Source organism: Episyrphus balteatus, chromosome 1 (genome assembly GCF_945859705.1).
Source record: "Episyrphus balteatus chromosome 1, idEpiBalt1.1, whole genome shotgun sequence".
Classification (NCBI taxonomy): Eukaryota; Metazoa; Arthropoda; class Insecta; order Diptera; family Syrphidae; genus Episyrphus; species Episyrphus balteatus.
Window position 1 is genome coordinate 153275988 of NC_079134.1, and position 144179 is coordinate 153420166.

Below are 144179 nucleotides of genomic sequence, written 5' to 3' on the forward strand. Positions count from 1 at the left end.
CCATGTCTGCAATTCACACATGGTTGAAGTAAGACCTTGAAAATCAAAATAATATATATACAATATCTACAAAAAGAGCTAGAACTTTTTTAAAACAAGTAGTTTTCATAAAAAAGGCAAAACAATCAATCTCTTTTCTCTTCTAAAGTCATTTAATCCATTTTTTAAATGACAACCTATAATAAATTTGAAATCATTATTATTTCACCTTTTGTATGACGCTTCAATCATATTTCTACCATGCCTACAAAAAAAGTAAGAATTTTTTAAAGCCAACCATGTTGAAATTTCAAACTGAGATAACGGTACTTCCTACACTGGTGGCTGGTCATGGGCAACTACAGATCTCCACAAGTGTTTTGAGGTATTTTTCAAGTTTTTCAATTAAAAATTATATAACTTGTAGAGCACGTCTCACTATGTGTGATATATTAAATGAAAGGTAATATTATCAGCATGCGTTTTAAAGTTAAATAAATTTGTTATGTACTCTAGATCAAAAGATATAACGTGTTTAGAAAAAAAAACATCTTTTCAACGTTATCTCAGAATTTTGAATATTAAATTAATTGAAATTTTGCACAATTATAATTTATTTAATCACCTATCTGCTGTATAAATTTCATTCATCTATCTATTAAAACAAAAATTATGACCAATTGATTTTTCATGTCGCTTTTTCGTTTCATTTTTTTTTTAAATCACTACGATACTAAAGAAGTTTTCACTTGAAAAAATGTTTATCAATTTTTTTTATTTTTCCCATATAACTCAACCAAAAGTTGTTATTTCCAATGGTTAGCTAACAGAGAAGTGTTTGAACTACAAGAGCAAGTACATACCAACCATTCGTGCATTTTATTTTGTAGAGGTTAAGTGAAACAATACCTTTACCAGTGGCATTATCGCCCACTTTATTAGGAAAGACATGACTAGACTCTAGACTAGTTTTTGATCTAAATGTTTATTAATACTAAAATTATTAATTTTTAAAATATTAATTATTGTCACATGTAATCTTGATAAAAAGTTTTTTTTTTTAGTTTAGGAACCCGCATATTTTAGTTTGTTACGTCGTTCCTATAATATAAAAAAACCTGCACTAAAGCTAAACCGGAAACCTTTCATAATTACTCATATTAAATCGAACTCAAGGTTAATAAAAAAAAAAAAATAAAGTTAGCGAAAAACTATTAATTAAAAACTTATAATTTTTTTTCTATAAAAACAGTCTACTCATATCGAATTTAAGGTAGTCACGTCAAAGATGTATATAACATTTTTAACAATAATTATAGCTAACGGGGTCCAATCTCAAGGCTTTAAAGGACCAAATATTCTCTATACAACAGTAAGTCCTAGTTTCTAATTTATTTTATCAAAGAAAAACGCACATTTTTAAGGCTCAACGTATTGCAGGCTATAACTATCCCGTGGAATCTCATGAAGTGGTGACATCAGATGGCTATATTCTTACCATGTTTCGAATTCCATATTCTCCGAAAGAACATAAAAACGATACCTATTCCCGTCCGGTATTTTTGCTTCAACATGGATTGTCAACTTCTTCAGATTCATTCATTTTGAACGGTCCTGACAATGCCTTGGCATATCTTCTCGCTGATGCCGGCTATGACGTTTGGATGGGAAATCATCGTGGTAATGTTTATAGCAGAAAACATGTCAAACTTTCACCCGAAAAGTCAAAATTCTGGCAATTTACTTGGCATGAATTGGGAATATTAGATATGCCAGCGATGATAGATTACGTTCTGGCAATGACCAATCAGGAAAAATTGCATTTTGTCGGACATTCTCAAGGAACGACGGTATTTTTCGTTCTTCTTTCCGAACTTCCGGAATATAACTCAAAATTCAAGACAACTTATATGTTGGCACCAATTGCATTTGTTGGAAATGTCCAAAGTTTAATCGGCATAACTGCAGCAACAATTATTACACAATCACCAATTTTAAGCCATTTTCTTGAGGGTCATGAATTCATTCCGATGATTGTACCAGTTTCGATTTTTACTTCTGAATTATGTGCCGTAGGATCATGGTTTCAATGGATTTGTGCTGATGTATTTTTCATTATTGGTGGATGGGATTCAAAACATTTGAACTACGTAAGTTCTTCTTCATTTTCACCAAGTTTATAAAAACAAGGAATTTTCTTATAGACTCTAATACCAGATGCATATGAAACTCATCCAGCTGGATGTTCAACAGGTCAAGAAATTCACTATTTACAAGAACTGAAATCGGGATATTTTAGAAAATTTGATCATGGTAGAGTGAAAAATCTTAAAGTCTATGGTCAAGCTACTCCACCAAATTATAATGAATCAAATATTGTTGCTCCAGTACGATTTTATCATGGAGACAATGATAAATTGGCGCCATTAGTTGATGTTAAGAGAATGGAAAAATTGCTTCCGAATTTAGTCGAGAGTTATGATGTTCCTGTGAAAGAATGGACTCATATTGATTTTATATTTGCTTTAGATGTTAAGGAACTTATTAATGATAAGATTATAAGAACTGCAAATCACTATGAGAAAACTGGAGAACAACTTAAATAAATTCTAATTTGAGCCAGGTTAAGAAGTTATATAGGTTAATATTTCAACGTAAATACAATCTGTACAAATTTTCAATTCAAATTTTCCATTTCGCTTTCATAGTTTACATTCACTTTTATGATTTAATCATTTTGGCAGGCAAAAGTCGTATTCAAAGTCTTTTTTTTAAGTGAAAACTTCTTAAGTATCGTAGTGATTTGAAACAAGAAGAAACGAAAAAGTGACATGAAAAATCAATTGATTATAACTTTTTTGTTTTAACAGATTTCAATTAATTTTATATTCAAAATTCTGGGATAACGGTGAGAAAATGTTTTTTTTTCTAAACACGTTATATCTTTAATACGCACGCTGATAATATTACCTTTCATTTAATATATCACACATAACGGTACGTGCTCTACAAGTTATATAATTTTTAATTGAAAAACATGAAAAATACCTCAAAACACCTGTAAAGATTTGTTACCCATGACCAGCCACCATTAGAGGAAGTACCGTAATCTCAGTTTGAAATTTCGACATGGTTGGCTTTAAAAAAGTTTTTTTACTACCAGTATGAAAATAGTTTTTTTTTTTTTTTTTGCGAAAATCATTATTAACTCATTTTAATATCATCGTAATTGTTTACTCAAAACCATTTAAAAAATTTAAATTTTGAAAAATATCTCTTTGGATTTAATAAAATTCAATTTTTTGAAAAATCATAATTAGGATTTTTTTTGAAATTTTTTATTTTTTTTTTCAAAAAATTATTTAAAAAAAGTTAAAAAAAAATATTATTATTTTTTTTTTTTCATTTTCATAAAAAAATCGAATTGCATACTCAATTGCATATAAGCTATTTTTTTTATGATTGTTTCGACTGTTTTGGTACCTATGAAAATTGTTTTTTTTTTTTTTCAATTTTTAAAAAACATTATTATAATAGGAAATTCAATTCTCTACATAAAGTTTTGAAAGCAATATATCAAAATTTTGCTTGGTTTACGAGATATATTGAAAAAAAAAAAAACAAAAAGGGGGCTTTTGCACCCCTATCTTCCATTTCCACACTCGCATTTAATAGCACTCCGCCGTTTTATCTTCTCTTATAAATAACCCATTGAACGATTCCTGCAACAAAAACGTCTTAGTTCCTTATTACCATGTTTTTTTAGACATAACCAATAGGCTATTGATTATGTCGAAAAAAAAACATGGTAATAAGCAACAAAGACGTTGACGGGTTTTTATTGCAGGAATCGTTCAAGGAAGTTCATAATCAAAAACAGGAAAATATTTCTTACACTTCAAGAAATTGATAGGGTAGAGTTGCCTAATTTCGGCCGTCTCCAGTTTCTGGCCACCTTTCGGAAAATCGTTATAACTAGTGATTTCGTAGGGCTTATTCCAAATTTTCGCTCTTTTGGAATATACCCTACGAAATCATTAGTTACAACGATTTTTCGATAGGTGGCCGGAAACTGGAGACGGTCCCAATTAGGCAACTCTACCCTAATCTTTATAAAGTGGTTGCGTGGACATTTGTTGAGGGCATACGAAAAAATTATTTTTTAAGTAGAACAGTTTGTTATTAATTTACGTGGTCATGACCCCATGGCTCTGATAATAGAAAATGGCAAAAAAGTGAGCCTACGTCTGGATGATTTTTTTTAAACTTGGAAAATTCGATTTTTTTCACAGAGGGCTGTAACCAAAAAAAAAAAAAAATAGGTACCCTTATTATTTGCACCTGCCATGGAAGCGTTTTCAAAAATTTTCAAAAAAAAAAAAAAAACAATATTTTGCATTTTTTAAAATATGTAATTTCAAGTTTTTTTTAAACTATGTTTTGCAATTGTTTAAGTGCTGATTAATATTTTCTTAAAAATACATATGTACATAAAAATTTGTGGTAAAATAATTTTAAACAATTTTCAGGTTATTATAAAAACAATAATTGATACACTCAAATATTTCCATTTTAGTTCACTTTTGACCTTTTTTAAAAAATTATTAAATAAGATAACTTTTGTTCGAGCTGAAAGAATTTAAAACTAAAAATTTATTAGTAATAATCTTTTCTTGTAATTTTTAAATAAACTTTTTTCCCCATTTGAAATAAAATTCTAGTTTAAGGGGGGAAATCCGTCTTAAAATTTTTATTTTTGCATTAATTTTTTCTTGCCTAATAAATTCATTTATCAACCTAAGAAACTATTTTCAGTAGTCTAAGCTTTAAATGAAGCCTCAAAAGCCCCTAGATAGTCCCGAACCCTCCGAACCTACCACAGTACAAAAACGAAAACTTTAAACGCTTTTTCCTCGAAACGCGTTTTTTTTCCGCGCCGTGCAACGTAACTCAAAAACTAATGAAGCTATCGACTTGAAATAAATTGCAAATTACTTTTTAATTAATTGGCCATTGCATGAATCTAAAAGTTCAATAAAATTTTTATAAAAAATATTTTTTTTAACAATTTGTTTTTTTGGTCTCTAATTTTTATTTTACACTGTTTTTTACTAAATTTAGGTTCATGCAATGCGTGTAAATATATTTTATTGGAAAAAAATTTCTTTTTTGATTATAAATAATTTCCTGGACCTGGGCATTGCACGGCGCAAACTCGAGGCGTCAACTTTAAAGAGCTGTAGAGCCGCCATTTTGTTTTTTTTGTACTTCAAAAAAATTGTATCAATACTTCATAATGTCAATAATATCACATATTTTTCCAAATTTCAATAAATGCTTTCAATTTTCCAAAAAAAAAATTATTGAAAAACTGTCGTCCAGAGGGATTTCCCCCCTTCAAATAAATTCAAAATTAAAATTAGCTTAGATTTGAACTTTGTTTTTTTTTTTTTTTTGAAATTCTACTGTTGGAAATTATTTCATTTTTTATTTGATAATTTTTTCTATTTCCAACAAAAAAGTTTCTTAATAATATACATGTTTAAAATTAATCGATTAAATTCATTGAAATAAAAAGTGTCAACACCAACAAAATACCTTAAACAATTATTTGCATTTTATTTCTCTATCATTTTTAATCAATCAATCCCAAGTTTTTTCTCTACCTAAATTACAAAATGCAAATACAAAAAAATAAACAACAACAAACTATTCATTGATACTTTTTTAAACTACAAGAAAAAGAAAAAACAAAAAAAAACTATCAATAGATCGTCAACAAAAAACTTCCGTATAATACCTTCAGAGCTTTATTTTTTTATCTACAATATTCTAGGTATCTCTCTAAGGTTGTGTAAGGTATAAAAATTTATTTGCATATTTTTCATTTTAACAAGGTTGATCACCTCCAATCACAAACTAACTTTCCAACCCCTTCCATTTATACCCTTTACAAACTAACAATAAATTTACAATGTTAAAAAAAAAAACTAAACTTATGAATGATAAAAATTCAATATAAACAATCAAATACGTTCCACAACAACTTTAGAGATAACACAATAAAACCAAAACAAAAACACAATAAGAAAAAGAAGAAGACAACAAAAAAAAATTGATTGAGAAAAAACTATAAGAATGTAGATACAAAAAAAAAAACTGTTTATAAACAAAATTTAAATTAAAAAAAAAAAAAACTATTTTTCTTAAAGGTTTTCCAAAACAGACATCCGATGTGATGTCCAAGACCGGCGCTCTTCGAATCTCAGAAATTTATATCTCAAATATAAATCCACAGCAGAAAGATACAGATACTTTGCTGAATGGATTTAAGCTTTTATTTCCCTCGTTTCTGTGTGGATTGAATATGCTCAGAATAAGTAACTCTCCGATGTTATACACAATATGGCGATGAGACGAATCGGTGGGTGGTTGGTTGCTTTGCTTCTCAAAAAAAACACACCGAATGAATAGGAGCTTTCAATCCAAAAAGACCGACAACAGCGACACAATAAAACTGAATTCATTAGATAACGAAATAGTGATGCAGATACTTTTGTTTTCCGCAGATGCTTCTTCATTTCGCTACACAATTCAAATGTGTGCTCTCGTTTTCTTATAGTTTTGTCGTTGATTCAAAAAAATCAAAAAAAATAAAAAAAATAAATAAATTAAATATTTATTAAAAAAAAAAAAAAATAATAAAACTAGTTTCGTGATAAGATACAATAAAAAAGATAAAAAATCCAAAGACAGGTGGCCTAAACTCAAAATATCTATTTTTTAATGCTTTTGTTTAGTGCGGTTGCCATAAAAAAAATATGCATTCATCTGTTGATTTAATTCAAAAAATAAAATGATTAAAAACAATTTATAGATACTTTATAGCAAGCCAAGTCGGCAGGCAGGCAATTAACCGGAGTTCAAATGTGATAAAAGCAACCGACCATAAGTGATGATGAGTGATGGATGCGGTTGATGGGTGCGGTATTTAATTATATTTTACAAATTGGAATAAATCGTCATTCATCAATTCCATAATTGTATGCAACCAAATGGACCATTTGACCATTTTTTTTCCCGAGTCTTTCTTTTGTTTTTTTTTTTTTTGTTGTTGCCATTTTTGTATGTAATTGCATCGTAACTTGGTAGAATAAATACAAGCAAATTGTGTTGTTGTTGTTGTTTTTGTAATGAAACTTGGACCGGAAAATACCACATAAATATATCTACGATCCACTACCGCACCGGAAGCTTGGGACCACAAGTTGGAATACCTTTATATGGACGTAGGAGGCTTATCGCTAAATTTGAAGAGAAAAAAAAAATAAATAACGATTCCTGGAGTTGCGGTTGTGGAAAGGACATTTTGATCCTTTATCCATAAATATTCATTAATTTAAAGGTAGGTACTCTCGAGACCGAGCTTACACGTTTGGTTTATTTATTTTTGTTTTTTTTTTTTTTTTCTTCATAAAAATTCTCGTTTGTTTTTTTTTTTTGTGCTTTTTTGAGATTCAAACAGAAAACCTCAATTTTTGCTCCTGAATTTATAAACCACCGCAAGTTTTGAGAGAGAGAAGATTTTTCTGTTTTTTTTTTTTTTTTAATATTTGATGTTTTTTGTTTTTTGAGGTCAATATCATGAATAATTAATCAAGTGAACTGGCTGGAAAAAAATAACATAGACGAAAAAAATCCTGTGGCTGCATATGCGATTTGAGGCATGAACAGACCAGACTTGTTTAGGTGTTTTTTTTTTTTCCTAACCTATCGCTATAAGAAAATTTAAAACCCACGTTTAATAGTAGCCTTTAAAAAAAGGGTTGAAAGTTCGAAATTGTTTTTTTTTTTTTCTGTATATAGTTGGCTACTACTAATGCTACTAATGTATATATAAACGTAATGGATTTGAAGTGGGTAAATTAGTGAAGAGGGTAGATAATTTAGTGTTTTATTGAAAATTTTGTTGATTTTTGGGATTAGGCTTAGAATAAACAAAACAGGTAGGATGGTTGTGGCTATATAATAATGATTATAGGGAGAATTCTTATGGGATACATATTGCGAGTTGCTATTTTGTAAAGGATTAAGAGATTAGGTCCACTTTGAATTGTTTTTGTTTTTGAGCAGGAACAAACACATTAATTATTTTGAATTTGTTTTATTTTTTTGTTTGCGTTGGGCGTCCGTTACAAACAAATATGTCTTAGTTGGCAACCGTTTATATTTCTTTTGTGTGTGTTCTCATGTTGGGCGCCAGTTATAATAAAAATATATTAAATTGTTTTTGTTAATATTTTCATTAACTTTTCTAATTTAAATTCAAAGTCTTACCAATTCTGAGAATTTTTTGATGAATGTTTTAATTTTAAGATGAATTTTCACGTTGGGCGCCATTTGTGTTCTTGGATTTCAACTACCTGGAAATATGTTTTTTAACAATGAATTTGTTTTTTTTAATTGCTACGATTTTAGTGTTAGTACACTTTTATTTTGATTTTACAAGAATTATAGTTCCAAACTATTTTTGACACATTATTTGGCCTGTCAAGCATTTGTCAGTTCTGTGAAGTATTTAATAATTATGAAACCTACTTTAGTATTTGTTCTGGAATTTGACATTTAACAGCTCTAGTTTTTACGTATTGTGGTCCTAAAAGACGCTGTAGACAAAACAAAGTGACAAAGTGTGAATCTGAAGATATAAAGAGTTAACGTTAATACATTCCCTATTTTAGGATTGGCTTAACATTCTTAAAGCTATCTTAGAAACGAAACACTTTTTGACACAGATCATTCTAGTCTATTATAAATTTTGGTTTTCTGAACATTTTGGAATTAAATTTGGAAACAAAAATGTTTGACATTGCTCACTTCAGCTTTAAGCCTTCCATTTGTGATAAAAAAAAAAAACTAAAAGAGTTGTTGCACTAGGTATAGGATGGATCTTCCTTGCCTTGGTCAAAAAAGTCTAATGAAATTTTATATATTTATTTACTGTCCGCATTACGCACTCAAAGTATGAATTTTTGAGTCATTATTTGTCTAACGTGATTTTGTTTACCAGACCAATACTTATTTTGTTATTTGGTGTAAATCATGTGAATAAACAAAATCACATCTGGAATGTAGAGTATTGTTTACATAAAAGATGTTTTGTTATTAATCATGATTAGGTGGTTTAAAATAAAGAAGTTTTTAGCATTGTTATTATAAAATGATTTTAATTGTTGCTGTGAATGTAAAATAAAATAAAATGCACGATTTAATAACATTCAGCCTTTTATTGAACAAGATAAAGAAAAATTTATAATTTGATATTTTAAAGGAAATTCGATAATAAATTTAAAAAAAAAGTATGTTTTTATAATTACTAAAACATCTTTTTAAATGACTTTTTACACAAATCTAAATATGCAATTTGAATTCTTGTATAAAAAGGAATTTTTAGAAAAAAAAAAATGAAAATTTTTAGAGCTGTTTTAAAAATTAATAGTTTTTATGTATTAAGATTTTCTAGCATTTTTCAAAAAAAGTTGGTATGCCATTTTTAAGAAAAATATTATTCAGCACATACGAAGAAATTTCGATAAAATTCTTATATCCGTTTTCAAAACATTGGTTTTTAGATTTTTTTTTTGTTGAATATTTTGTAAATTTATTTTTATACATATAGCTAACCATTATTTTACTGTTACTGTATACAAATTTTGTTTGAAATCGTCTATGTTGTTGTCGTTCCATTGCAGGTACTGTTAATAACGGTACAAAAAATAATTCTCGTAGTTCAAAAGTTGGGTCTTATAAATGTAATATGTACTACACACAAAAATTATAGTCAGAAATCATTACAGCCAGCCGTTTTCGAAAAAAAGGTAACTTTTCTATTTCCGATATATGATAGGTAGGCACCGTTAGCTTTGGTCCTGAAAAAAAAATTCGATTTCTCCACTAGAGAACTACCCAAAACTGCTTAATTCCAAGTTTGAAGAAAAAGTTTAAGCTGTAGCTCGAGGAACATACAGATAGATGGACAGACATACAGAATTGCGGGACCCATTTTTTTGGCATTCTTCATCATCGTAATGATATGTCTGATTATTATCTCGAGTTTGATTTTTTTTTTCGAATCCTTAACTTGTCTATAAAACCTACCTACCTATATCGTAATTATTTTGTAAAAAAAATCTTTCTTCTATAAAATTTAAGTATGTACCTACAACACAAATTGGTAGGAATAGGTGCTGTTATTTAAAAAATTATGTTTTGACATATTTGAACCAAATTTTAAGAAAATTTCTCAATCCATTTTGAAAAGATTGATTTTTCAAAAAACTGAAAAATTAAAAAAAAAATCAAAAATTGGTATTTTTGAAAATTTGTTTTAGTTTTTTAATTTAAGCTACTTAAACGTTTTTGTACAAAAATTTCCTTTGAAATCGGTTAGATGGTTAACGAGAAAGTCAAAGCCAAAATGTGAGTATGCAGTTTTATAGCCTTTTGCGAATTCTTATAACGAATTCAAAAGTCTGGCAGCTTTAAATCGTGGCTTTGTATTGTTTTCAAGGGGTTGAAAATTGTGAGTTTTCCAATTCATATAAGTAGGCTAAATTCCGACTATTTCATATTCTTTATACGGCATCTGCTGCTCTGTCATTTTCCCTAAGCCTGAAGACATCAATCTTGACGATGCGATTAAAAGAACTCAATACAAGATATACGCTTTTTAAGCGGCTTTGTTTTGGAGACTTTTCTGTTTAATTTTTTGTTTGTTATTTTGAACTCAAAACTCTCCAAGAAGATAGTTGATATGGTTAGTTAAAAAAGCTTATATCTTGATTTCTATTTGTCGTATATCCGAGATTGAGGTATTGAGGCTTAGAAGAAATGACAGAGCATCATTCCTTATATTCAGAATGTGAATTTTGGCTTACTTAGCCTACTCACATTAATTGGAAAACTCGCGTTATTTAACCCCCTGAAAACCATATAAAGCCGTGCACAGTGGTTCCCGCCATAGGTCAAAAATAAAAAAAGTAAATGTCAATTTTTTAAAATCCAATGATTAAACAACGTTCTACAATCTCCCATCGAACCAAAACCAAAAAAAAAAATTGACGGTTACCCTTTTTTTCATTTCTTAATAGCCATTCAAAGTCGGTATATAAAAAAAGGTACAGTTTTTTTATCGCTGCAGTTATAAGGTGTGAACTTGCGATAGTGATAGCGGGTGTTAAAAATTGTGAACAGTATTAAATTGTTATGGATATTTAACGAGAAGGTTAATACTTTCCAAAAACATAAATTATATTGTTAAATAACATTAAGGCTAATTGTAATGGGGCTCGTTAACGAAGCAATTTTAACCATTTTTATTTAGCTCAATTTTCATTAGATTAGAGATTTAGTTGGTTTGCCTTCGAGTGCCCTCTACAATTTAAGTTCTCAAATGAAGAATACCGTTCTACCTTTCGAAATAATAGCACCGTTTTTTCCCCTTTTTTCCCCTTTTCGAGTAATACGAGTTTAAATGACGATACACGGAGAAAAAAAAATTACAACGTAAAACTAAAAAAATTCCTTTTTGGCACTATTATTTTTATAAAAGACTGAACTAGAGGGTAAGGGTAAAGTGCTCGACTGACAGGCAGTTCCATTTCCGGCATTAACCATTTTTTTTTATATTTTCAAAAAAAAAAATTTTTTACCTTTTTTTATTTTTCTTGAAAATAACCAAAATTTTAAAAAACTGACTTGATGCATTTTTTTGCAATAATAAATCATATAAAATGATAATACAGGTGTTTCATTAAAAAAAAAAATGGTCATTATATTTTTGACCGCACTTTGTATGGGAGGTGACCCACTGTGCCGTGATTTAAAGCTACCAGACTTTCAAATACGTCATTAGAAGACATAAAGCTATAAAACATGCATACTCACATTTTGGTTATAACTCCACTCTCAAAATTTGCTGTGGGCTCTCGGTCTATTACCCATTGTTGCAAAAAACTTTACTATTATTTCGATTTTGAACTAAATTCTTCTATTTTTTTATTCTTTTGTTTAATAATAACGACTTTCATAAAATGCCTTTTTCCTAATTTCACATTTACACTTATTTCATAATAATTTTACTTAAAAAGTTCCGTTGAAGAGAAATAGCATTTTTTCGCAACTACTTTCGACCTTATTGTATGTATAATTGGCTTCTATTTAATAATATTAAAAAAGAAACAATAAAAGAGTGTTGCTTTTGAATTTAAAAATACGATACTTCTGGGACGAAAATAAATTCGAAACAATTACTCTAATTGTATTTTATTGTTTTATTGTTTTATACAAAAAGAGTTGTAATTCGCTAAAAATAAAACAAAGACAATAAGTCACTGTAAATAAGCTATTGTTTGACTGTTTTACGTTTCTAATAAAAAAATTTAATGACATTTTTTTTAATGAACTCTTACCATTGTGTTGCTTAGACTATTTCCCGTCAAAACAATGACGAAAACTAGAATAGAATCTGAAAATTTCATTTGTTTCGGAGGCTAATTTTTTAATCACATTTTTTTTTTTTTTTTGGGAACCCAGGTGTTGAAGATTGAGAGAGTTATCAATTGAAAAAAAAATTAAGGTGGGAGAAAAGAGTGATAAGAAGTCTGTTTTTAGTAGTACACGGAGAGAAAATAACGCTAAGGATAACTTTACTTCTGGTACATTTAATCATACTTTATAGTTAAATATACCAGAAATTAGTTAAATTAACCAGAAATAAAGTTAAATATACCAGAATTTAAGTTATAACTGCATTATTTCCTCTTTTTAGAATTTCGTTATAAAGTTTTAAAAGCTTCAAAATGTTTTCTTGTGTAGCAGATTTAGTTTACCAGAGAAACTCTCAAGTTAATAATATTTTTCTTAGGCAACAGATCAATACAGTAACAAAAGTCCTAAGGGATACTACACAATACACCAAACAAAATTAACCTCTTTTCTTGCAATTAAATTCTCTTCGAATGGTGCGAGTTAAGAGGCCATGGTTGCCCCTAGAAACTAGCAGCGTGGTAATAATAAATTGAACACTCCCATGGGATTTCCTCTTCATTTATTTTATGTATAAGAAAAAATAACAATCAACTTTTCTTTTTATGTTTTTATAAGAAAAAGGGTTTGTTTGTTGTTTACTTATTTTTTTGCTCATTAAAAGCTTTCTCAAAGTTAACAAATAGGGAAGAATTTGGAGAAGGGAGAAGAAGTCCATAACCCTTCAAATCCATTTAAGGTATCTATATTTATTAGAGAGGACAAAATTAGACCTTGAAAGAGTCCAGGGTAAGTCATTCTTTTTGTACGATACAGGAAATCATTATAAATTCGTATAAATAATCAACATCAAGATTTTCAACAAAATAAATGAAGACTTAGAAGCTTCAAATCGTTTTTACTCATTAACAATACTGTTGATAGAGTTCAAGTATTCCTTCTAAAGGATTAACTGATTGTCAGTTTGTATTGATTTATTACTTAAATAACATTTTAGCTATAGAAAATGATGATGTTTTCTATATAAAATAGGATATACTTTTTACTGGGAAATAAGGAAGTCAATTTATCTAGAAGTCGTTGTCAATGAAATATTTCTAGGAAGAATAATATCAATTTAAACCATTGATAAATTTTAAGTTCTTGAAGCCAGGGAAGTAAGTATAATAGTAAAGATTATTTTATCTTAGAGATTGCATAAATATAGCTTGCTTAATTGGCTTAAAGTAACATTTTTCCTATTGATCAAAGCAAAAGAATGGAACCGATTTTAAAGAAGTTAACACCTTGGTGTCGATTTGATGAACATTCGTATAGAAAAAGTTAAAAGCATCACTTTGTGTGTTAAATGAAGAAAAAGTCAGTTATAGGGTTTCTATAAAAGATCTAAAAATGTGTAAAATGAAGGGATGTGAGGAAGTGTTTAGAAAATAAAAGCTAATAGACATTACATTACAATGAATGTATTTACATTATGTAGCGACATATTGTCAGCACAAAAGCAACACTTACTAACTTTATTTTATACCCGATGACAATAAATTAAAAGGCAAAAAATTAAGTATATTTTCAAAAATTTTACTAAGAAAAAAGCAAAATACGATTTGTTAAAAATGTTATTAATCTGGCTACAAAAACAAGAAAAAATGACCAAATTCCGCTAGCTAAGTTTTTGCAGTTCTTATAAAAATAGCAAAGTGATCTTTGACGTTGGATAGGTGACATAGGATAGATTGTCAACCGAACATTAATTTCACTGTGCAGGTCGAAATTCTTGACAGGCGCGCGAATAACTGTTTCGCCTTATTTCGGACCCGAGAAATCCATTAGCATCATTAGTTTTTCGATTTATCGGTACGACTTCGAACAAAATTTTTTTTGAAAGTTTTTTCAATTATTTTGAGAATTTTCCACTGTTTTTAGTCATTTTTCAATCAAAAAAATTGTTTATATTGCTAATAATTCTGCTCAAACGTTTTTTGCTACCAGTAGAAAGACATTGTAAACAATTTTGAACAATTTATTTGAAAGTTTAGTGATTTTTTGTTGAAAAAATTTAAAAAAAATCGAAATTTTTTACATTGTTATCGTTTTTTCGCTGTTTTTGTTCTCTTTTGCACAAATACATAGCATGTTTTCTATTAAAAATTAATTTAACTGTTAATTTAGTGTTGGTTAAACTTTGACATACTATCGATAGCATCGATAACAAAAAAATATCGAGTATATCGATACTTCACAAAACTATCGATAGTTTCAATACTTCAAAATTATTATACCACAAGGCTACCGATATCGATACAATCGACAATGGAAACTATCGATATCTACCAAACACTATGTTAATTCGTTGTTTACATCCAATGTCAAACGAAAACTTATTTTGTAGTTCAAATTGTGTTTAATTAATTTCAAAGCTATCGATAATATCGGTAGCCTTGTGGTAAAATAATTTGGAAGTATTGAAACTATCGATAGTTTTGTGAAGTATCGATATACTCAATTTTTTTTTGTTATCGATGCTATCGATAGTATGTCAAAGTTTAACCAACACTAAATTAACAGTTAAATTAATTTTTAATGAAAAACATGCTATGTATTTGTGCAAAAGAGAACAAAAACAGCGAAAAAAACGATAACAATGTAAAAAATTCCGATTTTTTTAAAAAAATTTCAAAAAAAATCACTAAACTTTCAAATAAATTGTTCAAAATTTTTTACAATGTCTTTCTACTGGTAGCAAATAAAGTTTGAGCAGAATTATTAGCAATATTAACATTCTTTTTGATTGAAAAATGACTAAAAACAGTGGAAAAATCTCAAAATAATTGAAAAAACTGGATTTTTTTTAATTTATCACAATTTTGAGATCTCTTCTATTTATGTTTCATAAGAAAATTGAAAATATTGGGGTTATATGGTTGCCAACTATGTTTTTAAGTAAATATAAGAAAACATGATATAATGAAAAGTTTCAATGTTCAATAAAACTGAGAATTTAATTTTTCCGTAAACCAAAATATACTTTTCTAATAGATTTTAGCGTTTTAAATTCAAATCCGGAGTCAAAAAAAATCTATGACGTCACGTTTTTGAGATATAAGCAGATCAAAATTAATTTATATCTTCGAAACTTGACGTCATAGATTTTTTTTGACTCCGGATTTGAATTTAAAACGCTAAAATCTATTAGAAAAGTATATTTTGGTTTACGGAAAAATTAAATTCTCAGTTTTATTGAACATTGAAACTTTTCATTATATCATGTTTTCTTATATTTACTTAAAAACATAGTTGGCAACCATATAACCCCAATATTTTCAATTTTCTTATGAAACATAAATAGAAGAGATCTCAAAATTGTGATAAATTAAAAAAAAAATCCATGAAATAGCGTAATTAGAGGTCTTAAAATGTGTTTTACTAAATTCGCATTTTCTGGACTTTGTTTTCAAATTTTTTGATTTTTTGTAATGAATATTAATCTATGAGTCCTAAATCTTAAATCTAACAACTTTTTGACATGAATTTAGCCCAATTTCTAGCTTATATACTGTTTGAAAATGAAAATTCTATTTTAACGCTCATTCTTTCCGCCATTTTGGAGCCGCCATTTTGAATAAAAAAAAGTTGGCAGCCTTTTCGTATTCTCCATACTAAAATCATTCAGTGTACCAAATTTCATGACTTTTCGTCCAGAAATGGCCGTGCAAATGAATTTTGTCGGCAAAAACGAAGAATGGCACCACTGTGCGCCGGTGCGGAAGTGATAGAATGACATTTGGCTATGTAAGTGTCACCAATGACATATGTCGGTAAGCAGTTTAGTGTGTTTTCGTGGATCGATAATACAGTTCATCCCGGGGAGTTCACAGATTGAAATTTGATTCGGTTGCGGATCGAGTAGATTCCCGGGGACTGAGTCACTGCGTCTTCTGTAATAGGCATGAATGTATACAAATTGTCTAAAACTTAAAAAAAAAGGTTTTCATGCCATTTTGAAGAAATAATTAAATTACACTTAAAAACAAAATTTCAAAAAATTGATTTGAAAAAAAAAAATTGAAATATTTTTTGAAAAATCCAAAAATGTTGTTGAAAATTTTATAAAATTTGAATGTTAACAACAATATTGTGAACAAATTTTCGTTAAAATCAGGTAAATCGTAATCGAAAAAACGGTCTATGGCAGGTGCCGTTAATAAATAACCGTTCAAAAAATATTTTTTTTTTTTTTTTTTTTCAATTTCAAAAGTTGGGTCTTATGTAACATTAAATCGTTAGAAGCGTTCTCCAGGTACCGTTAGAATGTGGTGGGACAACTTTGTATTTGTGAAGCTTTGGTGTTCTCAGATTTATCAGGGACTTTGACAACGACCTGTATCTACTACTTTTAAAATTACAGCCGATAAAAAATAATGTTTAAAACGGAATCGAAGATCTTATTAAATTTCTTCATTTTCTTTGAACAACATGTTGCACATTAATTATAAAATTTCAGGAAAAAATATTTTGCAATTCTCCAATAAAAGTTGTGCCAAAAAGCATGAATAGTTATGGTCAGTTTTTACATTTCTTTTTCATGAAATATTTTTTCAATTTTTATTTTTGTATCTGTAGTATTTTACTTATTAATTTGAATATTATGTGTTTTCATTCAAAATGAGCTTTCAAACAAAACAAACATATTTCCTCTTCAAAGCATTTAAACAAAAAGAAAAAACTAAAGTAAAAAGATCAAAAAGAATTTCATGACAAGGTCAATAAAAACAAAAAACACTTTCTTCTTCAGCCGAAACTAACTTATAAAGAGCCTATTTAGTTCTGTTTTTGTTGTACGCACTTGAACTTATTTACATTGCAGACAGATAAAACTATCTCCATAAACCGTATCTCTCTCCCTCTTTTGCTGATTCGATTTGAGCCGAAAATTCTTTTGATTGTCCTCCTTGATAACAATTTGTCTTCTCTAGAAAAAAAAACTAAATCTAAATCATTGTTTATGACTTAAGTCATGTATATATACTCCCTTTCTTTCTCTTTTGTTTTTGTATGCCACATTGTCATCTACAATGGGTTTAATGGAACATATCGTTTGTATTGTTTGTAGTAAAAACTAAAGATATGACTTATGGATATTATGTTCTTGAACACAAAACGAGAATATCCTCTTTCTAATAACATATAAGGAAGACTTGAAAGACTCACAGCACTAGCACAGTTATAACCCACTCAACTTTCATTCATCTAATAAAAAGTTATAATTCAATCAGTTAAAAGTTTATGTGGGTACTTTGTCCCATATATCTAATCGCAATGACTAGTTCTAGATACTTTTCCATTTAAAGATACGTGCGCTCTCCTCATTGAATTATTTCTTTTTTCGTTTTTTTTTTTTTCTTTTTTAATACCATCGAGACACTTTAGGGAGAAGAAGATGTAGTATGCTTGTGGTAGAGCTTAGGTTAGACAGTTTTTAGTGTACGTGTGTATCTTAAATAAACTCTGGTAGGGTAGGTCTATCTATCTCTAAGATACATTAAAGTGTATCTAAATTATAAACAACATGGATTCTAAAGGTCTCAAGTGAACTGTGCTCTTTTTCTTCAATTTTCTATTGTTACTCTGGTGCAGCATATAACTTATATCTTACATTATTACACATGAAACTTAGAGAGGGAGAGTAGCTACTTGTATAGAAGATTGCGGAAGTTTTAGTCGGGTAAGGTTAGAAGAGTTTTTTTGAACTTTTTTTTTTTCGTTCGCCTTTTAGATGGTAGAGAGAAGATGTTGATGATGTACAAAATTTCAATGAACTCCCCAACACATTAAAATGAAATGATGAAACGATAGAGAGTCGCTTTACTTGAGATGGGACTTGTACTCATCCCAGATGGGAATTTGTCGAGGAAGAAAAGTTGATTTAATGTAATATTAGGAAGAAAGGTTAGATATAATGCAAACTGTGCTTTCGGCTCACATTTAAGGGATGTTTGCATTCATGTTGAACTTAACTGGAAACTATATAAATGTTATCTGGTAGGAGAGGATAGAGGAAACATAACCTTTTGGGATATATTTTGTGAAATGGAAGTTTTATGATAACTAAAAAAATGTTGTAATTTTTTTTTTCTTTCAAAGGTTGCAAAAGTAAAAATTTTCAAATTTTATTTTAATTTAATTTTTTTTTTTTTGGAAAACTTACAAAAATATGAAAGAAGACATAGATTTTGGTGGAAAAAAACAAACGTCATAAAAACCAAAGAATTGAAACTTAATAATTATTTTTTTTCCAACAATTCAAATGATTAAAGTATGAAAAAGTATTATCCATCCCACACATAAAAAACCAAACCTCTTACAAAAATTAATTACTACCACCGAACAAGAAAAGGGTTACATTACACCCAAAAGTTCGTAGCCATTATAATTATTTTCGATGAAAGGAGATTCTATTGAATGAGAAATTTTAATGAACACCAGGAAACCCACATATACTTGTGATATACAATATCCTATTTCTTTTGGTAAGATAATTATTAACAAACAAAAAAAAAGACAAAAAACTAATTGCATACCTTCAAAAATAATTATCATGATTTAATATTTTCACTCTTTTCTTTTTTCTTTTTCACACACACCAAAAAAAAAAAACAAAAATTAAGAAATTTTTGCAACAATATATAATTTTGGCAAATTTAAAATGGTTTTATACCTTGTTTACAAAACAATTATAATGAAATTAATGAACTCAACAAATTTATTAATGACAACAATTTTGAATTTCATTTTGGGATAAAAGGAGATAAAATATTGTATTCGATTGTAAAATAAATTTTATTTGAGAAGGGAAGCATTAATAAATTTTTGTTTGTTATTTTTTTTTTTTTTTTAATTAATTTTGGAAAACATAATTTTTTGTTTTGTTTTTAGATCCAATCGAAACGTTGCCAAACATCTAAATCCATGTTCGAATATATTTTTTTTTTTGTTAGAAATAATGAAATTATTAAAATTATGCATAAATATAAGAAGTTGATGATAGAAAAATGCTGATTTGATAAAATATTTATTGAGTGTTATAAAATTGGCACATTCCTTGTCTGGCAAGAATCCAAGTACAACGAAGCTAATGATTTAAACGTCTTCTAATTCTTTTACAAATTACTCAACTTCAGGGAGACATTGATTGTGTGTTCCTATATAAAATAAAATGCACGACTAAGTTGCAACTACTTGCTCTTGTAGTTCAAAGTACCTTTATCTTAAATATCTTGTGGAAATTTAAGATTTTGTTTAGTGTCGAGAAAAAAATAATAAAAAAAAAATCGAAAGTTAAAAAAATTAAATTACCTAAATTTTTTGTCCCAAAAACTTTTTTTTAATATTTTTTTTACATTTAACAAAATTTTTAAATTTTGAATGAAATTACCTAATGCTTTGATAAAATATATGAACTTAAAAAATATGACAAATTTTGAAAAACGTCAACGCCATATTTCCGTTCTTCGAATTTTTTGAAAAAACTAAAAACGCAGTTTTGTTAGAAACAATAAGAGTATTGCTTACACCAAATTTCATCGAAATCGTTAGAGCCGTTTTCAAGAAAATTGCAATACCTCGAAAAAGTTATATGGGAGATATGCGTTAAAAGGGAGATATTAAAAAAATAAACGGGTCTAGAGAATTACGTAAAAATCATCTGTACCAAGTTTCAAGCAAATCCATCCATCTGTTTAGGCCCTAGCTCGATGTATGACGAAAACCACTTTTTTTATCTTCTCCATCATCGTAATGTTTTTTTTTGATTAAAACGTCGAATTTTTTTTCTACACGAAACCATTACTTGCCCTATAGAGCAAGTAAAAATTTTGAAAAAAATTCTACGCCAAAAGCTAAGTAAGTCATAAATGCAGGAGTAATGTATACTAATATGGATAGAATTTTACTAAAAATACTTACATATTATTCAAGACATAATAAAAAAAAATATGTTAATTTTGGGTAGTTCTTTTTTTAACTCAATTCCTTTGAGCACTTGATTCTACATAGAAATCGAAAAACAACAGAAAAGAGATCACAAAACTTTTATTTAACTACCCCTATCGTAAACAAAGAAAATAAATTTTTAAATTAAAGTGCAAGTAGTGTGAAGAACTTCTCTAAGCATTATTGTCACGTCATTTGTTAGATTTTAAGTGATCAATTATATTATTTAAAAGGTCATACAAATAATAAAAAGATGTCAATTGATTGATTTATATTGAAACCCCAAACAGAAGTGTATATGAACCGTTTAATTTGTCAAATGAAAAAAATGTTACTCATACGCCACAGTGACCAACATCAATCATAAATCATTTAAAGACTATTTCTTTGAGAATTTTTTCTTGAACTGCAGAATTTAAATATCAAACAAATACATATATTTGAAGCACTATTATATCTCAGGTGGTATTGGAATTATAGAACTTTGTTGGTACAGAACGAATAAGAACTGTTTTGAATTATTATGAAAACATTATTGGATTACTTTAAAGATCATCTTCATCGTCACTCTCAGTTCAGTTCACTATTAGGTTCACTTTTATATGCGTATGTGTGTACAAAAATAATTTAAAATGCAAAAAAAAATGGAAAATTAATAATAGTTGAGAAAAGATTGCAAGTGAGTTTCTTTTATCAGAAAAATATATTTCAGTTTAGAAAATACACTACCTATTATTTTTATTCACAGAAAAAAAAAATATCTATTTATGTATATGGAATGCCTTAAGCAAAAAAATATTCTCCAACTCCTTCAAAATGCTAAACACATGTTTGCTGTTATCCTTTCACATCAGAAATAATATATTCATATTTCCATGTTTTTGTAGAAAAAAATATGATATTAAAATACATTTTAAAGGCAAGAACTTTCTTTAAAAATATAAAAATATGAATAAAGGAATACAATAAGCAAAAATGTTGGACTCCTAACAATCATGTGGAGGAATAATATTTACATATCGGGTTGCTTGTTAGTTTTAAGAATTTAAGCAGAAAGAGTTATTCCACATATCTTATCGGAGGAATATAAAATTTAATTCAACACTTATTTACCACAATATTTTACTACACTTATAGAAAAATAAAAATTTAATTCCAGAAAAACTACTTTCATTAAACTATTCTTTGGAGAGATTTTGCGTTAAAAAAGAAAATTGTGTGTCAAAGATAACGTCACGGATGGGTCTTTTTTTCGTCACGGGTGGGAGAAAAGAAATTTACTTTGTATTTAAAATTTGTATTTAAACACAAAATTTATCAAAAGTTTATAATGAGCAAAGTTAACTAAAAATGATTGTCTTAAAAAAAAGTGAATTTGTCACAGGTGGGATAACTTTTTGTCCTGAAAATCGGTCTGAGAGAAAAGTTTACTAAGGTGAGTTCAAAACTAAATCAAAGAACCTATGATGTAGGTTATTTTTATAACAATAACTTTGAATAAAACAGTCTAAGAACTTGCAGTTTCTGACATTCGAATCACCTTTGTCTGCCTTCGAACAGATGTTAATTAAACTCTCATTAAACCCAAAAAAAGCCAAATAAGCTTAACATAGTTGTTTTCAGGTTAATAACGAAAACATTGCAAATAGAAATTTTTAAGCACTTTATTGCGCGATTCACTTTTAAATGGAACTCCCTGTGCGTTAAAAGCTGCTGAATTAATTTAAAAAAAATTATTTAAGTAAAAGTTTTCAAACTCATTTCTAAAAAGAAAAACCTTTTTGCCGACTGAAAAATTTTCAAAAAATGATGCAGAAAGTTAACTCTTTGGTTTCAAAAATTTGATCTTATCGTTAAAGTTGCTTAGATTGTTTTTTTTTTTTTTTATAGCACATCATTAATTTTATAAGAAAAGTAAAAAAAGTTGTTTTTTTAAATAACGAATACACCTTTTAACAAGTAATTTATTTTAATCTTCAAATGAAGTACAGCATTTGATTTCTTGTTGCTTTGAAGAAATTATTTTTACACATTAAGTATGTGCAATATTTCAAGAAAATGTATTTATCCGTTTTGAAAAATTTATTTTTCAAATTTGAAAAATTTGAAAAATTTATTTTTCAAAAGAAAAGTTTTGAGATATAAGAAAAAATTGATTATTTTAAAAGTTCAAGACAAAATCAGAAATGAACAAAAGGGTTCAATAACAGGTACCGTAAATAAGAATTCAAAAAATATTGTTTTTACTGGTATGAACTGGTATTTTTTTTAATCAATGTCTAAAAAAGACAAAAATTTTAGCCTACTTCCATTCATTCCGAGGGTAACAACTGTCTTTGCATTATATAACAATACAGGAATTATTTGTTTGAAAATTAAAACATTTTATCTACCGCGATTCATTTGAAATCACGTAAAAATTCCAAAATAGTACAAAATAAATTCACACAAAAATTAATTCTTTTACAATACCTAACTAAACTAATTTCCTATCAAACCAATAACCATGGCCTTCATTTTCCCAGAATTTTGGAATTTAATTTACTAAACGAAACCACATCAGATTTCATTAAAATCAGCTTATTGATGATTATTTCCTCTAAATGCGATATACATATACTATTATAAACACTAATTAATGTGTGACAAACTTATTGGTATTATATTTATAGGTACTCGTATGATGCTAACTATAATTTTCAGTATTGAAGGTAAAATATTAAATAAAACTATAAACTTATTCATCCTTTCAATTCCAGCAAATAAATCTATATAAAATGATATAAAGTTCTAACCATTTGAGTTTTTCACATCAATTAAATCTGAAAATACTTTGTGGTCCATTGAATGCCAAATACTATAAAATTGACGTCAGAGAGCACGTTTTTGTGATATATCGTATATGAATTCAAAATCAATATTTGGCACATTTACTGTGGTACCTACTATAAATTAAAACTGAAGTACACTGCACATCACTAAAACTTTTTTTCTAATTTTTAAATAATACAAAAATATCGATAAATGTCTACAATTCAATATCGATATATTTATAAATCGATATTCCTGCCAGATTTATCGATTTCAGTTATAAGTTCTGTTAAGTGTATTGGTATTTTTACAGCACTACTTTTCCGAGTAATCGATATTTTATCGATATCAAAAAATAATTTTTTTTTTATTTTAAAAAGTTCAAATAAGAAAAAAATAAAATGTCTCTATTCAAGAGAACTGAAGTGTATTTATGCTTTTCCCACATAGTCGCGATGTACGATTCGATGTTAAAGTCTTAAACACACAAAATGCTTTCAAATGCTTTCCGAATGCTTAATGAGACTATTCAACAGCAAAAATATGAAAGTGATTAGTGGAATTTCGATTTCAAATCTCCGTACTAATTCGAAATCGTTAAATTCCAAATAACAGTCATCTAATGTGTTAAGATCTTTGCTAATAGCTCTCCCCTCCCCAAGTCAGGGTTATCAAGATTAATGAATAGAGTAATCGTTTAAATATTAATTTGATTCAAAAACTATTCAAGTGATTTACCAATTCATAAGTACTTATTACGAAATAATTAGTATGAATGTCGTGTTAGGCAAAAGGGTACCAATTAAGTTGATGACATTTGCAATAAATACTCTCGTGCTCGTTTGAATTCCATGTAAGTTCGGTTAAGATAATGTGAACTATGAAGAGAACTCGAGAAAATAAATATAAACAATTTCGGGGAGGCTAATTACCCCGTTTGTCATCTTCATCATCACCTGTAAATTTACTTGATATACAAATGGTTGATTTGTTTGTGTGTGTGTTTGTTTTTTAAGTGTGCAATGAGTAAATTATTATTTATTTATCCATCAGTTGAATATGATAAACATTATTTGCACTTTGAATTAGGTACAATGGAGACTTCAGTTCAGTACAATGATGGAATACTTTTATAGGTGTGAATAAGGAACGGCACGTCAATTATTGAGATTATTGTTTACAAGAAGTATGAGTATAGTCATTTAATGGGGTTTTATTTTACTTTGCTGTGTAAATTGTATTTACAGTTAAAAATAACATTTTTTTTTGTTGAGAAAATGAATCTAGATTAATTCATCATATTGAATAAGTAAATAAAAAGATTTTTTACATTCTTAAAAGCTTTAAAAGTGCAAGAAGGTTAATGTTTGCATTAATTTCAAGTGACACTTCGTCGATCTAGTAGGTATAAAAAACGAATGAAGTCACTAAGTTTAACTTTCTTTTTAATTTTTTTTGTATATTGTATCTTAACTTTAATACACTTTTAAAAAGACTAAAGTACAATATTGTGCTGAATTAAAATTAAAAAATGAAATAAAATTTACGAAAGTTTTAAAGTGTGTTTTTTATTATAAAGAACAATATTGTATTTATATTTTTTGTACCGTTATTAACGGTACCTGCCATAGAACGGTTTTTTTTTTATTTATAAATTTTTCGTAAACGACAAAGGAGATTTCAACCAAAATTTGTATACAAAAATTTGAGAAGACTTTCAAAAAACACATTTTTGGATTTTTTAAAAATATTTCAAATTTTTTTTGAAAAATCAATTTTTTAAAAACGGATTGATGAATTTTTTTTGAAAAATCAATTTTTTAAAAACGGATTGATGAATTTTATTGAAACTTTTTTTTTATGTGTTGAATAATATTTTCTTAAAAATGGCAAACAAACAGTAAAAAAAATTAATTTGATAATTTTGTGTATAATTTAGTTTTTTAGTCAAAAAAAAAAAAAAAAACTAACAATATTTTGTGTATTAAGTCAAATGATTTCAGTAAAAATACCCTACCTCAAAACCAGGTTTATTGTCCCACCCGTGAAAATAAAAATTCATTTAATTTATTCTTTTTTTGGCGGATTACTTAATTACTTAATAAATTATTCTTCTATGAAAATCAATTTATTTTTTATACAATTATAAGAAAAGCTTGAAAATAAATTAACTTGACAAGTTTTCCAACCCGTGACGATGAATTTTTTTCATTAAGTTTTTTTTTTTAATATTCATGGTTTTATCCATGGAGCTTAAAATTCTTCGAAATAATAAAATCAAAGCTTGGAAAAATTACATAAACATTTTATGACGGAGACTGCGGAATGGCCTCACTATTCAAACTTAAATTACTTAGTAATTAAATAAGGGCTCATCTTTAATAATTTTTTTTTAAAATAAAAATACGGTACTAAAAGATAAATATTAAACTTGCGACAATTTTTTTTTTTTTTTGTAATGTTGTTTAGTATCGAAGAAAAATTTGTTATAGCGGGTCACTGTGGTGTATGCGTATTTTTTTAATTTTGTTTTATCAATTAAAATTATAGGTCTGGTTGGTACATTAGTACTTACCAAATTTTCTAAGGATGACTAAATAATAAACCTCAAACGTTCTTAAAAAAATTTATAAAAAGTTTCATTAGAGTAAGTTTGAGTAAGTGTAAAAAACCGAAAGAAAGTTCAAAAACATAAACAGAAATAAATTCAATGCATTTAATAGAGTAATACTTCTAGCCAATATTAATTTGTCATCGATTTTTCTTAATACAATAAAATACATTTTATTTTTAGAACACAATTCATCACCATTTTAAAAATAGAAAAACCCATTCTTTTATATGAATCTTCCGCCAATATCTATTGTTAACTAAAAGTCAATACAAATTTTCAGTTTGATTACCAAAGTTTAATTTCACCATTAGCTCAGGGAAATTAGTCAAAATATGGGCATGAAATCGCATTTTTCGCGGGACAAATTTTTTTTCATGGAATGTGTTCGGGTGGTTGTCCTTATCATAAAAGTCAATTTGTTGGGAAAATTGGAGGTTGGGAACAGCCGCCATCTTGGAAAAGAGATTGGTATCGTTTTTATTGAATAGCTCCATTGTTATTCATTTTAACAAAAACTGACAAAGGTAAGACTTATCAACAATAAAATTATCTAAAAAATGATATACAAAACAATTCCGTGAGTTGATTAAATAAAATTTTACAGTTGGTCAAAGTGCGGGTTTGTATCGCAAGGTTGGGACAAAATGACATTTGTTCATATATCTGACGAACTTTTGATTTGTTTGGATAATTCTTCAAGAATGAATTATAGTACTTATAATTACCTATAAAATGAGCCCACAATCGTTATTGTAACCATCGTATTGTAGAAGTAATCCAACTCCGAAACTCTCCATGTACTAGTCAAAAGTGAGAAAAAAGCTAGTTTTTTGCTAGTAGGCCGAGAAAATTTTGGGAGTAGAGGTTTAACCAAAATACAAGTACGCAGTTTTGCAGCCATACGCGTGTTAATGTCGATTTCAAAGGTCTGACAACTCTAATTTTGTGCTTTATACGGTTTTTGGGGGGTTAAATAACGTAAGTTTTCCAATTAACGTGAATGGGCTAAATTTATACTATTTGAAATTATAAATATACAAGCTGATGCTCTATTATTTTTCCTAAATCTAGACACCACAATCTTGAGGATGTGACCAATAGAACTCAAGATATAAGCCGTTTATACGATTATGTTTTAGAGGCTTTTTTGTTTCGATTTTTGTTTGTTTATTTGAATTGAAAAGCCTGATATGGTTAGTTAAAAAAGCTTATATCGTGAGTTCTATTAACCCCATAGCAAAGATTGAGGTGTCCAGATTTAGGAAAAATAATAGAGCATCAGCTTGTATATTTATAATTTCAAATAGTATAAATTTAGCCCATTCACGTTAATTGGAAAACTTACGTTATTTAACCCCCCAAAAACCGTATAAAGCACAAAATTAGAGTTGTCAGACCTTTGAAATCGACATTAACACGCGTATGGCTGCAAAACTGCGTACTTGTATTTTGGTTAAACCTCTACTCCCAAAATTTTCTCGGCCTACTAGCAAAAAACTAGCTTTTTTCTCACTTTTGACTAGCACATGGAGAGTTTCGGAGGTGGATTACTTCTACAATACGATGGTTACAATAACGATTGTGGGCTCATTTTATAGGTAATTATAAGTACTATAATTCATTCTTGAAGAATTATCCAAACAAATCAAAAGTTCGTCAGATATATGAACAAATGTCATTTTGTCCCAACCTTGCGAAACAAACCCGCACTTTGACCAACTGTAAAATTTTATTCAATCAACTTACGGAATTGTTTTGTATATCATTTTTTAGATAATTTTATTGTTGATAAGTCTTACCTTTGTCAGTTTTTGTTAAAATGAATAACAATGGAGCTATTCAATAAAAACGATACCAATCTCTTTTCCAAGATGGCGGCTGTTCCCAACCTCCAATTTTCCCAACAAATTGACTTTTGGGGCATTTCACGTGAAACCAGCAGCGAAAAATGTCGTGGGTCGTCAAATTTGTTCATATTTGGTATATGTATTCCTCAATCGATTTAAAAAATACATCTGGAAGGATTTTGTATTTTAAGCCCTGATAGCGGAGTTATACGCTTCTAAAGTTTTGGAAAACTGTGGGAAGAGTTTATTTGAAAAATTTATATAAATTAAACGAAGGGGTAACAAAATTATTTTAATGATGGATTATATGCAAAATTAGACGTGCTTTTCAAATATGAAATCTAAACCGGAAATAGATTTATTTTTTCGATAGAAAACCGGAAGTTGGCACTTCAAATCCAAATTTAAGAAACTTCGACCATTTTGATATTTTTTTAAACAGTCTTAAAATAAAGCTTATACAATTTAAAAACTACATGCCAAATTTCAGAGTGGGATCTCAAGTCGTTTAGAAGATACATATATTTTAGTAAGGGGTCTTCGTGCATGTAAAACCGGAAGTACCCAGTTGAGTGGAGCGTTTTTGGACTTTTCTTTCAGATCACTGCGTGCAACTCATGGTTTATGCCTTGTGGTCTTTTGAACATATTCTGATACTTTTTTTTTATTTGACAATGGAAAAATAAAAATCGGGAAGCCTCCTGAAGATTGCTCGTTTTTTACGAAAATCGATATTTTATGAGACGTTAGAACCCATCTGAATTGACTTACTCTTTTTCATTTCACTACCTACTACTCATAACTTATGCTGAGTGGTCTCTAGAACCTGATCTGATCCCCTATTTTGAGTCATCAATGGAAAACACGAAATCGTCAAGGCTCCGAAAAATGCACATTTTCGCAAAAATTCAGATTTTTTAAATTGTGTATAATCCCGCCCAGAACAAATTTCTTTTACAACTTGTCTGTATTTGTTATATTTGTTAGAACCTATTTGAACCTTAAAAGCTATGGAGCACTCAAACTGAGAACTTTTCTGTAATAATGACGTCGTTTATGAGGGAATTTAAGAAAATGCTACTTTGACAACCCCTGACCCATTTCAATAGAAATTTAAATTCTAATACTACACTTAAAAACTTCGTTAATAATTTAGTTTTTATATAAAACACTAACCTTCGGAACTGCATTTAATTTATGTCGATATCTTATTTCAATCCTTAGATATTTGCAATTAGGTGTTTCCATAATTTTTGCCCATGCTTAATTTTTTTAATTTACCTGCAGACGGTTTTCTCAAATACCTTACAATCTTTTGATTTCCACAAACTTGAGTTTTTAATATTGTTAAATTCATAAAAATAAATCGTTAAACGGTATAATTATTACGCCATTTTGACTTCGAAATAAAAATTTAGCATGGGCAAGAATTTAGCATGGGCAAAAATTATGGAAACACCTAATTGTCAAATATCTAAGGATTAAATAAGATATCGACATAAATTAAATGCAGTTACAAAGGTTAGTGTTTTATATAAAAACTAAATTATTAACGAAGTTTTTAAGTGTAGTATTAGAATTTAAATTTCTATTGAAATGGGTCAGGGGTTGTCAAAGTAGCATTTTCTTAAATTCCCTCATAAACGACGTCATTATTACAGAAAAGTTCTCAGTTTGAGTGCTCCATAGCTTTTAAGGTTCAAATAGGTTCTAACAAATATAACAAATACAGACAAGTTGTAAAAGAAATTTGTTCTGGGCGGGATTTTACACAATTTAAAAAATCTGAATTTTTGCGAAAATGTGCATTTTTCGGAGCCTTCCCGATTTCGTGTTTTCCATTGATGACTCAAAATAGGGGATCAGATCAGGTTCTAGAGACCACTCAGCATAAGTTATGAGTAGTAGGTAGTGAAATGAAAAAGAGTAAGTCAATTCAGATGGGTTCTAACGTCTCATAAAATATCGATTTTCGTAAAAAACGAGCAATCTTCAGGAGGCTTCCCGATTTTTATTTTTCCATTGTCAAATAAAAAAAAAGTATCAGAATATGTTCAAAAGACCACAAGGCATAAACCATGAGTTGCACGCAGTGATCTGAAAGAAAAGTCCAAAAACGCTCCACTCAACTGGGTACTTCCGGTTTTACATGCACGAAGACCCCTTACTAAAATATATGTATCTGCTAAACGACTTGAGATCCCACTCTGAAATTTGGCATGTAGTTTTTAAATTGTGTAAGCTTTATTTTAAAACTATTTAAAAAAATATCAAAATGGTCGAAGTTTCTTAAATTTGGATTTGAAGTGCCAACTTCCGGTTTTCTATCGAAAAAATAAATCTATTTCCTATTTAGATTTCATATTTGAAAAGCACGTCTAATTTTGCATATAATCCATCATTAAAATAATTTTGTTACCCCTTCGTTTAATTTATATAAATTTTTCAAATAAACTCTTCCCACAGTTTTCCAAAACTTTAGAAGCTCATAACTCCGCTATCAGGGCTTAAAATTCAAAATACTTCCAGATGTATTTTTTAAATCGATTGAGGAATACATATACCAAATATGAACAAATTTGACGACCCACGACATTTTTCGCTGCTGGTTTCACGTGAAATGCCCCTTTTATGATAAGGGCAACCACCCGAACACATTCCATGAAAAAAATTTTGTCCCGCGAAAAATGCGATTTAAATTACTAATTTCCCTGGGCTACATAAATTAACAAAAAAAAAATTAAAAAAATATCAACAAATTTTATATTCATCATTTATTAATTACATTAAAAATCAATTGAATTATTTAACAACAAAACCAACAAATCGTCTTAAAATGTTAATTGTTTAAACAAAAGAAATGTTTATATAGATTCAATGTCTGGTAGATCATATGATTAGTCTGCGTTTAGTACATATAATAGTTCAATAATAAATAGATCTATCAGACTAGGTACACCACAACACAACAAAAAAACTCAATATTAGAGTCTATAGATAGAGTAATGGTGGCTGATTAATTTGTAGATATTCAAAGTCAATTGAGATAAATATAAATGCAATTAAAATTTTAAAAATAACTTTGGCGCACAGTAAAGCCAAGAAGGTACAACAAGATTGGGAAAAAAATATTTTGTTGTTGTTTTTACTTTGCCTAGACCGACAAACCTCATCAATCAATCAAAAATAAAATCATCTCAACAGACCTCAGACGTTTTTTGTGTCATAAAGTATTTTCCCCAATGTCAAAGGATGTAGGCCATCTGTTTCTCATTTTTTTATATATTTTATTATTTTTTTTTTTGTTGCAAGGTTAGACAAGACATGACAGCTAGACATTTTTAATGGAAGAAACTGATTTGTTGAGGTACAATACAATATATTAAGATGAATATGATAAACAACCAAAGAAAACATTTTTTTCTTTGTTTCCGTTTTTTTTTTTTAATGTCGGTTCTTTTGGTGTCATATTTTTAAATAATTACTTAAACATTTTTTGTATTTATGTGTAAATAAAATTTTTTGTCATATGTGATGGGTGTTCTTGTGCATGTCAATAAATCATAAAAAAATATTTAAGATGATTTTAGTTTTTAGTTTTAATTGAGATGAATAATATTTATATATTAAACGTATTTGTTTGAAATCATGAATTTCTGAAAATTCAAAACCGCTTGAAATACTTGTTGTTTGAGAGTCTTCTGACCAGATATCATTAAAATTAATCATATTCATTAATTTTAATGATAGCTGGTCAGAAGACTCTCAAACTTCAAGTATATTCTCATCTCATGGCAGAAGTCATAAATATGAAAATTAACAAATTTCGAAATTGAAGGACATTAGGTCACAGACCACAAAAAAATTAATGTTTTCAATTTTCAATTAATTGCGGTCAAAGTAAAGAATAAAAACAGATGATTTATGAATTTATGTGTGAAAAAGGAACCAAGAAACTTTACATGCGTAAAGTATATTTGAAGACCAATTTGTTTTATTATAATCGAATCCAAAGACATCCATTTTTATGGCGAACAAGTTTACGAATCGTAAAAATGGAATTCTGCTGCATTTAGAAAAATTCAATGTAAAATCTGTGCAATAACATTTTCTTTTGATTTGTTTTGAAAATGCATTAAAACATGTTTTTTACAACCCTGAGTAAACAAAAATCGAAATATTATAAAAATAATAATATTTTTTAAATTAATAAATCTTTTTTTTATCAAAATCTAATATTCTCTGTTCGAAAAATAAACTAAAAATAAAGAGAAAAGAAAGAATTAGCATTTCTCTTTAAATAAGCTCAATAAATTTTTCTTTTTTTATATTAAAAAATCTAAATCGATGGCTCGATGTAAACTAAACAAATAACTATACATAAAAATAAAGAGAATTTTTTATTTCATTTGAGGGATATTATAACCCTCTGAATTTTTGGTTGACCTTATTTTATTAGCTAAATCTCTCAAAAATGACGTACAAAAGTGTTTTTTTACGGTCCAGGAATCGTTAACCTAAATTTTTCAAGACTCTTACGTTGAAAACTTGAAACACGTTTTTCTTAAAACAGTTTTTTTATCGGGCTCCTTACTTATCCTAGCCGACCGGGCTAAATTTTATTGTTATCCAATGAAATACGCAGAATTTTTTCGTTGCATTATCTGCGCGCAGCATAGCTGAACTAGTTTTGAATATTTCCGCTTGAAATTTGGTATAAAACTTTAAAATACTACTCCGAATAGAAAAACGTACATAGGAGACTGGGCATTTTGGCGATGTGGTGTAACACATTGAGACAAACATCAAATGAAAGGTCTCGATGAGTGTATTATTTTTTTATATAGGCAAAAGTCTGTATCTCGTGCAGGGAAAGTGCAGTGATAAATTTTATGTTCAAAAATGTATGTAATAAAATGCAAAAAAGTATACATACATTTCAACTAGATGCTCGATTAACTTAATTCAAAAACATTAAAATAACGGTGTGAAATAACCTTGAAAATGTACCACTGTACCTTCTACGAGATAGAGTTTTGTGTCGATTCAAAGAAATACTGCGCTCATCATTTCTACGCGAAATACTTTTTAAAGATTTTTACCAAATTTCAATTAAAAATATTGAAAACTGTTTGACCTATGCTAAGTGAAATATAAATCTTTTTTACAGTTACAATCAGGGATCCATTGTAATATTCGTTAATGAATATCCAACTCAAATACCTACCTAATAACATACCTTAAATGTTTTTTTGCTACCATCTTTCTTCCAATTAAAATAAAACCCTTAAAAAACAACCTTTTCTTCAACAACAAAAGTAACCTAACCCCAAAGAATACTATAAAATGAATTGAAAAAAATAACCATAATTTGAATTTATTTATAAAAAAAAATTGTAAGTATGCAATCTATAGGAAAATATTGATTAACCCTTACAAACGAAATTTCAAAAAATAAAAATAATTGTTCAGTTTTCAGTACCTAATTAATGTTTTTTTTAAAAATAAAATGCACAACTGGGTCACACGAACTTGCTCTTAGAGTTAAAGTTGCTTACATTTTTAAGACTTTTAACCTATATAGAAATTTGGAAAAAAATAAAATTTGTTTTTTTTTTTTAAATAAATTAAAATCTGAAATCAACTTGCCCTCCAAAACAAGTATGCAGTTTTGAGAGATATGTTAAGATGCATTTTTAGAAAAAAAAATTTCAAAATCGTTATAGCCGTTTTTTAAAAAACTAATTTTCTATAAATAATTTTTTGGAAAAAATGTTTTAAAATAAAATTGGTATGCCATTTTGTAGAAATCACTGATCAACATTTAAAAACAAAATTTCAAAAAAATTCAATGTCCCGTTTTCGAAAATTTGATTATTCAAAAAAAAATTGTCAAATTTTTTTTAAATTCCAAAAATTATTTTTGTATTTTGCTTTATATTTAAATTGTATTAATGCTTCTTCACATAAAGTTTCGTTGAAATCGAATAAGCAATTTCGGAGATAGTCAGATTTGAACGGTTCTATGGCAGGTACCGTTAATAATGATTTTCCAAAAAAAAAATTCATTAGATAGACCTTAGCTTAAAACTAACATTTGAATTTTTTAAACAAAATCGTTGGAGCCGTTTTCGAGATATTTCAATTTTACTGAAATCGGTATATGACAAGTACCGTTATTTTTGTCCAAAAAAATTAATTCCAAAAATTCCTCTGGAGAGTCGCCAAATAACGCTACCTACCAAGTTTGACATTAATCGGTCCATCCGTTTAGGCTGTAGCTCCTTTATACAGACAGACTGACAGACGGACTGACAGACGGACTTCCGGGACCCACTTTTTTGGTACAAGTATTTTTACCGCAAATAAAATACAATTTTGAAAATTAAACACGTAAACGATTTTTAATTATTAAAATGTATTAACGTTTTGACAAGAATTATTCCATTTATTTGAATATTGAAAAATCGCGTGAATGTGAATTGAATCTCAGGTAGTACGATTCTATCTGCCAGTGTCGAGGTGATGTTTCTCTAGTTCCTAGAAGTTCAACTTTTGCTGAATACACACAATACTTCCGAGAAGTTGATCTGGATATGGATACCCCATTTCCGGATGTGAGTTTCAACTTTTTGGACAGTTATCGATGTTAATATGGATAGGCCGTAAAATAAGTAACTGAATCATTAGAGAAGAGCACTCACTTGCATTCTGTTGGTGGAAATAAAAATTTTGTAGAAAACCTTGGGCAAACCCAGATCAAATGCACTTCATAGTAAGACTGTTGTAGCTATCCAGTTCCTAAAAGAAAAGAAAATTTGAACAAATTCTTAAAGAAAGCCCAGTAAGATAAGGGATTCAAACCATACGGACAGGATCCAACGGTGAATAATTGGGGTTGTTTAAAGGTGATATTAAGTTTTGATAAAAAATCTGGAGTGGATGCAGTTTGGAATGTTTTTCGCGGAACTGCATTGTCTATAGTTTTTAGTTAGATAGGCACACTGACACAAATTGCAGAGCCCACATTTTTTGTATTTTCTGTCATAGTAATTTTATACTTGACATGCATTGTACCATAACCTCAAGTAAAAAAAAACTACAAATAATTAAATTTACCAGGTATTCAAACAAAGAGTTAAAGTTTTGTGTGGAGATATTTGTGAATAGCGGACAACGTGTATAATATAATCTCATCTATTGTTTACACATCAACCAGTAAATATAATGTAAACTTATGTGATGTTTTCAGCGTGTGACGGGATTTTCATTGAATATTTGTAACATTTTACACCCGACCATAAAATTTGCGTGGGATGATATTAAAATTTTCCGGTCGAAAGGGTTTTCCATATACATATATAAAATATATCCCCGATAGCTAAGCATAAAGAATAACAAAAGTTTAAATAGAATACCATCATGAAAATAGACAGAGAGACCAGAGTTTGTTGTGTTGTGGACTTGTGGAAGAGTGTTTTGTGTCATTTTATGCGCTTGTTTACTTTAAGCTTTAGGGGAGTGGACAATGACGATGATGATGATGATGTTGATGATGACGATGATATTGGATTTGCAACTTTTAATTGCATTTAACCTAAAAATAGAAGTATCACGAAGCATAAGGTATAATATGTTTTGGATAAACCTTGTTCGATAAATTTTACTTTTAGGGCAGATGTTATGGATTTGTAAAAAAAAAAAAATTAAAAATTTTCAAACTTTATAATCAACTTAATTAGATTCCATTTAAAAAGATGGACTTTTAAAGTAAACCAACTTTTGTATTAGATGTTTATACGCAGTTACGCAATGTAACGCGTTACAAATTCAAACAATATAAAAATGATGAAATTTGAATTCCCATTTAAGTAAATGGAAGTGTGAATTGAGGTAACTTTTAAATCAGAAGTTTCCATACAGTAACGCAGTGTAACGCGTTACAAATTCAAACAATGTATCAACAATGAAATTTGAGTTCCCATTCAAGGAGATTGTGGTGTGAATTGAGATAACTTTTTATCAGAAGTTTAAGTATCAACGATGAAATTTACAGTAACGCAGTCTAATGCGTTACAATTTAAACAATGAGGTCCCATTTAAGAAGATGGATGTGTGAATTGAGGCAACTTTTGTGTTAGAAGTTCCCATACAGTAACGTAGTGTAACGCCTTACAAATTCAAACAATGTATCAACGATAAAATTTAAAGTAACGCAGTGTAACGCGTTACAATTCAAACAATGTATCAACTTTAATACCATTTATGGATCTGAAAAAAGCTCTAAGCAACTTCATACGACCCTTTTATGCATTTAATTTGATTAGAAGATCTCTAATGTGAGGGTGGTATGAGTAAAGGCATTAAATAAAATCAATACGAAATACCTTCGATAAGATATACCTTTTTCAATAAAATTACCAAAAATATTGTTGTTTACATCTCTACAGGTGGTTTTGTGATACAAAGAATTTATATATTTTTTTGTTTCTATATTTTCTTGTTTTGCCCAAAAGCCTTTCATACGTACATTTATATCTATTTAAAGAATGCAAGCATCATAGACTGTATATAGAAAGAGATAAAGGAATTCCAAACACAGCAGTTGGTTAAGTTTATAAGTAAATTTATTGACTCTCTACTGGGCTTAAACTAGACACCTTATTAGTAAAAGAAAAAAGTGAATATCGTAGACTATTGGTATAGAAGGAGAAAATGTAAGCTGATTGAAACTTAATTGATAGCTATAAATAGAAATACAAGTTACTTGTATAGTATTTGCCTTTGGAAAGAGGCACAAATTTAATTCAGAAAATTCACTGAATTAAAGCAAAAATCAATATGTGATATTTTTTGTTATGGAATTGCATTAACAAAAGGAAATTTTTAATTAAATACAAAAAAAATCAAGTGGGGAATAGTAAGATGTGAATTTATTATTAAAAGCTTTTTCATTTATATACATATGGAATATTTGCAATGCAAAATTTTTATTATAAGTATGAACAAGTTCATAGTTTTGAGTTAAGGATTTCACTTGAAATTCTCGATAAATAAGAACAATAAACACAACTCAGATACTGCAAATTGCAATTAATGTTAAAATTGTTTTGTTTTGTTTTTTTTTTTTATTTATTTAATCCGTTAATAGCCTAACGTTAGAATTTAAAACTATTTATGTACATACAATTTTAATAATAAAATTTTACCTAAAAAATAAATAATAACTATAATATGTTAAAAAAGTTTTCTTTAAATGTTTTGCTTTTGACATTGTCGTTTACAGATGAGATCAAAAAGTAATATTTATTGAAGACTGAAATCAATTGATTTAATGGGCTATTCACACCATAGTTTGTTCTGCTGAAAATCGGACATAAAGGCAATTGTCTTCTTATGCTAGTTTGACTATAGCTGAAATTTAGACGACACAGAGTTGATGGACATATTATTGAACCATTGATTAATTTGACAATAAAACAAAGCTGAATATATTTTCTATGTTGTAAAAGTGAAGGGAGATTTATAAGTAAGAGTCTGTGAGAATAGGGTGGGTGTATGGATCTTTGGGACCATGGAAGAAAACGAAGGCAAAAACGCAAAAACCTCCTCTATATACCTTCAAGTCTATTTATATGAACAGAATAGTAAGGAGCCCATATTACGCAGCCGTATTCAAGTACAGGTCTAACAAAAGAAATATAAAGAAGCTTGAGGACATAGGGATCACAGAAATCACGAGAAAATCGTTTGATAAAACCAAGAATCTTATTATGGTCAGTAAACGTCAACTTAGTGTCAAGAAGAACTCCTAAATCAGAGAACTCGGAAAGTTTACAGAGAGAAGAAGAATCTAAAATATAATTATAAGTTATAATTGTTTTTTTGCGTGAAAAACACATAGTTTTACATTTGTCTATATTCAAATAAAGTCGGTTAATATCAAGGGCGTATACAGGTTTACTTCTTGGGGGGGGTCACGCTGAAATTTTTTTTTTTACAAAAGTATAGACTTGAAAATGTGCTACTTAAATTACAAATATTTAAATTTGTTCGTTTCGCATTTTGAACCGAACAGTATCGGAGAATTACTAAACAAAGAAAGGTATTTGATTCGTTTTGCTTTAGTTTAGCCTTAGCCTTGAGCCCAATTGCTCAGACCATCCTGTTCTAAAAATTAAACTGTATAGGTACTTCGATTTTCCGCTAGCCCAAAATCATTTTTAAAAATACATACTATGAAAATCTTCTTTATATTAAATAAATGTGGTAACTTTTTAGTTGAAAGTCTTCCTAAGGCAAACGAATCACAAAGTTAAAAAAATTGCATTTCGAAAAAAAATATTTTTTTAAATCTTATGCAAATTTTATTAGACTAGGGCGATAACATTTTTTATAATATATTAAAATTCAATGCAGTTTGCATAACACCCAACTACGACCGACCCATGTTTAGGATAATTTCCGATTTAAAAAAAAACTATCTTTGGCGTAAAACATAATGCTAGTTTAAAGGTACCTATAGAAATTTTGGTAATTTTAAACGGTAATATTATTTTGAACAAAATGCTTTATATTACCTACTTATTAGGAATTTTACAAAATATGGGTCTGATTTCGTCAGCCTTCGGGTTACAAAATAACACACATTCAGTTATATTTATAGATTTTCTTAAATTGGTTCTTAAAGGTTAATTTTAATATTCTAAGCTTGCTGGAAATATGTATTTAATTAGCTGTAGACAAGGTTACTTAAATTCTTACCAATAATTAGTTTAGCATTGATGATTGACAAATCGATAGTTGTTTCAAAAGATAAAGTAAAAAATACTATTATATTTTATAAGCAAACAAAATTCACAAATTCTTGGCTTTTTAGATAACACAGCAACACAAAAAAATATATAATCCGAAGTCCGTTTTGCCCCATCACGTCAGGTTTTTGAGATAACCTCAAAAAATGTCACGAAAACAAAATTTTTTTTTTCTCTGATCTGGATGTGCGAATATGTTATTCATATAGTTTTTGGATCGCTGAATCCAGATTCGAAGTCAATTTTGCCCTATCACGTCAGGTTTCTGAGATATCCTCAAAAAAATGTCAAAACCAAAAAAACAAAATTTCTTATCTGGAGTTGCGACTAAATTTTTCATATAGTTTTTGGGTTGCTTAAACCGAATCCGAAGTCTATTTTGCCGTATCACGTCAGGTTTTTGAAATATCCTCAAAAAATATCAGATAAGAACTTTTTTTTTTGAGTTTAGACATTTTTTGAGGATATTTCAAAAACCTGACGTGATACGGGAAAATAGACTTCGGATTCGGTTTAAGCAACCCAAAAAGTATATGAAAAATCTAGTCGCAACTCCAGATAAGAAATTTTGTTTTTTTGGTTTTGACATTTTTTTGAGGATATCTCAGAAACCTGACGTGATAGGGCAAAATTGACTTCGAATCTGGATTCAGCGATCCAAAAACTATATGAATAACATATTCGCACATCCAGATCAGAGAAAAAAAATTTTGTTTTCGTGACATTTTTTGAGGTTATCTCAAAAACCTGACGTGATGGGGCAAAACGGACTTCGGATTCGGTTTCAGCGACCCCAAAACTATATGAAAAACCTGGTCGCAACCCCAGATCAGAACTTTTATATTTTTTTGTGTGGCTGTGTAATTGAATAAGGGAGCGATTTCTTTTTGTGACTGTATTTGTGTCTAAATGACCGATGAAAAACAAAAAACTATACAAAACTTCATAGTAGGAACAAGACAACGTAACATTTGTTTGTTTTGTTCACTAAAAATGATTTATATTTCACAAATAAACAAAAATTGGCTCTGGTTCTTCATTTCTTTACAAAATTTTATTTTGGTTTGACGTTTTGTATTTGACAAAATTGTAGTGTTTGTGAAAATGTGTGTAAATACGTCTCGATTTAAAAGGATCGATTCTTCGGGAAAAAGTAGCGAATTTTTTTTTCATTGGAATTCATTTAAGGAAAAAGTAGCGACTGCAAGTCGACTGCAGATCGAATTTTTGGTTATTGAGAATTCGACATATAATATTTTTTCTTTTGCACTATCAAGAACGTATTTTTTTCTAGGTGCCAAAGAAGAAAAACATTAATCGCCACATGAAAAAACATCCATATAAAAATGAACTGACTGTGACCTCCTGGGAAAATTTTGCGTGACCCACCGGCACCGGTGGGTCACATGGTGGTCAACGTGTTAAGGATACGTTTAAAATTGAACAACTTTTAAGATTGCTTTATAGAAACGACCGTTATTTTGTTTGTTGGTTAAGAGCTGCTCACTAAAAATATGACCGCATCTTCAAAATAATATGGTAAAATAGTTCGTTGACACCAAAAAATTTTGTCACTTTTCATTTTCGTTCATGTTCTAAAACTTAAGCATTTTAAAAATCATCTTAATTAAGTATAACTTACCAAATTATTGTTTAAGATTTGACTTCTTGGGGGGGGTCATGACCCCGTGACCCCCCCCTTGTATACGCCGTTGGTTAATATTGCACCATTCCCTAAATCTATGTAGATCTTCTTGAAGCTGTGAGCAGTCATTAATTGAGTTTATAATTTTGAAAATTTTAATGTCATCAGCGTAAATTAAAACAGACGAGTTTTTTATAATGGATGTTATGTCATTTATGTACAAAATAAATAAAAGGGGACCTAAATGGCTACCTTGTGGAACACCAGAGTTGACATGAAATTGGTCCGATTGCTCATTTCTGAAAGTAACAGTATAACTTCTATTCTTTAAATATGACGAAATCCACAGTAAAAATTTGTCATTAAATCCTAAGGCATTTAGTTTGTGGACTAAAGTCTTGTGGCACAATTTGTCGAAGGCTTTACTAAAGTCTGTGAACACACAGTCTACTTGCTTCCGGTTTTCAAAGGAATCAAGGCAAAAAGAAGTAAAATGGAGCAGATTAGTAATAGTTGACTTATTTTGGACGAAGCCATGTTGATTGTCGCAAATAATTGACTTGCAGTTAAAAGATAACATGCTACAGATAATGGACTCAAATAGTTTAGGAATAACAGAAAGTTTGGCAATGGGTCTGTAATTCGTGATTTCGTTCTTTGACCCTTTTTTGTGAATTGGACTTATAAAAGCATTTTTATTATAAGTATGAACAAGTTCATAGTTTTGAGTTAAGGATTTCACTTGAAATTCTCGATAAATAAGAACAATAAACACAACTCAGATACTGCAAATTGCAATTAATGTTAAAATTGTTTTGTTTTGTTTTTTTTTTTTATTTATTTAATCCGTTAATAGCCTAACGTTAGAATTTAAAACTATTTATGTACATACAATTTTAATAATAAAATTTTACCTAAAAAATAAATAATAACTATAATATGTTAAAAAAGTTTTCTTTAAATGTTTTGCTTTTGACATTGTCGTTTACAGATGAGATCAAAAAGTAATATTTATTGAAGACTGAAATCAATTGATTTAATGGGCTATTCACACCATAGTTTGTTCTGCTGAAAATCGGACATAAAGGCAATTGTCTTCTTATGCTAGTTTGACTATAGCTGAAATTTAGACGACACAGAGTTGATGGACATATTATTGAACCATTGATTAATTTGACAATAAAACAAAGCTGAATATATTTTCTATGTTGTAAAAGTGAAGGGAGATTTATAAGTAAGAGTCTGTGAGAATAGGGTGGGTGTATGGATCTTTGGGACCATGGAAGAAAACGAAGGCAAAAACGCAAAAACCTCCTCTATATACCTTCAAGTCTATTTATATGAACAGAATAGTAAGGAGCCCATATTACGCAGCCGTATTCAAGTACAGGTCTAACAAAAGAAATATAAAGAAGCTTGAGGACATAGGGATCACAGAAATCACGAGAAAATCGTTTGATAAAACCAAGAATCTTATTATGGTCAGTAAACGTCAACTTAGTGTCAAGAAGAACTCCTAAATCAGAGAACTCGGAAAGTTTACAGAGAGAAGAAGAATCTAAAATATAATTATAAGTTATAATTGTTTTTTTGCGTGAAAAACACATAGTTTTACATTTGTCTATATTCAAATAAAGTCGGTTAATATCAAGGGCGTATACAGGTTTACTTCTTGGGGGGGGTCACGCTGAAATTTTTTTTTTTACAAAAGTATAGACTTGAAAATGTGCTACTTAAATTACAAATATTTAAATTTGTTCGTTTCGCATTTTGAACCGAACAGTATCGGAGAATTACTAAACAAAGAAAGGTATTTGATTCGTTTTGCTTTAGTTTAGCCTTAGCCTTGAGCCCAATTGCTCAGACCATCCTGTTCTAAAAATTAAACTGTATAGGTACTTCGATTTTCCGCTAGCCCAAAATCATTTTTAAAAATACATACTATGAAAATCTTCTTTATATTAAATAAATGTGGTAACTTTTTAGTTGAAAGTCTTCCTAAGGCAAACGAATCACAAAGTTAAAAAAATTGCATTTCGAAAAAAAATATTTTTTTAAATCTTATGCAAATTTTATTAGACTAGGGCGATAACATTTTTTATAATATATTAAAATTCAATGCAGTTTGCATAACACCCAACTACGACCGACCCATGTTTAGGATAATTTCCGATTTAAAAAAAAACTATCTTTGGCGTAAAACATAATGCTAGTTTAAAGGTACCTATAGAAATTTTGGTAATTTTAAACGGTAATATTATTTTGAACAAAATGCTTTATATTACCTACTTATTAGGAATTTTACAAAATATGGGTCTGATTTCGTCAGCCTTCGGGTTACAAAATAACACACATTCAGTTATATTTATAGATTTTCTTAAATTGGTTCTTAAAGGTTAATTTTAATATTCTAAGCTTGCTGGAAATATGTATTTAATTAGCTGTAGACAAGGTTACTTAAATTCTTACCAATAATTAGTTTAGCATTGATGATTGACAAATCGATAGTTGTTTCAAAAGATAAAGTAAAAAATACTATTATATTTTATAAGCAAACAAAATTCACAAATTCTTGGCTTTTTAGATAACACAGCAACACAAAAAAATATATAATCCGAAGTCCGTTTTGCCCCATCACGTCAGGTTTTTGAGATAACCTCAAAAAATGTCACGAAAACAAAATTTTTTTTTTCTCTGATCTGGATGTGCGAATATGTTATTCATATAGTTTTTGGATCGCTGAATCCAGATTCGAAGTCAATTTTGCCCTATCACGTCAGGTTTCTGAGATATCCTCAAAAAAATGTCAAAACCAAAAAAACAAAATTTCTTATCTGGAGTTGCGACTAAATTTTTCATATAGTTTTTGGGTTGCTTAAACCGAATCCGAAGTCTATTTTGCCGTATCACGTCAGGTTTTTGAAATATCCTCAAAAAATATCAGATAAGAACTTTTTTTTTTGAGTTTAGACATTTTTTGAGGATATTTCAAAAACCTGACGTGATACGGGAAAATAGACTTCGGATTCGGTTTAAGCAACCCAAAAAGTATATGAAAAATCTAGTCGCAACTCCAGATAAGAAATTTTGTTTTTTTGGTTTTGACATTTTTTTGAGGATATCTCAGAAACCTGACGTGATAGGGCAAAATTGACTTCGAATCTGGATTCAGCGATCCAAAAACTATATGAATAACATATTCGCACATCCAGATCAGAGAAAAAAAATTTTGTTTTCGTGACATTTTTTGAGGTTATCTCAAAAACCTGACGTGATGGGGCAAAACGGACTTCGGATTCGGTTTCAGCGACCCCAAAACTATATGAAAAACCTGGTCGCAACCCCAGATCAGAACTTTTATATTTTTTTGTGTGGCTGTGTAATTGAATAAGGGAGCGATTTCTTTTTGTGACTGTATTTGTGTCTAAATGACCGATGAAAAACAAAAAACTATACAAAACTTCATAGTAGGAACAAGACAACGTAACATTTGTTTGTTTTGTTCACTAAAAATGATTTATATTTCACAAATAAACAAAAATTGGCTCTGGTTCTTCATTTCTTTACAAAATTTTATTTTGGTTTGACGTTTTGTATTTGACAAAATTGTAGTGTTTGTGAAAATGTGTGTAAATACGTCTCGATTTAAAAGGATCGATTCTTCGGGAAAAAGTAGCGAATTTTTTTTTCATTGGAATTCATTTAAGGAAAAAGTAGCGACTGCAAGTCGACTGCAGATCGAATTTTTGGTTATTGAGAATTCGACATATAATATTTTTTCTTTTGCACTATCAAGAACGTATTTTTTTCTAGGTGCCAAAGAAGAAAAACATTAATCGCCACATGAAAAAACATCCATATAAAAATGAACTGACTGTGACCTCCTGGGAAAATTTTGCGTGACCCACCGGCACCGGTGGGTCACATGGTGGTCAACGTGTTAAGGATACGTTTAAAATTGAACAACTTTTAAGATTGCTTTATAGAAACGACCGTTATTTTGTTTGTTGGTTAAGAGCTGCTCACTAAAAATATGACCGCATCTTCAAAATAATATGGTAAAATAGTTCGTTGACACCAAAAAATTTTGTCACTTTTCATTTTCGTTCATGTTCTAAAACTTAAGCATTTTAAAAATCATCTTAATTAAGTATAACTTACCAAATTATTGTTTAAGATTTGACTTCTTGGGGGGGGTCATGACCCCGTGACCCCCCCCTTGTATACGCCGTTGGTTAATATTGCACCATTCCCTAAATCTATGTAGATCTTCTTGAAGCTGTGAGCAGTCATTAATTGAGTTTATAATTTTGAAAATTTTAATGTCATCAGCGTAAATTAAAACAGACGAGTTTTTTATAATGGATGTTATGTCATTTATGTACAAAATAAATAAAAGGGGACCTAAATGGCTACCTTGTGGAACACCAGAGTTGACATGAAATTGGTCCGATTGCTCATTTCTGAAAGTAACAGTATAACTTCTATTCTTTAAATATGACGAAATCCACAGTAAAAATTTGTCATTAAATCCTAAGGCCTTTAGTTTGTGGACTAAAGTCTTGTGGCACAATTTGTCGAAGGCTTTACTAAAGTCTGTGAACACACAGTCTACTTGCTTCCGGTTTTCAAAGGAATCAAGGCAAAAAGAAGTAAAATGGAGCAGATTAGTAATAGTTGACTTATTTTGGACGAAGCCATGTTGATTGTCGCAAATAATTGACTTGCAGTTAAAAGATAACATGCTACAGATAATGGACTCAAATAGTTTAGGAATAACAGAAAGTTTGGCAATGGGTCTGTAATTCGTGATTTCGTTCTTTGACCCTTTTTTGTGAATTGGACTTATAAAAGCATTTTTATTATAAGTATGAACAAGTTCATAGTTTTGAGTTAAGGATTTCACTTGAAATTCTCGATAAATAAGAACAATAAACACAACTCAGATACTGCAAATTGCAATTAATGTTAAAATTGTTTTGTTTTGTTTTTTTTTTTTTTCATTTTAATCATTAATTTTTTTTTAGTTTTAAAATAAATAACTATCCTTTTTTCAATATGTTTAAAGGGATCGTACACCAATAAAATTTGATAGTGTGCTTGGATCTGTTTCTTGAAATCATCAATACAAATTTTTTTTTTTAAGGAAATATAGGGATTTGTAAATAATCACGAAACCCTTTGTGAATTAAATGGAATGAGAACGAGTGCCAAAATTCTTCTAAAAGTGTTTGTTTTTAGGGAAATAAAACATACTGTAACTTAAAGTTATTTACTCTAAGCTAATTTTACTAAAATATCAAATATACGTGGGAGCAAATTGTGCATTTTATTTTGTTTTCATACAATAAATAATTATACATAAAAAGAAGATTTTAAATTACTAGCAAGTCGTTGAAAGCAATTCAATCGTGCATATTAATTATAATAGAAGCTGATCTTAACCTAAGTTTAAGATATTTATCTTTAATAAGAACATCGAATTCGTGAGTATCTATTCTATGTTATTTCCGTCATCTTTCACTGGAATATTAATTTTCAATAAATCAAATTATTCCGTTATTATTGTATGTTGATTTAAAGTAGGTACCGGTGAACGTTACAGGTGATCCCTGATGATCAAGATTTTAATGTTACTGAATTAGGAAGAAGACAGTATAAGAAAAAGTAGTTGCTTTGAAAAAAACTACGAGGTTTTTAAATGAAAATAAGCCTTCAAGACCTTCAACTTGAAGTGAAAGAAAGAAAACAACACGTATACGCCGTAGTGAACTTTACCTACCTTGGAACACTGCTTCTATGTATGACTAAATATAACATTTGTCTAATTGTAATTTTGAAAAAAATTAAATCGTTTTTTTGCATATTTTGAAGGTATAGGTATATGAGAATATTGTCCGAAAATTTCACATCTGCAATTAGTTTCGGAGAAATAAGAGAATTTGTGACGACTTTTTAACTTAGCTTACAGTTCCCAAAAATTTTAAACGCGTTTTTCTCGAAACGATGTTTTTAAAGTCGGTGAGCGAAATTTCTCCTAAACTGCCAGGTAATGAACGAAGGAATAATTTTTCTGACCATAATTCGCTTTTTTAAGCCACTTTAAAGTGTAAATTTTTTATATGTTAACTATTTAATAAAAATATCCTTAAATCGTTAACATCTAAATTAAAAAAAAAATAATTAAAAGAACCCACATTTTTGTATTAAAAAAAAATTCAAAATTTTCAAAGTTTTCAATGAAAACAGAGTTATGATTTTTTTTTTATTTCGTGTTGACCTATATTAATTTGAAAATGGCATAAAATAACATAAAATTATTATTTTGTTTTTAAATGGCTATACCGATTTTCAAAAAAAAAATATTTCTAAAAGCTTTTAACAAAGAAATTATATGGAATATGTACCTGCTTCGTTTTGTTGTAAAAATCATTGCAAACAGTTTTATAGTTACTTATATTTCTTATGAAATTAATCTTTGGTTAAGTTATTATAAGAAAAATAAGGCAAAATTCAAAAGTTAAAAAACTAATATTTTCCCAAATTATTTTTTCGAACAATGAGTGCCATAATTTTCATGAATTTGTTCATTAAATTTATTTTAACGAAAACTGAGCCGCTTTAGAGATACCTATACGATAAAATCCCAAATTAAAACACCATATTCCCACTTTCTGATTTTTTGACAAAAAAAAACCTAAAATTGCAGTAATATTAAAGTCAGAATATTATATCGAAATTATTGGACTAGTTTTCGAGAAAAATGCAACACCATGAAGGATATATTTAAAAAAAATATTAAAACTGGTCTCGATAATCACTAAACAGTCAGCCATTTCAAAAAAAGCAAAGTTGCATAGGAGAATTTTTTTTTAAATACGGCGAGGCATTTATGTATTTATTTTTTTTAAGAAGAAATATATTACCATTATTTAGGTAGTCTTTGGAGAATGAATAGTTCACAAGTAATACTAGTTTTTAAATTATTCATACATGAAAAGGCATAGAAATTCATACAATTTAATTTTTTCACTTACAGAATCGAAGTACATTATACATTCGAAACAAATTTTTAAAAACTCTTGTAATAATAAAATCTAAAAAAAAAAAAAAATAGTATGAAATTACCACAAAAATGTGAAAAATTAAAATATCTAAAAAAAAAAAATAGAGCAACCAGTGTGATTTTTAGGCTAAGTGATCCCAAATGCATTAGATTCGATAAGAAAATTTCTGGAAAATGTTAACAAACAGTTAAAATAAGCATAATTTTAAAATAAGTACGAAATTATCCTCAAAATGTGGAAAACTAAAAAATTTCAAAAAATAGAGAGAAAAATAGAAAAATGAATTTGATTTTTGCATTGAGTTTAATATACATTTTATGGAAAATTTTAATAAACGCTCAAAATAAGAAAAACTTGAAAATTTTAAAGTTATGCTATTTTCCAAACATGAAAAATTAAATATATCAAAAACTAGAGCTGCTAGAAAAAAACCAATTATATTTTTGAGCTTACTGAACTATAAAATTTGATAAAAATCTTTCTATAAAATTTAAAAAAGTTGAAAATTGTTAGCCAGTGTAATAGATATATACAATTATATTATTTTTAGAATATGTAGTTGAAAAAAAATATTCATATTATTGAAGGTTTTGAATGAACAAACACAACGTGTGTGTTATCACCAATTTCATAGAAAAGTGTTATAGCTTTGCTAAAGGGGCTAACACGATGATATTATTGTCAATAATACATATCGATAAAATTTGTTTAAAAAAAAGTACGTATACGCCATAGTGAACGAAAAAATAATTTTGTTTTCCGACATCGACATAATAAAGCATGACAACATGATAATATACAATGTTAAAAAAATCTGTATCTATTTTCGTGGAGCTATGCTGTTGAAAAAAAGATACAGATCAACTGAAAACCCTTAAATAGTTATATTTTTATATTGTGCATATATTTAGGAGTGCAAATTCATTCAAATGTCTTCCCCCGCCTTTCTCTTGTATAATTATATTGTAAGCAAATCACTCATATTAAACAAAATTCGTAACTGCCCTTTACATTTTTTAAACCTATTATTCTATAAAATTAGTTTCAATTTAACAATACACTCTCCCACTGTAAAAGCTTAACTGTTTTTCATCGTAGTTAATATGTTTTCCTCTATTTTTTTTTTTTTCAGATCGAAAATAAAAACAACAAGAATCACCGCAAAGCCGGTGCTACTGTTTTATTTAATTAGAAACAAATGAAAATGTCGAAAAAACACTTCTACATAGAAATGATGAAAAAAACAAAAACAATTACAATTACAATAATAACAACAACAACAATATCATCATCATCGACCGACGCGACGCCATCGGAGAAAAACATCAGAAAGAAGTTAAATAAAGGAAAAACAAATAATAAGTGTGTGTAATATTTTTTTATCGACGACAACGCTGCTGCCGAGGGCCGCCCCAACGACAAAAGCGACGACGAGATACTTTTGCGTGTGGTGCACGATTAAAATTAGAAAAAGAAGAAAAAAAAAATAAAACAAAAACAAAAAAAAAAGTATCTACAGGTTTGCTGATTTTTTTATTCGTAATTTTTTTTGGTTGATGATTCTACTTCGTTTGCCAATGTATCTCATAATAATCTTGCGGTCTAATAAGGCGAAACCAATGTGTTACTGAATACCGCTTTCAACGGTTTTTTATCAAAAATATTTAAAAAAAATGTCTCCCCCGTTACCAATTTGTGATAGAATTTGTTAATACGGAAAAGAAAACTACGAATTTAGGGGCGGAAAATATTGTTTTTAATTAAAAAAAAAAATAGAGAGAAAAAAAATTTAATCGTGATTAGTGCTGAATTTTACTCTCAAATTAGAAGTCCATGTAAATGAATCCTTTCCTTAATTTATTCAAAAAAGTGAAGTTCTAACTTATTAATTCCAAAAGTTATAAGAGAAAAAGGATACAAAAAATACCTACAGCATCCTTTTAACTCTTCGGAATGAGTATCCATGAAGTTTTAGTGTGCAAATTACGAAAATTTTAAAAATTCAAAATGGAAAATTTAGATCTCAGTGAGTTGGTGCGTTTGGTCGAGGATGTGGATGGCGGTGAAATTATGCGCTCCGAATTAGTTCGAGCTGCTGTTAACAAAAGTGCAGAAATGCAATGTCTGTTGCAGCAATCTGAAGAGAATAAGGATCCAAGTAGTGTGAGTATAAAATTTACCTTTAACTCTTTAAAATTCCTTAAAAAAATTTAAAAATTTTTATAATTTATTCATTTTATGGATGGAAAATGTTTTAAAATTTATTCAACCATTTGTGTAAATATAAGAAAAATAAAACTGCGAGTGTTGAAATGAGTTGTTATGGGTGTTTCTCATTTCTTTTGTTTATTTTTGTTTCTCTATTTATTTTGTGAATTTTTGATGCGAATGAAATTAAATAACATTTAAATAAGGTTGTGGTTTTATGGTAGGAAAAAAAAAACAAAAAAAAAAAAACAAGACTCATTTTAAAGTGAAGATAAAAATATTGGCATAAAAAGTCTTTTGACTTGAATTGAAAACTCTTTAATTACTTATTTATTTAACGTGTTGCTTTGGAATGGTATTTCAAATATTTATGTTAGGGAGATATTTGGGTAATTTATTAAAGTGAAGGTGTGTTTTTTTTTTAAGTCTTCTTGGTGATAAGCAACGAAATAATGTGAAACAGAAATGAATGACAGAACAAAATTGAAAAAAATAATATATTTTTTGAAATTTATTTTCAATAAAATAAAAGGCATTATCATTTCAGATATTAAATAAGCACAAGTTAGTCATGTTTAATGTTCTACCTAAAAGAAACTCTGCAAAATCTTGCAGCATGAAGAAGGCAACTACTTAAAACTTCTGTTTTGAAGTTATTTACTTCTTTTATTTTTTTTTTAATTTCATTTCTGACAATTTAGTATTGGTATTTTTAAAGTGTTTACATAAGTTAAAGATAAGGTATTTGTAACTTCTAACGCACGTATTTGAATAATGAGCTCACGTATCTTTTTTTAAAGGAAGCCCACTTCTGTCTGTTTTGATTGATTGATACATTGAAATTGATTTAATACTAACTTTTTAATAAACCTGAATTTTGAAATTTTAAGAATACTTAAGAAATCTTCTCTAGTTTTCAAGAGTTTTAAAGAAAGTTTGCAGTAGTTTCGCTGTCACCGAACCGAATACGAATTTTTTTTCTGCAGAAGTGTTTGAATTTTTCAAAATCACAATTTTGGATTAAGAAAATTCAAATTTTTAAAAATCAATTTCTTAAAAAGTTTAGAAGAATTTTCTTGAAATTTTGTTTTTGTGTTGTAATTTCTTTTATTAATTTCTTCAGAACGGCAAAGTTTATAAAAAAAAAAAGTTGTTGAGGAACGGCTCAGTTTAATTTTATTTTTTTTTTTTTCAAAATACTTTTTTTTTGTATTAATTCTTGCCAATTTCGGTTAATTATTTGAAGATCTGAATTTTGACAACTTTAAGTCTGAGATTACATCACGAAGAAATCAGTTAAAAAATAATCTGTGCGTATACACCATAGTTCACACAATACACTATTTTTTAAAATTTTTTTTTAAGATCAAGTAGATAGTAAAAATTTCACTTTGACAATTAAAATATCAATGTTGACAAGATTTTACGTTTTAGTTTATTATAATGAAACCTATTTCTTTCCTTTTCATTTTTATTATTTTTATTATTTTAAGAATTTTCTTTCTTTTTTCAAAACATTACTGAAAGGGAATATTCTTTACAAAATAATGATAATATTATTTTTTCTATTATAGGTGGTATAATTGTTTTGTTATTTTCTCCCAAACTATGTGAAGTAAAATCTTAGTGCCGATCAAATTTTCTCAGTAAATCATACATTTTACTTCGAAAAAAAACAAAAAGCGCCTTTAAATTAGTACACATTAAGAATTTTTTCTTTAATATTTTTCAACAATTTGGAATGAGAAATTGATATGAAAAAATGATAATAAAATATCACAAAAAAATTCCAAAATGTGACACTTAAATATCATCCTGATATTAAAAATATTATTTTAACATTTTAAAAAAACACATTTTATAGAGCATTTTTGGCTGATATTTAAAAAATGTTAATTTGATATTTAAAAAATGTTAAACTGGTATTGGTTTTTTTTCGGTGTATACATCTAAATTTCACTGGTTCATATTTTTGACAGAGTTAAAAGGGTTTCTTCTTTGGCCTTGGAGCCTGAACAAGATAGTTCTACATTTTGCAATATAATGTTTTTAATATATAATCAAAACTCATAGTTTTATTGCACAGTTCGAGCTCACTTTAGACATTTATGAACCAGATTTTTTGGAAAACAAGAATAATATTTTACTGTTACGAAGCATCGAAATAGAAAGAAAGGTAGGCCTAAAAACTCCTGGTACAAGAAAATGCAAAACCACCAGCATTCAGTTGGCCTTAGAAATGGAACAATACAAAACCGGGAGGCTTGCCGCCGATTTCTGAGGTCAACATGGCGAACCCCACAGGCGGATCACTAGTGTGAAGCAGTTACGTGGGATAGTTATGATCCCCTCGACATCGAGATCATAACAGCGCCGAGAAAAAGGAAGAAGAAGAACGAAGCATCACAAAATTCACTTCATTAGCAACTGGTCTCAAAGGTCTCTTTTACGCATAAAAAATACTTTTCACATTTCTATGCCGAATTGTAATACCTAAATAATCAATATAGGTAGGACTTTCGAAACTCAACTAATTACTTTCAATCTTTATTATGTATCTTAGTTAAAATACTGTTAGAAAATTAGTTTGATTAACATAATAATTAAACTAATTACAGTTTTACTTACCATTAAGTATAAGTATTGTATTCATTAAAAATAAAATGGACGACCAGGGTTGCACAAAGTTTTTTTTATGGTTAAAGATTTTAATAATGTCAAATATTTTTAAGCAAATAATAATAAATCCTAATCTTTTAATACATTTTAATAAAATCGTAAAAAAATATCAAATTTGGTTATAAAATTACAAAAAAACCATCTTTTAAATGTTGTTAACCTCATAAAGAAGTATGCCTTTTAATTTCTTGTAAAACAACGAATTTTTTTTTTCAAATCGTTAGAGTGGATTTTTCTTATTAAATTATTTTTATAAATACAGAATTTCTAACAATTCCAAAAACATCATCGTACGCCATTTTCAGGAAATTGTTTTTCAAAATTTCAAAAAAAAATCATTGACTCGTTTTCAAAAAGTTAATTTTTTAAATAAATATGTAAGCTTTTTTAAATCAAAAAATATATTTTATTAATTTGAGTAAATTTTATTATTATTTATTATAATTTATAATATTAGTAGGTACAGATGATAAGCAAATGCTTCTGTATAAATTTTCATTGAAATATGTTAAGTATTTACGAAAAAGTCAGAAATGGAGAAAACGGATCTGTCAGAGAACATTTTTTTATATTTCTGTACTTTTAAAAGTGTTGCAAATTGTTTTTAATTTTTATTTTAAAACAAGCACCTTTAATGCAACAGTTTTGTACACTTTTTAATGAATGGAGACAATTCATTGAATCAATGATTTTTTATTCAATTTTGACTTAGCACTGAGTAAATTAATAATAAAATAATTTCTTTATTTTAACTAGCTATGCCATGATCTAAAAACCAGTTATGTACATACATCTGAATGATAATTGTTTTAATTGTTAAAATAAAAAAGCAAGTACGTTCAACCCAATTGAGCATTTACTTTTTAATAAACATGCTAAAAAAACGTAGGATTGTAAAAAATGATAACAAATCCACTTTTTTAAAGGGAAGTAATAATTTATAATCACCTGATGCTTTTTTCGTGTTTTGTAAAGCTAGTTCTCATAGAGTAACTACTATTACATACAAAATTGTAAAATATCACTGAGTTATAATAATATAGTTTTTTAGTTCGAGAATATGGCTAAACTTAGTTGCATATGCAACTAAATGACATTAAATCAATAAAATAATTATTACTTAAGATTATGAAGTACAATAAATACAAAAAATTAATTGATATTTTGCATAAGTACCTACCTACCTATTTAAAAAAAAAAATTGAAGCTTATTGCTTATTCTTACAGGAAATTAAGTTCCATTAGAAAATATATAATTTTCGATTCCTGAAGGTAACTTTGGAAACGAAAAACATTACGATACGAAGAACCGCTATTAAAATTCATTCTCCCATATTCTGTTCGTTATTGCAAATTCAATGGACTCCAGATTTTGAAAAGGGCAAAAGTCTGAAAACATATCAATAAACTCGAAATTTGAATCATCTCAAGTTTCGAAAAAAAATGGTGTTAATAGAGTAATCACCCTCAAGTTATCTCCTTATCTTATCACTTGTGACTTCTTTTATAATTCTGTCATTTCTTATCTTAAAATGTTATAAATTAAAGGCTCAAATGATAATTATATTGTTGTTTTTGTGTTTTTTGAATACGAAAAGGCAAAAAACAAAATAAATAAATAAATTTGGATACAAAAAAACATTAACACGCCCTATCTTCTTTCATACGCCATGCCTCTTCGCATTTATCATAATTTTTTTTTTTAACATCATTTGATTTGAATATTGTCCTTGAATTTCTATTTTTATATTATATTTGCTAAATTTTACAATTTTAACACGAATTTTTAAGCATTTTGGAAGATTAAATAAAATTTAAACAAAATGAGTGAAGCTTCTGAATTTTTTATATTCGTTTTGGTTGAAAAAAAAAAAACAAAAACTTGATTTTAATTTTAATTCATAAATTCAAATCACATAAATGTCAAATTTGTTAAACTTTTTAGGCACATGCATAAAATATCAATAAAAATTAAAAGAAAATAAATAATTAATTTTAAGCACTTTGTTTGTAATTAAAAAACTATAAAATAAATTTTTTTTTTGTTGCTAAATTATTTACGGTATTCATAGTAAACAGAAATTTTGACTATTTATTAGAAATTTGTATACAAGTTTAAAAAGAAGTTGAATAGTTAATGATGAATTAATTCTAATCTTAGATTAAATATTTAATCTCCTTTAACACAAGTTTTATTCAAAAATAAAAATAAAAATAAAAATGATTTAATGAATAGAAAAATTTGAAATTGAATGAAATTTGTTATATTCTTAACTACACCTAGTTTAGACTTTAGAGCACTTTTGTTGTACACAAGTGGAAACACTTAAACACGTGAAAGCCTGCTCCATTGCCAAATGGAGCACTCTGATAGCCAATTGCTTTATTCAAAACCCGCATTGATCAATTAAATTCAAAACAACATGTACGTACGTATGTTATCATGACTTAGAATTTATGTATTTGGAATTGTTGCATTTTCTAAATCAACAATAAAGCAATATAAAATTGCTTACTGCAAAGAAATTATTTAATATTTTCCTTTATTAATACAGTTTTTTCTCATAGAGTAACCCATTTAAGATGCTTCGCTCTTTTTTTTATAATTTATTCTAATTACAATATTGGCAGAGAATTTGCAATTTTCCGCTTCCGGTTGTAATCAAATTAATATTTTTTTTTGCAAAAATTGTTTCAAATCAGGGTGTTCTGCTATGGTTTCATATTTTCCATTACTACCATGTTAATATGAATGAACGGCACCGAAAAGAGTACACGATGATGGAAAATTGCTTGAATATAAATTTATTTCGTCGTCTATAAGACATTGACGGATTGACAAACGCAAAAAGTTGAGGGCTTAATTTGGAACTCAAATTCATTCAAAAAGTTTTTTAGATGGTTGGAAATTGTGTTGAATAAAAAAGTGGTATTCAACTCATAATACATTTCGGTGCCTTTAATTAAGCCGAATAAAACAACGCCCAATTTTAAAATTGAACCTTACGAAAACCGGTGTTCGACATTCGGTGTATTACACTTTTTCAATGCGAAAACGATTCTAAATCCCTAAAAAACATACTTTAAGCCTTTAGAAGATATTCATATGGTTCTGGTTAAAATTCTTTTAAAAAAATTCTCCTTCAAAATTTGTGTTTTTAAAAAATTGCTTTCAAAATTTTGTTTTTTTTTTTTATAATTCTGTTCTTCAAAACTCCAAACAAAATCAAAAGAAGTTTGGAAAAAAAAACGTTTTTAATTTTTTTTCGGAATTTTCTAAAATTATTTTCTGAATTTATGTAAGTACAACAGAATACCAAAATTTTGTTTGTATCTTTCTTGTTCCTGGTTAAAACTTGCTGCTTATTTGATTACTTACTTACTGTATTAATTTTTTTTAATATTAATTTTTATTTGGTAAATTAATAAATTTAAAAATATTAAGATTATTGATTGATTTATTTGTTTAGTCTAGGTCTTTAAACAAGTCAGAAAATTCCAAATATTTTTTAAATTTTTTTTTTTTTTTTCATTTTTGTATGCAACTTGCCGTTTTGGATTAAGTTTTTCCCTCTATAACTCAGAAGTATTATCCTATTATGCTGAATTATGATAGATATGTGAAAAATTAAACTGACGAACGTCTATGTTTTTTGTTCTTAAGCACAATTTTTTCATCTTTTCATCTTTCATCTTTCTTAATACCTATCTAATATAAAGGCAAAATAATCAATTTTTTATGAAAATAAACAGGGAAGATGTCAGCAATTCAGCGGTTTACTAGGTACTTTGGCACTTTTTGAACCTTTTTAAAAAATGTTTGAATTTTTTTCATTGAATATGAACTTTTGTACCTAACTCAAAGGTTCAACATCTTTTTTACATCAATTTAGCTAATTTTTAAGCTTATAAACAGTTTCGAAAATGAATGATTCTATAAACGCTTATTCTGCCGCCATTTTGGAACCACCATTTTGAGTTGGACGTTTTTTCATATTTCTTATACTAATATGCTTCAGTGTACTAAATTTCATGATCTTTCGCCATGAAATGGCAATGGAAATGATTACGCCTAAAAGCACTAAAGGCACCACTGTGTGGGAAAGAGAATGATAAATAGTCAAAGAGTTCTTGACCGAAAGACTGTCACTGATTCTGTCAACATTATTTTTACTTCTTATTTGGTAAAAATAATAATTTACGAAATAGTTTTAGCCCAGTCATTTTAGTCATTTTTAAGCCCAATCTGCGGAAAAATTCCTACTAGGGTAACTTCGGGCATTATGGCGCACCAGGCATTATGGCGCACCTCTCAACTACCATACTTCCAATACTCGCATTTAAATAAAACCAATGCACAAACTTTGGCCTTCGTCGAACACTAGCCTTGTGACGATCGCAGGTCAGTGCTATTATTTTTGTGCCAAACAAAAAAGAAAACAAAAAAAATATACCAGTTCTGGGTTCCAATATAATATCGCTTTGTTTTTGTTTGTGTGTATCTCGGTAAGTATACAGTGCACGTGTTTGTTGTAAAGAGTGAAACGCAGAGTACAGTTTTGGTTTGGTTATATCACTTGTTATATTTTAACTGAAGTAAGAATTGTGTTTAGTTTTTGGAGTTTTGTGAATATGTGTATATTTTGCAATATGGCGCAGATGTAATAAGGGCATTATGGCGCTATATTATACCCGACTGCGCCATAATGCCCTTATGTAAAACTAATTTCAAAAGTAACTCTGCATTTTTTTAAATTTGAAAATAACCTCAATTAAACGTTAATTTTATGAAACCTATTTACAATTATATTTCAGAAATGCTGAATATACGGAAAAAAAGTAAAGGGTTCTGAAGTAAATGGGGTTCGCCATATTGCCCGTACATAGGGCAATATGGTTTTTTTTGGACTATTTTTTAATTAATTTATTTTTTGTTAAAAAGCTTGAATTTTTATTCTTAAATAATTTTTTTATGTTACGTTTTTATGAAATTTAATTAAAAAAAATGATTGAAGTAAAAATTGTAGTCCGTAGTAAAGTTATTTGAGTTTGTGCTTAGGTATGCCATAATGCCCTAATTTACCCTATGCTGAATTTTGGTATACGGCTTAATGACGTCTTTTTTATGAAGATGTGAAAAATCGACATAGATATCGTGTCCGCGTTAAGAGTTATAGGGGTCAAAAGGTCACGAAAAGTTTTTCGCAAATACCTCACGACCTATTGATCGGAGGTCATCAAGGGTTATATAAAAAAAGAACACACATTTTAAACATGGTTCAATTTTAGTTTTGAGCTTGTTATCAATTTTCCAAACATGAATTCCATAGAAAATGTCGTTTGGAGCTTCTCAAGAGTAAAGCTGCTGAAAAAGCTTAATGGTAATTTAAGGTTTATACCAAGCTCAAAACTAAAATTGAACCATGTTTAAAAAGTGTGTTCTTTATAATGAAGGCACTTATTGTACAAAAAAGGGAAACATACAACATTTCCAAAAAACGTTGTTCCCCCTTTTTCATAATATTTTTTATCCCAATGTGTACATTTTTATTTTTTTTAGTCAATTCGTATTTACATAATAAGATAAGTTAATAAAACTAAAAAAATTTCAGCTACTTCGATAAAAACCTCAAAAATCGAGCAAAATAAACCAAAAATATGTACTTTTTCGTATGTGAGTGCAATCTAGTCACCTTCTCTGCGCTTCACTCATGAAACCGTTCATTTCACAGAAAATGTGTTAAGCATATATTGTAGATAATTTTACGACCATCAATTTTTATATAACCGCTTATGACCTCCGATCAATAGATCGCGAGATATTTGCGAAAAACTTTTCGTGACCTTTTGACCCCTATAACTCTTAACGCAGACACGATATCAATGTCGATTTTTCACATCTTCCTAACAAAGCCGTCATTAAGCTGTATACCAAAATTCAGCCAAGTAGGAATTTTTCCGCAGATAAAACCTAAAATTACTGGACTATTTATAAAAAAGAAAAAATATCGTAAAAATATGATTTTTGACGTTTTTCGACAAAATTTGAAACGCATACACTGAGGGAAAAAATAAATTGAAGTTGAAACGTCGTTGTTTCAAAGATGAACTACTTTGGTTTATGTGACTTTAAGATACGAAACCATCAAAAATTAACCTTTCTTCCACGTTGATTTTAAAATGTTCATCTTCAATGCAAAATCATTCCAAATAATAGTTAAATCAATGTGTTTTTCAGTGATTTTACGTCGTTTTATGGTGGCTTTTTCCTCAGTGTACGCGACCGGAAGTCCCTAACCAATTTGAACCAAATTTTTTTTTTCTACTTAATATTTAGCTCATAGAAAGTTTTCTGAAGCTATTATATTCAAAAAATAAGATGTTAGGGTGGTCGAATTGTTTTTTGTAAAAATATCCTTTTTTTTAATTTTTTTCAAACTTCAGAGCCGATGCGCGACCGCAAGATGTCTCTTAAGTTAGCAGAGCAAGGTCAGCAGAACATATGTTTTGTTATTGGATCTTTTAGTGCTTATTAAGTGCTAATTAAGTGCCCCAAAATTAAATTAAGTGCTCCACTACTTTTGGAGAAAATTAATGTTCTGCTAACTTGATTTAAAGTTAGGAGAGCAATTACCAGAAAATGCCCTAAACTGCTCGTAGAAAAATCGGGTTTGGTATAATATTTAGGTGCTAATTAAGTGCTCTACGAATCCCAAAAAAAAAAAATTTTTTTCCAAAAATAATTTTTTTTCTGTGATTTTCGAAAAAAATTTTTTTTTTTTTCAAACTCTCTTAAATAATTAAGTGCTTAACTAATATAAGTTAAGTACCCCATTTTCCGAAGAATTTTCCGAGATTTTCCATTAAAAAAAAATATTTTCATTTTCCATACAAATTCATGTTCTGCTAACTTGAATTTTGATTTTTTCAAAAAATTCCACTTTTTTCGACAAAATTCGAATTGAATAATTAAGTGCTCGACTAATTTGAATTAAGTGCTCCATTTTCCGAAGAATTTTTCGAGATTAAAAAAAAAAAAAAAATTGTCATTTTCCATACAAATTCGTGTTCTGCTAACTTAAATTTTGATTTTCTCAAAAAATAAATTTTTTTTTGACAAAATTCAAATGGAGTAATTAAGTGCTCGACTAATTTGAATTAAGTACCCCATTTTCCGAAGAATTTTCCGAGATTTTTCATTAAAAAAAAAATATTTGCATTTTCCATACAAATTCGTGTTCTGCTAACTTGAATTTTGATTTTCTCAAAAAATTCCACTTTTTTCGACAAAATTCGAATTGAATAATTAAGTGCTCGACTAATTTGAATTAAGTACCCCATTTTCCGATGAATTTTCCGAGATTTTCCATTAAAAAAAAAAACATTTTAATTATTCATACAAATTCGTGTTCTGCTAACTTGAATTTTGAATTTCTCAAAAAATAAATTTTTTTTTGACAAAATCAAAATTCAAGTTAGCAGAACACGAATTTGTATGGAAAATGAAAATATTTTTTTTTTAATGGAAAATCTCGGAAAATTCTTCGGAAAATGGGGTACTTAATTCAAATTAGTCGAGCACTTAATAACTCCATTTGAATTTTGTAAAAAAAAAATTTATTTTTTGAGAAAATCAAAATTCAAGTTAGCAGAACACGAATTTGTATGAAAAATTAAAATATTTTTTTTAATGAAAAATCTCGGAAAATTCTTCGGAAAATGGGGTACTTAATTTAAATTAGTCGAGCACTTAATTACTCCATTTGAATTTTGTCAAAAAAAAATTTATTTTTTGAGAAAATCAAAATTCAAGTTAGCAGAACACGAATTTGTATGGAAAATGCAAATATTTTTTTTTAATGAAAAATCTCGGAAAATTCTTCGGAAAATGGGGTACTTAATTCAAATTAGTCGAGCACTTAATAACTCCATTTGAATTTTGTAAAAAAAAAATTTATTTTTTGAGAAAATCAAAATTCAAGTTAGCAGAACACGAATTTGTATGAAAAATTAAAATATTTTTTTTAATGAAAAATCTCGGAAAATTCTTCGGAAAATGGGGTACTTAATTTAAATTAGTCGAGCACTTAATTACTCCATTTGAATTTTTTCAAAAAAAAATTTATTTTTTGAGAAAATCAAAATTCAAGTTAGCAGAACACGAATTTGTATGGAAAATGCAAATATTTTTTTTTAATGAAAAATCTCGGAAAATTCTTCGGAAAATGGGGTACTTAATTCAAATTAGTCGAGCACTTAATAACTCCATTTGAATTTTGTAAAAAAAAAATTTATTTTTTGAGAAAATCAAAATTCAAGTTAGCAGAACACGAATTTGTATGAAAAATTAAAATATTTTTTTTAATGAAAAATCTCGGAAAATTCTTCGGAAAATGGGGTACTTAATTCAAATTAGTCGAGCACTTAATTACTCCATTTGAATTTTGTCAAAAAAAAATTTATTTTTTTAGAAGATCAAAATTCAAGTTAGCAGAACACGAATTTGTATGAAAAATTAAAATATTTTTTTTTAATGAAAAATCTCGGAAAATTCTTCGGAAAATGGAGCACTTAATTCAAATTCGTCGAGCACTTAATTATTCAATTCGAATTTTGTCGAAAAAAGTGGAATTTTTTGAAAAAATCAAAATTCAAGTTAGCAGAACATGAATTTGTATGGAAAATGAAAATATTTTTTTTTAATGAAAAATCTCGGAAAATTCTTCGGAAAATGGGGTACTTAACTTATATTAGTTAAGCACTTAATTATTTGAGAGAGTTTGAAAAAAAAAAATTTTTTTTCGAAAATCACAGAAAAAAAAATTATTTTTGGAAAAAAAATTTTTTTTGGAAATTTTTTTTGGGATTCGTAGAGCACTTAATTAGCACCTAAATATTATACCAAACCCGATTTTTCTACGAGCAGTTTAGGGCATTTTCGGGTAATTGCTCTGCTAACTTTAAATCAAGTTAGCAGAACATTAATTTTCTCCAAAACACAGTGAGCCTGAACAAGTTTAAGGTTGACCTAAAATGACGACAAAAACTAAAGATGAGGATTTGTTCCTGAAGGCCTCAGCAATAACAATCCGTTTTTACCAAAATCGGATTAGCTTCCTTTTTCGAGATACCCCCCTTAAACGTGTTTTTTTCGAGAAAAATTCATATCAACGCAAGGCTCGAGTACGATAACTTAGGCGCCGAGAATTGAAAACGGTTTTTAGTAGAGGTATTCAATACAATCATTTTTGGTTTGGGAGGGAGGGTCTATGCCCCCCCCCTTTAGACGGGAGGGGCAGTTTTCTAAAAAATCAAACAAAAAATTATTAAAAAACAATGGCAACACTTACAGTTATGAATGATACCTTTTTCAAAAGCTAGAATTGTACACTTAATTATAGTTTCTAAACCAAGTTATTTTAAACAGTTATTTTCGAAATAATCGATTCCAAAGTCAACAATTGTGAAAAAGAAGTTTAAAAAAATACATTTATCTTATTTTTATTTTCTTGACTATTTTGCTTTGCCATTATCAAAAATCAAAAATTAAAAAGTACTGTGCTTAATCTACTTCGATTCCATGAATTTATTTTATTTCCATTTAAAATTGGATCTTAAAAATAAAATTTCTTAGTACCAGTGTGGTACCAGAACGCTCATTAGTGAGCCTGATAAAAAATGTAGTTTTCCTATTTTTCAATTATCTCAAAAACTAAAAGGCATAGTAACATATGGTTTTCAGTATTTGATAAGGAATTTATTGAGGTAGTTAACTTTATCAATTTATCCTGTAATGAAACCCAAAGTCTTGACAAAAATAGTATTCAATGTATTTTTTTAAACTTCTTTTTCACAATTGTTGACTTTGGAATCGATTATTTCGAAAATAACTGTTTAAAATAACTTGGTTTAGAAACTATAATTAAGTGTACAATTCTAGCTTTTGAAAAAGGTATCATTCATAACTGTAAGTGTTGCCATTGTTTTTTTAATAATTTTTTGTTTGATTTTTTAGAAAACTGCCCCTCCCGCCTAAAGGGGGGGACATAGACCCTCCCTCCCAAAACCAAAAATGATTGTATTGAATACCTCTACTAAAAACCGTTTTCAATTCTCGGCGCCTAAGTTATCGTACTCGAGCCTTGCGTTGATATGAATTTTTCTCGAAAAAAACACGTTTACGGGGGGTATCTCCAAAAAGGAAGCTAATCCGATTTTGGTAAGAACGGATTATAATTGCTGAGGCCTTCAGGAACAAAGCCTCATCTTTAGTTTTTGTCGTCATTTTAGGTCAACCTTAAACTTGTTCAGGCTCACTGTGAAAAGTAGTGGAGCACTTAATTTAATTTTGGGGCACTTAATTAGCACTTAATAAGCACTAAAAGATCCAATAACAAAACATATGTTCTGCTGACCTTGCTCTGCTAACTTGAGAGACATGACCGCAAGATATGAGCCGATTTTGATTATTTTTTAAACACTTCTAAGTCTTCACAATTTGCAACTTTTTCAACCTATTACGATTTGAAATTCGAAAAAAAAAACAAAAATTTCGGCCCAATTTACTATGTAAGCCATAGTAACTCCGTCCCTGTCCAACATCCATATTACATACACATGCGGGTATTTTGTTTGGCGCAGAATTTAGTTTTCTTTGGAAATATTATGATTTATATTTTCAACTCTACACAATCTACTTACGTATATTTACATTCTATAATATAATACAGTTATGTTCCTTCCTGTTGTATGTGGTATCGTATATAAAATGCCTGTGGGACTTTCATTATTATACTAGGTAGTTTACTGTAAATTTTCATTTATTATGCATTTTCAATCAAAGTGTAATATTGATTGCGACCACACACACACAAACACTGACAGACAGGGGGTGGAAAATCCCAAATTGACAGAAAAGCAAACATGCTTTTCATCCAACAAAATGAAACCTTAGCTAATTTTAGCGCCAGTTAAGTAGGGAACGATACGTCGATGTCCTGAATACATGCACCTCGCAGTTTTTTGGTAAACCTTGGTATTTAAGCTATCGATAAGGGTTTAGTATGTTGTATAATATAATGATGATGATGAGAATACTATCCAGAGGAATGTTTTTAGCTTCCAATAGAATATAGAAGGTTGGCCACTAAAAACTAATTTGATCATTTTTATATCTCTTTAGAATGGAATTTGTTGAAAGCAAAATAGGTATTTTGTTTTATTTTTTTATGATGTAGGTATGCTAAAATGGAAATATATCTGTCACATTTAAAAATATGATTATTTAATGTCTGTTTTTGCAATTTGCAAATTCTAATTGCATTAAAATGACAATCAACTGTTTGGTTTCTGATTAATGTCATAGTTGGGGGAGGAATAAAATAATAAATTTATCTAATTTTGAAAACAACGAAATCCTCTTTGAAATTGAATGCATGTCAAGTTTATATAATGACACTTTTTCCCTAGGTTATACCACATTTTATGTTCTTTTAATACAAAAAACCGTGTATTATAATGATTTGAAATATTGCATACTTGTTGATGTTATTAATATGTGAGTATTTTGTATCTATTATTTAAAATGTACCAAACCAAACGCACTTAAGCATGTGGCATAACATAAATACAGCCTTAGGAGTAGCTGACATTTGTGTGTGTACCTTGTACCAGTTCAGCTAATTAGCTTATGAAAATTTGTTAGCGTGGAAACACAGATAAACGCCTGAAGACTGACAAAATGGTTTAAATTTGCATTAGTATTGTATTAGGATGGAATGGAAAATGTCACAACTTGTTTTATGCATCAAAGGGATATGATTACTGAATAAATCCATTAGTTACAGAGCGGATAAGTCTGTTGGGCGATATAAGAGTGACTTTATATTTGGCAAATCAACAATTTATGTTTGTTGTTAACCTTTAAGCCATTATCGCTATCTAATAGACTTAACGACTGCAAAGTTAGAGTAAATGAATTTGATGATATAAATTAAAATTTTAACATTTTCGGAAACAAAATAACCAAGAACTTTTCTAATTTATAGAATCTTTTGAAAAAAAAAAAAAAAACATAAATACCTATTCAATTTCCTTGAACTACTTTTGACTTAAAACGAGTTGGGGAGTCAAAAAAGTCAATCTCTTAAAAAGTATTCAATAGAATATAATTCTTGTGAACATTTTACTGTAAGCTAAATCAAATAAGGCTTCCTGTATTAAAACCCAATTTTTTTTGGCAAAAATTAAAATGTTATTTGATTATTTGGGAATAAGAATAGTCTTTGGCAAGCTAAACGATCTTGTATATTGTAGCTTGCAGACAAATTGCAGACAATTGAAGAAATTCATGATTGAAAAGAAAGCACTGAGCTTTCAAATATAAAAAGAATCAACAAAATCGGTTCACCCAGTCGAGACTTCTGAGGTAACGAACATAAAAAAAAAATACAGATGAATTGAGAACCTCCTTATTTTTTGGAACTCGGTTTAAAAGAATATTCTTTTTGAAAATTGATACAAAATTTCAAATTATTCATTACTTAATGCAAAACTAATCTATTTCCCATAAGCCTGTCGATAAAAGAAGGAAAGCGTGAAACTTTATCAGAATTTATTTCGTGATTATCACAAAATAATTTATTGAGTTATCTATATTTCGCATAACTTTATCTTTTTTCGAATTTTGTCTTACTTAAAAAAAAACACATTTATTGCTCTCAAAAACTAAATAGCAGAAACAAAATAAACAAGATTATAAGGACAAAAAATAAAATGCACAGCTCTGGGTCGCACCAACTTGCTTGCTCTAATTGTAAAAATTACTGCAAAACTTAAAGCTTATTTTAAAATTCATAAGAGAATATTTTTTTTTAATTTTACAAGAAATTTATAAAGAACTTAATAGTGAGGCGGCTTAGCATTAAAAAAGAGTTCAATCGTGCACTTTGTGATAAAAGCATGAAATTAACATCGTTGGTAGTACTCAATTTAAGAGTTATTTTGAGATATTGGGCCACCTTGTATTCCATTCGGAAGGGTAGATACAAGACTTTTTCTGTGTTGCAATTGATTTGTTGCATATCGTAGTATAGGCAATGAAATATTGTATTAATATGATACATGATTTATAGGTATTTTCTAACGCCCGATCGAATAAAATCAATACCAAAATGTCTCGACCATCATGTAAAAAGTTATTGGACTCTTTATGAATTGTCTTTTACTCAAAGAGCAAGAGTCAAAATATTATCAAGTACTCCCTGAAAAAAAGTGGTAGGTTGATAAAATTTCGTGTGGACGTTTCATATACCATAGAAAAAAATAATAAAATATGTTCATCAAAAAATTTCAGGTCAAAGGGTGTTTTTTTTTAGCGAGAAAGAACACTTTTGAAATGGTACCATTGCAGCACATGGAAAATTTTTGCATTTTTTTGAACACCATATATATTTTATACATCGTATGAGAATCAAAAATAATCAAAAAATGAATTATATTTACCATGAAATGTTGAATTTTCATGCAAAACTTAAATAGCTAGCTTTTATTTTTTATTAAATTTTCATACAAATTAATATTTTGAAGGAGTGAGGTGCAAAAGTAAAAGTATGAAAAATAATTGTGCAGTTTGTGATAAAAGGATCAAATTAATAGGATTGTTAGTAGGTACAATATGTAACCCTCATTTTAAGATATTGGGTCTTTTAATATTTATTTTTCATACTTTTACTTTTGCACCTTACTCCTTCAAAACATTAATTTGTATGAAAATTCAATAAAAAATAAAAGCAAGCTATTTAAGTTTTGCATGAAAATTCAACATTTCATGGTAAATATAATTCATTTTTTGATTATTTTTGATTCTCATACGATGTATAAAATATATATGCGGTTCAAAAAAATTCATAAATTTTCCATGTGTTGCAATGGTACCATTTCAAAAGTGTTCTTTCTCGCTAAAAAAAAAACACCTTTTGACCTGAAATTTTTTGATGGACATATTTTATTATATTTTTCTATGGTATTAGAAAAGTCCACACTAAATTTTATCAACCTACCATTTTTTTCAAGGAGTACTTGGTAATATTCTGAATCTTGCTGTTTGAGTAAAAGACAATTTATAAAAAGTGCAATAACTTTTTACATGACGGTCCAGGCATATTGATATTGGTTTTATTCGATCGGGCGTTAAAAATTACCTCGAAATCATGTATTATATTAATAAAAAGGTTTCATCAGCTATACTATGATATGCAACAATACGGGTGCAACACAGAAAATCTCTTGTATCTACGCTCCTGGATGGAATACAAAGTGGCCCAATATCTCAAAATAACTCTAATATTGAGTATTACCCATGATATAAATTTCATGCTTTTATCACAAACTGCACGATTTAGATGCTAAGCCGCCTCACTATAAGAAAATATAAAATTTACTTCTAAAAATTTGCAAAAACATCTCTTAAAGTGGTTTTAACCTCCAAGCGTACACCATAAATTTTTGTGCATAACAAAGAATTAATTTTTTTTTTGAAAATCGTCGTTAAAAGAAATCCGATTTAAAAACATGATTTTTCTGAATATAATTCATTCAAAAATATTTTTTTATATAATAATTGGATTTTTCTTGTCAAAGAACATGTTTTTTTTTTTTGTTAATCAAAATCGTAAGACCCGACTGAAATACTGTTTTCTTAATGAGGTTCAACATATGGAGGTTTTTCTGCTAAAACGGACCAAGCCAAAAAAAGAAAAATATCCAAATCTAGTGCCAAAATCTGCGCAAGGTTTGACTCTACTAAAGTCTTTAATTAGTTTGATCCAAAAGTGTTTCGATTCAAATTGTCATTTTTTGGAAAAAAAGAGTGTGTGTACACATGTACACGCGACTGAAGTTATACTTCTCATTCAGTATATGTAAATGAATTTCATTTGATATTTTTAATTTCTATTATTAAATTAATTAATCCACACATCGTTTTTTTACATTTCTATCAAGTGAACAATAAATTAATTCTTTCATCCTCCTTGCGTCTATGTAGTTTTCAATTTATTCTGTGAAAGGAGAATGGTAATTTTGGCCCTGAGACCAATAACGATGAGTCATATGTCATTGGGAAGGTATTTTTGCGTAGATCAATTGTTTATATGGCGCCAAGACTCAATTCGCTGTGGGGAAAAAGTTATAGCCATAAATGTAGAAAATAGTAAAAATAGGTAATAGACGGAGAGACGACCGCCGAATTACTGAGATCATACGGATAAGGCATAAAATTGGTGTCAAATGAAAGATAAGTTGATAGAGAAAATGAAAAAAATAGGGTTACCGCTTTTAAAATGGTAACTTCTATGTGGCAACCCTATTTTAAAAGAAATAATGGTATATTAAATATCTTTGTAGTATGATCAAATAAGAACATTTTTTAAATGCCAAACAAAAACTTAGATAGTGAAAAAATTAACAAAATAATATAAGAAATGTTGGCCGCCTAAAAATATGGCAACGCTATTAACGTTAACAAAAAAAAAAAAACAAATCAAAAAATATTTTTTGAACAACAGATTACAATTTTGTATCCACTAAAAGGCTCAACTCTATATCAATCTTTAGCTGACAAAAAGACGATCAAGTACTTGGGAACCTTACGGAAATCCTAAGAAATATTTTACAGCCAAAATGTGTGGTATCATATGTTATCTTCTTACCTTCAACTCTTTCAAATTCCATAGTTTTTGTAATAGTTTTTCTGTGTTTCTTAACATTTGCGTAAGGTTGCCAAGTAGGTACTTGCTCGTCTTTTTGTCAGCTAAAGATTGGTACAGAGTTGAGCCTTTCAGTGGATACAAAATTGTAATCTGTTGTTTAAAAAATATTTTTTGATTTGTTTTTTTTTTTTTTTGTTTTTTTTTTTTTAACGTTAATAGGGTTGCCAAGGCCAACATTTCTCATATTATTTTGTTAATTTTTTCACCATCTAAGTTTTCGTTTGGCATTTAAAAAATGTTCTTATTTGATCATACTACAAAAATATGTAATATACCATTATTTCTTTTAAAATAGGGTTGCCACATAAAAGTTACCATTTTAAAAGCGGTAACCCTATTTTTTTCATTTTCTCTATCAACTTATCTTTCATTTGACACCAATTTTATCCCTTATCCGTATGATCTCAGTAATTCGGCGGTCGTCTCTCCGTCTATTACCTATTTTTACCATGTTCTACATTTATGGCTATAACTTTTTCCCCACAGCGAATTGAGTCTTGGCGCCACATAAACAATTGATCTACGCAAAAATACCTTTCCAATGACATATGACTCATCGTTATTGGTCTCAGGGCCAGCTCCCATACAAAAATTACCATTGTCCTTTACACATGTTGTGCGGTTCAGAACGTACGGTACATATACGCTTAACGAAACTAAATGAATTGAGCATGAGCTAGCTGACTTTTGAGCTATGTACCATAGCTCAGCTCATTTGAGCTGAGCTGAAAGTCAGCTGAGCTGATGGTTGAGCTGAGCTGTTGGGTGAGCTAAAGTAAAGTGAGCTGAGCTGAGCTGTGATGGGTGAGAGGATACATAGATTTTTATTTGGAAAGTATAATGAAATATGAAGATATTTTAAACTTTTATAAAACACCATAGCTCAAATTGTTTGGTTCTAGTTATTAATGGAATTATTTTAACACATGGATATTTTTATAAATAAAACAGATAATTTTTCGTGATCTTTCTCTTGGTTTTTTTAACCCTAGAAAGATAATCATAATATACGTCTCAGAGACGTATGATTCTAAAAAAGATTTTTGGTCTTATGTTAACACTTTTTGTCATATTTATTTAACTCATTACTTAGATTATTTTAAAGAAGTGATATAATAAATCAAATCAATTTAACAAAAACCCAGACATTTGAATTGAATTAGAAAAAAAAAGTTCTTTACACGCCATACGTCTTACAGACGTAGATTATCTTTCTAGGGTTAATAGTAAATATATTTCTATTTTTTTAGTAAAATATTTCTTTTTTAATCATAAAAAAATCAGGTACAATCCGGTTTTACGACTTTTTTCAAAATTCCGAGAAAATCGCGTTTGAAAGTTGGGGTAAATTTTTTTTTCGAAAAATCCCCGAATCTTTCAACGCTCCTGGAAGCTAAACCGCTTGAGAGCAATTTTTGGGAGTGGTGCCAAATGATAGCTTGTGTCATGGGCCTACGCTTTGCACATTGTCAGATTTTTAAAAAATCGCTTTGCATGTTAAACCGCCACATCATGCCTTTTTTTTCAGAATCGGACTTAACTTTTTTTTTACCTTTAAGTTCTCCTGGTTTGAGAACGCGTGTACCTACAGGGATGGAAGTTGTACCCAAATGTAGGTTAGAGTCCCCGCTACCTTTTGGCAACAAAACATTTTTTTTCATTTTTTTCAAAATTCCGAGATATAGGCGTTGCAAGGCTTTGATCTAGAGACAGGGGAGTGGTGCCATATGAAAGCTTATATTCTCAGCTACCCGAAAGTGGTATAATCCGGTTTTTCGATTTTTTTCAAAATTCCGAGAAAATCGTGTTTGAAAGTTGGGGTAAATTTTTTTTTTCGAAAAATCCCCGAATCTTTGAACGCTCCTGGAAGCTAAGCCGCTTGAGAGCAATTTTTGGGAGTGATGCCAAATGATAGCTTGTGTCATGGGCCTACGCTTTGCACATTGTCAGATTTTTAAAAAATCGCTTTGCATGTTAAACCGCCACATCATGCCTATTTTTTCAGAATCGGGCTTAACTTTTTTTTTACCTTTAAGTTCTCCTGGTTTGAGAACGCGTGTACCTACAGGGATGGAAGTTGTACCCAAATGTAGGTTAGAGTCCCCGCTACCTTTTGGCATCAACAAAAATTTTTTCATTTTTTTCAAAATTCCGAGATATAGGCGTTGGAAGTTGGGGCGCTCACTTTCAGCTCAGCTCACTTTCAGCTCAGCTCAAAGAGCTAAGCTATGGTACCTAGCTCAAATTTGAGCTGAGCTGTGAGCTGAGCTGAAATGTTAGCTTTTTGCAACCCTGGCAACTTGCCACATGTAACTTGCCACATGCAACTTGCAACACGCAATTTGCCACATGCAACTTGCCACATGCAACTTGCCACATACAACTTGCCACATGCAACTTGCCACATGAAACATGTAACTTGCTACGTGTTGTGTGTTTTATGTTTGCCGTACTGTGGCGTACTGCATTTTTAAATACTAAAGTACTGCGTACTCTAAAGGTGAAACGACAGCCCTGCTACCCAGGGTGATCGCGTCATAATCCCTTTGACATTCTTGTCAAAAAGTAAATTTTCATACCCACCCTCCCATAAGAAGTATAACTTCAAAAAAAATTCACCATAAGATTCAATGAAAACGTGTTTACTTTAACTCGTTATATCTCCGAATTCTCTTTTTGTGACTTGGTTCACCTCAGTTTTTACCCCTCCCTCCTTCTTTGATTTGCCTAGATTAGCATTAAATGTGTTTTTTCTTATTTCTTTGTCGTATATCTTTTTCAGCGAAATGAAGTCAAACTTGATGAATGAATATTTGCTTAAAATTTGGTACAACTGATTTTTCCATTACTTCTAATGTCCTTTTTTCTAATATTTTTTCAGAGATTATAAAAGTTCATGTACCTAATCCTTTGTGTTTTTATGGATATTCAAAATCTGCTCACATTATCATTAATAAAAATAAGTCTCAAGGCCGTAATAGAGCTACATAAGTAGGTCCTTCACTCGAACTTGAAATAGTTTTCATAGTCTTGTTCTGAAAGTCTTGAAAAAGATTATGTACATTTTATTAATTTTAAATGAAAGTCTGACGAACCTCAAAACCATTTATTTATTTATACCTACTTTCCTTTTAAATGAACTCATTAACAAGCATAAGGTCAAAGTATATTTTCGTTACGAAAAGTTACTGACCTACGACATTTGGTTACCAAAAGAGTTGTAGTACTCATAAATTCATAAAAGAATTCAAGGCTTACCTTATTTTTAATTATTCAAAAAAAAAAAAAAAAATACTACTGCAAGTTTTCTCTAAACCTTAACGGGCCATCATCACCTTATGTAGATATTAACTCCAAAAGAATACCTTTATACAAAGTTTTAAACATTTTCCATCCATTTTCTCCCAGGTTTGTAGTTAGTTTAAAAAAAAAAAAAAAGTAGAAAAAAAACCTCAATCGCTTCTGGGAACAAGCTATTTTTGAAAATAATTTCCCCACAAAACTTCCAATTATGTAGGTTTGCTGTGTGGACCCAAGTATAACGCTTCAGGCTACTTTCTCTCTACACAGCACACACAACGACGACAAATTGAATTATGAATCCAGGAGAGAACATTGTCTCCAGGATACTTGAAGGAACTGGTGAACAAGCACACATTTCCTTCGCATGCCATTCGTATACGTTCGTTTGGTTCTGTCAGTTTTATGCTTGTGACTGGGTCTGGTTCTGTCGGTATTATGATTATATCAGTCTTCATTTCTGCTTGTGAAATGTTCATTTCATTTAGAAAAATAACCTTTGCGGTAGATGGAAACAAAACACTCGACTTTAGAAATTTATTTCATTAATTTATAATTTTTTTTTAATATTTTTTTTTCTTTTCTATATATCTTGCAGGCAATTGCAGGATGTCCGATATCCTTTGATTCAGTTCTATGTTGGCCAAGAACACCTCCAGGCGTGCTGGCCATTTTGCCGTGTTTCGAAGAATTCAAAGGCATCCAGTATGATAGTACACGTGAGTAAATTTATTATTAAATTTTTGATTTGTTTGTACTTTAGATGATTTCTGGTTAAGATAGCTTTGACCTGTTTTTATATTTATAATTAGCTTAGATAATGGTATATGCTTTGAGGATTCTTTTATAATCATTTCTTGTTAAATCCAATATTAAAAGAAAACTTAAGAAGGCAAAGTTATATAGATGTTATACAAATGCATAAGACATTTACCTACCATCATAAACCTATGCTTTCAGTTAGTTGGTTTTCTTGAGAATTATGGTCTATGATGTTTAATTTACAAAATAAAACATCAAATCCAGTTGTCTGTTGCTATCTGTGATCTCTTAGAAAAGGAATACATTCTTAATTCTATCAATGAACTCCAGAAATGTGGAATGTAAAAGAAAAAACCTTTTTCACTTCTACTTTAACAAACAAGCTTTTTGAAAGCCAGCATTTTAAATGCGATATTGATTAATTCTTTTACTTAAAGTTTTCAAAGTATAAATAATAATTTCGGTATATACTAATAATAATGCATTTTTAGAAAACATTTAAAATAATGTAAAATTCGTGATGCTTTTCGAGATTTTTTTTTAAATCAGGAAGTTTAACTCTCTGTCGGCACACGGGTTCGAATTTGGCAGGACAAAAATAAAAAAATTACGATTTTTCAAAAAAAAGTGGTCACAAAAAGTATCCTTATAAGGGTGAAGATATTTTTTTTTGGAATTGTGAATACAATATTCGAATTCCTCGGAATATTCTACATCAATTTTATACTTGATTCTCTATAAAATATTGTGACCGAAAAAAGTTCTAGCGACATAAAAAAGTATAAACCAAATTCGCACCCGCCGTGTGCCTATCACGTCACAAAAAAGATTTGGTATTAACATTTGGAAAAGAAAGCAAGAATAAAGATACTTCATAAAATAATTTAAGGTGAATTTGTGTTTTTTGAGGAGTTATAAAATTCTGTAATAAGTCCCCAAAATCCAATGATTCGTTTAAAACTCAATTGAGGCACTCCTATCCTTATGTAACATTAGCCGTGTTTTATTTTCATCGTGATCCAGATCAGAGTTATATATTTTTTGAATTGTTAAATTATATTTGAACAAAAAAGCTTTTTTTTTTATTTCTGAATTTTTCTTAAACGACTAAGCCAATTTGAACGAATATTTTTAAACAGAATATAAAATTACCAAATTTAACAAAAAAAAAAAAAAAAAATTCTAATTTTTGTACCCTGAAAACAATCAAGTTTGTATTTATCTATTTATTATTATTATTCGTGAATTAAAACAAATTATCACACTTAAAGATACTTTAAATTAGCCTTTACATTAATATACTGAATTTTGATTCTTAAGTAACACGACCAAATTGGCTTCCAACAATATTTACGATCTACAGCTAAATAAAATTGAAAGTTTTCATTCCTTAGAAGAAAGAGTGACAAGAACAAACAAAAGTTTTCTTCAAAAGATCTGGCAAACGGTCTAAAAACTTAAAAGCTAAATATTTATCGCAGATAAATATATATTTTGATTTTACTAAAGAAACAAATATAAACATTAATATAACGTTGCATTCTTTCACTTGTTCATCGCATTCAAGATTCAGTGCATTCTCGCAAAAGCATTCTTGAACCATGAGAGTTTTTCAATTAACACTATAAATGTGAACACGAGTGTTATAGGTACTATTAGAATATATATCATACATTAATAAGATGTGTCTATTTCACTTAACAAGCTTGATTATATTAATTAAAAGTTAAAAGTTTTTTTTTCTCTAATTCGTAGCTCATCCTTATAATTTTATGTGGTAATATAATAGTATAACATTGCATTATTCACAGTCTCGCAGGTATTTGCAGCTGGTCTGGCTTTGTTTTCACATCTATTTATCTTTGTGCGCTATGTTATTATAAACACATTTAGAAGACAAAAACTAAAAGTAAAAGTAGATAAACTACACTGAGAGAAATTAGAAACTTAGAAACTAATTTCAAACTTTTTTGTATATACGACTTATTGGATTTCAACTATATTTCTTATAAAAAAGCTTAAGTGGCTTAAATCAAAAACAACATTTTCAAAAATTTATATTTTTTGAAAATTTTTAATCATTAGGTATTTAAAAACTATGTTTTTGAATTTTTAGATTTTAGTAAATATTTTTCATTCTTAACAAAAGATTCTTAACAAGTGACATCCTTTTTCGAGCCCAAAATATTTTTAATTTTTATACGTTTGAATTATTAATTTTTCTCTGAGTGTACCTTCAACAAATATTCACACAAAAATAGAAACAAACATACAAAACTGCATAGCTAACGAATGAATATCTCTTTTTTTTTTCTTCTTCTTATATTTTTAAGTAGTTCGAATCTATTTGCTTTAAACTGGAAAAACTTTAAAAATACTTAAGCATTAAACAAACAATGTGGATTTCTGTAAAGAGTAAAGAAATGATTAATTTACAAAAGCTCATTCAATATTAGTGCTTGTAATTAGAAAGAATATTATTTTGCATTGTTAAAATCAATATTTATAGTGCGAAAAGTTATTTTGTTTGCTTTTTGAGAATATTAGTTTAAAGCTTATGCTTATAGAGATAGATAGGGAGGATGGGTAAACAATAATAAATTCTGAAGAGGAACTAAGAGCCAGCCAATTACCGGAAGTAACACAACGGAATATTGAAATTCTTGAAAATAACAGAGAGGTGCTTTTGGTAGTGTTGTTTTTTTTAATCATTATTCAAAGTTTTGCATAAAACAAACAAAAGAATTTTGTTGCTCTTTGCATGTTAATAATGAAAGAATTTTCACCCTTAGCACATTAAAAGCATAGATGAATAATTTACTTACAGAGCATAGAAAATATTGGAAGTTTTACGAGAAAGTTAACAGAATTATTTGAAGAAAAACTATTTATCAGAAAAAAATTATATTCCATCATTTTTTTCACGACAGAGACAACGATTCTTGTGAAAAGAAGTTCTTTCGGGTATTGGTTTTTGCTTTTTGTATTATATCCATCATTAATGAATGTTTTTAATCACATACTAGTGAGTTCAAATGTGAACGCAAGCTGCTCAGTGTTGCCAGAGCCGGCTAAAAATTTTGATTTTCGATTTATCGGATTTTGGCTCTTTAACGCCCGTAAATAAGTATGACAACCAGAATATATCAACAAAATGAAAAACATAATTATACTTGAAGTCTGATAAGCAGAAGTTTTTTGAAAATTAAAAAAAAAAAATTTAAATCTCATACCACAAAAAATGTTGGCGTTTTTTTTTTTTTTGACCAATTTTGAAAGCGACTATTTTTGACCCCAAGATTTTTCAAAATCGACTTCTTGCCTCGAAAATATTCTGGCAACACTCGTGCTGCTCTGTATTAAAAAAAAAAAAGCAGTTTGCCCTAAGGCCCTTACAGGTAGAAATTATTGGTAGGGGCGCACAATGGGGATTTTGCGGAAAAAAGTCCAAAATTTAAAGTTCTTCGGAGAATATTTCAATAGTATTTCTAAATTCTAGAATAAAATCTGAATCAAAATCAGAAAGAATTACTAAAATCGGACTTGTAGTTTACTTTTTAGAGCTTTGTAAAGGGACAAGTTGTTGAAAGTATAAAAAACGAAGTGAAAATACCCTCAAATTAAAGCTGTGTAATTTTTTTTAGCTTGAGCCGACTCATACACTTTTATTTTTCCGTAAAGAAGCCATCGTTTGTCTATTGTAAATCGAAGAAATTATTAATTTTAAAGATGTAAATTATTTTATATAATTATTTAAAGAAAAGAGAAAAAATGGCTTGATTTTTTCATATTTTTGTATATATAATTTTAGCTACACTTGCCTACAGTTAGAGGCTATTAAAAACTTTTTCCTTATGAAATTCCCTTTGATGAAGGCCGAATTTGGGTGCCACCAGGTGCCACTGCGTTTTTTATTGGTAATTGAAAACTTCATTTGGTCGCAAAAATCATTTTCTTAAAAATTACTTAAAATAACAAAAAAATATGAAAAATCAATGGTAACACTTACAGTTATAAATGATACTTTTTTTAAAAGCCAAAATATTAGGCTTAATTTGAGCTTTTAAATTAAGTTCTTTAAGTGAATTGTTTTTGAAATAATCGATTTCAAAGTCAAAATTTTGAAAAAAAAAATTTTAAAAAACATATCCAATACTATTTTTGACAAGGCTGGGGATTTGAATTCAATTTGAATAATGAAGAACACTGCCTTAATTAATTCCTTACCAAACACTGAAAACCATATGTTTCTATGCCTTCTAGTTTTCGAGAAAATTGAAAAGTAAAAAATCTCTTTTTTGTCAGATTTTTGTTTTTTTGGCTGCAAGCTTGAAATTCTTATCCGAAAAGACAAATAGAGAAAATAAAATTAATTCGAAACACGTTTTTTTATAAATCTACTACAATAAAATTACATTTGATTTTTTGAACTTGGCTCAGAAAAATAAATTTTCGTTATATGTAACTGAAATGTATGTACATAATATATTGAAAACTATTCAAATTAAAAACGAGTGAAAAGAGATTATGCGTCTTATTATTATACATTTTATTAATAATGGGAATTTTAAGCATTTTATGCGAAAATCTAAGCAGAAATCTAATGGAATGTCTCAAGATTTAAATTGAAATTATTATTGAAAAATACAGATCATCTGACCCATTCCTTTATTAAGAAGAATCAGAGTCATTTAATTGAGGAAAAAATGACTCTCTTAAAAGAATAAAATTTTGAAAAATTTGTATAAAAAAAATGAAAAAAGTGTTTTTTTTTTTAAATAATTTTTAACTATAATTTGGGTTTTTTATTTTGCGTGGACGTGGACCTCGACAACAGTACCTAGTATGAGTTATTCTTTTCCATTTAATGTATTTAAAATCGGTGAGGTGGTTCCAATAATACAAAAAAATTTAAAAAAAAAATGCTATAAGTACAAGTAAATTGAGAATCGGAATTCTTTATTACTCTCACAAATTTTTTTAAAAGGGCGTGGCAGTGGGCGGAAATGAATAATAATAATTTCTTACGACGAAAACTGTCATCCCTGAAAATTTCATTCAAATCTATTCAGTGGTTCAGTTTTTATTTAATTTTTTCCGCACTCCCATACAAATTTCCCCAGTGTGGGGCGCCCCAGTCACAATATGAAAAGTTTATTGGTCAGTTTTCAGGTGGTGTCAATAAAAAAAAGTTCATGTTTAATCGAGTACTATAATATGTCGTTGTATCCTCATAAAATTCTGAATGTTTAAAAAATAATAATAGAAGAATGGTAAATCTTTTATAAATTAATTTTCAAATAAGTAAGTACTTAAGTACATACATATTTACAATTTTGAAGAAATTAGTTCGGAATTTTAATGGTCTTATTTGTATTTTCCAAATTTTCTAGTTTAAATTTGAATTTTTCGAATTTTGGAGAAGAATACAATCCTCCTCCAATACGAATTTTTTCTTGTCTCAATCCAAACTATACGGTTTTTAGCACAGTGCTGGAAATCACCAGTATAGATAGATGCTATGGGAAAATATGAGAAAAAAAGTTTTTCATTATTTTGGAAAAGTGAATTGCATCGAAAAACTGTTTCTCACTCGACCTTTACCCACCCGAATCAATTTATATAATCTTTTGTTCTCTGAAAGGGGATCGAGAAACAATTGAAGACCTTGCATCAAAAAGGAGCCAAGTCCTAATTTAACTTTTTCTTGAAAATTATAAATATACATTGCTATTAAAAATGTTTTATTTGTTCATATATTTTTACTTAATTAAGGTTAAAAAAAAAAACTTATAATTACTGAGATTTTTTAAAGTTTGGAAATGCTTGAATTAAAAAAAAAATTTGGTCCTGTCACCTTTTGATGCAAGGTCCTCGTCCTCGTACTTGATTTTATATCAAAAGTTTCCTAAAATACTAACGCCCATATTATTGACTAATTTCAAAACATGTTTTATCTCAAAATATGTTTAGTGAATGCTAGAAGTTGCAAATTTTCCCAAACTTGGCACTATTATAGAAAGATTTGACATCTAGAAGACAATATCTTAAATTAGATTCCGGTTTAATTGCCAATTGATAGAGATATTTAAAATTAAGTTTTGAAATTTGTCAATAATATGGGCGTAAAATTTCTTAAAATTCATAAAAGAATATTTTTTATGTTCCTAATTAGTCTTTTTTTTAATATTTTTCGTAGGTGTACCTACGAAAAATATTAAAAAAATTTTCAAAAAAAAAAGATTAAAAAAAATAAGCAAATAAATTAGAAATGTTAATGGACTAAAGTTTCGATCCTTTTTTTTTTTTTATTGATTTGTCAAAAGAAAAATTTTGATTTTTTTTATCCAAAAATTATGTGTTTGAAAATTTATATTGGTAATTTTAAACTAAGCCTTTAAATAATCTTAATGTCAAAAATTAAAGTAGTTACTAAAAAGTTTTTCTATGGAAATTTTATTTGAAATCTGTTACGTGCGTCGTTTACGAGAAAATCAAGAAAACTGTTCAACATGTCACATGTGATTTAATAGTGATTTTTTCCAATAGCTGTTGTAGTTTTTTAAATCGATCCATCAAACCAACCTACAACCAGTGGCGTACGTTGAGTCGCCGGGGCCCCGAGGCAAGACTAAAGTTTGGGCCCCTTTGATAATTGGGGGCCCCTTAGATACAAAAAAAAAGTAAGTATACGCCATACATTTTTTTTGTATGGCTTATTTATTTTTAGGTTTATTTTAATGTTTTAATATGTTCGTTATGCACTTTGCTATACTTACTTAAAATGTCTATCATAAAAGTAGTAAATACTTGAAATAGGGGCCCCAAAAATTAAATATTTAGAGACCTCTAAAATAAAAATTTGTTTAGCTTAGAATTAATAGTTCTTGGGGCCTCTGTTCTGACGTAATATGTACACATCTGATTTTCTATCATCAAACATAGTTTATTTCTTTTGGGGCCCCTGAAAAATTATTTTTGGGGCCTCAAAATTAAGTGCTTAGAGGCCCCTAAAATACTATTGGTATTGGGGCCTCTGTTCCGAAGTTATATTCGGAATGCAACCAATAACGTAATGTTTTTATTTTGGGCCCTGATGTATTTGTGTTGGGGCCCCTGAATTGATATTTAATTTAACATTTGATTGTTTTGAACCACTGAAGTAAAAGGTTTTGATGATCCTCAAATAATATTATTTGTCATGCCATCAAAAAATTTGATGAATATTTTTGGGCTCCTTAGTAATAGAGTTTGGGGCCCCCAATTAATATTTGATTGCCTTTCAACTAACGGGGCTCCTGAAAAATTATTTTTTGGGACCCTTCATATAATATTTTTGGAGCCCCGAAGTCATATTTTTTTGGGGCTCCTAAAGTAATATTTAGTAATCCATCAACAAATGTAATTTAATTTAAAAAACTATTTTTTTTTTTAAATTTAATTTTTTAGGGGCTCTGAAGTAAAGGCTTTTGGGGCCCCTGACCTGAAGTTGTTTGCTTTTTTGGGGCCCATAATGTATTGACTTGAGTAATATTTGGTATGCCATTAACAAAACTTTGTTTGCTTTTTTAGGGCCTCTAATGTATTATTTGTGGTTGCAAAGATTTTTCAAGTAATATTTTTTGGGGCCCTAAGATTATTATAATTTTTCTTTGAAAATAGCAGTTTATTTTGTTGGGGTAACCTTTTTTTTAAATCAATATATTATATTATCTGCATTGTCTCCAATGGGGGCCCTGGATTCGGTCGGGGGCACCGGGGCGCCGCCCCGCTTGCCCCAAGGGAGTGTACGCCCCTGCCTACAACAATTCATCTCAAAAAGTTTTTTTTTCTTAACTGCAAAGTTTTTTTCTTTCCAACTAAAATACAATAAAGTTTATTCGTCTCTATATCCTTAAATGATTGATCTTCTATAAAAACGTCAAAAACCAATTTGATGTAAGACATACCATTTGTTTTCAGAACTTTCAGGCTTTTCTTATTTAACTATTGTATATAAATTGACTGTCCTTGGATATACTTAAATTATATCCCTAGAGAGAACTAAATTCATCCATTAATTTGTCTTCATTAAGAACAAAACTCAAATCTACAACAAAAAAAAAAAAAGATTGGAATGAAGCCTATTTCAATCAATTTGTTGTTTGAACTTATATAACTTCATCATAAACATTAATTCTCAAGCATTTTTTTTTATCCTTTTTGTGTATTAGCTATTTGAACAACATTCTATTACTATTTAACTCACAAACACACTAAGTAAAACGTGTTTAATACCATTTTTCATCTTCAACGATTCTTCAACCTTAAGTTCCTTTTGTAATACTTTAAGTTTGCTCTTCATATTCATCATCATCTTCTTCGACGTTGTTGTCGCATAGCAAATAGATTGTGAACAAAAAAAAAAAAAAAACAAAATGGAAACTGTTCGAACCGATACCAATGTTGGCTGGGTCTTCAGTCCCGATTAAGGATTCAAGACTCCATTGACTGAAATTCAATGCATTAATCATACCCACATTGAGTGGGTGTAGTAAACATTATGCGAGTGTGTGTGTGTGTGTGTTTGTTGAAGAAAGAAAAGATGACACAATCCCATACTCAGCTCATCTGCCATCGCCTTATTTTCCTTTTGTTCTGATCTCTAGAAAATTGTAGATGATGTGAGGGAGGCAATATAGTGTTCGTTTTCACATGACTGCGTGATTGAAGGAAGCTCTTCGTCGTCGGTCGTCCTCGTCACCTAGAAACGAGTTGAGGAGGATACATGATTCTAAAGACAAGCTTTTTATTTATTGAGACGAATTAATCCTTGAGGTATCTATCTATTCTATCGTCTTTTTGTTTGTTCCCTTTCCTGTGTATATTTTAAGACTTTTTTTTTTTGTTCCTTTATATACGATTCTATTCTAATAAGTCCCATTTTCTAAGATTTTTGTTTTGGTTATAAAACAGAAAACTTTGTATGACTTCAATTTTTTGTATTCAGGATAGGTACCTACCACATAATATATTAAATTGTCTAGGTAGTTATTAAGGTGACCATTCTTATACCTTAAAATAGATTTAAGATTTCCTTCTTAAATTCACTAAAGAACAAATCCCTCCTTATCGTTTCTACTGTATAAACATTTGATAACATAAATGACACTTGCTCCAATTTAGGAATTTTTTAATGTTTTTTTTTAATACAATACTGCTGGTCACCCTGGCTCACATATTTCTCCATCAACTATAATATCGTTAAGGGAGAAACTTTCATATTTCCTATTATGTTTAACTATGCGGGCATAGTCATAAATTTGTTTATGGTTTCATACAGTGTTTATTATTATTATTTTTCTTTATGATGGGTGTGGATGTTGAGCTATCTTAATAATATAATAATTGTATTAGCTTTTTCTTTTGAACAGAAAATCTAGATGCTTAAAACTAAATCAAAATGGTTTTGTTTTATAGGACACGCATGCATAAAATAATGAAATTGGAATAAAGATGATTAAAAATACAAAAACATATTAAATTCAACAAAGGCTTTCAGCCTTTGGAAAAAAGAAAATGAAGTTAGTTTGAATAGAAAATCTAGGGATTAAGGAGTAAAGACATATTATGGCAGGAGTCCAAAACAGGTGAAACTCGTGTTTTTTGTATGTATTTTTAAAATAAGGTATTGATATATTTTTTGAAAAGTATTTAAGAGGACACTATTGAATACATAATAGTCAAATTTTGTAAGGCCTTTTTATACTCTTTTTAAATAGGCAACTACATTGAAAGCCTTTTGACGTTTTATTGTTTCAACTAGTTTTTAAGTTAGAGATTCAAAAAATCATAAAATAATATTAAATTATAATGATCAATAAAATTGAACTAAATTTTGTTTTGATTCAACTATGTATCAAGTTTTGTAAAATGATTTACCAAATATATTGTTGGTGAATTTCGTTTCAAGCTAAATATCAATTTTTCGTTTTTTTTGTTATTATTATTTTTTTTTTTTTTTTGACGTGATAACGTCTTATAAATCGATGAACATTTCCACTCTCGCGGCAAAAATTTCAATTAAAAATTAAAAATAAACTATTAGAGATACAAAAATCTTTTATAGCTTATTTGAAAGATAATAACCTAAAGCTTAATCCAAATGAAGGATTTTTAAAAATTACGTCATTTAATAGGGTAAACCGGGGTAAAACGGATAGATGAAATTTTTTTCCAACACTCTGCGTTTCGAAATATAAACTTTTGAAAAACACCTTATTTTTTAGGGGTACTTTTGGGTAGTTTTTGATTTTTAGCTTTTTTTTGGAGCGTTCAAAAAATCTCAAACTTATAAGACATGTAGGTTTTGGCCTAATGCATACAATGTATGCATGTGTACATGTCATGTGCATAGTGTTGGAATCGTTTAGTGAGTTTTGACTGAATAACGGAAGAAACAAGTTTTTAAAAAACACGTTTTTTGACCGTTTTTAACCGATTTTTTGGGGAAGTACCGTAATCTCGGTCTGGAAATTCTACAATATTGACTTTGAGAACATAAAAATAAATGCTTTTTTGCTTTTTTTTTATGAAATTTGATCGAGTTCAAAAAATTCTAGCTCTTTTTGTAGATGTCTCATAGACCTGATCGATATATATTTTTTGAGCTAAGACAATAAGCTTTCAGATGGTATATAATTTTTTATAGGTTGTTAGGGAAAAAATGGAATTAATGACGTGAGAAGATAAAAATTCATGTTTTTTTTTTTGCTTTTTTTGATGAAAATGATTGTGTTCAATAAATTATTTTTATACTTTTTGCGCATTGTAAAAATTTAAAAATGGTTTTATTCTTAAGAAGAAATACTTGGCTTTTAAATTGCATAATTTTTTGTGTAAGCTTTTAAAATAAAAAAATTAATATAATGAGAAAATAAAAAAGGTATTTTTTTTTAGCTTTTTCTTGTAAATTATGACTGTTTGTAATAAGTTAACGCTTCAAATGACTCATTTTAAACAAAAGCACACAACCTATTTTCTGACGATGTTATCACGTAAAATCTGTTTGAAGTGAAAACACCTTAAGGGGGGAAATCCCTCTGGAATTTTTATTTTTGAATTATTTTTTTTTTGCCTAATAAATTCATTTATCAACCGAAGAAACTATTTTCAGTGGTCTTAGCCATGAATAAAGCATCAAAAGCCTCTAGATAGTCAAGAAAACTATGCGCTCAGAACCTACCACAGTACGAAAACGAAAACTTTAAACGCATTTTTCTCGAAACGCGTCTTTTTCCGCGCCGTGCAACGTAACTCAGAAACTAATGAAGCTATCGACTTGAAATAAATTGCAAATTACTCGTTAACTTATTGGCCATTGCATGAACCTAAAAGTTCAATATAATTTTTACAATAAATATTTTTTTTAACAATTTGTTTATAAAAAAACACTGTGTTTTTTCGTTTTTTTGGTCTCTAATTTTTATTTTACACTTTTTTTTGCTAAATTTAGGTTCATGCAATGCGTATAAATATATTTTATTGGAAACAAATTTCCTTTATGATTATAAACAATTTTCTGGACCTGGGCATTGCACGGCGCAAACTGTAGACGCCAACTTTAAAGAGCTGTAGCGCCGCCATTTTGCTTTAGTTTTACTTCAAAAAAATTGTATCAATACTTCATAATGTCAATATTATCATATACTTTTCCAAATTTCAATAAATGCTTACGGTTTTCCAAAAAAAAATTATTGAAAAAGCTGTCTTCCGGAGGGATTTCCCCCCTTAAGTATCGTATCGAAACGAAAAAGCGACAAGAAAAATCAATTGATTATTACTTTTTTGTTTTAATAGATAAATGAATGAAATTTATACTGTAAATAGTTAATTAAATAAATGCACTTTAATTGTGCAAAACTTCAATTAATTTCATATTAAATATCCTGAGATAACGGTAAAAAAGATAAGTGCTCTACAAGTAACACAATCTTAAATTGGAAAAACTTGAAAAATACCTCAAAACACCTATGGAGATCTGTTGCCGATGACCAGCCACCAGTGTAGGAAGTACCGTAAACTCAGTTTGAAATTTCGACATAGTTGGCTTTAAAAAATTCTTACTTGATTTGTAGGCATGGTAGAAATATGATATAAAAGTTGAAATAAACTTTCAGATGATATAAAATTAATCATAGGTTGTTATTTAAAAAATATATTTAATGGTGTTAGAAGAGAAAAAAGATTAATTTTTTTTTTTTGCTTTTTTGATGAAAACTGATTGGGTTCCAAAAATTCTAGCTCTTTTTGTAGATGTTGTATAGACATGATCGGTATAAATATTTTGAGCTGAAGCAATAAGCTTTCAGATGATATAAAATTTATTATAGGTTGTGATATAAAAAACATGGATTTAAAGGTGATAGAAAAAAAAATAGGTAGATTTTTGCACACATGACTTTTTTTTTTTGAAGTACCTTCCTAATTTTTACAATTTGATTTTTTTTTTTTTGGTTTTGATAAACAAAATTAAATACTTATTGCGTATCCTGCATTTTCAAGAAAAGAAGATGGGATAATTAGCAATGTTAAATTTTTCCAAAAAAGCCGATCAGGCAGGTTTGGATTGCATGTTTAAATCAAGATAAGAGCTGCCTCAGGTTTCTTCAAATTAAAAAAAAGTTGACGAATCTAAAAATTAATTTTTCAATGCAATTTTTAAAGGCATATTTTTCAAACTCTTGATAAAAAAAATAAGTACAAAAATTCAAAACAATTAATACGAATTTATATGTTTTTAGGTATATAGTCTTCTTCTTAATAACGTGTAAATTTATTTTTTTTAGTATAAACATTGTTACTATATTCAACATCAGTCATTAAAAGGCTACTTTTATTTAACAACATTTTCATAAATATTTGAGATCCTTAAATAATAACTACCCATTTTGACGTTATCATGTTTATACCAAACACCACAGAAATATTCTTAAAATAGATTCAGCCTTAAAGAGCATTATCTTTGTCAACTACCTATGTATATTAGGTTTTTAGTATGAATTTCTCTCAGTTTCAATACAATTTTGAATTTATCTGTGTCTTTGCTGGAAAACAACCAACCAACCAATATTGGATAACTATTTTTCCCAGAAAAATCTCCTTCCTATTTTTGGCCCAAAAACTCAATAGCTTACTCCTCCACTGATTGTGTATAAGCTCTCACAATTTACAGTAAAAGTCTTTTATGCACTTTTTATACTTTTATATTTGCCTTAACATCTTCCACTAAAAGTGTTTTAAAGGATTTCATTTTATATTAAAAGTCATTTTGTTTAAAAAAAAAAAAGAGGTACCAGAAATTTTTTATATAATTTTAATTTTTTTCTTTTATTTTTCAGAAAATGCAACAAGACTTTGTTTCCACAATGGAACGTGGGCCAATTACACAAACTATGACAAATGTCACCATGCACCTCCGTCACCAATACCAGACTTCTCACCCAGCATAGAATTGCCATCACTTATCTATTGTTCGGGATATTTTTTAAGTCTATTAGCTTTAACTTTAGCCTTAATTGTTTTTCTTTACTTTAAGTAAGTACAACTAAAACCTTTTAATGAATTTCAAAAAAAATTTAAAACCTTTCTTCATTTTAGAGACTTAAAATGCCTTCGGAATACAATTCATGCGAATTTATTTTTAACATATATTTTATCAGCGCTCTTATGGATTTTAACATTATTCCTTCAAGTTGTAAGTTGAGATGATGATGATGATGATAAAGTGTATAATCCTTGAGAATATAATATTAAATCTAATGCGAATTATATGCATTTTACATTGCAGATGACGGATCATCCCAGCCAATCAGGATGCATAACCTTAGTTGTACTTTTTCACTACTTCAATTTAACGAATTTCTTTTGGATGTTTGTCGAAGGTGGGTGTAAATATATACCAAAAAGATAGATGATATAGAACTTGAACCAGAACAGGAATAGGAATTCTATCTCTATCGTTAGATTTGTGCCATATCCTGTGTTAAGCAAACAACCTGCATTCATATTCATTTTGCAATCTGCAACGTGGGCAGGGAAGGAAAAAATATATTCGCATTTAAATTCTCGTATCTCTGGATACGTGCACAAATTGAAAGAGTTCCACTTCCTTTTTTTTTTTTTTTGTGAGTCCTTGAGACGGAAAAGAAAAATCTGAATAACTACTTAGAAGCAAAAACAAGTTCTGTGTGCAACAAGCTCTTCTGTACTGTAGAAAAAAATTTAATAAAAAAAAAATAGGAAAGCGGATGTACCACTAAAGTGGCATTTTATATAGACCGCCATTAATTCTTGGTACACCATAAATTTTGTTTAAACAAAAATTCCATTTTTTTTTTCATGAAAAAAGAAACAAGAGGAAGTTGTTAGCATGCAAAAGCACAAGATATACAGTAGCTTGCATTATGCATTACTCTACTAGATCTTGGCCCCGATTTAATGCATATTTTTTCCCTTAAAATTACAGGACTCTACCTATATACGCTGGTGGTGCAGACATTTTCCAGCGATAATATTTATTTTGCGATGTACGCGTTCATTGGATGGGGTAAGTTGATGTGTGTACTTTACTCTCTGTGGTAGACTATAAAATTAAGTGCTATGTTTTAATGACGAAAGGAAGTTAAAATTTTTATATCTTTTAAGATTATTTGAAAAGGTATTTAACGGATTTTTGTAATTTTTTTTTGTTTTGTTTTTTTTTTTTTTTAAGGTTGTCCAGCCATTATTGTGTTAGTGTGGTCAATAGCAAAAATCTATTCACCACCACTTGAGACTGAACGATTTAATGGGGTAAGTCCGTTTATTGGTTCACTGAAGGTAAGTTTACACAATGTTAGTGAAATCTATTAAAGGCTTTTACTTTGCATCAATTTCTTTTCGGTTTTCAAAATACATTTTTGGGAGGAATGATATTAAACTCGGTTGGAAGGTGATTTTGTTGAGCTGTAAAATGACATTGCTTATGGTAGTTTGTAAGAAGAAAAGATGACAGAGGAAGAAAACAAAAATCTTGTGATTTATATTATTTAAAAAAAAAAGTTACGCATACGCCCGAGTGAACAATGAAAGTACATTCATTTTTTTGTATTCACAACTTGAAATTTTAAGTAAAGCATAAGCATAAATGAGTAATTTCAAAAAAAATTAATGAGTATTTCACAGAATACATGAAATTCAGAAAAAGAAAAAAACTTGAGTAATCTGTTAATGCAGCTTGTTTTAAGACTTTTTTATATTTCTGTTATTCGAAAGTCATAAAAGGAATATTTATTTCAATCAATTTTCTTATTAAATTTCTCGGAACTATAACTTTGAATTTCGTTCGAAATAGGAAATCCTTTCATGTTATCACTTTGTTTCGATTTCCAAACGTTCTAAAAGAGATTCATATAAATATAGCCAAATTTTACTAAGAAATATTTTTCAAAAAAAATAGAAAATGCAAAGCAGAATCAAGGGTTTGACGCCTTAACGCATTCCTTAAAATTGATTTATCTTTTTTGTAATATAAACGATTTTAACAGAAGAGATGTTTTTTTTTTCAAATATTTCCTACCGGAAATTCTTTACAAATTGAATTTCTAGAAGTATTTTACAACTGAAAATCAAAGGACAAATGAAATCTTGTTTTAGGAGAATTCTATTTAATAAAGTAAAAAATTGTTTTAATTTATTTTATTAAATTCTTTCGTTGGCCAAAAACAAATTATTATAAAGCTGGCAGAAGATTCAAGAAAAAATTCAATAAAAGTGCAGTGGGGGCCCAGGTTACAAGAAACTATGTGACTCAAACAGATCTTAAAATGCTTTGATTCCAAATGAAGTACACCAGTTATTTTTTAATTGCTCTATAGAGTAAGTATTGGTTTCGTGTCGAAAAAAAATCTGAGGTTTTAATCAGAACCAACATTTCGATGATGGAGAAATTCGAAAAAGTGGGTCTCGCAATTCCGTCCGTATGCATCTGAGCGTCCATCTGTACACAGCCTAACGGGTGGACGGATTTTCTTCAAATTTGTAACAGATGATTTTTTTAGAGAATTCTGAAAGTTGGTTTTTTTATAACTCGAAAGTGTACCTCCCATACAAATTTTTCAAGTTATAGCTAATTACTAAAAAACGGCTCTTACGATTTTGATTAAACTTTGCAGACGTAATATTCAAAGCCATTGCAATAAAACTGAATTATTACTTTTTCTCAAAAAAGTCAAATAACAAAAGAATTTTTTTCATTTAACAAAATTTTGCCCTAAATGTCGGCTCTTTCCCAACATCAACAAAATTTCCTTAAAATGTATATGTATAGAGACAGCTCTTAAAATCGAAAAGTAACTAACAAAAGTGCTTTGAACTGCAAGAGCAAGTTTGTATGTGCGGCAAAGTTGTGCATTTTAATTATGTATGTCACCCAATAACCGACGAAAACTTGTACTTTTTTTTTTATTTGTTGTAATTTAATTTTTTTTTTTTTGACATAAATATTTTTACTATAAATACTAGTTAGGTTAGGGGTCACTTTCGAATACTATTTCAAATATCCAACGAAGAATTTTTAATTTTATAAAAATCAGTCAAAGACAAAAATTTTTAAAGAAAAATTTCTCCAATTGAAAATTAAACGAAACTCTTATTTTTATATCTATTTCATATGAAAGCTTTTAAATTATTTTTTAGTAGCAAATTTTCATATTTTATCTCCTAACCAAATGTTTTATACATGGTTGACAAAGTGACATCATACAAGGGATGTTACATGCGATGCTACAATTTTAGCATAAGTCAGTGCAACAAACCATAAAAAAACTTTTTTTTAATATAACAGAGTGTTATTTTTCAACTTTTCCATACGATAACGTTGTTTTGTTTTCAGTTGAGCATCCAAAATACAACAAAATGATTGCATACATAAAGGCAATTTTTGTATACCTAGTTTTAAGTGGATTTGTAAATGGCTTCTCAAGCTTAGTATATAATTCCATTAGTCACTCAGGCGTATACGTACTATTTTGCACTACTGTTATAACAATACTTTTTTTTAAACAAGCACATTTAAAGAAAATGGGATAGGATAATTATAAATTTATCGACTATAAATTATTTTTTTGTCAACACCAAAATGGTTAAACTTCTTTTGCGGTGTTGGAGTATGAATTTTTTTTTTTGAACAAGAAATATCAAAGGGATTAACAAATAGCGCAATTTAGTGCTCATAATTGTAAAACAGTTTTGTTAAAAACCTACTAAGTGAATTTCTGTGAGTGAGAAATTTAATTCAATCGCGTGTACATTACACATATGTACTCTTTTCTTAGTAAAAATTAGTGATGGAAAATATCGAATGACTTGAACTATCGAATAGTTAATTCATTTATTCATTCGAATAAAAACTATCGAATAAATAATCGGATAAAAACTATGGCATAAAAAAACTATTCGAATGAGAAAACTATCGTATAAAAACTATTTATTTTGATGAAAAAACTATTGTGTAAAAAAACTATTTGAATGAAAAAAACTATCGAATAAAAAAAACTATTCGCATGAGAAAACTATCGAATAAAAAAACTATTGGAATGAAAAAAATATCGAATAAAAAACACTATTTTAATGAAAAAACTATTGTTTAAAAACTATTAAACTATCGTTTAAGAAAACTATTCGAATGAAAAAACTATCGAATAAAAAAAATATTCCATTGAAAAAACTATCGAATAAAAAACTATCGAATGGAAAAACTATTCGAATGAAAATAGTAAGTTTAATGAATGAATGAATGAGTGATTTAAAACTATCGAATGAATGAATATTTTACAATTATCGATAGTTTGATAGTTTATTTTCGATAATTTCCCATCACTAGTAAAAATGTTGTACTTAGCCCTGATTTTTCAATCATCAGTTAGACTATCAGAAGAATAAATGTCAATATAAAAAGACTTTTATTCGCAGGAATAAGCTCTAACTGAGGTTTATCTAACTATTGAAAAATTGGCCCTTAGTCGAATAAGTTTTTTTTTTTTTCTTATTTAAATTAAATCAAAGATGATATTCTAAGTACAAATTATTAAAAAAAAAAAAGATTATAAAACTTTTTTTATGTTATTGAAAATAAAAATATTTTACCATTAAAACAATTTCAATGCAAAATGTGAATGTGTGCAAAAAATATTTGTCCCATAATATTCAATGACTTTCTTACAAAATCGAATTTTTGATCTCACATTAGCTGTATTATAAATGAAATAAATGCTTGCTATAGACTAACAGAATGTTTAAATATTTTTTCATAGTTCGAGTCAACCGGGTTTTTTTGTATGGTTTCCCTTAAATTATATCTTAAATTAAGTTTAATTTTTTGATTTGTTTTATAATTAAGAAAAAAATAAAGTATTTACCTAATAAAATTTGTTGGCTAAATAATCGTGAGAACTGAATGATAACATTGGTCTGCAAAGAAATCCTCCTTTAAATAAAACTATACTTTTCTAAAAGATTTTTGTATGCTGATTCCGAATCTGAAATCAGAATTGACCTAGCACGTAACGTTTTTTTAGATATTCCCGTTAGAAAATCTCAAAAACCCATTTTTTTTTGCTGTTTTCGAAGAAATATGTTGGCATAATGTAATCTTTTTCAATTAAAATTGATGCGGTTTATGAAAGAACTTATTTTTTTCTTTCAAATTCAATTTTAATCTTCTTAATATCTCTTTTCTTCTCCGAGATATTTTAATTTAAGTAAGTTTAGTAGGTTTGGCATATCTTACCATAAAGAAACTGATCTCTAAAAATTAATATATCTTTTTCCCTAGAACAAAAGTATACTTTTCTAATGGACTTTAATGTGTTGATTTTTAATCCAAACTCTTTTTCTTTACATATTTGACTTTTTAAACATAATGGGCATTGATATTTTACATTTTCCTTAATTAAAAGTGAAGGATTTCGAAATGCTGCTTTTTTTGTCAATCAGTATTTTAAAAAATGAGTAATCATGAATGTAAAAGAACATATTTGGTATCAATCGACATATTAGAATAAGTCCTCCAAATTTGAGCTCAATGCGCTTAATAGTTTTTATTTTATACAAGTTCAAATGAATCTAAAAGGGTGATTTTTTAGAAACTTCTCACATTTTTCAAAAATCATTTTTACAAAAACGGTACCTGATAGAATTTTTCTGAAACCAGGGGTCGAATTACAGCATACGATTACGATCATTCGTTAACGTTTTTACTATTTGTGTCTCTATTTATTTAGTAGAAAAAGATAGGGACACATAGCAACCATACGTTAACGAACGTATGCCGTAATTCGACCCCAGATATTCAGAAAAGTCTAATCTTTTATAATATCAAAAAATTATTTGAAGGAGAAAAAAAAGTTAAATGTTGCAGACCAGTGTAATCAAAAAGTGTGCTGTTATGTTAAGACTCTTTAAGCTACAAACTCATACTTTTCGCTGGGATGATAAAGAACCAATTCGAATTTAGTTCAACAGAATAGCTAGTACCTATATTAAAACTGGGTTCTTCTATTTCTTTAAAAAAGAGTGACTCAGTGTATATTTTTTTCAAATCATTCTCAATCAAAAATGTATGCTAACTCTTTTCAAAAGAGTTAAACCAACCGCATCCATACAAAAAGCAAACAATCCATTCATTATTCTGTAAATTAATTCTTATGTGCATTTATTCTTGAAATGCTTACTTTTTATAGATATCCCTTAAAAAAAATCATCCATCCATTTTATTTTCCAACTCTCTCTGCATCTATACTCATTCATTATAAATCTAGTAAGCAACAAAAGACAGAAAAAAAAAATACAGCAGGATATCAAAACCAATAAATTTATCACAGACACAGATAGTCTTTATAGTATATTCGGGTTTTTCAAGTTCGTTGAGGCAAAATGGTAAAACGGTTTCACTATCATTGTATCCTTTATCGCTTTTGCTCTTAGTTTTTATACTATTTTCAAAACTAAATAAAAAAAAAAAACTGTAAAATTTATTCGTTACTACATTTTTGTTGCAGCTGGAAATTGAATGCTCATGGATGCGAGAGTCCCACATCGATTGGATATTCCAGGGACCAGCTTGTCTTGTTATTTTGCTGAATTTGATTTTTCTCTTTCGTATCATGTGGGTAAGAATAAAAGTGACAAAAAAAAGACAAAAAAAAAAATACAAATAAAATCTACACTATTTGAAAAATCGAAATCTCAAAGTGCATTTGAGTGAACATTTACCCCCGATGCATGCACTGGACCAAATGTCACTTTCTCTCTGTGACATTTATTCCTCCTGAGGGTCTTAAAAACTTTTCCTTTTTTTTCTTAACAAAAGTACCTAACCTTATTTCTTTTCTCTTTTTCTTTTCTTTATTTTATTTTGGCTTGAAGGTACTTATCACAAAACTGCGGTCAGCTAATACCCAAGAAACCCGACAGTATCGTAAGGCTTCAAAGGCTTTACTTGTCCTTATACCTTTGTTAGGTATAACCTATTTGCTGGTGCTCTATGGACCCGAAAATGGTCTCGAGCGACATGTTTTCGAAATTCTACGAGCTTTTCTCATTAGCACACAGGTAAGATGTCCTTTCTTCTGGAACAAAAAGGATGCATTTATTTTCCTTTTCAAATTTTGAACAAAGAAGAAAAATATAAATGTATTTAATGGAGTTTTGTGGTTTCTATTCTTTTTTTTTTGCAGGGATTTTCTGTTTCCTTTTTCTACTGTTTTCTGAATTCAGAAGTGAGATTAGCACTACGGCATCGATTCGAACGGTGGCACGATGCAAGAAATATAAGTTCGGAGCAATCAATGCGAAATAGAAGGTAATTACAATTGATTAAAAATGGCGACCAGTGTTGCGTGCAAATGGGCATCCCATTAAATAGTGCAACTTTAATGTGAAGTAAAATGTTAGAGTTCAAGTAATAAAGTGTGGAAAATGGAGATAGATAAAGTTTTACATTCAAAGAAATGATGTAGAAAAATTAATGTAGGTCAAGCATGAAAGATTGAATTAGTTTCTTTCTTTGATCTTTAAAAGGAAATATTTTCAATTTTTAAAGGCATTGTTTTGTTATGTATCACTACATGTTTATTATTTGGAACTCTTTACCCATTAGGGATATCGGATATATAATCCTTTCGAGATAAAAACTGAAAGCTTATGAAAAGATAAAACTTTTAAAACTGTTTTTCATGCAGATAGAACACAGTATAATTTTATATTCCCCAAGTCCTTTAACAAAAGAAAAAAAAGTTAAATCAAATTTTTGAAAAGGTTCGGAAATTATGGGGTGAAGTTTATTGAAAATTATATTGAAAAGACTTTTGTATATGCTCCATCGAATAAGTCTGTTGTTAGTATATGAATAATAAAATATCCGTAACAATGGTGATGTGTATAATACATACAAAGATTTTTTCTGATATTTTTTATATTAGATATATTTTCTTGAATATTGTAGTTACATGTGCGGAAAAAACTGATACATATTTAACTTTAAAAACAAATACCTACCTTGTCAATACATTTTGTTGTTTGAAAATATTCATTGATTTAACTTTTCCTTTTTTTATTTTGCAGATACAGATTTTCAAAGGACTATTCTCTACGATCAAGAACTGAGAGTTTACGGTGAGGGGATGAGTTTTTTTTATAAACAAAAACAAATTTTAAGAAAAAAAACTTTGCTCGTGATACCTTTTTTATATGTGTATGTTTATTTATAAGTCTTATTATTACTGTTTGTTTTTTTTATTTGGTTGACTTATTAACAACATATTAATAACATTTTTGCACCATATTCTCATTTTGTTTTTTTGTTTCGAGCACAAATTGTTAATAACTAATTTAATATTTATCTGGTAATGGAATTTAAAAACTTTCATCAACGTTTTTGTTAAAAACGTTGATAAAACTGAAAGGAAAAATTAAAATTTCTACCAATACTTGCAACAATTTCTGATATAAGATACTCGTAGTTTCTGTGATTTTTTTATTTTGCTAAATTCTCATGAAAATGATCTTATAAATAGGTTCCTAATATATCAGCTTAACAATACTTTAAAAAAAATGTAAAGTTGTTTTTTTTTTCAAAGTTCGATTTTATACATTTACAAACAAAATAAATCGAACATTATTTAAAAAAAAAATGTACAGAATTATACATTTGTAACTCCAAACTTTTAATTTAAACTACAATACTTCAACATTATTTGTGTGGGTTTTTATTTGAAAAAAAAAAAAAATATTATAACCTCATTTTTACTTATAGAATAGAGTACCTACTTACGAAGCCATTTTCTTAGACATAAATAAAACTAAATAAACTAAAAAAAATAAAATATGCTTGCCCTGTAGGGTGGGTCAAAAAAATGGAAATTCGTTTTTTTGATTTGATACTTCGAAAACTCCATTGCTAGACACCTCTAGAATATACTCACCAAATATGAGCTATTTATCTTAATGGGAAGGTCCTCCGCTCTTCAATTTTCCATTTTTACATCAAGCTTTTACCAAAAAAAAATTATTTTTTTATAAATTGACTTTTTAGCCAATTTTTTTTACATATTCTTGTAGAAAATTGAACGCTCTACAAAAAAGGTTAAATACACTTTTTTGAATTATCTAACCGTATCTTCTAAACGGTTAAAGCAACCAATTTGATGCCACAGACTTTTTTGTAGAACATTTAAGCACAATAATCCATCTTACTAATTTAATAATAATGACTTTTCAGTGAATTAGAGAATTTTTAAAAGTAAAAAAAGTTTTTATATTTTTGTTTAACTTTGACTTCGAATGTCTTTCAAATGGTTAGATTAATGAATAAAATGCACGACTGAGGTCGCACGTACTTGCTCTTGCAGTTTAAAGCACTTTTATGTTAGTCTACTTGTAGATTTTAAAATCTGGCTCTTAATAAAAAAAAAATTGATATTGGGGAAGAGCCGACATTTAGGGCATGAAATTTTTTTTTTGTTGTTTGACTTTTTGAGAAAAATAAAAATGCAGTTTTATTTCCACTGCTTTAAATATTACGTTTACAAAGTTAAATCAAAATCGTTAGAGCTGTTTTCGAGAAATTCGCAATATCGTATTTTTTTGTAGGGTAAAGTCGGGGGATATGGCACCCATTTTTGTTTTTCGTTATTACTTGAGAAATAAAGAAGACATCTATTTCAAACAAAAGCGGATTTATTTTAAAACTATTTCTTAAATACAAAATAGGTAGATAAGTGTAATTCAATGATAATTTCTTGTTATTTTTTGCAAAAATAAAAAACATTAAAAAAAACATGATTGAAAAAATGGAGGGTGATATGGCACCTAATCGAGGGTGATATGGCACCCTATTTCTTTTTGATATTTTTTTGTGACACTTGTTGCATGTATTGTTGAAAGACGTACACGAATCATGAGACCAAAAGTGACATTATGATTACTGCCTTATTCCGCACTTTTCTGCCAATCTGAAAGCTATTTGGCAAACTTTTAGGCTCTGGTCATTTAAGAAGCCTTTTTAATGTAGTGAAGTGTGAAGGGAATCGCAAAATGCTTAGGTCCTGCTTTTTTTGACATTCAGCAGCTCCAACGGCTGCTGTGATCTGGGTTTTAGTCCACTTGGCCTGGTTTGCTGAAGTTTTTTGTAAATACAATTGTCAGTTGAAAAATAAATAGGTTCAAAAGTAGATGCGGGGGAAATGGCACCGGTGCCATATATCCCGATGTTTTTGGGTGCCATATCCCCCATTTGACTACACTTCTGTTTTTTTCCAATGACACGAATAATCACGTTTGCTTAGTTATGGTAATGAGCAAACACAAGAATATAACCGTTACCGTTCTTTTTGTGTTAAAATGAACCCTCTGCGTCAAATACTTTTGGAACCACACGTACAACAATTTTACACAAAAAAACTTTTCGCTCAAATTGAACTCACTTTTTTGTTTGTCCATTTTTAAAATTTTAGTGGCAATGGTTACTGCGGATCCGAATGCATCCACTGATAGCTTACGTCAGACTTAATTCTTTTTTGCTCTTTTTGCTTTGAAAAGAAGTCACTAAGTGGGAGATATTGAAAGGGTGCCATATCACCCGTGGTGCCATATCACCCGACTTTACCCTATGGGAGGTATACGTTCTAAACGAGATATAAAAAAAAACAAAAAAAAAACAACTTTCAGAATTCCATAAAAATCATCTGTATCAAATTTGAAGAAAATCTGTCCACCCGTTTAGGCTGTGGAAATGTGTACAGATGGACGCACAACCGCACAGACGCACAGACGCCACAGTGGGGAAAAGGCGGAAAAAACCCAACTTTCGGAAGTACGATTTATTTTGATACTGCACGTGTTTCTAACAGTAAATTAGTTGAAGAATCAGAAAATGAAAACTGTTTTTCAAAAAAAACAATTGTGGTCCTGGAGATTATCGCTCAAAGATGAAAAACAGTGAAAACTGATAAAAATACAAGTAGTTTCAAAATGATCTATTTTCCTTAAAATTTAAAGGTTTGAACCAATTTTTTTTTGTAAATAGGCCTAAAATAAATTGACAAACAATATGGTACATTAGTTTAGCGAAAAAGAATTGAATACAATTTTTTTGAAAAAAAACATTAAATTTTAGTGACTTTTTAGGTTCAAATTAGGTTTTAACTACTGCTTCCGTCTGCCTCTGTTGGCGGATAGGTTTTCCTAGATAGTATTGAATCTCAGCAATAGTTTAAAAAAAAAATCTCACCCGAAGACGTCCGTATTCGGTTTTTATAGCAATTTCAATCTGAAAAAGTCATTCAAAAAACAAAAACAAAAAAAATTAGGCAAAAAAGAAATATGCAGCTATTTTCGCCAGACAAATCTTTCTAAATGTATTTTGGTATGCTGAATCTGAATGTGAAGTCCGTTTTGCTAAACAGCCCAAAATTTTTGATAAGATTGCAAACAAAAATTTTAAACCCACAATTTTAAAGTTTTTCCCAATTCAGTCGCTGTTGGGATCAGGAGTTTGTGTTAATGAAACCTGCATTGCACATTTACCTATTAAAACAAATGTTTTTTCACTAAGCCACTTTTTTGACTTTATTTATAACTATCGGAATCGGAATACAGTAAAACTGGTTATTTGAAGATTCTCTTATCTTTAGTTCCACTTGTTTCCAAAAAAAGGATGGAATGATTTGATGGAATGTTCCGCTAATTGAAGGAAAAGTTTAGGCTTGGTAGCCGTTTAAATTTTATAACTAACCAAGGAAAAAAAAGTTTCCAAGAAAGTTAAATTTTGAAAAAAATGCCATACCTACCGTTTTTGGACATTTTTCCTTTTTTGAAAATTTTTGATTTTTTTTTTTTTGATTTATGTAAAATTCAAACGGTATTTATTAATAAAATGTTCAAATAAACTCAAAAAAATTTGATTTTTCTAAAAAAGCGATTGGAAGTAAGTCATTTACAGCTGCAAAAACTTGATTTCTGATTTTTTAATATAATTTTTTTCTGAGTGGGCGTGGCAATGGGTGGTCATTGGTGTAGATTTGTCTTGCTATTAGCTACCTTTCCTGCAAATTTCATGAAAATTGGTTCAGTAGTTTAGTTTTAATTGAGTTTTTTCCGGTCTCCCATACAAGTTGCCCCACAGTGAGACGTACAGAAGCACGGACGGAATTGCGAGACCCACTTTTTTGGAATTCTCCATCATCGTAATGTTGGTTTTGATTAAAACCTCAAATTTTTTTTCGACACGAAACCAATACTTGCCCTATAGAGCAAGTAAAAAAGTTAACAAGACCTTTTTTGTGGAGCAATCTGTTTCCTGCAAGAATATGTCATGCGCGTTTGATTATTATAATTTTTTAATTTGTTACAAAATTAAGAACAAAAAACGAATTTTTAAAGATTTTCTCGATTTTTGGACCTCAAATATCTACTTAACGGTTAAAGTGTATTTAACCTTTTTTTTAGAGCGTTCAATTTTCTACAAGGATATGTAAAAAAAATTGGCTAAAAAGTCAATTTATAAAGTCAATTTCCCAAAGAGCTCATATTTGGTGAGTATATTCTAGAGGTGTCTAGCAATCGAGTTTTCGAGGTACCAAATCAAAAAAACGAATTTCGATTTTTTTTTATACACCCTAATGCTCTGACTAAACCATTGCTACTTTTATGAAAACGTTGTTTAATTTAGACAAGATCTTCATCGAACATTTTTATATAAGGCTACATATATTTAAAAAAAAAAATGGCATCATCATAACCCCCTTGGGGGCGCCATCTAGCGTCAAAAAAAAATCGGAAAGATTAGGGATTTTTTTATTTTTTTTTTTTATGTTGTTTTTAAACTTAGGAACTTGATTCTTTAATAACAAACGCCCTAGTATACAATTTGTTAATTTTTGGGCTTGGACCTCGGTTTTTACTAAAGATTCTGTTGCAAGATTAGAAAGCTAATATGACTGTTTTAACTCTTTCTTTAAAATTTAGTTTAATTTTGTATCAAGTATCACACCGAGGTTTATATTTTGCGTGATCAGAAATCTTCAATGATCTCTTTATAGGCGGAATGTTGAAGTGTAGATTGTTCGTAAAAATGGATAGTTCTGTTTTGACAGGTACAAATATTTCCATTATAACATCGTTAGTTTTTCCACTTTAAGAATTGCAATAAAGCTTTTTATGAATCACACTTAATTTTCAAATTTGAGGAAAATCGCTTCAGGAAATGAGATTTTTGTAGAGAAAAACTGAATATCAGGAACTATTTTATTCGTATTCATAGTCATCGCAATGAACCATGTGCTATTGTACTTGTTATAACCTGTGTATAACAGTTATATTGTTATGTTAGTGGTTATGGTTTCGGCTTGGTGAAGGTTTGAATGTGAAAAGAATAATAATAATAATAAATTAATCAATATCCTATTTCTTTAAATAGGTTACTGATTGGTTTTAGAGCAAGACAGAGCCAAAAAACCTTTAGGCAATTTCCTTGAAAAAAATTCATTTAATATTTTACAAGTTCCTGTTTTGAACACAGTATGATGTTCGTTTCATACGTAAAGGTTAGAAAGAAGTGCTTTTCTTATGTTAATCTTGAAAAAAAAAATCCAATATTCTTATTAACAATTTGCACTTAGATTTGTTCTATTTCACTTGAAAAATAAACTTTTGTATGCACCAGATATGTATGTTGCACATTAAAATTAAAATTATTTCAATATCCTCAAGAAAGTTTCCAAACAATAAAAATACCCATACTAATACTATATAACATTTTTTTATTGTTGAATTATAATTTCCATTCATTTTTATTGTTTCCTTGTGTAGTTAGTTTTGTTTGTTTTTCTTTTTTAGTTATTTTAAATTCTTTATGTTTATTTTATCCTTTTTCTTCTTCTTACAGTCTAACATCGACAAGTCCTGTGCCCGCAGCAAACAATGAATAAAATTTGCACGAGATATTGTTCCTATAAAATTTACAATTAAATTTTGTTTTAAGACATATAACTCTTTTTCTACATAATTATAATAAAAACCAAATACATCGGTCCATATTTGTTATATATATATACTTATTTATTTCTTTTTTTCTTAAAGAATAAATGTTATAATTTTTTTTTTATAATTTTAGTATTTTTTTTTACAATAAACAGGAAATACAAGTATTTTTTTTTTATTCTTAAATATTATTATTTTTATATTCTTTATATACATAAATTTATACAAAGTGTAAATAAAATCTTTAATTAAAAACTATGAATGTATATCTTTAATAAACAAAAAATATATAAAATAGTAATTTTCTACTTTTTACAAACATTATTATTATACTTGTAAATTTAATTGTAGTTTGTTTGTTAAGTATAACTATTTTTAAATGTTTATTATATATAAAATTAAATTTAATTCACAAAAAAAAAAGATAAATATTAGAAAATAAATGTACATATAAATTTTAATGTTGACAACTTTGATTTGTCTGTGTTTATATACTTTTTTTTTAACATAAATTGATTTTCTTTCAGAACTGAGGAATATCTGGTATTTGTTCATCCCTAGCATAAAAGATCTGTGAAAAGGAACTCAAGGAGTGAAAGTCATTTTGTATAAACATGATAAAATCAATAAAGTTGTGTTTTTTTTTTTTTATAAAAATCAAGTCAATTAAATGTAAAATTTTCGGAACCAAAAATAAGGAAAGACTAAAATTAGTGTAAAAATCGAAGAAAATATGAAATAATATTTATGTGTGTACTGTGTATGTTTAAATTCAATAAAGCTTCAAATTAAATTACTTAATTCTACATAAATTGGTTTAAATTTTAAAGAGCACCCAACTTTTTGGCTACATTCATGAAAGAGACCTTTTTTTGATGCCTTATTCGATAGAATTGGAAGAAATTTGTTCACTGAATTTTTCTCCGAAAATTAAAAAAATAAATATATATACTTATTTATATATGGATAGGTCTGCTCACTACAAACTCATATCTTTATACAATAACTTGTTTCGATACTTGGATCCGAAGATACATATATCTGCTTCCGAATAAGAAAAAAAAAACATAACTGGAATTTCAAATATCTTTGCAACCAGTACTTAAAGGAACTTTTGGTTTTTGTCCATTTATAGAACTTAAAGAGACCTTTTATGTTAGGTTTCACTAATTTTTAAAATGCTTTTTTCGGAAAGTTTTTCTCAAAAATCTATAGAATATTGATATTTAGTTTTATAAGACAGAAAATTATTTGTTTTAAAACATTTCTACATAAAAAAAAATGTATTCTTAAAAAAATCGTTTTCAAAAAGTGCCAGGTACAAAAGGGGTACCTACATTTAACAATGGTGGATTAAATACTATAACGAATCTAACAATTCTGTTTAAATAGAAACAGCGCCACTAAAGGAGTCTGATTGGTAGTAACACACACAAGTTGTTGCTGTTCATTCAAAACCGTCAACATAAATTATTTCATTTATAAACATAAAAACTCAGAGGTCGAATCGACTAAGGCTATGTTATTCGCTTTGACAAAGCAATATACAAATGTCTTAAAACTTTCATAAGACAATCCATGTTCGTAAAAAGAACACTTTTTCAGATATCTTTTTTCTACCACTTTTTGTTAAGGAAATAGCTTTTTGACTGTTTTCTAAATTTACCTCAGTTTCCCCTTCTAAAATGTCAAATTTCGACAAAATCCTGAATATGCAAATTTTTAAATTTAATTTTCTCTGACATAATTTTTTTTTTACACCTCTAAAACTTACCATATAAGAAGGGTGGCGTTGTCGAAAAAACTCAAAATATGAACTTTAATGCGTGGCAACCCTATGCCTTGATAGGATGTCACCAGGCAACCCATGTGCAAACTGTTTCTTTAGACACTACCCTTAGGAAAATATAGCTTTCAACTGGTATAAAGACGTGGATAGGTCGTCCTATGACGGGATTTTTTCCTTTAATATATTGAAATACGAAAATAGGTACCTTTTCAAAAAATCCCTCCGCGAAAACGGTAAGTTAAATTAAAAATTTGACAAATACGTGTCAAGTTATTTTATTTTTTCTAACTTATCAAACAAAAAATATTAAAAAAAAATTTAATACTGATTTCTGGTGAATTATTTCTCAAATATCAAATTGGAGTATCATGACTTAATAAAGACTATGTCTCGAGTTGTAGATTTTTTACATTTTTTTTTTTTTGTATGTGTGGCTTTTATATTTTTATAATATCTATCGAATCCAATTTCAATTTTATTTCTATTACGTTTTGTTTAGAAAATAGATTTTTGCCCATTTTCTAAATTTACCTTTGTTTACCCTACTTTTGTTTACTACTTCAAATTTTAAAAAATCCTGAAAATTAAAATTTTCAAATTAAATTTCCTATGACATAATATTTTTTTTTATAACTCTTTGGCCATATAAGCAGGGTGGCGTATTCAAAAATAGGGAAAACTAAACTTTAAGGCCTGGCAACCCTATGCCTTGACAGGATATCGCTTGGCAACCCATGTGCAATTTATTTCCTTAGACACTACCTTTCAGAAAATATAACTCTCAACTGGTATAATGAGGGTAAGATGAGGGTAGGTCGTCCTATGGCCGGATCTTAGACTTTAAGGAAGACTGCCAAACTTCATAACATTTCATTAAATCAAACTAAGCTTCTTCCATCATCAAATCTTTCCTTTTTGTTAGTAGAGCTTACCCCAAGTAACAATTTGGCTTGCATAAGGTCCAATTTTTTTTGAAACTACAAGCTATTATAGTTTGTATAGGTTTAGTTTAAGGCTTCATTACGCAAGTCAACCATTTTGGAAAAAAAGGACGTCTCCTTAAGACTTCCTAGAAGTGTATAGAGGAAGCCTTGTAAATTTTTGTTAAAGAAGGCCTTTTTAAGACCTTTTTGAACCGTTCTAAGGAAGCCTCGTATTTTCAAGTGACAGAAGGCCTCTATAAGCCCCGTTCCAAGAGGTTCTTTTAAGTATGCAATGTATTTATCTTTTAAGTATCCAATATTTTCTTCTTGTAAGTATGCAATGTATTTTCTTAAAATAATGCATTTTTTCTTGTGCATTCGAAAAAAAAAACATTGCATTTTAATGTGAGGTATCAAGTAGCTCACTTTTTTCCACTCATCTAATGTTAGAGTATGGTCTACTGGTAGAGTGCTGTTCTGGTATGCGGAGGTACGTGGGATCGATACCTGGACGTGCCATTTGTGAAATTTAAAAATTTAATCTTTTTCAATTAAAATAAAATTCTTCCGATTTCAGAACAACAGAAAAAGAATCGCAATGGCCAAATAAGAAGAAAAAAACGAAATAGAAAAAAATTAAAAAAAAAAAATTCATAAATTCAACATCTTATGGCAACCTCAATAAGGCCTTATTATAACATCCAATGGAAATGATAGTTTCCTTACCGAAGCTAAAGCCTCGTTAAAATGTTTCGTTGTTTTGTAAAAAGAGACCTGCATAAGGTCGTTTTACGCTGTTCGTCAGAAGCTATTAGCTCATGGATTACCTATGGAGGAAGGTCTTGAAGAAATTCGGTAATGTGCGCCAAAATTATTTGTCCTTCTTCTTATACAAGTCAAAAAATAGTTTGCATTGAACCTTATACAAGTTTAATTGTTACTTGGACTCTACCTAAATCATTAAGAATTGAAACTTTATATTGCTAAGTCATAAAGGGTATCTCTCTCCAAAATATTTGTTTCACAACGGCTTACATAGAACTTTATTGGGTTTTGACTACAAGATGATAAATGATATACCTAATGTCATATGCATATAATGACAACGTCATAAAGCACCATTTCCGAAAATGCACTAAATTTCTAAAAAAAACAAATATTTATCAAATTTATATTGAGTTTTCAATCTTATTATTATTATTTTTTTTTTTTTCAATTTCACTTGACCATCAAGTATCAAATAATAAAAAAAAAAACGAAAGTCTCAAATGTCAAGTTCAGCATTTAAATTCAATTTCATTGAAAAACCCCATGATACTTAAATTTGTTGTTGCTTATTGTTTTATTAATTGTCGCTGTCCGAGAATGAAAGGCGATAAAATATTCACTTCCTCCGAATATTATGACGTATGTATTTTGTAGTTGTATGGTAATAGAGGAACACTTTGGAATTGGAACAGAACAATTGTTTTGGTTTAGTGGGTTAACATCGCCATCGCGTACTTGAGGGCCATCATCAGTCACACGCACATTAATCTTTAAAGCCCGAAAGTTGAATGAACGCCTGATGTCACATGTTTTTTCCATTTACAAAGATTACAACAAAATGTAAATAACGTCTTGACTTGATTTACATACTAACCTACATACCTACAAAAATTAATTGTTATTGTTTTATAAGGCTTGTTGAAAGCAAGGTCATCATCATCAGCGCGGATTGTGAAACTGAATCATGCATCAATAAATAAAAATTATTTAAATCTTTCTTTCTCTCTCTTTCTCTCTTTTTCTATCTCGTTTTGTTTTGCTTATCAGCAGCATGATGGAGCTTATAATTTTAATATTCTTATCAGTTACCTAATTTTACTGAGAATAAGTTTGCTATTCTAAAACTAAGTTTTATTATAGCCTTAAAAATAAAACTCAAGGTAGTTTTTGTTTTTTTTTTTTTAATAATTTTTATAAATAAATTTTTAAATGAACCTTGGGTCTTTGTTTTATTTTTGAACCTCACACGTGTGGTAAATTTCGGTTTGGGAATTTTTCGACTTTGAAGCGTTTCTAAGCCTGAAAAAAAAACTCTTCCTTTATAGATTTGTTTATTTTTACTTGATGATGAAATGATGCAAAAAATTAAATTGCTGGTCACATGGGTGCTTATCGTTTGGTCACATTACCACTTGCACATGTTTGTCCCTGTTAGATCTAGTTCTTGCAAGATATTACTCCCAGTAATAACCAAAAAAGACTAGAATGAATCATTGAGATTGTGTTCGACTTTATTTCAATTAATAAAAAGTCATCAAACAGATCTGTTAAGAAAATTCATTCTAGGTTCCAGGAATTTGAGAATTAATCAAGTAATGAAGGAGACTTCTTTGATGAGTATTGACAGTAATTGTTATTAATTTGGAAAAATGTTCAAATTTATGTCCTTGATAGTGCTAAAGCCTTTGATACTTACAAGTTTTCTAAAGATTTAAATTTAATATATTCGTTTGGAACTTTTTCATATTTTTGTTAGTTTAAATTTTAAAGTTAAAAATAAAATAAAAACAAAACATTTTATTTTTTTACAATTAAATAAAACTTAAAATAAATTTTATTCACAGACATAGTATAAATAGAATAGGGCTTTCTTCTTATAATCTACAGTCATTAACAACAATCAAGCTAAAGTCTCCATTTAAAATAAATTTGCAACTTTATATACAAAAATAAAATAGACTCATCCATAGGTTATGACTTTTCTTTGGTTTTTTGCACAAGGAAAGGTACTTAAATCAAAACACAACAAAATTGTCCATCTTTGCAGTCTGTTCCAGGCCTAATAAGTCTTGCTGGGCATCTATCTTTGCAATCACCCATGTGTTGGCGGCAAGGTGCTGGCCTTACGGGTACTTTAACAAAATAGTTCAAGTTGATTTTTTTTTTAATTAGGAAACTATTCGAATTCTTACATTCATAGCAGCATTCAACACCTAAGTGCTTATTTGATGGACAAAGGCCTGATTTTGATGATGTTTCGAGACAATCACTTCTATGCACGCAGAGTCCACCGAGCATGGCACATTCTCTGTCATTACGGTATACTTTCACTCCTTGGACCACTGGAATAAGATTAAATGTCATAAATAAATAAATAAATTCTATACAATTAAATCAAGAAAAGTATTGTTAATTGTTTTAGAAGCCAATTCCTCTTTAGAAACTGGCTTAAGGAATTAATTTTCATTTAACATTAGAATTCAAACTATATTTTCTTTTGAATAAAAAATTTAAAAAAAAATAGGTTAATCCAGGCTGTTTTTGTGATAGGTAAGAAAAAAAGTTCTGTAACTATCTACTTTACAAAAATTTATTTAACTCATCAAGATCTCTCAACCCATACAAATTAACCCGATTTCCTTGTTCCCTAAGGCGACTAAAAAAAGTTCTATAACACATCATTAATATGAGAGTTGAAAAAAACCCGTTTTCAAAAGAAAATGTTGAAAAATTAATTTTGGATTTTTTTTTTTTAAACAGAAGAGACCTAAATTTGTGGTTATAGTTTGATTCAATCAATGTAAAAATACGGAATGTTCGAAAACGTTCACACTGTCTACCAAAAATTAGATCCTTAATAAGGCTTCGATTGGCACTCTCTCAAGTCTTTTTTTTATATTTAGGTACTCTGGAGAATTAAAAAAACTTCTGATTTGGTCTTCATTTTTCTTTTTCAAACGAAATAAAAACAAAGTAAAATACAAAAAAAAAAACAATGTAAAATACAACAACAAAAAAAACAACATGTAAGTTTTTAAAAATTAGACAAATTGTATAAAATAATAAATAAAAAAATTTTTTTCATAATGTTAAATAAAGATCATAAAAACCAGTGAAGAATTCGTGAGTAGCAACAAAACGTTTTTTTATTTGCATTTAAAATCAATTGACCAAAATAGCCTGCATTACCAAATATAAAACTACGAAATAAACTTAATTTGAAATGGTTCTTCAAAGAGTTTCTATTGGATTGCAATCTGGGAAAAGTTCGGGTTACTCCATAAATCTTATGTTTTTGGACTAGAAACCATTCCAAACACTGCTAATTGAGTGAAATTACCTCCTTTTCTTGATGAAAGTTGTGGGATTTGTGTAGGTGAAGGTAAATGAAAGATTAACGTCACTGAAAAAAAGGGTCATTATAATTTAAAATAAACTTGAAGAATCCTAAACCCTAATTTCTTCACAGTGCATTATAAAATTTAAGTTGCTATGTATTAACAACAGAAAATTTTAAAGTTTCTTATGAGATTTAACAGATTTCCTTTAATAATACACTTTACTTTTACATTAACCCTCTGTCAGCACACGGGTGCGAATTTGGCAGGACAAAAATAAAAAAAAGTGGTCACAAAAAAGTCTCTTTATAAGGGTGAAAATATTTTTTTTCGGAATTGTGAATACAATATTCGAATTCGTCGGAATATTCTACATAAATTTCATACTTGATTCTCTATAAAATATTGTGACCGAAAAAAGTTCTAGCGACATGAAAAAGTATAAACCAAATTCGCACCCGTGTGCCTATCACGTCACAAAAAAGAGGTGTGCCTACAATGGGTTAGCCCATTTCATGGGCCAAAGAACCCAAATTGCCACTCTCCTTCACCTTCCAAAAATTAAAATGTTCTTAATGTTTACTTTATAATATGACTTGTTTAAGGCTACTCTTCCCACAAACAATTTTAAACATGTTTGTCAAACATGTAAACTAAAAAAACGTGATGATTTCGACCCATTAATTAAGGTTATAATACAGTCATACTTTTAGGCTGTCTGATTTTCAAGCTGAAGGACAGACAAACCTTCTCTTTCATAATTTCATTTCACAAAATTGGTCTCGATATATCAATCGAAGATGACATGATTGCTATCTCAAGATCAATTTTGTTACGAAATTACTTGACATAATTACCGATATCGAGTAATAAAAATTGTAAGTGCTGTTGCCTACTCACGATGTGTAAACATTATGAATATTGAATTATTACAAATTGTTTGAAGTCTGCTCACACATTGGTGTCAAGCAAGCCACTCCAATACTATACCATAAAGATGTTTTATTTATTATACTAATAGCTAGTTGTTATGCTATGGTAAATCCCACATGCTGAAAACTAACATAACATCGCATAAATAAAAATTTTGATTTATTGCTTGTTTTATACTATGTTCCTCTCCAATTTATAATTGAATCACAAATACCACGTCAAGATTAACTTTTCTGGAAACAAATTGCGAATAAAGCATTTTGAAGCTCTTTCACCTAAATTTAATTATAGTAATATTTAGGCATTTTCTACGGATCGCACTATAAAATATAATTTAGGCACGAATATGTAAAGTTCTATGTTTCCCAATTGCATTTTACGTCTGAAAACCCAGAGAGTTATAAATTCGCAGGAAGAACTTTAAAAATTGTATTCTCTTTTGAAAATGGGCACTACACTGAACCAAATCCTTACGTAAATACAACGAAAAAATTCGTTGAGCCAACGAAAATTTAATTAATTTTCAGCCGATGAAAAATTTAATTGGCTCAACGAAATGGCTTTCATACGTTAATGAAGAACTTCATCAATCAACGAAAACTGTAGTATTTTAATGAAATTTTTCATAAAAATTTTTGATCGAGAGTTAATGAATTTTTACATCACTTTACGAAATTTTTCATCGATTAACGTAAAATTTAATTAACCACGGTGATATTTTTCGTTAGTCAATGTATTTTTTGATTAATTTATGAAAGAACTTTCGTTAGCTAACGAATTTTTTCGTAAATTTAATGAACATTTTTATTAAATTACGAAAAAATATTTGTTAGCTAACGAAACTTTTCGTTGTATCAATTGTATTTTTTTATTGGACTTGTTAAATTATTAATTTAATATAGTCCAAACCAAAAATTGGCGTTTCGACCCGGTGGAGCTCACTTAAGTCAACTGATGAGTCCGACTTATCGTGAGACACCTTGTCAATACGCAAATATTTTTTATATTCAGCTCAGCTTACATAGATTTTTAAACAAAAACCTAATGTGAACTATATAAAGCAAGATTCAATTTTTAATCATTAAAACAGAAATGCACCCAAGTCTAGGTTTTTTTTTTTTGTAAGGCAACGATTTTTTTCGTTAACTGATGTATTTTTTCATAAGCCAATGTAATATTTAATTAGTATATGAAGAATTTTCATAAGCTTATGAAGATTTTCGTTAGTTAATGTTGAATTTCATAAGTTAATGAATTTTTTCGTTACTTAATTAAAACTTTAATAAAGTAAGGAAAAAATTCTTATTTTTATTCTTTAAAATGAGTATGAAATTTTTCGTTAATTGATGAATCTTTTCATTGAATTGGATTTTTTGGCACTAAAAAGGGAGAAAAAGTGTATGAAACGTTTTCATTAATTGATGAAGGTTTTCATATTACGAAAAATTACATATTTTCGTTGAGCCAACGAAAGTTTCGTTGGGCCAACGAAAATGTAGTGTATGAAACGATTTTCGTAAATTACGAAATTTATTATTTTCAGTGTACAACTGATATGAACATAATGTACAAACATTTTTCCAAAATTTTTTACACATAATTCTGGATTTGAGGCAAAATTTTTAAATGCAAGAAGAATAAACCTCTTCTTTCTGTTGAAATATTTTTACCGACTTCCAAAAAGGAGGAGGTATTCAATTCGTCTGTATTTTTTTTTTTTTTTTTTTTTTTTGTTTGTTACCTCATAACTTTTGACTGAGTGAACCAATTTTGATAATTCTTTTTGTATTGGATGTGGTCCCATTTCATAAAAAAAGATTATTTTAAATCATTAGAGTTGTTAACTTTTGAGAAAATTGATCCTCCAGCTAACTCGTTGGAAAAATGTCCTAATCTTGATCTGCGAAATCTTTTGGTAGTTAGCATTTATTTTATGAAATCTAGGCCCAATTCATGCACTGCCCATTATATTTAAAGTCTCCATTTAAAATTAAAAAACTATCTTAAAATTTTAAGATTTCCCTTATTTAATAGCGACTTTAAATTTAATGGGCCTTAAACAATTTTTTTTTTTTCTTTAATTTGAATTAAAAAACCAAAAATAATATGACAGCAGCAGAAGTAAAAGTTAAAAAAAAAACAAATCTGCAATACCCGGAGCAGCTTGGACCAGTTTTCCAAATATTCGACATTCTTTGGTTAACTTGCTCAACTTAAACGAAACCATATAATTTCGACAGCATAAATCGATTAGAAACTTTTCAAAATTTTAAAACTCATCTCAAAATCTCCCATGTCACACACATTTTTTTATTTTTTATCACATTACATTTTCCATATTGTTAAAAAATTATTGCTAACTATATAATGCAAGCTTGTAAACAAAAAAAAAACCAACATTCGCAATATTATAAACTGCAACATCGATTTTAAATAGCAAACGTGGATAACAAAACAATTACAATGTATATTTGAATTATATACAAAATAAAAGTACACAAATTACACAAAAATATTGCATAATGAATTATTCACATCATCATAATAATCACTTATTTTTGTTTTCATGAACAAAAGGTTTCGAAGTTCAAACTGATAAACTATTGAATTCATGAATTTTCAAGTTTAAATAGAAAATAAAATTAAATGTTCCAAAATTCACATCGTTCACCATAACCACATAATAAGTAGGTACACATTTCATAGGGCCTCTAGTTCAAGATCACCGTAAAACTTACTTTGGGTATCATATAGCACTTCATTTTCTTCAGTTTTTTGTGCTAAAATTCCATTAATAAACATTAATAAAAATAGTGTTAATGCTGTTTTTGATTTAGCCATGATTTATTTTTGTTTAAGTTAAAAATTGTTTATATAGAGATATTTTTGATTTTTTCTATTTGTGAAGAAGATTATTTATTTATTTATTCACTCTCTCTCGGCTCGAATTTTTCAACTGTTAACACTTCACTAGATCTTTCTCAACTGAGTGTTCTAAATTCCAGAGCGATTCCTTTTAAGCAAAGTTTCAATTAATATTTTTTTTATTTATACAAAAACAAAAAAAAAAACAATAAAAAAAAACCTATAAGAACAAAAAAAAAAAAGTACACAACTTGTGCTGAGCGGGCTTTACTTTGCGATTATGATTTGAATTCCGATTCCGCGCCAAATAAACTATATTCGCCGCACTTCTTCACTTTCGCTTCAAAATCAACACTGTTTGCCCGATTGACGGTATATGGGCAGCTGAAAGATACAAACAAAAATCAAATACTCGTACTCGTATACTGAACTGAAACGCTTTCGTTAATAAATTCATTTGAAGAATTACAAACAACAATAATTATTATTAAATAAAAAAAAAAGAAAAAAAGAAAATAGTTTGGCAGAATACTATATGAATAGGGGAAAAGAGGGCATAAGAAACTTTGAGGTCAAAAATTTAAGAATTATTTGAAATCAGTAAAGAATAAAAGACACCGAGTTAAATTTCCGTTGATTCTTTTTTAGAATCCGAATTTACACCCTTCTCCCCTACATACGCATTTCTATCTAATTTATGTTAACTTTTCTAATTTTATATTATTTCCAAAAAAGAAATGAATCTTAAATTTGTATAATTTATTTAAAAGTTAACAATAAACTGCCCATTTTAAAAATATCCCATATTCCCCTATGCTACGAATTGGAGAAGGACAAGCCCCACTACAGAAGTGGAACTACAATTTTCGCAGAAGTCACGGTTCTGCTAGATTGTTGAGGAAACGGCGCGGGCGGCGTGGCCGGCGGCATGGTCGGTTCGGTTGGTGGAATACCAAAATGAGATAGTGGAAGCCGAGGAAGTCTCTCTGTTGTTTATGTTTATTGTTTTTTTTTTTTCGTTTTCTTTTTTTTAAATTTTTTTCTGACCAGAGTCCAGACTTTTTATAACAATGATGATGATGATGATGATGGTCATGCGGTTGTTCTCGTGAGATTTGAATGCGGAATTCACTAGGGGATGATGGTTTGTCTGGAAGTGGATGATGATGAGTGCTTATCATTATCTTTAACTGCAATTTCAGTGATTGAGACACATCTGGCAGATATAAGACTTATTTGCGCATTGACATTGGAAAATAAATAATAATTAAAAACTTATGCAATAATTTTTTGCTTGCGCAAAAAGTTTTTTCTTTCCAATACGTAACACAATATTAAGGCTAGGAGGTTTAATAAATTTATAATCATTTGCCCCCTTTTAATTGCGTTGTCAGATATTTTTTTAACATGGCGCGATGCAACAGATTTGTTGTTTTTAGAAATAGGGTCTCCCCCGGATTTTACGGATGAGGAATTTTTTAGTGATAAGAAAATTCATTCAAATTGATTGATCTCAATAAATTGATGAAATAATATTTTTATATTATATAATACTTTTTAATTGTAGAAGCTTGAGAAGATTCGAGAATATTATTTGCTTCATTTTGTGTATACAAGACACAGAATTTTAAATTGACTGTTTGGTAAGGAAGTCGGTTTTGTTTTTTGATAAAAATGATTATTTTTTGTAAAATTTGTAAGTTATTAGACTTGTGATTTAAGTGGATTATGAAATTATTATTATACAAAATTTTCTCAGTTTAAGTGTAAATAAATATTAGAAATAATACATTCCTGATCGAAAAAATTTAAAACAATAAGACATGACAAATATTTAAGTGTATAAATTTGCTTTTAATTAATAAACATATGTTCGTCCACAAAAGTCAATGATAAAAAAGAACCCTTGAGTGTGTGCTTATTATAAAAAAAGATGGATCACTACGGCGTATGTGTAACATTTTTTTTTTTTTTTTTAAACAAACTTTAGTTGCCTTGGAGTGCTTTTTTTTAATATCTGACAGCAATGCCTGATCATTATTATTGTATTATTATTTTTTTCTGTACGTAAGTCTGTAGTTTACCTTTATCCTCATTTGAAATTTAGGCAAAGATATAAACTCCTATTTCGGTAGTGAATGGTTATACCTACCGACCGGCTGCTCAGAATACTTTTGAGCATCGATGCGTTGTGTGAAATGAAAAGTTAAGACACTGTCAAAGTATTACCTGAACAGATACAGGAAAAGTACTTGAAATTTGACCATGATTTTACATCATAGCTGGTAAAATTATCAAAAAAGTTAAGGAATTAGTACTTTAAACTGTATTTCCCATGGTTTTCTTCTCTGTTTCCATAATTTAGAAAACAAAATCTATGGACTTAACAAATAAGGTCCTGTTTTTTAAATATATTTTTGAACCATTAGTAAAGGTACATGTCATAAAAACGTTTTTTTTGGTTTCGGAATTTCTCATGAATTACTTAACTGATTTCAACGAAAATTTTTATAAAAATGCGGTTGAGTAGCTTTAAAATTAAAATTTTTCAAACATTTTCAAAAAAAAAAATATTGTTGGATTGTTATTTTAGAATTTCCTTTTTTTTAAAATCAATGTTTTGTATTCTTTTAAAATTCTATTTTTTTAACCAATTAATAATTGTATGAGAAAGCCATCCAAGTTTTTATTTTTGAAAAAATGTTTAAATTAAAAACAAAAAATTTTCAAAAAAAAAATAAATTTTTTGGTATACAACAAATTTATTGGCATACTGAGTTTAAAGATCTTAAGAATTCAAAAAGATGTTTTTGAAATAATTATAAATTTAAATTCCTTTAAAGTTTCTTTCCTTTTTTAAATTGTTTTTTTTTTTTATGAATATTTACATATGTACATACAATTATTCAATTTCATCATTCAATAAATTTTAAATCAAAAAATATAAGTAATTTGGTCTTATTCGAATCCTACCTAAATATCCAATAGTAGTATTTATAATCTTATTCGATTCGCTTTTGAACATACATTTAGAAAGTTAAATATCAGATGAAGATGATAAATAGATTTTCTAAACAGAAATAAAGTAGTAAGGACTGCGCAAAATTAAATTGAAAAGTAAAAACTATACTTACACAAAAATTATAGCACACAGCAAAGCTTATATAGAAATTTATTACCTCCAAGTTGTGCATATTGTAAACAAAAATTAATTACAACAAATCGTTAGATCTATCTACAAGCAAAAACATCATGCTGTTGTAGTTATTCTGACATTGTTATTTCTTTTCTACTTTCCTTTTCCATTGATGTTTATTTGTTTTATAATATTTACGATCATACTCGTATAGCGCTCATCGTAACATAACCATGCCTCCAAGATTGTAATGAAAAAAGATATTAAAAAAAAAACGTCATCTATGATTGTTTTGCTTGACCGGCAAGAGTCGTTGTATTAATCGGACATCAACAGTGAATTATTATATTGATGGTTTTTTTCTATGAGTTGTAAAGTAAGAGAATTTTAAAGGCTTGTTAAATTTTCGTAAAAAAAAAATAAATGTGATCAAAATCTTCTCAAGGAAAACGTTGAAGAAAATTGTTAAATGATTCCTATCAAGTATTAATCGATATTGAAATGTTCCTCAATTTGATTTTTGTGGGATATTTTCCTATTTACCTACTTGATGATAAATAACATAACACAAATTTGAAATTTAGAACAAAACCGTGTAACCCGCAGAGAGTGTATCACATTGATTTTTCTTTTGATATCAATCAATTTAGATGGCGTATCACATGCAAAATTATAGGTATGTCTGCTTTTTTTTTACTGTCACATGGTCAATGGTTAATTATTTTTTAAGTCACATTGATTCAATTAAATTATTTAGGAAATATAAAAAAAAATAATGTCAAAAAATTGATAACCGAAATGCAGCAGTATAACCGATTTTATCTTGGAAAAACTTGACAATTCTTACCTAAAAAAGGACTTACTCAGTTGCGGACTCATTTTTGTATATCAGGGAAAAAAAAGTAGGTTTAAGAATTTTAAGTTTTTCTTAGAGATATCTTATCTAAGTAAATTGTATCAAAATAATAGTGGAAGTACTGGTTGGGAAAAGCAAACTATATTTATGTTAAATCATCAATGAAATCAAACAGATCTTACACTTTTTGGTTGATATTAATTATAAGTTTAATGGGATTCATATTCAAGAAGTTCATCAACCTGATGTACTTTGTCGACGCAAATTTTAATAACGTGAATAGCAGTCAAACAACTGTCTTAAGTAGTTCAAATTTTTAATTATGCAGTTCAGTGGGTCGATTTTAATTGTTTTCAATAATTTGTATATTTGTTTATATATTTAACGAGCAGAGCTGTTCTCACGTTGCTTCGTATTTGAAATAAAATACACGTCGCACGTTCATACATATGTATTTGCTTTTGTAGTTCAAAGTTTTTCAATATCGCTGTATGAGAATTACAGTATCGGACAAAACATTTGCAACTCAAAGTGACATTGATCAAATTTAACAATTTCTTAAAATTTTAATCAATACTTAAACAAACTTTAATACATACCTACATTTCGAAAGCTCATTGTCTAAAGAAAATAAAAATGGGCCAAATTACTATTTAGTACCTAAAAAGTTGTCCATTTGGACAGTGAATTTTGAAAAATATATTCATATATTTAAGTTGACATAGAATGGTTATAATTTAATCTATTGTTAAATAACATTTGCACCGATGTTATGAATAATATTTCTATATTTATGACAGTTCAAAACACAAACAACTGCGTTACTTTTCTGCAAATTTCAGTTTTATTTGTAAAATCATATAATTAAGCTTTCTGAAGTTCCTATTTGAAACTATAGGAACAACGTAAGTCTCCTATGAAGTTAAATCACAGAAAAATTAATTCCAATTAAACATTTTAATAGTTTATTACCAAAAATAAGTTTTAAAACTCACTGCGTTACCAAGATAAACCACCATGTTACCGTGATTTGTAAACAATTCTATCCAAATTTGGGTTTCAAACTTGTAAATGTAAATAATGTTAATTTTATAACTCAATATGTATTTGCTACTAATATGTACTTTTTCTTCAAGAAAAATGAAATTCAACCAAGGGGACATTTTTGTAGGCACTAAATAGTATTTTGGCCCAAATATTAAGTAAACTAAGCTGAATTGTTTTGGGTAACCTCAAATCACAATGCGACAAAATAATTGCAACATTTAATTCAACTTCAAATAAATTAAAAAATAATTAATATTTAGTGATAAAAGGTTTGTTTGATATCACGGCCTTTCACCTACGAGGCATTGGTTCACTTAAATTTTGTAAAGAAGTTAATGGTATTTCATTCCTAGCCTTTTCAAACGTCCTTCTACAGTTCAAATATTCTATCGATTAATTTGCCGTTTGTGGATCTTGTAAATATTTTCTTTTGGTTTAAAAATAAGCGACAACAGTGGGCAATCCATTACTGTAATATTGTCATCATAAACCACGTTTTTACTGGCCTTTCTTTCTGATTTGGCTAAATGTCGTACTGACATACCCAACAAAATGACATTTTCTGTTTCGCAAAGTGCAATATACTTGCTTCTAAAATATATATGGTAAAAAAAATGTATATGGTAGTATGTTTTATGGAAACTCCTGCAAACATTTAACCCTATATGTGCATTGCATATATTAGAGTACTATTTAGTACCAAAAAAGTCACACATTAGCGGGTTTTTACTTTAAATTGACTTAAGTTGCTATAATTGATCTTTAGTTCAATGATTGTTGCAGATAATATTTCTTGGAAATTCTAGATTTCCAAATAAATATTTTTTTTAGCGTAATGGAAAGGCACATCACAAAGTTTAAAATTACTAATTTAGTATCTGAAAAATCACCGCACAAGGTGAGTTTTTACCTCAATGAATCATTTTTTACCCAAAAATGTATCATTACTCTTAATTTGCTATTTAAGAAATCAACAATGTTCGTAAATAGTAGTTATTGATTTTAATAATCTAGATTTTGAAAAAAAAAAAATAATAATTCTTTTTTGAAAACAATAAGGAAAAAAATACAGATTTAGGTTGCACCTGCATCTCAAAATATGTATGTATTCCTAAATTAAAATTAACATATATTCTTATCGCTTCAGCATGATTGCATACAAATGAGAATTTTATTGTGTTTTATTTTTAATTCAGAATTAACAAACCTACGCCAGAAGCCAGATAAGCTTAATACGTGGGTGTTTTGTCTTGTGGTTTGTTTTGTTTTTATTTTTTGAATAAACCATAAAAAGAAGCCGGTGAATTACCTGAACCTTCCGCAATTTAAATTAAATTGCAAGCTTTGGTTTGATTGTGTATATGAATTATGTGACAAAATCAATTATATTTGAGTCATTTTGTAGATATATCTACTAACTATTTTCATAATAAATGTGTTCGTAGTTGTAGGAAGTTTTGCCGCACTTGTTTTGAAAATTATTATAACTCATCGTTTTTTTTTTATATTTTAAGTAGCGAGGTACAGACTTGTTTCAATTGGTGTTTGGAGTTTTGTTTCGATTTTATATTTAGTGAAATATCTTATGTGTACCTATTATAACGAGAAGTAAAAAAGATGATGATTTTGTTTGATTTTTGGAATCTCTGTTAGATTGGAGACACGATAACAGTTAAATTTTTAAATAAATTGACTTTGATGAAATTTCTAGGTTTTCAAAGATTTTTGGCAAAAAAAATATGTACATAAAATGAAATGGAAATGAAAATCTTCAGTTTTTATTTGCATCGTTTTCTTACATTAAGTGAATAATATTGAGGAAAAATTTCAAAAACTAATTTACTGTTTTTATTTTTATCTTTAATGATAAATTTTTTAAAAATTTTGTGAAAATGAAAGTACCTACCTCAGATTAAATTTTGTTTGAAACAATTTTTTTTTTTTTAATCTGACCAAATTATTATCAATCCAATAAGTTATTACTGGCATTTATGGAAAAATCGTTTTTATGTTGTTTTTCCGTTTTTGAAAGTATTTTTCTAAAATAACGAAGAAAAAAATAACAAAAATAATAAAAAATTATTAAAATTATTTTTATTTTAAGTGGAGCGATCGAATATAATTCAATTTATAAGTTCAAGTGACCTCAACTCAAAAAATTTATAAAGCGTTTCGCCCAGGTACGACAGATCAAACTGATGAGTCGTACCTGAGCGAAACGCTTCATAAATTTTTGGAGTTGAGGTCACTTAAACTTATAAATTGTATTTTTCTAAAAGTAAAGTAAAAATTTCTGCAAAACATTTTCCACTAACTATTTTCTTTGGTTTGAGTACAAGGTAGTAAAAAAAAAATTAAATCCACAAATGAATATTTTGCTTGAGAGAAAAGCTTTCTTAAAACAAAACAAAAATTGGGTTTCGCGAAATTCTATAGAAATGCAACTATAAAGAAAATAATAAAAGAACAAAAAATTGTTTTTACCCTTTTCTCAATATTTACATAAATAAGAAAATCCAACTAAAAATTTCGATTTTTTACTCACATACAGTTTTTACAATTTTTGGCCAAAATTCGTTAAAACCCGTTTTGAGTTTTAAAAACTCGAAAAAAAACACCCAATCGAATTATTTTATGAAAAAAAAAATGTGTTTTTTTTCTAAAAAACAAAATTTTTGAAAAATTAAGTTTTTGGAAAAAATATTTTTTTTAATTTTGGTACATATTAGGTTAAGATTATGCCCTTATAATTATAATTTCTTAACCTAATATCCTTTTATTATTTTTGAAATTGATTTATGCGATTAAATTGTATTTTTAACGACTTAAATGATTTTTATTTCAATGAAAAGAATGCTATATTTTTGTTAATTTTTTTTTTTTTTACATTTAGATATTTATAAATAAATATTTTAAAAATTTTCAGCAATCTTAAGACCAAATGCCATTTATGCTTAATTATTAGGTTGCAACTTTGTATATATTTGCCACATCGAACTACAAAAATAATTCTCATATGTAAAAATAAACAAGCAATATTAACTACTTAAAAGTTAAGCCATTTAAATATAGTCTCTAACTTCCAAAATCGCGATAATTTTCTTCTCTATTAAAAAAAAATAATATGCCTTCACCATCACAAGAGAAACTTCCCCATTACAATACAAATTCAATAAAAATTTTCGATAGAGGACGCTAATAAGAAAAAAAACATTGGTTCATAAATTTGCTTGATTAAAAATGGCGTCAGTGTTGGGTTATTGTCTCAACTAAACCTTTATTTTTACTCCATAGGGGGCGAGACTGATTAAAATTGTGTGGTGAAATTTCAGTTTTAAATTGAAATTCAAATATAAAAGTATAGACCAGGGTCGATAATTTTTGAAACCAAAAAAAATCATAGTAGAATGAAACCCATTGGAAAAGGAGGTGAATATGATGAAAATTAAAGGAAAAATAAATTACGGGCGAGACGAGTTCGGGAAGTGGGTGGGTTGAGTTTTTAGTGGTAAAAAATGGTATATCTCGATTTCCGACAAAACTACAAATCCTATAGAAAAAAAATGTATGGCAAAGTTGTAGGTAATAAAAAGATCTACAACTTTTGTATCAACAATTTTTTCACATAACCTCAAAATTTATGTGAAAAATTCAAAAAACCGAGTTTTTGGTATTTTATTTTTATCTTTTTCAAAAACAAAAATTTTTCTACGAAATTTGGTGAAAACTTACCTTATTATGTCCCAAATACACTGTAATTTATTTGATTTAAAATATTAATTTGTTCACCTTATTTTGACTTAATACCAAAAAAACACCCTAATTTCCAATCGAAAATTCATGTGTCAAAATATCAGCTTTTTTCAAAAAGTCGGTGGGCATTTCGTTCGTTAAAATGTCTATTTTCTGATGGTGTAAAAAAAATTTACATTAGTATACTATAGAACATGTTCTAGTAAAATTCAAAAAATGAAAAATGCTTGAATTCGAAAAAAAATTTTTATCATTGTTTACAATTTTGGCCTATTTATTCAAACTTACACTTTAATTACTCAAAAAACGTAAGATTTCATGTAACATTGATTAATCTTACGTTTTTTGAGTAATTAAAATTAAATTTTGAATAAATAGGCCAAAATTGTAAACAATGATAAAATTTTTTTTTCGAATTCAAGCATTTTTCATTTTTTGAATTTTACTAGAACATGTTCTATAGTATACTAATGTACAATTTTTTTTACACCATCAGAAAATAGACATTTTAACGAACCACCCACCGACTTTTTGAAAAAAGCTGATATTTTGACACGTGAATTTTCGATTGAAAATTAGGGTGTTTTTTTTTGTATTAAGTCAAAATAAGGTGAACAAATTAATATTTTAAATCAAATAAATTACAGTGTATTTGGGACATAATAAGGTAAGTTTTCACCAAATTTCGTAGAAAAATTTTTGTTTTTGAAAAAGATAAAAAAAAATACCAAAAACTCGGTTTTTTGAATTTTTCACATAAATTTTGAGGTTATGTGAAAAAATTGTTGATACAAAAGTTGTAGATCTTTTTATTACCTACAACTTTGCCATACATTTTTTTTCTATAGGATTTGTAGTTTTGTCGGAAATCGAGATATACCATTTTTTACCACTAAAAACTCAACCCACCCACTTCCCGAACTCGGCTCGCCCGTAATTTATTTTTCCTTTCATTCTTATCATATTCCCCTCCTTTTCCAATGGGTTTCATCCTACTATGATTTTTTTGTACTTTTTAATGTTTTTGAAGGCATCGGCACTGGTCTAGTATCTAACTATCACCAGAAAAAAAAATTTTGTTTGAGAACTTTATAAAGTGTAGCGGCGCAGTAGAAGCATTATGGTAAATCTGGACTGAAAAACGTTACATACATTCTAAGTAACTTAAAACCCGATTTTGATCACATTGACAGGACAGCACAATAGACCAACGACAATCTGAAGAAACGATTACTATTATCAATTCTAAGGTCGAAGAGGCAATTTTTTGAAGATTGGATAAGATTAGTAAAATACAACAATCAGCCGCTGAACTTGTCCGATAACTTTGAAGAATGGCAAAGGAAGTTCTATGACCTGAATGCAGCTGTAGATGAAAGGATCGATCTTGTCAATGTCAATAAAGCGTCTTCTTTATTGACCCGTTCAACTTATAGACCAGTGCCAATCCGGTTTTCAGAATGCAAAAGTTAAACAAATTATTAGCAGCATAGCAGGTGGTGGGAAAATTTAGGATAAATGGTATATAAAAGGGGAAAAATAAATTGCCCACAAAAAAATTGGGGGAAAGTGGGTGGGTGGGCGAAAAAGTGGGGTGGGTGTCAAAAATCATTGTTTTTTACGATTTCTGTCAAAATTGGACGTCCTATCGAAAAAAATCAAATGTAAAAGTTGTAGGTAGTATAAATGTCTACAACTTTTACTCAAACAATTTTTTTCTATAACCTCAAAAATATTGAAAAAAAAATGCAAAAATTCGATTTTTTGATTTTTAATTTTTATCTTTTACAAAAATAGTTGGATTTTAACTAAACTTGGTTCAAAATTACTTTGTTATATTTTCTATCTATTAAAAATGTTTTTTGAGCAAAAAGTTAATTTTTGGATTTTTGACGAATTTAATTTGAAAAAATATCCTATTTTTCAATCAAAAAATTTAATGAAAAAATTTTTGATTTTTGAAAAGTTTGGAATGCAATTATTTAGCTTAAATCCGTTTTTTAAAGATTGTGTGGAAAAACTATATTTTCGTTTTAGAAAATATTGAGAAAAATTGAAAAAAAAAAAAACCAATTTTTAAGATTGATTTTTCCGTAAATGACAGTAATATTGGCGAGAAATAATTTTCCGGTCATTGATTTTTTTAATTTGAATCAAGCACTAAAACAGCTCTAACGTGCAAAGTTTTTGAGATATTGAATTTTGAACGTCCCAAACACTATTTTTCTGATTTTTGGCATGGTAATATGTCAAAAACGTGATGTGATGAATTTTTCTGACTTCCATTTGAAAAATATACTTTGATTTCTATAAAAAAAAAATTTTGTTGACTAGTGAAATCGAGCAGGGTAGACAAAATCGAATGCCTTGTTCGATTTCATGATTAAAAGGGTGTTTTTTTTTCAGGGTGAGTGAAAGTATTTAACAAGCAACAATTAATCCCTCCTCAAAGATTAAGAATTAAAGTAAATGATGTCCCCCAGAATCTAGAAAAGCATCCCAATTGACGGATAGGAAGTTTTATTAACAGCAAAAGACACTCTGGCAGTGTCGATACCTAAAATCTATAAAGATCCAATCGATGTTAAGAGGACTTAAATAACAATGAAAACCATTCTAAAACAAAGCTTGTCCAAAATTTCAATTCCATTTCCGTAATTTTATAACAGAAAAAACCATTAACTTCTACAAAATGAGTTCTAGTTACTTAAGATACCAATGTCAAAGAAATTCAGATCGCCAATAACATATGGATGGTAATAATGTCATTTTCTGATTGTAATCTCAAGTTTAAATTTTTTTAACGAACAGCTAAATTTGTATACTTCCAGTTAAAAAAATAACAATAAATATTTTATAGATCATAATTATAATTATTTTTGATTTTTATTAACTTATTGTTTAAAATCACAGCTTTTGGCACACAGTCTTTTTCTTATCTTAAATAAAATTCTTGTTAAAATTAGCAAATTATTCCTATTTCTGGACTTCATTGTTTGTTTGAAGCGTAATTGACGGTATTTGATCTTTGTTTCTTTCATTTTCATTATATGGCACTTGCACAACAAACACTTTACATGAAGATGTTGATGAATAATTGTTAAATCCTTGCATGACATTTTCATATTTTGGTGGAGCAAATTCACTATAAGATGGTGCTGGACTTGATGGTTTTGTTGTTACCGGGTCCACATTAACAGCGACGTTAACTTCAAGTAATGGTGTAACATTTCGACGTCTGCATATCAGCAGTAAAAAAAATATAACACTTATAAGAAATGATATCAAATACCAAATATTTGATGTTGTTTCCATTTTTCCTTAAACTCCTTATTGAAATTTGGTGAAATCTATAAAACAAACAAATTGGAAATAAGTAAAACTTTTCAATTTTATAGTCAAAAATATCACAAACTCACTGGTTAAATTTTTTATGATTTCCTAAGTAGTTGTTTAACTCTTATTTTATCTTTATCAGCTTTAAATTTTAAAAGTGTCCTAATTGTTAGTAATTTACTCGGGCAGACCATTTGTCTACTTCGTTACTTTCACAACTGAGAAAATTTATTACAAAACATACAGGTTAATGGAAGAATTTGAAGAAAGAAAGCTTTCAATTACTTCTAGCAACTTAATTTTCATGATTCATTTAAAAAAATGTCTACTCTTATCTAAAATTTCTTGGTTCAATATTTTTGATCATTCATAATGGCGGGCGACTCGAATACGCTTACAAAGTGCAAAGATAGGTTCTTCAAGTACCTATTAAACAGGAACTGTCAAGGTACTTGAAATTAGTTAGGGTATCGTTGGGTAAGAAAAAAAACACAAAACACAAAAGAATACAAAATAAAAATATAAAATATGTTTGTAATTTTCTTGTGTAGTATTATTAAGCCTTTACACATTTTATTAAAATGACTGTGGTTCATAATTCATCTTCACTTTCCTTTTGATTCAAAAAATATCAATTGCGAACTAAAAATTTTAGCAACCAATTTAAAAAGAAATCGATTCAGAATTTTGATTTATGGACAGTCAAAATTCATATCTAGAATATATTCATTTTTACGAATAAAAATTATAAGTGGGAAATTTTGTTGAAAGCACTTGTTTTAGATAATCTAGAGTGAAACTTCAATTCTTATTAATTAACTGATTGTTCGATATTATCGAGAAATGATTTTTTTTTAGTACAAATCGAGTTCTAAAGTCTTTATTTACATGAGGGGTGATTCTGATCATGAACTTTAAAATCATGACACTGGAAAATTCTTAGAAAATTATTTTACCATGAATTTGTTTTTGGTTGATGTTGATATCTTCAGATTAAATATTAATTCGGCAAATTAGTTCATCAAGTGTCTTACGTTAAGATAAGTAAGCTTTAATTTTTATAAGTTTGAAGCAATAACATGCTGAACAAGAAAATCTATCACTCAACACCCCTTCTCATTTCAACAATCGCAAGGGAGTAAAACAAATTCCTTTCAGGAAAGTATGGAAATTTATATTTTAATGAAGGTTTCAAAATAACTTCAATTTTCGAATTTTAATCTAAAATTGATAAAAAAAATTTTAAACAAAACAATAATGAAAAAAGGAGACAGTTAGGTTTCATTTATTAAGGTGCCTTCTAGAAAAATTAAATTGAAAATCGTCATTTAAAAGAAAAACTAATTTTTTAAAAATAATTTTTTGAAAAACAATTTTTAATTAAGTTGGTATGCAATTTTGTAGAAATTGTTAATCAAGACCAAAAACCAATATGTATTAGAAAAATTCAAATTTTTAAAAATTCAAATCTGTACTTTTTTGAAAAATTAGATTTTGATTTATATTAGGCCAATTTTAAAGCTTTTGCATACAAATTTTGTTAAAATTGAACCATTTATTTGGGAGATGTTCAGAAATTAATTAAGCGGTTCTATGGGAAGTACCGTAAATAACATTTTTTGACAAAAAAAACCAATGAAATATCTTTTCTAAAAACTAGAACTTGAGTTTTTGAGAAAACCAAACTTTTCCAATACATATATTTATATGGAGCAATTGTTATTTTTGGTTTAAAAAAATGTATTAAAAAAACACCTCTGTATAGTATCCAAATACACATACACGAAAAATTTGAAGTGGATGGACTATGGAACTCGCCCATCCTGATAGACAGAAGAATTTGCGAGACCCACTAAACGGCCTCCAAATGGGGTGAATCTCGAAAGGAGTTGGTAATCGTTACAACTAAATAACCTAGCTCAGAAAATAAAAAATAATTGACCCAAAAACCAAAACGTTGGCACTAGTCATTTGGTAGCGGTGGGAGAGCTACTTAGACTCATGGTATAAAAAGAGAAGGTATGATCATTAAAAAAAACTCAGTATCGAGAACTGTCAAAACTTATGGCTACTTAAGGTTTTGACAGCCCAGCCCATTGAAATTGTTGTTGTAAACAAATTTGTCTTGGAAATTGTTGTTGCTTTTGACTTTGCCAAATGCCTAACGTCAAAACCTTATTACCCCATTTTGTAAGATGGCGGCTCTAATGATCATACCTTGTCTTTTTATACCATGACTTAGACCAGTGCCAATCCGGTTTTCAGAAGGCAAAAGTTGAACAAATTATTAGCAGCATAAGGGTGGTGGGAAAATTTAGGATAAATGGTATATGAAAGGAGAAAAATAAATTGCCCACAAAAAAATTGGGGGGAAAGGGGGTGGGTGGGCGAAAAAGTGATGTGGGTGTCAAAAATCATGTTTTTTTACGATTTCTGTCAAAATTAGACGTCCTATCGAAAAAAGTCAAATGCAAAAGTTGTAGGTAGTATAAATGTCTACAACTTTTACTCAAACAATTTTTTTCTATAACCTCAAAAATATTGAAAAAAATGCAAAAATACGATTTTTTTATTTTTTATTTTTATCTTTTACAAAAATTATTGGATTTTAACAAAACTTGGTTAAAAATTACTTTGTTATGTTTTCTATCTATTAAAAACGTTTTTTGAGCAAAAAGTAAATTTTTGGATTTTTGACGAATTTAATTTGAAAAATTAGCCTATTTTTCAATCAAAAAAGTTACCGAAAAAATTTTTGATTTTTGAAAAGTTTGGAATGCAATTATTTAGCGTAAAACCGTTTTTTTAAAAATTGTGTGGAAAAACTATACTTTTGTTTTAGAAATTATTGGCACTGGTCTAACTAGTTTTAATGTAGATTTAAATGTTGCTCGCCTTACGCTAAAAATAATGCATTCATTTGATAAAATATTTCACTTGATAAAATATTTCTGATATTAGTGACTACCAATTCTATAAATCAAAGAGTAATTGTTCGGGATTGAGGAATTTAGTTGAAGGAATTGAGTAGAAAAAAGAGTTTTAATTATAATAATAAACAAATGAATTTTTGAATAAAAAAAAAATTAAAAAAAAAATATATTCTATAAAACCAAATTACACCCAAAAAATAATAAATTTACTAAAAACAATTTGCACGAAATATTTAAAACAACAGCTTAAAACATTAAAAAACGTTTATCTCAAAATGTAGATGTATAGTAGACGTCAAAGTATTGAGCAAAAGACTTGACTGTATTTAATATGAACAAATTTTGTTTTTTTTTTTAACTTTAAAATTAGGGTCGGCTAACGAAAAATAAATTTTTGTCCTCGCTAGGCTTAAATTTGAAATAATAAGATCGTCGATTTTTGACAATATATCTTTAATTTTACAATGTAGCTTTGGGAAGGAAAAATATGCTAAATTTAAAAAATTATTTCATACTTAGTCACTCAAAGTAAAAATAAACCTTTTTAAATCTATTAAAGTGAAATGTTTTATTTTTAACACTGTGTCCATCTTTGCTCCATAAAATTAATGACAAAACCAAATTCAACTATTTTTTCATTAAAAATTTGTTTAAAGAACCTACTTCTTTTTGAACAACATCTCACTTTTTAAAATAAATTCAATATTTTGTTGCTGTAAACTTTTTAGTCATTTAGTTCGTATGTTCTGATTTCACTGGTTTATAAAAATTAAAATTTGTATGTTCATCAAATATATGCTATTAATCTAAATCTGATTTCAAAAAAATCCCACTACTTTCAGTTTTTTTTTAATTTTAAAATATATGATTGATTTGAAAATAATATCATTTAGCTGAATAAGAAGACAAATTATTTGACTGATCCGGATCAGAATTAGAGAACTTTATTTCATGAAATAATATCTGCATATCAAATTCCCTATTTTTCAAAAATCCCAATTCACAAGTTAAAAAGCATTTTTACTTAACATCTAATAAATATACTCCAACTCGGCTTCTTCACGTTAACCTAATGATTTTTGTTTTTTTTTTCAGATAAAAACAATGAGTCCTTTTTTCTATTTAAAATAGGCTGCAAAACAATTAAGAAAAATCCAAGGGTTGACAGGTTTTAAGCCTTTTCAAGAGTATATCAATAAGAAATAACATATTCGCTGTTGCGAGGACAATTATTATTGTTAAACGAATTCTAAACGAATGTACAATTATTTTTCCAACCATAATGTTTTAGTAACTCATTTCTGAACTCTTGCAATTTTTTTCCAACTTCTATTTTCCAAAACCTTTAGTATAAGATGAAACACAAATTTTTAAATAATTACAATTTCTATCATAATTTTATTTCAAGATCTTACAACAATTTTATATTTTTTGTTTGTAACTTATAACTTAAAATAATTATTGAGTGTAGATTAAGACTATTTTAACATTATTCAATAGCAGCCACACAAAGTCAGTCTTTCTATAAAAATTGTCTTACATTAAAAAAAATATATTATTTTCTTTTTTTTTTCAGTTTTGTTTAACAATTAGTAATAAATATTTTTTTTTTTTTTAAATTTTTAATTAAAGGTATCAAGGACGAAGATCATTTTAAATTTTTCACTTATTTTCTAGAATCACAGTTTGGCACAGTCTAATTTGAAAGACTTATTATTATTCTCTTAAAATTCTATAAATTAGATATTTTTATATACTCTTTATAAAATTAGCAACTAAATTTCTGTAATTCATTTATTGTGTGAAATGTAAATGGTGGTGGTGGATCTTTGTCCTTTTCGGTTTCGATATATGGCACTTGTACAACAAATACCGTTGCTGTTGGTGAATAATGTTTCTTAAAAACAGTTTCATAACTTGGAGGTGCAAATTCACTATATGATGGTGCTGGACTTGGTGGTGCTTGTAATTGATCATCTAGAGTTGGAGCTGGAGTTCGACGTCCACATTTACGATCTGAACATGCCATCAAGGAGAAGAATGCTACCAATGCTAGGAATGTTGAGACATACCAAACAATTGTTATTGCATCCATTGTCGATTGTGATAAATCCGAGGATATTCTTGTTGAAGCTGAAGGAGAAAACAAAAAATACAAAATTGTTAGTAAAAAGTTTAAACGGAAATTATGTTATAAGAACTTACTGTTAATTGTATAAACTTCTGTTATATCTGTATTATTAACCAAGTCGAATCTTTTTTCTGCAAGCTTTGCCGCATTGACTCTTTCATCACTGTAATTCAGTAAGTAGATCTGGGCATTTGTCTGCTTGGTCGCTGCCAGAACTGAAATAAATAAAATATAAAATTTAATATTCAGGTAAATCAATTTAATAAAAAAAAAAAGCTTTTTAAGTATGTAGAATATTTAATCAAAAAGCAGACTCTGATAAGCTACAATTTAGTTGATATCTAATCTTACGGAAATGTGTCTTATCAAAATTTGTCTGTTTCGTTTATTTGGTTATGAATTGCAGGGGATTCGCTTAGAGTGGTAGGTTCTTGAAAATAGACAACAAAAATAGCATTGGTGCAACTTGAAAAATATATCTAAGCTTAGGAATCTACTTTAAAAGGGTGTTTTTGAAAGTTCGAGATCTTTTACACTTCAAAGTTTAAGGAATTTATCCCCACACTTGACAGAAACAACTTCAAACATAGTTAGTTTAAAATTAGAAAAACTTATTTGAAAGCATTTTTAAGTGTTTTAGTTTAAAGGCTTTGTGAGCCTATAGCAACACAAGTTTAAAGTCTACGATAGAGTTGAATTTCTTTTATTTTGTTACCTGATTGAATTTCTGAAGATTCACATGCAATTTAATGGAAATATTACCAAATCAGTTTATTGTGTCAAGCCCAAAAATAAAAATGTATTAATCATTCGTCCCAGTACTAAAAGATTTATTGGAAGATAAATGCTATCTTAAGTAATAGAGGCACGCTTTTCGGCAATGTTTTTCAAGTTTTGGGATTTTTATGACTTTGATAATTTACAAAAGTATTAAAAAATTTCAAGCTTTTTGGTGAAATTTTATTGCGACGGAATTGACAAGTGAAAGTTGTTTTAATGCAATTGTTTTTGTATTAAACAATAACATGTACGTGAATCAATCATTGTATTCCACTGTCAATCACACAAAAAGAAGTCAATAATTTAAAAACGTAATAGAGTCAAAGTTTTATGATGTTAAGGACGGTTATTGACTTTATTATTTGTTGCTTTTATTTTGGTTAAGAAAGGCTTTTGAATGATAAAAAAAATATAATAATAAAACAAAAAAAATCTGTGAATTTTGTGAAAGATATAATATATAGATTTATTATCAGGGGATTTTTATTTGAATTCAAAAATTAAAGAAGTAAATTATTGCAATCAAATTATCTAGTTGCTTTTATTAACCTAATATTATTACTCGTATTGATGAAATCTAAATTAATATTTATTGATAAAAACAATTATCAAAACATTATCTATTTAGATATATCGAAATATAGACAAGAAATAAGAATAATTGTTTCTAGTTTTACGTAGGTACATATATTGAATTTGAGTGAAACAAATTTCGGGACCTTAATCAAACAAAATAAATAGATCAATAAGTCATCTACAAATTTTTATGATTTTTTCGCTAAAATTTTACTAGCACCAAAGGTTTCGCTGAAACCAGATAAGTATTTGATTTTCTTTTCTGTATGTACCTACGCATAAACATTTTTATATGAATTTTGGAGTTCAAAAGATTTAAAAAGTATACTTGTTAAGTTTAAAACCAAATTTTAGGTAAATATATTATTTTTCTAACAAACAAAAGAAAGGTATCTATTTATTTTTTTTTTTTTAAGATTCATTTCATTTTTGCAAATAAATTGTTTTTCCCTGAGCCTACAACAATCTTTAGCTTTAAACAGTAAATATTTCTTAAAAGATTTTTTTCATTATCATTTCTATTTGAATAATAAAGCATTCTGATTCAATTTTTTAATCTTCAATATAAATCTTATAGATAATAAAGATAACATTAGAGTCATGAGATTTTATCATAAACAATCTAATAAATTTGTGATACAAAACATGTATAAATTAATAAAACAATGACTTATTATTATTAACATTAGGATTTGCGTACTAAATCTTCTCGAAAATATTATTTGATATCTTATTCAAATTATGAGACCCATTGTTAAAATAGGTCAACGATTCTTGTTATCATTTAAACAAAGAATCAGAATTTATCAGAAATAATTTCTTGTCAATTAGAAAATTAACAAAATTCTTATGAAATTAACACCTTAATAAAAACCAAAAGCAATAATAATTAAAAATCAATTATACTCTTATAATTAAAATCACTTCGATGCAATTTCATGATTTCGTCGTAAATAAAATAATAAAAAATCCATTTTGTCTACTAAAGAGTGTTTATTTTCAATGTTGTAAAAAAAAAACGTGTTTAAAAAATTATAATACCAAAGTTCGTGTTCACAATTGTGAAATAAACTTATTAGTAATTATTGTTTACAAAAGTAATAATATCACCATTAACTATTATTGACTATGAGTGTGTACTCTCAAAGCCACACCTAGAATTTTCGGTCTTTTTCAAAAGAGTAATGTTTTGATATTTATCTAAAAAGTTCAATACATTGACTGATAAACAATGCTAAAATTATTTTTAAAAAAACTTGTTATAAATTGATTGAATCGACACAATTTATTCCATTAAGGAGTTTTAAATGATAACAGTCATAACCAAAAGACCATATAATTTTGTAATTTTATTGATATTGCATATTTCCATTTCCTTTATCAAAAATCAACAATAAAAAAAAGGCTGGTATTGTTTTAAATCTGCATTTTTGATAACACGTGGTTTGTTGTCCGGTTATTTTAATATCTTCCTTATTCAATTTTTTTTATATTTGGTCGTAATTTTAAGGTTTTTATATTTTTGTTATTTTGTTCTTATTTTTCGTATTTATTTTTACTTGAAAAATGTATAAACATAGGTACTTATGTACTTTAAACGGCAAGTTTTGGATTCATTAAAAAAAAACTGACCTCGAAATAACAAATCGATTTTAACGATTTCATCCATTAAAACTATTTAATTATGAAAAAGTAAAGTAAGACATTCACTTACATTAAAAAACATTTTCTTCCTGCCCGTTTTTAACCCTTAAATTTCTTTTATTTTGACTTTATTTTTTTTAATAATTTAAGGATTTTGAGGAAGGCTTAAGTTATGCAGCAGAAAAACTAGTTTTTAAAGTTATAACAGTTTTTTCCATAACTTTCTCTTAACGCCTTCATCAATTTTAAAAACAAATTTATTACAAAAATAAATGTCTACGCTATCATTAATAAAATCACGTTTTACTGATAAATAAATTATGTTGTAAATTAGTTTTTTTTTTTTTCTAAAAATAATTATGAAAAAATAACTCACATCATAAATTTAATCCTTAATAAAATTAATTAGTTTTTGGTAATAAATTTTGTTTTTTTTTTATCAAAAACCAAACCACTTTGAGTTTCTAAGAGTAATAATATAATTATTTCACTTATGAAAATCCTTTTAATCTCATTTTTAATAATATTGTCAATAGATATCTATTTTTTATTGTTTTAATACGTTTTTGAAAGTAACAGCTGCTGTTTAACTGCACGAACTGGTTGTTTACAGTTTTTGTTTTATTTACTTAAAGGTATACTATCTAAAATGGAAAATTTTGTTCAACTTCAAATATTATTATTATTATTAAAGATTTTATAACTATTTTTGAAATACTTATTAAGTAATTTAATACCGTTAGTAACTACACGTTTATTTTGTTTATCAAGCCGCAAGGGCTTCATTTTTATCTGTGCTTCAGCTGGCTATAAGCATGTGTATAAGGGAGCTGTTGCAAACAAGTTATTTGTTGACAATAATATAAATAAGGGTTTGATTAAAACAAACAGTACTGTGAGAATAACAACACTTGTAATCGATTTTGAATTTTCAAATTTCCTCTGGTAAATCACATTTTTAAAGGTCTTTTTGAAATCTGTAAAATTCGTTTGATAGTTTTTGCAGATGATTTTTTTTTTGTTTTTGCCATTGTTTAGGGTATTTGGCAACTCACTGTAAGATTCGTTAATCGTTTTGCCTACTAAAAGTATTGCGGTATATCGTTAGAAAAAGTATCTACAATAATGTTCTCTCTTGGAGGTACATCGCTTCTACAAAAAAAAGCTACAAAATGGGACCTAGAGCTGTACCCTGTGGTACTTCAGCCACTATATCCCTAAAGTCTTAGTAATCATTTCCGTGTCCATGTGTCATGGTATAAAGTCCTTCAGGCAGGATTTGTCTTAATTTGAATCTTAGGCCTTTGTGAAATACTTTGCGGTAAAAGCATTCAGAGTGTCGGTGGGTTATGTATTCTTTGAATAAAAAGTTTTTTTATTTTTTTATATTCAAAAACAAAATATTTAAAAAAAAATTCAGTTTTTCTTAATAAGTTAGCTAAAAATAGCTATACTGGGCTATATTAGGCGAAAACTCTATAAATATTTGCTTAATTTTGGATCAGACCCAGACGTGGGTAGATACAAATACCTACATACGCATTTAAAGAAGACAAGCTTTGCGTAAATATTTAACCTGAGTCTGGGACAAGGCTCTTTGAATACTACCAGATATTGTTGTTTTTGTATGATCTTCAACTTTGGGGTAACGAACGTCTGCCACTGTCATTATTTAATTGTTTTAGTTGTTAAGAAAAGGTTTCGCAAAATATTAAATTCTAAATATAAAGAAAAAACATATTTACCTACATTTTTTTGTCGATGTTTTATAATGTACCAACTGTTGTTTTGATCAAATTTGTATTTTTTTTTTTTTTTTTTGTATTTATTAATACAAATAAATTGGCAGATCACATGACATAATTAAGATTGCAATTTTGCTATTTTTAAATAATAAATATAGGGGAGAGTGGGGCCAAATGTAACACTTTTTTCTAAAATCGATGGTTCTCCTACAAATTTGAAAGTGGGTCAACCAGACCTTTTTTAAATTAAAGACCCATGTTTTAGCTCCAAGATCCATCATAAAAATTTAGCAAAACATAACGGTAATGTTGAAAAATATAGCTTCCAAAAAAAAAATCGTGTTGTTTCAACTTACCCCACATACGGGGCAAAGTGTAACACATACCGGGGTAGGTTGTACCAAGAACTAAAAATAAGAGAAAAATACCTTTATTTGTTTATATTTATTTGTTTTTAATTAATAACAATAAAAACAAATCTTAGTCATGAAATTTTGGTGCAAATTTGTAAAAAGTGGAGCAAATCCAAGATTTCCAGAGAAAATTTGACAGTAGTCTTAAATAAAAGTTATTCGAATTCATAAATTGTTTTATAAGCTTTATGAATTCAAATGGTGGTTCAAAAATGTGTTTCCAATTTCAAAATAAATACAAATTCAATTACAAGCATTCATATTCAGGGTTGTTAATTATATTAGGTAAACAGTTTTTCAGTATAGGTAGGTTTTTACATGGTACAACTTGCCCCGGAAAAATGTTACAACTAGCCCCAGCATGAAATTTGGCACATAAAATCAATTTAAAAAAAAAGCGAAACTGATATAGACATAACACATACACGCAATTTGAGCCAAAACACGGTTGCATATAACAAAAAAACACTTAGCACTCTATCTTTTTCGGGTAAAGAGGTAGACCAAAAATAAAATTAAAAAAAAAAGTTACAAACATGCATTTTTTGGGCACCACTAGTGTAACTTCTCACCCTGTCGTCTAATCTTCATCTGAAGAAAATGTGCCGGTAGATATTCAAAAATTGAGCATTTTTCTCCTTTACGCGTTTCTTAATATTGAAAGGAACATCGCTTTTTTTAGCTGTTAATTCTTACCCCTGTTACATTTAGCCCCACTCTCCCCTAATTAAACTTTTATTATTGGGATATTGTTTTTCTTACGCCTGTCTTTTTCTTTTAGTTTACTTAAAAAATAACACACTTAAACAAGAAGAATAGCTTTGAAAAATGGCACGTTTATTTGTCTGTGAAGTACAAAATTCTAATTAATGAAATAGCTAATATATTAAAAAACAATTATGAATCTGAATTTTTTTTTCGGGGGCACAAATGTGTCTTTTGATTGAAATTTTTTTAATCGAGGTTTTTATATTCATGATTTGATCTATGGATATAACCTCTTAAAACCTTGATATTGATAACCTCCTTTGCCGGATTTTCAAACATGTGATCTTTCAATTGCAAACTTGATCATTGGAGTTTTTATATTCGAGATTTTGACTTTTTGAGTTACATATGTATGTAAATGCCTTGAAAATCTAAAAATTTTAATTTTTGTTTTTTAAGATTTTAAATTTTGAGATTTTTAGAATTTGGTTTTTCGAGACGAGCGAAAAATATTTTCAAAAGCATGCATTCTAAATAATAATAAACGATTCTATTCCCCCTTGAAATATGCAATACAAATTCAATACTTATCGATCGATAACAATTAATAACTATCTCAGATAAAAATAAATTCTTTTGAAGTTTATACAACATACAATGTAAACAATTATATCACTATCGATCTATACAAACAAGCCCCCCAGTAAGCAACAGTCCAGCTTTTTTTTACTGTTCTTATTAAATTACACTGGTCAACAAAATTAAACTTTTTTTTTGTTACAGAAACCAAGGTATACTTTTCTATAGGATTTTGGTGTGCTGAGCTCAAATCCGAAGTCAAAAAAATTCTATCACATCACGTTTTTGAGATAATCCCGTTAAAATATCGAAAATGCCGCTTTTTTACCAGTTTTCGAGATTATTTCTTAGCTTTTGGTTATTTGTTCTAAATAAATTTGTAACAGTTTCTAATAGAACTAAATGTTGTCTTTCTAAATCCGTTTAAATCTTTTAAAAATCTCTTATCTTCTTTGAGAAATCTGAAATTGAAATCAACGTGTTTGGTATATCTCATGTTTATTTACTTTTAATAGCGAATCTCGAAAAGTTCTTTGCCAATCGCTTTCAAATTTTGACACAACGTTTCATTTAGAATCTTGCAAGTTTTTATATTTGCGAAGGTGGTGAATCGCAGTGAGATACATCAAAGCGTGACCGTGTCAGATACTTATACTAAATAATTACTAGTGAGAAAAATATAATTATTTTTCTTGTTAAAAACAAGATAAGAACTTACTGGAATGTACATGAAACGTTGTGTCAAAATTTGAAAGCGATTGGCAAAGAAAATTTCGGGATTTATTATTAAAAGCAAATAAATATGAGATATACCAAACACGTTGATTTCAATTTTAGATTTCTCAAAGAAGATAAGAGATTTTTAAAAGATTTAAACGGATTTAGAAAGACAACATTTAGTTCTATTAGAAACCGTTACAAATTTATTTAAAACAAATAACCAAAAGCTAAGAAATAATCTCGAAAACTGGTAAAAAAGCAGCATTTTCGATTTTCTAACGGGATTATCTCAAAAACGTGATGTGGTAGAATTGTTCTGACTTCGGATTCGAGCTCAGCACCCAAAAAACCTATAGAAAAGTATATCCTGGTGTCTGTAACAAAAACCTTGTTGACCAGTGTTATTATTATTGTTTTGGTTTTTTTTTTTAAATTTTTCTTCATAATAATTTGCTGTTGCTATATGGGATTTTCTAATGGGTTTATCAGACACGTCATATTTATAAAAAAAAAATTTATAATTGCTCAAAACAAATAAATGACTAAATGTTCTACAGAAAACTAACCAACAAAAAATACATACATTTATACTGAATCAAAGTAAACGAGTGCAATATAATTATAATCAGATAAATATCAATATCTGACACACCATAAAAAAACCACTTGAAATTGACAAGTTTTTTTTTTAAATATTTTTTGTTTTGTTTTGAGTAATGATTTTAATTGGTTTTATGATATCTTAAAATATAGCCTCTTGAGGTATTTCAAGATTAAAGTTTTATTTGTTTTTTTATAGGAAACAAATAATTTACTTATAGGAACAAGATTTCCAATTTTAAATTTATTACAATTCTATACAATAAAACAAATAAATATAATTATTTATTTGATAAATTAATTTATACAGCATAATGGAGTATATGGTCACTGAGCACCTGTTATTGTAATGTCATTTGCACGAGCATTTAAGTGCACATATTAAATATTTGTAGTACAATGGCACGTGGAGGTAAAATAAGTAAATAAACAATATTATTATGAAATTGTTTACATATTTTACAAATGAATCTAAACAGGTAAACACTTTTATCGAATCTTAAGAATCTGCATTTCTATTTTAAAGCTCAAGAGCTTTATAGATTTTTTATAGTAAACTTTAACCTTCAATGACTACCTATAAAAATTATTATAAGCCGTTATATTAATTTGTACAACGTCACAAAACAAATTATTTATTCGTTTGAAACACAACCAATTTAATTATTCCTTAGAAGCAGACATTGATTAGGAATTCCTATAAATACATTGATGTTTTAATTGTTGATTTATTCTGAAGTAGTTAACAAGTCATTTGTTTTAAAGATCAGGTTCGAAAGGAGTTATCATCAAATTATGAAATATGTAGGGGAAAGGTGTGGACAGTGAGACACTTTTTTTTCAAATTGTTATTTTTCAGAAAGTTTCAAAACTATCTTAACCAAACTTTGCAGTCATGTTAAGACATATTTTATATTAATATTGCAGAAAAAGTTACAAACTAAAATGTAGAAAAAGTCAAAACGTCTCACTGTTTGCAAGAGTTGCGATCAGTGAGATAGGCTAAGGCGAACAGTGAGACGGACGAATAAAACAGAAAAAAAAATTGACGAAAACTTCAAATAAGTAAGTAACTAGTAGTTTATTTATTTAACTATGTTACTTTAACCCATTTCTTCAAAAGAGTTAAAAAAAATACAGGAAAAATAAACAAAAGAGAAAACACTACAAAATCATACTGAAATCATTTTCAATTCATAGATTTCTTTTTAATCTATGTCTCACTGTGTCACTGTCAGTGGTACCACTTTACTTCAATTGAAGTAGATCTACTTCTTTTTTTCAAAAAAAATTAAAATCTACTTCCTACTTCGCACCATCACAAAAATATCGAAATCTACTTCATTTTAAAATCTCTGTTCCAATCTACTTCAAATTATCAAAATTTAAGCCAAATCTACTTCTTTTTTCAGAAAGCCAAATATTTGGCTAAAAATTGTTCATTTATACCGAAAATATGGAGTTTGAATGAATTAAAATTTTTTGTTTTAGTTGTTTTTACTAATTATAAATTATTTAACTTAAATAAATTTAATAGAATAATTTTTTTTAGCATAGATTTTTATTAAAAAAAGGATATTTTAAAATCTGCTTCGATTTTTCTCAATCTACTTCCATTTTTTCTTCAAATCTGCTCCGACTTTTTTTCTGCAAGTGGTAACGCTGGTCACTGTTTGCTTTTTGCCATTTCTCAGAAAAATATAAAATTACAAAAACGACAAGGATATTATAAGTAATTGTTATTTTTTTATGAAAGAACATACATAAATGTAATACAAATGTGTTATACACTTTTTTTCATAACACTCCAAAAACTACATACTTCCATCAGATTTTGTTTGATATTTTCCTGTGTAGAAAAATGGACAGCTTAAATTTAATCGGAACAAAATTAAAACACGCAGAATGGGAATTCAACTTTGGTATTCTAAATCTTTATTTTTTTTATTAACTCGATTTTAAATAAAATATATGTCGTTTTCGATTGGAATCACTCAAGGATTCACTCATTCTGAAATCCAATAAAACAGTTTGAATTGCTTCCACTCAATTCTATTTTTTGTGTGTTTGTGTTTGTTTTTCTGTGAAATTTAAAATGTCAAATATTGCATAAGACTTGAAAAATAATTAATATGTGAAGAAAATAGTACCTAATATTCAACAAATTAATCGGGAATTCGTTTTGCAAAATATTTTAAAAGCTTAATTTATTTGTTTGAAAATAAATAAACAAATTAATTTCAGAAAACGAAAAAAATTTGAATGAAAAATAATAATAAACAATGATTGAGTGTATTTTTGACATGTGAGTATTCATGTATTAGTGCTTCTTGATTTGATTCTTATTTGAAATCAAGAAGAGAATTTCTCTTCTGAGAAGCGTTCTGGCTGTCATTTTCATGCCAATAAAACGGTTTCAGAAGTCTTCTGAATGATTCCGGACGCTTCCGGAGAGCCAATCGAAAACGACAATAGATAATAAAATAAAATAAAAAAATAAAAGTAAATTAAATTTAAAAAAAAAATAAAACTGTCAAATCGTCAGAAATAGATTTGTAAATGAACAATTCGAATGAATTTGTATTGAATTAAAAAACTCACTTTGCCGAAGTGACTTATTTCTGAGCTTCAGATTGTAGTATAAGTTAAACCTATCGTAATTTTGACTGGAATATATTTAAGTATATCTTCTATATTTGATTTATTTTCGAAATACTTCATCTAATATATGAAGTTCAAAACCATTGAATAAACAAAACAATTTAAGAGAAAATTTATTTGATTGATCATCGTTTAGGTAGGTACTAAAAACTTACTGAACAAAATCACTGCAAACTTTGTCATTCAAAGATGCATCATACAGCATACACCCAGCAGACTTATTGCGCTTTTATTAGCAGGTATTTACAAACAATTTTCTGATGCTACATTGATATATTCGCATTCTTTCATTTTACAGGTCAAGAACCAATTAAAAGGGTGTTTTTGTGTTATAATTTACACCCAGTTGTTGCAGGGTTGTGTACAATAAATTCTTTTACTTTGAATATTTATTACTTCCTCAAACAAACAAATTAATAAAGTTGTGCAAAATCGTGTGTTTAAACACGAGACTTAGAGAGTGAACAATTCATGTTTGAGCATTTATTACTTGACATGAATGTAAGCAAACTACTAACTTCTGGCAAATACGGGGAGCTTAGATAAGATTCAATCTTACTTAATAGTTACCCTTAAATCTTAGGTAGAATTAGTTTAATTCTAATCCAACTTTTACTTACTTATACCCCGACCTGATTTTTTAATGCATTAAATTGATATCTTTTAAAGCAATGGGACATTAATCTCTTCAATATGGAATCTTGATTGTATTTTTTTTTTTGTATTAATTAATAAAATGAATAACATGTGGTCTTTTTGAGGCAAGATAAAACCGCATGTTACTTATTATTTATAAAACAAATTTTATATTTATTCTTGATATTTTTAATTTAATACAAAAATTCTTGTTGATTTTGAATACACCAAACACGTTTATTTTTTACATAAAAGACCCTATTGTTATAAAACTTTGCCTTCAATAAATATCAAAAAAAAAACGTTTTAAAAACATTTCGCATGGAATTTTTTTTTTAAACAATATAGCTGTGTTTTATTATAAAACACAGTTAATAACAACATTACACGCGCCAATTTTAAAAGTTTGTTTTATTATTTTCTATTTCTCAAGGACAAGTGGTATTTTCCATTGCATTAAAACATACAAAAAATATTTCTAAAGAAAAAAAATATTATTTCAACTCACTTGCCCAGCTGTATTTAATTAATGCTGTTGACAAAATTCTTCGAATATTTTTCCTATATATTCTTTATTTGATTTGAACAGTTTGTGTTTTTTTTTTTTTTTGTTTGAAAAAGTTTTGCATATGGGTTAAAAGTTTAAAAAATCTTTGAACTTTTAAGGAACTAAACTTTTTTATTTGATATTTTTTTTATATGTAGATAAAACTGTGTTGCAAAAAAATATGAATCAAATTTGTTACAAAAAGGTTGACCTCAAAAAATTAAATATGTTGCCGATGACCAACCTCTATTGTAGGAAGTACCATAATCTGAATTTAAAATTTCGATATGGATGGCTTTAAATAATTCTTACTTTTTTTGTAGGCATTGTAGAAATCTGATTGAAAAATTATATAAAAGGTGAAATAATAGCCTTTCATATGATATAAAATTTACTATAGGTGGTCATATAAAAAAATGGATTTAAAGGTGATTGAAGAAAAAAAAGATAGATTTTTCGATTTTGATTTTTTTTTTCAAGAAAAATGAATTTTTAAGGTTTAACTATTACTACGTGTTTGGTAGGAAATATGAGTCAACTTCTTAAAGTACCTATCTAAAAAGATATTTAACCCACCTACAGGAACGTATAAACGTTACTCATACGTCAAACCAAAATAATTAATATTCAAATTCCTGTTAGCACAAGTAATCTGTTATAATTAAAAGCGAAACTATATCAACCACACAACCAATCTTTTCCCTATAGCTTAATAACGACCATGACCATGATAACGAGATAGCGAGAGAGAACACTAACAAGTTACTATTTTAAACCCTAACAAAATACATCTATTCATTAACTTCAATTGAATCAAGTCAAGTAATAGTAATAAGAAGTGCACCTTCTATTACGGAAATCTATGTAAACTATAGTAACCACAATCCGCAATTAAAAATAAAAGTACCTCTCTCAACCACTTACATAAAAGTACGTCACAACTACGTTTATACATTATATACTATCATGTCCTTGAAGTCTGCAACAGGTCTATATTCCTCCATTAGAGCTCTATTTTTTTTTGTATTATGTTCATACTCTAGATATTTGCATACAACAAAAATGGCCATTTGATTTGATTAATTTTTCTTTGTTTTTCATAAATGGCATAGAATAGACAGAACGACGAACGCGACTATCGACAACGACGTTTTCCATGTACGATAAAATGTTTTATTTTTAATTAATCGAGTTTATTAAGCGAGGTATGATTTTTTTGTATCTTTCTATGCAAACAAATACTGGTATGTAATAAAAAGTAGATATAGTAGGTTGATGAATTATATTTTATCTTGTCTTTATATTGTATACTATTTGCCCTTATTCAATTAAATAAAAAAACAATCATGACAATGAAAAAAGTGCATGCCACTGCCACATTGAATCCGGATTTATTTTTCTATTGATAAAGACAAACAAAAATAAATATATTTTGATATTAGGGTGGTTCTTAAGTTCTTTAAATTTTGATTTTTATTTGTTTTGAAATTTTCTAAGACTTTTAAATATAAATCCAAAGCCTCTAAAATGAAAGATCTAAAAATTCATAACTTTTTGAAACTATTTCTACCATAAAAATGCTAGACAAATTCCAAATTCTGAAATTTCAAAATTTTGTAGACTCAAATATTACAAAAGAAAAAACCTTCACAGCATCTAATGACGCAATTAAAATTAATTTCATAAAATATTGTCAGCAAAAAATCAATGCACTGCAGGCATAATTTAAAAGTTTCGTTAAAATATTTTAAAAGCCCTTAAAGCTGAAACACAATCACGCTTTAGAGCGTCGCTTCGTTGCGTTACGTTGAGAAATCCTCAAAGCGCGCTTCTGTCACTTTGACTTTGAACAGCTGATTGCAACATAAAATCTGCTGTCAAATAAAAAAAACACAGTCACTCACAAAATTATTGGGCCAAGTCTCTATCTTGATTAAATTGTGGAAAAATGAAAAAGGATATTAATGTGTTTAAAAAATGCATAGAAATTTGTTTATTCTTTAATCCTATAGTTATAAAAACAAAACCAATCAAAATATATTGTTTTTAACAATAAAACTTAGTCTAAAACATCATTAATTTTTTTTTGTTTTTAATACGTAAATTGTTTTGATTTAAAATATCTCGATGTCGTTTTTTTGTGCAAAATCTATATAGAGAAATTAAAAAACACACATAGTTTTGCAATAATTTATTTTTTTTTATTCACATTTGGCGCAATAATAATGTGGGTGACTGTAACTATGTCTGTTAAATGTCAGAAAGCGAGCAAAAGTTCAGTCTGGTTGAACTTTTGCTCGCTTTCTTACGTTTCCTTACGTTTGTCAAAAAAAGCGTACGTAAGAAAAGCGTCATTGTGTGAGGATACACAGATTTCCTATAGTTGAACTTTTCGCAGTTGTCAAAATCGACGGCAAAGCGTGATTGTGTTTCAGCTTTTATTGTTTGTATTTTCAGAAGATGTTATCAGTACATACTACCTACTTAACTAAAAAAAAATATTTCTTACTTATGTAACACCAAACATCAGAACTATAAAACCAATTTCGTGTGACTAAGCTTTGTATTTTTGGTTGTAAATTCAGCCATTAGCTTTTTAAATTGATTTTCTTCTAATTAACTTTTTACCACGTGTAGTTACTTTTTTAAGTTAATAGTAGGTATATTTCATAAGTTTTTTTACCTAGTGACACAAAGTTTCTCAGTTATTAAGACTCATTAGCACCTAATATTCTCTTCTAATTTACGGAAACGAGTAAATAATTTATTGGTTTATCCACTATAATGCGTCACATTTGAGTCTATTCTTAAATTTTTTTAAAGCTCTTTGAATCTTTGCGATTTTTAACGAAAGTAATGATGAAAATATCTGTCTATCTATTTAGACCAATTTTTAGGTTAGGTAACTAAAAGAAGTCACTTTGGGTTACATTTTGATGAGTAACGGCAAAATCATCTATTTCAAGGTATTTTTCGAGAAAAAACCATCAATTTATCCAATGATTCTAAAATGTTTTAAAAATCCAACCATCAATTATTTTAAAATTAAAACAATAGTTGTGTTGATTAACTTTCTGTGTCATATGATTAAAATATGTGATGAGTAATTTGCATTCATAAAATTCCAGTGAAAGTGTTTATTCTAAGATAAATTTGTCATATATTTTTGTTTATTTGTTTTAATAAATTTATTGCAATACCAACAAAAACAATATTGTTGATGAATCTTTAAATGATAAGAAACATAATAACTTTTTAGTATTTTTATCCATAGTTATCAAATACCTTGAATAAATATTACATATTTGCGAAAACTTGGATTATATTATAAACAAAAAACTAGGAGCTGAAGTGAACCAAGTCACAAAAAGTAACAAATCTTAATGGAGTTACCCCTTGCACAAGTTTTTGTACTAGATTTAAATATTTATTTTATTTAACTTGGCCCGTTACAGCTGTGAGGCCTCCATATTATAGTTCTTCAATATTCGAGTGGCAGAAAAATATACATAAATACTACTTTGGAATTTAATTTTTCTCCGAAATATAAACATGTTAAAAAAATGGTAGGTATATATATTTTTGTAATTAATTTTAATTTTAAATTTAGATCAAAATTTTTTTTTTGTAAAAGAATTTTTTTATACATTTTCAAAAAAAAAACTTTTTTTTTTAATCAAATAAAAAATAGTCATGAAATTTATACAGCTATTGACTCTCATACAACCATTTTTTAATTTCGAATTTTTTATAAACATCTTAATTGTTTTACAAATTTGTAACAGACTTTTTGGAAAAATATTATTTCAAAATAAAATTATCCAAATTTTAACAAAAATATTCAATTTATTTTTTGTTTTTAACTTTTTTTTGGATTTCTTAACAAAATATTTTTTTACCACCCGAATGCACAAAGTTGTTAGATCAAAAACCATTTTTTTACAGAACTTGTGTTTTTGTTTTTCTTTCTTTAATCAATTGAGTAAAATCGGTTTATTTAAAAACATTTTTGCACCACTTTTTATAAAAAAAAAATTACTTGAAAATCTAGTTTGATTACAGTCATCAAAGATTAATGACTTTTTGGGTTTTCTAATGTGAACTTCCATTTAAATTATTAATATGAATACACTGGATCGAAAAAGCATCGTAATCGTAACAATATTCGTATTTTTATAAAAAAGATGAAGACAGACAAATTAAGACAGTATTTTTTTTTTTTTTTTTTTTTTTTCTTAAAAAAAAGCAAAGAAGCTATATACTACAATTCTCTTCTAACGAAAAAATATTCCATTCACAAGACGTATCAAAATTTGTCAATGCACATATTCCCTTAAATAGTCAACAAAATTCAGTTAACATCCAACGGATAGAAACATTTACCCGCATTCAAGTTCTATCAAATTAAAAAAAAAAAAAACGATTTCAGAATGCACATACAGCCCTTTTATTTATACGAATGCCTCAACAATGTCATTTTAAACGACATATAATTATTTTTTCAATTGACAAAGAATCAAAACACGCATCACTTAACTGCATTGTATGATTTTAATTTTTAAATTAACTCAAAATAATAAAAAAAAAAAAACTTACAAGTAACAATAATAACTCCAACAGTAAGCATCCATTTACATCCCATTTTTGAATACATTTTCAATTTTTGATTTTTATTTTTCGAAAATTGAATAATTTTTTTCAATCAATTGAAATTGAAAAAAAAATATCGATAGCTTTTATTTTATTTTCTATAAATTGCAAATTTCAATTTCACTTCGTTATAATAAAATTAATTTTATTATTTATTTAAAAAAAATTCTTTTATTTTTTTCGTTATAAGAAGAGTGAATTTTTTAAATTTCAAAAATCACAATTTTTTATTCACACTGATATTTCTCACTGATCCAATGCTAGGCACTCTGTTTCAATGGAGAGCAGCTAGTAGACTCAACAAACGATATTATGAGACTACAACTATCGAGTTTGAAACCAAAACCGTAACTGTTACTCTCTGAATCCCCACCGCAAGTGTTAAATACAAAAAAATAAAAAAAAAAAAACTTTAACAACAGTAAACTGAACCGATTCTAGGGGTATCCCTGTGTTTTTTGTTTGGTTGGAAATTCTGTTTTGTTTACTTGTTATCTACTCTCTGGTGGTGCCGGTAGAGAGA

General features: G+C 28.2%; 4 protein-coding genes across 9 annotated transcripts in view; 2 read left to right on the plus strand and 2 right to left on the minus strand.

Moving 5' to 3' along the window:
* The first annotated feature begins 1267 nt into the window (after window positions 1-1267).
* LOC129911429 (lipase 3-like) lies at window positions 1268-2659 on the plus strand. The gene is made up of 3 exons (XM_055989238.1): window positions 1268-1351; window positions 1404-2129; window positions 2184-2659. Exons 1-3 carry the CDS (start codon window positions 1268-1270, stop codon window positions 2583-2585), a joined length of 1212 nt encoding a protein of 403 aa, XP_055845213.1. The 3' UTR covers window positions 2586-2659.
* A 3995-nt stretch (window positions 2660-6654) lies between these two features.
* LOC129914590 (diuretic hormone receptor) lies at window positions 6655-99716 on the plus strand. Of its 6 annotated transcripts, none has more exons than XM_055993913.1 (13): window positions 6655-7384; window positions 48445-49475; window positions 71868-71988; window positions 85411-85606; window positions 85670-85766; window positions 85860-85953; window positions 86538-86618; window positions 86784-86890; window positions 92110-92220; window positions 92477-92662; window positions 92788-92912; window positions 93674-93724; window positions 99027-99117. In XM_055993913.1, the coding sequence occupies exons 2-13, from the start codon at window positions 49320-49322 to the stop codon at window positions 99082-99084; spliced, it is 1383 nt and encodes a 460-aa protein (XP_055849888.1). In that variant the 5' UTR covers window positions 6655-7384; window positions 48445-49319; the 3' UTR covers window positions 99085-99117. The 6 variants fall into 6 exon arrangements, 5 of the variants coding, with proteins under 5 accessions (XP_055849888.1, XP_055849897.1, XP_055849914.1 ...); XM_055993922.1 differs by having other exon boundaries at window positions 6655-6961; XR_008772209.1 differs by lacking the exon at window positions 99027-99117 and adding an exon at window positions 99495-99716 and having other exon boundaries at window positions 6659-7384; window positions 93674-93803.
* Window positions 99717-105024: 5308 nt separating this feature from the next.
* On the minus strand, window positions 105025-110282 carry LOC129907068 (U-scoloptoxin(19)-Tl1a). Its single transcript, XM_055983111.1, has 3 exons — window positions 110079-110282; window positions 105262-105411; window positions 105025-105201 (listed from the first exon to the last, which is right to left on the minus strand). The coding sequence occupies exons 1-3, from the start codon at window positions 110179-110181 to the stop codon at window positions 105080-105082; spliced, it is 375 nt and encodes a 124-aa protein (XP_055839086.1). The 5' UTR covers window positions 110182-110282; the 3' UTR covers window positions 105025-105079.
* A 16451-nt stretch (window positions 110283-126733) lies between these two features.
* LOC129905886 (uncharacterized) overlaps window positions 126734-144179 on the minus strand; it is a 17501-nt gene continuing 55 nt past the window's right edge. The window contains exons 1-3 of the mRNA XM_055981512.1: window positions 143603-144179; window positions 127472-127612; window positions 126734-127399 (exon numbers count right to left, since the gene is read on the minus strand). The exon at window positions 143603-144179 is cut by the window's right edge and continues 55 nt beyond it. Of these exons, the coding sequence (XP_055837487.1) occupies window positions 127035-127399; window positions 127472-127612; window positions 143603-143660 (564 nt within the window). The 5' untranslated portion in view covers window positions 143661-144179 and the 3' untranslated portion in view covers window positions 126734-127034. The remainder of the gene's footprint in view (window positions 127400-127471; window positions 127613-143602) is intronic.

Bases quoted from the DNA above. Each gene is read 5' to 3' on its own strand.
- LOC129907068 (XM_055983111.1), bottom strand. From the start codon at position 110,181: ATGGCTAAATCAAAAACAGCATTAACACTATTTTTATTAATGTTTATT. The intron at 105,412-110,078 runs GTAAGTTTTACG...ATCTTATTCCAG, and splicing joins AGTGCTATATGATACCCAAA to TGGTCCAAGGAGTGAAAGTA. The intron at 105,202-105,261 runs GTAAGAATTCGA...ATTTTGTTAAAG, and splicing joins TGTTGAATGCTGCTATGAAT to TACCCGTAAGGCCAGCACCT.
- LOC129911429 (XM_055989238.1), top strand. From the start codon at position 1,268: ATGTATATAACATTTTTAACAATAATTATAGCTAACGGGGTCCAATCT. The intron at 1,352-1,403 runs GTAAGTCCTAGT...CACATTTTTAAG, and splicing joins CAAATATTCTCTATACAACA to GCTCAACGTATTGCAGGCTA. The intron at 2,130-2,183 runs GTAAGTTCTTCT...ATTTTCTTATAG, and splicing joins ATTCAAAACATTTGAACTAC to ACTCTAATACCAGATGCATA.
- LOC129914590 (XM_055993913.1), top strand. From the start codon at position 49,320: ATGGAAAATTTAGATCTCAGTGAGTTGGTGCGTTTGGTCGAGGATGTG. The intron at 49,476-71,867 runs GTGAGTATAAAA...TATATCTTGCAG, and splicing joins AGAATAAGGATCCAAGTAGT to GCAATTGCAGGATGTCCGAT. The intron at 86,619-86,783 runs GTAAGTTGATGT...TTTTTTTTTAAG, and splicing joins GTACGCGTTCATTGGATGGG to GTTGTCCAGCCATTATTGTG.